Source organism: Daucus carota, chromosome 2, assembly GCF_001625215.2.
Source record: "Daucus carota subsp. sativus chromosome 2, DH1 v3.0, whole genome shotgun sequence".
NCBI classification, from domain to species: Eukaryota; Viridiplantae; Streptophyta; class Magnoliopsida; order Apiales; family Apiaceae; genus Daucus; species Daucus carota.
In genome coordinates this window covers 33,625,995-33,750,362 of record NC_030382.2, presented here as the reverse complement: position 1 = coordinate 33,750,362, position 124,368 = coordinate 33,625,995, and the positions used below count along the sequence as shown (strand labels likewise).

The window sequence follows — 124,368 nt, the reverse complement described above, 5'->3', positions numbered from 1 at the left end:
ACATTTTTTTTTTTTGACATTATTGTATATCATTTATTAATTCCGTTGATTCTATTCTATAAATTTAAATTAACTTTCATTCTTACCAGTTTTGGATTGAATTCTCATTCCTCTAGATTTTCTTAGGTAGATACTATAGGCCCTGATAAGTTTGCTGCACTCAATCATGTAGGAGATAAATCCATGGCAGATGACGTAGCGGTGGATGCAGAAGGTAATGCTTACATCACAGATCTGAATAAGAGTAAACTCTGGAAGGTTGGGGTTAGCGGAGAATATTTGTTGCCAATAGAAAGTCCGATTTTTTCTCCAGCAGTATGGTACCACAAGTTAGCAACCCTTAACGGGATTGTTTATCATCCTAAAGGCTACTTATTAGTTAGTCATTCAACCACTGGAGATCTTTTCAAGGTGGATATAATGAACAACAATGCGGTTAAATTAGTGAAAATGATTGGCAAATCTTTGTCACTTCCCGATGGTCTGGAACTATTATCTCCAAACAGGCTTGTTGTTGCTAGCATGTTGGGAATAAGTTTAGTCGGGAGCAATGATGATTGGGAGACTGCAACTATACTGGAGAAGGCTCCGGTGGTTAGACACCGTTTCGCCACTGGAGTAACCGTGAAGGATGCAAAGGTATATATTAATCACATGTTTGGTATGGGATACCCCAAGAAGAAACATGTTCTTGCAGAAGCAGTTTTCGCTGTTCTATAGAAGAAGATGTTATTTAATATATTCACAGGTCCTTTCTTATCCCATCATGTAGTCTTCTGTGTTGTATCAATCTCATGAAACGTTGGGTGGTAGAAGAACGTTTTAATGCTCAGCAGACCCCTAGACCTAGAGTTCATTTCGTTTGCTGTGAGCATATGTTATTACTTTGGAGACAGACAGTATGTCTTCGTGTCTCTAACACTTCAATCTCGAAAAAGTTTGAAATGGCTATATATGGATTATTAGGGTTGTTCATAACCCATCTCTTCCACCATCATTTTTACCCATTTTCTGGATGTGGAAATTCAATTAATCGTACATGTATAATCTCTACAGCCTACTTTGTTAAAACCACATGAGTAACACTTCTCAAACTGTCGATTTGTTTTCGAATTTAACATTTTATTTTTAAGATTCATACAATTTCTGAAAACGGTGTTTCGAATGAGACCAAAAATTAGAGAGTGTCCCGGATGATATATTAGTGTGAAGTGAGTGCCCAATTAGATAATTAACCATATTCTAATTACATAATCTTTAAGTACATAACTATATTTGTCACTATTATTTTATTAATGCATTTTGTCACTTGCATGCTTATGTGACAATTATACCGCCATCTATACTTGATTTTATATTTAGCACCAAGTATAAATTCAAGTTTAGCATCTCATTAGAGTTAAAGTTTTCAGCTTGGGTGCTACAATAGCACCTATTTTAGCACAACCATTGGATTTGCTATAATAATCTTCTTCTACTACTTGAGTGGGAGACTACTTGAGTGGGAGAAGAGCATTGTCTGGATATCATATTGTTATCCTTGGCTACTCTCCGGAACATAAGCATTGCAATAAGCTCCAGAAATGAGTAGGAAATGAGCATCACCGAGATTTTCTGGTGTCGTCTGTAGCTAATCCCTGGAAATTAGAGCTTGCAAAAAACACTAGAAACTTCTCCTTGACTGATTAGTTTAGGGTTATCATAAACACTGAATTATAACTGAAACTGGTAAAAATGATAAAAATCGAATCATTTATACTGATCCTGACCGAAACCGAAAGTTGAATGGTTTGGTACCGGTTTTGACTTCCAAGCAAACTGAGAAATACCGAACCGAATAAGAGGTCGGTGGGCCTTTGCGTAGGAGGAGATAGCTAGACGGACTTCCACTATGAGTCTAAGGGGAGCGAGAGACAATTGGGCTATCCTGGATGAGCTTAAGGATGAGACATGAAGGCCTTCCATGGCCTAGGTGGAGCAGATTACCAGACAGGCTGGAGCACCTAGAATGGGTTTAAGCCAATGTGTGAAGGAGGAGATTGTTAGGAGTTACTGCGCATGGTAGAAAGCTAAAATATAAATAGCTAGATAACTCCACAAGAGACCTTTTGGAGATGTCAAAAAAAGAGCGATGCAGGCTTGATCCAAAACAGATAATATCAAATTATCGTGGAGTTAGGCTCGTACTTCTTGTGCTCATTACTGGTCAGAAGACCTCTGATCTTACGTATGTTTGCGGTTTTTATACAACATTGTGTCATCAACTGCACCTTTGGAGTATGAAATTAAGTTCGCAGTAAGCATATCATTTTCCTCTCGAGACAAAGTCTATGGTTTCGTCTCAAACGTTGCAACCTCGAAAAAGTTTGAAATCAAAGATTACTGAACTTCCTATTGCTGCTGTATGTTGCACTTGTCTCTTTTTAAACATTTCTCGATAGGTTTTATTTCTATACAAATTATTAAGAATAAAGTATAAAAAATGTTTACCATAAACCAGAACAAATACTATCAAAACTAAACCCTATACTTTATACTTCAAGAGTAGTGCTAGGTGCACATAATTGTGTACAAAAAATTTGTACATAATGACATGATAATTGATGTGGAATGTTTTAATTGGGATTGTTGATGTGAATACAGGGGTCCATTCCAATTAAAACTCAGCACATGTCATTATGTACACAATTCTGTACACCAAGCATTTTCCATACTTTAAATTCCTCCATGATACCTAAAAGGTGCAACTCACTCAAATGTATTGTAGTAACACTTGGAATAAAGTATAAACTAAAACATTCCATCACAAAATAGCAGGTGAAGACCACAGTTCACACCGAACAAATTGTCGTTCTAACGATATAAGTTTTGTCCTGGGTGATGGATTCTACTGTAAAGCTGTGCCAACGATAGATTCTGTTTAAGTTTTAGCGTATATTCTAATATATATCGAACCTGTTTGCATCCACTAGATTTTGTTAAATCTATATGCATGTTTTGAATGTTTAGGATATTCTTGATGGATGAGAGTCTCCTTTGTTTTCTTAGGCTAAGATGTTATGGAAGTCGCGATTAGTCTTTTATTAGTCTTTTACGCGCTTTTTTGCTAGTGTCAAAATGCAGATGCTAAGAACAGTTAACCTGTTTGGTAGTTTAAATACCTGAGGATTTCAGCATGAATTGCAGAGCAGAAACAAAGATTTTTAAGGTGCTTGACAATCAAATGGCTTCAAGCTCTTCTGATAAAGGCTTAACAGCCACTACATTAGCTGCCCTTCACTCTGATATCATCGAAACCAACTTGTTAACGAGGCTTGATGGTCCATCTCTTGCCTCATTAGCCTCTTCTTCCAAATTATTGCTTCCTCTCTGCAACAAAGAAAGCTTGTGGAAGGACATCTGTGATTCCACTTGGAACTCCGTGAAACATCCACTTGTCCAGAACGCGATCTCCTCCTTTCCAGGCGGCTATCGTTCTTTTTACTCTGATTCATTCCCTGTCCTTGGTGCAAGCTCTGGTGGGGGGAGCCTCTGTAGTCAAGTGGACACCTCGGAACTCATTTCAGCTGTTGATATGCACTTCATGAATAATCAAGTCTACTCCAAAGTGACAGTCACGGATACAAATGCTAGCTGCTTTCCTGGATCATTGTTTCATATCGACTTAATTGACCACAAGGAAACTCTGGAAATACCGCTAAAATACCAAGGTGATGCAAACTTGTGCAAGTCAAAGCTGGAGGAAAACTTGACACTGAGTTGGATTGTTATTGATCCAATTCTAAAACGCGCAGCCAATGTGTCGAGTCTGAGGCCAGTTTGTGTGCGGCCACAGTCTGATAAGACTGGCATTGAGGTCACTTATAGCACAATTCTTTCGGGAGATTCCTGTGGCATTGATACAACGGAGTTTGTTGAATGCAGGGTGGTAGCTAGTTTTGGTTGCGAAAAAGGACACAATGTTGAATTGAGGGCGCTGAGTTTGTGTTTAGTGGACATGGTGAAATCGCGGTTGAATGGGGAAATGAGTTTAAGAATTCTCAAGGAGGCTATGGAGAGTGGTGAAAGACGAAAAGAGTGTGGACAATGGGAAGAGTATGCAAAGAAACTGGATTGTACAAGACATAAATTGGTTTCCTGGCTACTTCTAGCCGTTTCCTCAGTTAGTTTGTTATGGTTTGGTTGATTATGCAAGTTAACTGCTACAAGGACATGATATTGATATCATTCTTTTTCTATGTTGAAACCTGACAGTAATATTAATTATTCTCTTGGTGATGAGATAATATATTTTGGTCATATCTTCTGGTTTCTATTATCGAATTTTCTATAACTTGTCTATGGCATACAATAGTCACTAACTTATTAACTTTACTAGCTTTTGATTGGTGGATGGATAATAAATGTTGATACACCTGTATTTACATCAATTCCATCAATCAAAAGAAGCTATTTTTATGAGAATTCGTGCTTGTTGTGTGCCCTTGGGCACACATTAGAAAAACCGTTCTATTATTTTACTTTATGTTTGAGCTTCGAGAAAATGATTAATTAGGGTTGATGTTAGGTTCAATAATAGTCTTGACAAGAACCTCAAGAAGTGCTTTACCAAATAATCATTCATCATCATGGGCTTTGGTTGTCATGAAAATGAGACTAACGTGAAATTAAATTAAATTTTGAAGGAATAAATGTTGAAAACGAGAAGCATGCAATATCAAAAATAAATGGATGGCATGGGACAGCCCAAATTACATGAGGTCGTAGGAGGATAAGAAAAGAAAATTCTTCGTTTGCGTGCTCTATCTTCTCTATACACATTCTTATAAATTTTTATTTAGCACGACACTTGGGCTAAAACAGTTTCATGGTTGAAAAAGGTACGTACGATCGGATATAGGAGAAACACGACAACGACAAAATAGAAACTCCGAACAAATATGAATGGCTATAATTGAAATATACTATCCCATCTATACTATACTATTAAAGCCGAAACATTAAAAGTTTGGTCCGTCGGTACGCGGGCTTTTATACAGATTTTTATAATTAACGGGCTTCAAACAAAATTAGTGGGCTTTAAACAAAATATAAACAAATTAAAATATAAAACAAATATACGATCAAAACATAAAACAAATATAAAACCTATTTGACTATACCAAAACTAAAGTCAAACCTTAAAAAATACTATACTATTAAACCCGAAGTATTAAAATTTTGATCAGTCGATACGCGGGCTTTTATACGGCCAAAATACGGTCCTATCTATATAACAATTATTTTTTTTTAACTAAAATATATTATCTTTTAACACGAGCTACATATATAAAAATATAATATCATTATATATAATTATTAATAAATAACCTGTGATATTTTTCAACCAAAATACATTAACATTATTTTAAAATACACTGATGGACTCACTTTAAAAGTAATATTATAAATCTATAATATACTATTATACTGTTAAATCCGAAACATGAAAAGTTCAGTTAGTCACTTAGTCGGTAGGGCAGTCAAGTTCAGTGAGCCGGTTGGTATTCGACCCACGAACCTTCTTGATTAATAATATGTTATAATTTATTTTTTATTATCTATTAAACCAAAACATTTACGTTAATATGATGGGTCAGTATTTGATTTTACGCGTCTTTTTTAACTTAATATGTTCAATACTATATTATTAATTATCAATAACGAAATATTAAAAGATTGATTGGTTGATTTATATATGATTTTATAGATCTTTATAGATCTTCTTAAATTATAACATAAAAAAAAACGTATTTTAACATTCTCAGTAAAATATATATGTTCGACCTAATTTTTAGTTAGTCATTTGACAAAATTAACTATTAAGAATTTATCATCTGTTAAATAAAATTTTTATTTAATCATATTATTCTATCATAATTTTATTTTTACAGTAAAATTAGTTTAAGTTAAAATATATACGATGAAATAACAAATATTATAACCGCCCGTGCATTGCACGGGTTATAAGCTAGTCTTCTATAATTCTTTCTCTTTTTAATTTAATTTAAAAAAAAAATCAGCTTCACCATATCTTTCTTCATCATTGCATGTTATAGATGTCATATTTTAATATGATTCAGAAAAAAAAATTAATTTTTATTTTTAAAGATATTTGTAATGATGTAAGTGAAAGGCATATGTTAAGCCTATTTGTATTTAAGAGTATCAACTCAACTCTGATAAGAAAGAAAGTAAATAGCAAGCACTATTGAAGGAATCCATACGAAGAACGTAAAGTGATTTATTAAAATCATATGTCTGAATAATTTCAGGATGCTGCTGCACACCACTGAAAAAAGTTCATTAATATGTTCAAGTCTCAGTGTACAAATAATATTCTGTAGCACGTCCAGAAGTCCAGAAAGTATAAAGTTTTAATACTTTATTTATTCAAAAGATTCCAAACTATTTCTACTTATGAAGAAGAATTACAAAGACAAAGACTCGACGAACAAGCCACTCAGATTTGTGTGTCAGCTACTCAGATTAAATATTCAGCATCAACAATAGGTGGTCGTTCAATCAAGACAAAAAATCAGATGTTTTAACGGAAGTCAGAAGACCTGCTGTTGAATAAGTGCTCAATATAATTGTTCTTTTAATTAATTCACATCTCAAAATAATTATATAAGTTATGTAATTTATTTATTAAATTGATTCACACTCGAATTAATTTAATTTATGAATTTATATAATTAATATAATTAAGTAGATAATTATTGGATTAATTATATCAAGAAAATACTAATTTATATTGTTTTTGGGCACGATATGACAATCAAATGGATTGTCATACCGCACCATGACTTGTGCTTAAGTCAGACGGTATGATAAATCATTTGGTTTGTCATACCGAATGATTAAGACATGACAATGGTGATTGTCATACCGAAATCATAAGGTATGACAATCCATTCGTTTGTCATACCGTTTCAAGCTTAGGGGATAAGTTTAATTGTCATACCGTTTGTCATACGGTTGTCATACCGTTTGTCATACTGATTTGATAAGGTATGACAATGCCTGTGTTTGTCATACCTTCCCACTTGTGCCATGACAATGCCTTATATTGTCATACATTTTCATTAAATTGTCATAGCACTTTGTTAGATTATCATAGCATTTTCTTAGATTGTCATGGCTAGCTTTGTCATACTAGTTCAAGTGATTTGCCTATAAATAGGCCTTCACCTCTTCATTTGTATGTTGTTCATTGCCTTGGAAACTTTCAAGTTGTTTGTAACTTGCTATTGTTATATCCACAGTTTTCAGTGCTTTGATCACTCGGTTGTTTTAATCCGCTAAGTTAGAATACTTCCTGTCAAATTTATTCTACGAACTAGTGGACATTAAAATGAACCATATTAATTATATAACGACTTAAAAATTGTTGTATTAATTAATTTAAATCTGATTAACAAGTTATACTCCAATCAGATTATTCCGCAGCGATTATTTGTGACGATTGTATTCAACCTCACTTCTACAATCGTATCTGGACCTAACAGTACGAAATGTCCTACCCTATAAAAGCTCTTAGCAAAAAAAACAAAAAATCATGTGACATTTATTAATGAACAATATGTATGAAATTTACAACTCCAACTCTCCAAGAACACGATTATAGTCAATCTTTTAATGTTTTCTATATTTAGCCAACATTTAAAAACACATAACAAAACTTCAGATCATTTATTATTATTAAAATAATATATTTTGAAAAAAAATAAAAAAATAATATATTTTGTTTATTATAATTTAAGCTAAAAGTAACATACAATTTAAAATATAGTCAATCAGTATCTTAATATTCAACAGACAATGTCTTACGACGTCTCTAAATATTAATTAATATGTTCGGCTAAATTGGACATTATGCTCGGAGAAGATTGGATATAAATATAACCAATTTCAAGAGTTATTAAAATTATAACCAACAAATTTGTTTTAATAGATGTTGGTTGTCTTTAAGTTGTAACGCGTTTTTATAAATACTTTTGAAGACGGCGAAAATCGTAAAAGAATTTTAAAAAGTTATATTTTGATAAAGTTCCTATAATATAAATCCTTAATTGAAATTAGGTTAATAGTTTAAATCTCAAGTTAAATTTTGTTAGGAAATATAATAAGTTCCCAATGCAGATCTAAATGATATGTATCAAACTTGAACAAATAAAAACGAATCAAACTATTTTGTGATTCATATATATCACACTTTATACTATTTTGATTTATTTTGAAAACTTATATTATCTTTCAATTAAAAAATAAGTGATAGAATGTGAAATTCGATATAGACTAATTTAATTTTTTGACACATATATTAATTTCAAGAAATGTTACACTAAAATTATCTAATTTTTATATCAAATTAACGAAATTATTATTTGTATAAATTGTATGAAAATTGGAAACAATTATACTTAGATACCATGTTTATAACAATCGATAATACTCGTCGAAAGCAAACTGTATATATTTATTAGGATAAATATCAAGTAGGTCACTCGTTTCGTCCAAATGTATCAAATGAGTCACTGATTCCCAAATTGACTCAAATGAGACCCTCATTAGAAAAATTTGTATCAAAAATATCACTTTATCGTTGGTCGAAATTTTGAAAGTATTATATATTGAGTTTCGCACATTTTTTATGAATGGTAATACATCCAAATGAAAGATTCCGAGTTCTACTATTTTCGCTTATATTTTCAGATTTTTAAAATTTTATCAACTATTTATTTTTAATTTTTTGATTGTTTTATTTGATTTAAATAAAAATAAATAGGAGATAAATTTTTAAAAATCTAAAAATATTAGCAAAACTAGTAGAACTCGGAATCTTTCATTTGGATGTAATACCATTCATAAAAAATGTGCAAAACTCAAAATATAATACTTTCAAAATTTCGACTAACGATAGAGTGATATTTTTGATACAAATTTTTATAATGAGCGTCTCATTTGAGTCAATTTGTATATCAGTGACTCAATTATAAATAGTTGATAAAATTTTAAAAATCTGAAAATATAAGCGAAAATAGTAGAACTCGGAATCTTTCATTTGGATGTATTACCATTCATAAAAAATGTGCGAAACTCAATATATAATACTTTCAAAATTTCGACCAACGATAGAGTGATATTTTTGATACAAATTTTTCTAATGAGCGTCTCATTTGAGTCAATTTGGGAATCAGTGACTCATTTGATACATTTGGACGAAACAAGTGACTTACTTGATATTTATCCCTATTTTTATTACACCGAACCTGAAACAAACATTGTATGCTAACATGGCCTCCCCGTAGGTTCTAGAAGCCAAAAAATACGAAATGTGTCGTCTCAAAATTGAAACTTAAGCCATTAATGACTGAAGAGACTGGAGGCTGAAGAGATAGTTATTCCAATGTCTGATAATTTCACTGTTCTTGATACAACTATTCCCTGTGGTACTAATCTCTTTTCTTTTAAATCTTTATTTACAAAAAAAAAAAAAAAAAAAAAATCTTCTGTGGGGTTCAGATGAACATTGTTAGTATGTGTCTTTTCTTATGCTATTCAGTCAACATTTATATGATTTTGTGTGTGTTTGTGTATTGAACATAGGGTCTGGTCCAAATGTGTGTGTTATGTGTATGTATAGTTGTAAGAATGTGAGGGGATCTTATGTTGAGCTGTTTATCTTGGTGGGGTTTTAATCTGTAATTTATTTGTGTTTTTCAGCTGCTATTGTAGATTTTTTTTTGATGTACTCAGTTATGGAATTTATATATTAACAGTAATTTCTCTGTTGAGCTTAAGCCCTCGACTTTTTGAGCAAGATCACTAAGGCCTGGTTGATTAATATAGAAAAGTTACTTCTTTGGGGACTTTTTTTAAAGTAACAAAGTGATTTTTGTTTTTGTTTCTTACTCGTTTCATCATTACGGGGACTTTTACATTTTGTTCTATTTTTTGGTTCATTAAGTTTTCGATGAAGTTTAGATAGTTTGATCTAGGTAAAAATTAGCGACTATTAAGATTTACCTCAGGAGGGGGAGATATAGGAATGAGAGTATCGAAGAGGATAATAAATTTTGAGGACTGGTATTAACATGTTGAGTTAAGATAATCATTTACTATGTTTTCATCACATAGAGTTGAATGTGCTAAAACATTAGTTGAGGATTCTTATGATTTCGGATAGTCCAAAACTAGCTATATATGAATTTGTTAGTTATGCTAATTCATCTTCAATGCTAGTTCTTATGCATGCTTCTTTGATCACTTCCTTTCATTAATTTTTCCTAATTTTTTTTATCCCATGTATACCCCCGTCGTCTCTGTCAGGATATGCAATTAGATTCTTCGGTGTCATTCATATGATCCCATCAAGCCACTCTACTGATAGCTTATGGTTTTATAAGTTAAAGTAATCTAACAAGTTTGAGGTTTATAATAGTAACTATGCCTACTCTATCTATTGAGGTTCGATTGATCAAGTTATAAATTTCGGGGTTTGATTTCATCTCATTGCTTTAATGGTCTTTAAAAAAAATTAGACTCAAAGAATTAGTGAACGTAGTATTTATTAGTTTGTGGCTGTATATCATATCAGATTTTCTTTTAGATACGCAAAACATTTTTGATAGATGTAAATAGATTTGCTTAGCTAAGAAATATGGAGATAGGGAGGGGTGAAATGCGTGTTGTGTGTGGATGGGAGTAGTATTATATATAAAGAGTGAGGAAAGAGTGAAAGCAACTTGTGAGTTTGTCATCTCTTATGTAATTAACTTATCCTCTCGCTGTCTCTCTCCCCTTTAATATCTTCTTCTTTCTCCCTTCTTGCTCAATTATTAAAAGGTTCTCTGATTTTGATCAACTGTACCATCTTCATTTGCTAATACTGTTGCCACCCCCTGAATTTCTCACAGAAAGTACCAGCAAGAAGAGAAAGAATATTGTCATGAAAAGCTCTGATCATTCCCGAATTTTGAGCACAAACATTTCAAAAGATATGTCAGAACCCGAGGCTTCCAAGAAACAGTTAGTTTGCTAACTCTTTCCGAGTATTACATTCATGATGAGAATTTGTAGCACCTAAATTATCTACTATGTATGTGTTGTTGATATACACAGGAAGATATACCAGAAGAGAGTAGTAGCTGTGAAGATCGATGAAAATGAATATGACAAGAAGCAGAAGAGTGAAGGGCCACCTTCTGATTGTTGGTCTTGGAGGAAATATGGGCAGAAACCAATCAAAGGATCTCCCTATCCCAGGTAATCCGTGAAAAGCTTTTATCATATCAAACGGATTCCTTTTTTTCTTAAGAGGCAAAAGCCGTAATAGGATTGGTTAGCAACTCCATCTCACTGTAATCATTCATGTGTATCTTAAAAAGTATAGATAGAGGCTCAAACCATCAAATTTTTTCTCTTCAGTTTCTCAAGGCTAGTTTCCCAAATGACCTTGAAATATTGGTCCTCTTACATATGCATGTATCTAAGATGTCAAAACATGGCATCTGGCATACATGAGTCTTTACCTATCCTTATAAACTGGAATTTACATGATAATAATATTTTATCGACACTTCAATATTATGTCGTTGCAGGGGATATTACAAATGCAGCACATCGAAGAGTTGTTCAGCCAAAAAACAAGTGGAAAGATGCAAAACAGATGCTTCCTTGCTCATCATCACTTATACCTCAACTCATAACCATCAAAGTCCCAAAGAACCAAAAGAAGTAGAAGATCCAAAACAATCAGAAGATCCAAAAGAAGTAGAAGATACAAAACAATCAGAAGATCCAAAACACGATGAACTGAAGATTGAAAACAACATAACAGAAGAACCTAAAGAAGAGGATGACAAAGTTGAAGAAGCCGTTAATGTTCAAGAAGGTGAAGCGGTTAATGTCCAAGATGGAGTTAGTACTGAAAATATAACTGAGTTTTACTACTGCCAGTCTCCATTTACTAGCAACTCTGATCACCAAGACATGATCGCTACCATCAAATACGAAGAAGAAAGACTGGGCAGCCCTTTGACAGAGAAGTTAGAAAGTGTGGTCTTTGAGGAAAAATCAGAAGAGCCACTTTGTTGTCCTCATCTCATGACATTCTCAACAGACGAATATGACTTCTACGATGAGCTCGGAGAACTGCCCATATCATCTTCCTTAACAAGATTCATGAGGAGTAATTTCTCAGAGGAAAGGATTCTTATTCAGTAGTTACATTATAATAACTAGTTCTGCACTGCTTTCAACTCATTGTTATTAAAAACATGCACTTAGTCCTCTGTTAATATATAATTAAAGCTAGTCTGGTTTGAAGCACACAGTGATTTGAAATTATATTGGTATTTGCAAATACAGTGGTGGCTAGTATTAATATTCTTGGATTCTATTCATATAGATAACCAGTTGGAGAGAGTTAGAGTCTCTAACTAGAAGTAGCACGAGGATCACAAGCTTGGTGATAAAAAGGGATTTCGCAATATGACAAGACCCTGTTTTTCTATATCATGATTCATGAGTGGTTGGAGTTTGTGGAGTGCAAAGATATGTGTTAAGCATTTCTTTGGCGTCTACAGATTGTAAGCTTGTGTCTAGAAGCATGAATATCTCTTTTAGTGTGCGTGTGCTGTTTGTCACAACTCTCCACTAGCTATGGCCTGTAATAAGGTTACAGGGATGAGGGATCCTACCCCAATTAATTATTCTCTTGGAAATGGGATATACACGGGTCGGCGAAACCAACTAATCCGATTTTATTTTTTTTGGGCTGGTTTTAAAAAGTTAGATTCAAATCAATACATATTGGGTCAAAATTAGTTCAACTCGATTGTAATGTGTTGGGTATGATTTTCGAATTAAAAAATTTACAATGAATTAATTGAAAGTTGGCTCAGCTGGATAAAAAAAACTCAAATTCGGATTATGTGAGTTAAGTTGTGAGTTAAGTTGCTAAAACGATCTCAATCCGTCCGACCCGACATGTGTACACTCTTATTAAAAATATACACAGATCAGTTGTTATTTAGGTCGAATCAAATAAGTTATATTTAATTATAGAACAATAATATAATTGAAATGTAACTGGAAAAATATTATATACTCTTACTTATTATATATAATTATATATATATTAAAAGGTTATTCTTGTGTTTTAGTATTAATCTAATTACTAGATTTTCTTACCCGCACTCCGTGCACGGGTGTCCTGATATTGTAGTTGTTGTTTTTTTGGCGTGGTGAAATAATTTTTATGATTAAGAACAGAAAATCAAACCATCAAATAATCCCAAATTAAAAATTAAATTTAATAAAATAAAATGTCATTTAAAATCAACATAGCCCGGATGAAATTACTTCGTCCATGATATGAAAACATCAGACTTACCACCCATCATTTCTTCATGCATCATATTTGTATTAGTCTTGCAATTCTTATTTTGAGCAAGTCAAGTTAGACTGTAAGCTCCGACTCTGGAGGTACCTGAGGAAACAATTTCACAACCAGGTGGTTTAGTATCCTTATGTGGTCTTCGTTTCTTCAACCATTTTAATAGATTATCGTTTGAAAATATTTTAAATAAATTTAAATTTCAAATGCATTGAATTATAGCACTTATCGAATCAATGCTTACGTATTAGTTAAGACAGTTAAAAACAAAAGCTAGAATGAATGTATAATTTGTGGGATTGTGCTAGAATCAATACTTTGAATTATCGTTTGAAAATATTTTAAATAAATATAAATTTTAAATACTTTTTGCTATGAATTATAGCAGTCTATATCCATGTATCGGGAAATATAAAAAAAAATTAATATATAAAAATTTCATTATCAAGAGCTAAATTGTGGTGTTAAAAGTGTTCCATTGATTAGGAAGTATAACAAAAAGTCTTGATTTGGAAATTAAATGTATTGAATATGGAAACCAGTATATATTATACATTGTAATAATAACAGCCAAAATCAGTTAAATCAAATAAAATTTGACTGTTTTTCCTTATTTACATATGGGTTATAGCAGGCTAGACCCATGTATCAAAAAAATTAAAAAAGTCAAAATATATAAAACCTTCCTTATCAAGAGTTAAAATTATGGAGTGAGATATTTATTTGAAATTATAACAAAAAGTCTTGATTTGAAAATTGAATATAATGAACATGTAAACTGCAAAAATTTAATAGAAAAGTATTTTAGTAATTAATGTCAAAATCAGTGAAAATCAAATAAAGTCTGACTTCCCTATTTACATATGAGCTATAACAATCGAGATCCATGTATCCGAATATTCAAAAGCTAAAATTGTGGAGTGAAAAAGGACTCCATTAATTTGAAATTATAACAAAAAGTCTAGATTTGAAACTTAAAATATAGTGAATAGGGAAACATCTTCATATTATACAAAAGAAATAAATGCTGAAATCATTGAAAATCAATATTTTGACTACTTTTCCCTATTTACATATGAGTTATAGCAGGTTAGATTCATGTATCTGGACAGAAATTGCGTCATATTCATTCTCGGTGGTTCTTGTCAAACAACAATGACACACGATAAGATGTAAACAAAAAGTCTAGATCAATAAGCAGATGTTGAGGAAAAGTGAATATAAATTTTCACACGATGAGCATCCGATAGTTGCATGGACGAAGCATCTCTATTCAGCAGCTGCAAGGAAAACTCAATAACAAAAAGTGGCTCAATAAATGCATTAGAGTGCATATGTGCATCGTAATCACTATCAATACGAAAGGAAATTATGCAAAAATAATCGTTAGAAATCAAAAATAATCTCAAATTCCAGGAACATGAAATCAATAGAAATCGTGAGGATGGATTTCTCAGCTTTTCTCTGTAGCAAATTATCAAACACATTAAATACAAAATCATATACTGATTATGATACCTGCAGCGTTCAAACAACAAACTTCAGAACCCGTTCAACAATAATATAATAAACAAATATACACAATGGAGCGAATATTATAAATTAAGCTGGAAATAGTACAAACCTATTTCACAACCAATGGTGTTATTCTCTTTTTGACTTCGAGACGTCATCCCTTGTCGAAGCATCGTCGCAAAAGGACTTTGACATATACTACCTGATGCATACACGGATCAACGCGATTTGTGCAAGATAAGTAGAATTCTATTATTAAATAAAGTAAATAAGCGCAAAGCAAAGTTCGTAGGTAGAGAAATTAATGTGAAAAGAAAGCCAAGATCAGTAGTACTGCAGTAAAATCCAACCGAGGACACAAATCAGTTCGAAAACTAAGCAAGAAAACATACTCGTCACGATTAAAGGCTTGGAAGAAAGAATGGTTTTGAATGTGAAATTAAAATTATCTGCTTTGATCTGATAAGAATATCATATGCAAATAAGTAGTAAAGCTTAAATCTGAACTGACGTCGTGATCAGTGGCACGATTCAAGGATGCGTGATTAATGATATTTTGAAATTCTAATCTTGATATGATGATCGTGATATGATTTGAATGTGCTCTCAGATCCAATGATACTCGGGTCGGGTTTCTTGAAGATCCGAAATGTTTCATCGCAGTGTTAATTTGAATAAGAAGATGCGGGGTCGAACCGGAAGCTTGATGGGTTGATCCACTCCAATGTGAAATTACCATATCAGCCTTAAAAAAGAAAAATAAAAATGAAAATGAATACAAACAATCAAGGATATGAGGTCTTGATGACGGTTATATATATATCCACTCTCTACCAAATATATAGATATATAGACATATACATATATACATAGATATGAAATCAATCAAACAAATTAGCATAATATATATATCCACTCTCTACCAAATATATGGATATATAGACATATACATATACATAGATATGAAATCAATCAAACAAATTAGAATAAATAAAATCGTTGTTTTAATTCTTGTCATACTATTGTTTAACGAAAGCTATAATCAAGGAAATTTGAATCTATAATTGAAGCGAGACAACCATATCAACTAAATGCTGCTTCACACACCCTACCATTGCGAAGCTCTGTTAGTGCTTTAGTATATAATTTTGAATTAATTTCATATTTATTTTAAAATAAAAAATAAGAGAGTAAAACATATATAATGACGCATCTCACATTTTTTTTAATATAAGAATTACTTTATTTAAACTAAAAAAATAAAATAATGAAGGAAACAATAACACATAAATAAATTTAACAAAATAATAGTCAAATCATAATTTTTTAAAGTATAACATATTTATTCGTGCATTAATACCTTATTCTTTTTAATATAATTTTATGAAAATATTTTAACTATACTTTATTTTTAAATATTTTAAGAAAAGACGATTAGCAGTTTAAGAGGTAATCACTCTTTCAATCTATTGAATTTTTAATGCAATATCATACAAAAATCTTTTAAGTGCTTAGGAAGTCTTTACAAATTTAATTCGAAAGAGATAAGCAAAAAATTACAACTAAAAATAGGTAAATATACAAAAATATATATGTAGATGTGAAATAAATTAAATGTATAAAGATAAGATATTTATTGTTTGAAATTTTCTAAAATATATTTTAATTTTAAATATTTTAAGATAAGATGATCAACAATTTAAGAGATAATTCAATTTTCGAATTTTTAATTTTTCATGCAACATCGTACAATAAAGTCTTCAGATTGCTTAGGATGTCTTCCCATATTTAATCAAAGAGAAATTGGAAGTAATTAATTACAATTATTAATACGCAAATATATGGATATACACACACATATGAAATCAATTAAAAGAATCAAAATAAGTAAAATAAAGTTTGTTACAATTAGTAAACTTCCCGTGCAAGTTATACTAATTATTCAATTAACATACTTGAAACCGGAGGAGAAAAATAAAAAAGATGAGAGAGATACCGATGAATTTGAGTTTTTAAAATAGATGATAAGAATTGATTTGATTTTGAAAAACAATCAATGCTTTACATATTGGTTAAGACAATTAAAAATAAAAGCTGGAATGATTGTAAGGAAGGAAAGAAAAAATAGGATACATACCAAAAATGACAGCCATTCAACACGAATTAATTGTGTCATAACATCCAACTGAGCTAGATTTTATGTGGCATTTACGTGGTTTTTAACGAATTACGTGGACTTTGTGACTGGGCATCATTCAGGAATTATTATATAAATAGAAATAGATAAGCTGGGATCTGGTATATTTATAAGCAGGATGGCATATTTCAGACAACACAGTTATCCTCCCCTGCTTTGATAGATTTATAACATACTATTGTTCCATTGTGATAGTAGATGAAAATCTAATAACAAGAGTTCATTCAGCTCAGCAAAAAATGAAAAGGTTATAGTTGGCCAAGAAAATAAAGGTAAAAGGTTATACAAAACAAACAACGTACTGTAATAATTTAACAAAACATGGTAACTTTACTCCACACATTTGTCAGCATAATTCAAACATACAGAACACCGAACATGGTGAGTATTCTTAGGATGTCATGGGAACTGCGACTTACATATGGTTTGGCCTACCCCCATCATATTCACTTGTTCCATCCCCACCATGCCTGCAACCATATTCAGCAGATGAAAAAAAGCTTAAATAAATTATGGAACGAAACTGAGCTCAATTTAACATATATTTGTATATATACAATCATCATAAAAAACGGGAATTTTACTTAGTCTGTGATGGCGCTTTCAAGATTAATAATCGGATAATCAAGACAGAACCCGTCCGAAGAATAATTAACCAGCGAGTAATCCCAATTAATCGCCGACTTTTAAAGCATTAATATATACATAATCAAGAACCGGCACTTTATAGCCGTACACCACATCAGTATATGCATTTTGGAAGTTGGCCTAATGCTCTTTGGCTTCATGATCAATAAATTATCTTATGACCGGACATGAAATTAACATGGGTGTCAGATCCGTCTCTCGTATTAAAACCAGACACCTCACCTAGCAAAATCTAGTTTAAAATGATGTACAAGGAGATAAGTATAGCAAAATAGTTATCCAACCTCAGTAAGTAGATAAACTGTTTAATGGAACTAGTCAAAGCAAGCTTTCCTACACTGTCTTCGAAGTTGTATCAAGAGCTGTAAAAGCTATCTGGAAACAACAGAAATTTACACAAATCATTTCCTTGGTCTAACGACTCAATTCCCTTGAGTCCTTTAATTCTTCCATTTGGTTCGACAGAAGCTTTCCAAAAGAATGGTGTGTAAGTTGTAACTGACACCATCAAACATGCTCATATCAAGAAGCATTTTCATCTTTCAGCAAATTGTCATTGTTAACTTTCCTTTTCTTGTTCTTAGGTGGAGGTTTTGCATTAGCTTCTTTTCTCTTCTTGTCCTCCACAATTTTTGCCTCAGCTTCAGAATTTGATAATCCATTTTCTTTGTCTGGATCCTCGGATGAAGCCTCCGGATTCTCCTCCACAGTTTTTGCCTCCACTTGAGGATTTGGTGATTCATTTTCTTTGACTGGATCCTCAGATGAAGCTGCCGGAAACTCCACAGGTGCATCAGCTTCCTCCTTACTTGATTCTTGAAGTTTCTCTATTAGATCCATAAGTTCTCTATTAATCTGTACGGATATGGGGAGTACTTTAATATTTGTTCTTTATGAGATCAAAAATTGTGGTGGTGGGGGGTGGGGGGAGTACAAGTAGAATACTTTAAACATTTTGCAGGCCCGTCAACTGCAAGAAACTTATTATGGATAAAATCTAGCCCAGTAATATGAATGACTAGTAACATGTACTATTGCAAACCTGCGCATTCTGAAGGAACTCGGATATGTCAGTAGGACATGCAGGGCAAGTCATGGTATTCTTCTGTGATCGAAGAGTTCTCCCACCCCTACTCCTCTCTATCATAAAAGACTGTCCAGCAAATTTTCCTTCTAGGCAAGACTTGCAGAAGTTATGTGCACATGGAGTTGTAAGAGGGAGAGTCATCACATTTTTGCACAGGAGACAACTAAACTCTGCACATGAAAAGGTTACTAGAATGAATAGCAGTAATTTTATCCATCTCCCATGGATAAATGATGCAACAAAATAAGAATTAACACCTACTTGAAGAATACTGCACTAGTTTTTTTCTTTGCACAAAAATAAAAATAAAAGTTATCCTACTAGACTATAAAAACTATACATCAATCAAAATGACTATTATATATCACACAATCCAAGTTCAAGTGCAAAGGTAACTGAAATAAAAACGGTCTAGGGCACAAGACCTTTCAGAAGTTTATCTTTCGATGCTGTTTTTTCTGCTTTCCTTATTGCGATCCTTGCATTCTGTATATCTTCAGGCTTACCATCCCTTACTGGTTTTTGGCTCACAGGTGGTGACTTTTTCCACTTCCAAAGATTGTCTTCAACCTAAAAGTTGATATATAGTATAATTTAAGCAACACCAAATAGAATTGATAATAACATGCAAGAACTACAGAAAATTGTCAAAAGATGTGGATAAAATAAAGATGGCAAGAGACAACAATAAGTTAAGAATTTTTCATTTTAATACAGAATAGAAGCAAAGGATATTAACATGAAATCATTATAAAAATAAAAAAGAAGTATGAGAAAGGGTCCATTAATGAGCTTACATCAAAATCCCATGAAGGACTCTCATTCCTTTCAAATATGTCAACTGCCGGTTTAAGCTCCTTAACTGTTGGCAGGGGTCTGGGACGGTCACCATGCTCATCACTGAATTAAAATTTGGATTCGGTCAAAAGCAGTGAAAGGATTTATCAAAAAGCGAAACTGCAATAGAAGAAATACAGAATGGCAACAAACCTTGTCCATGGTGCAGGCTCATTGTCACATCTTACAAATAAGTATCTGCATACCTTGAAACCCTGGCACATAAAAGTTCTCGTATTAAACCTAACATGAACTAAAGGAATCTTCCAGGAAAGTCCAGTGTCAGTATTCACCTGTTTTCCAACCTTTCGCCAGCACTTCTCTATCCTGTAGACACCATCATACCTCAACCCAGTTTCAGGGGCATAACTAGATCGCTTCTCTTTATGTGATCTGCCATCAAAATCATACTCGACATTATATAAAAAATCATAGAATTTAGGATCTCTGTCATGAGTTAGAAACAGATATAATCTGAAAGGAGTCCCTTTTCTACGTTTTGGTTATTTGCCCCGATTAAAGTGCAAATTAAATTTGGTTTAGTTGCCAAGTCATCTCGTAGGTCGTAATTATCCTCCATAAGAAAAATATTTAAAGGTACGTCTCGAGAAACGTCAACGTAGTACATTTTTTAAAGCCTATTTTATTATATATTTATTTTCTGTCCAAACAGATTCTATAAATTGTACCTGAAAATGCTTCTTAAGAAATGTGATAGGTAAGTCATGTGGTGATCATTAAACTCACAGATCTATCTGTGAATCTTGGTGAATTATAATTCTTATGTTGGCGGCTCTAAGGGGTCCTGAGAATGATAATAGAATTCACTACACAAACAAGTCAATTACGTTTTATAGTCAGCCACCCTGCCATTATTGAATTTGTTTGACAAAAAAGGACACTTCAAGCAGAACCTAACTGAGGCCAATATATTATTGCACTACGTGACCAGAAAGGATGTACAATTGGTATACCAATAACCTTTTAAGCAACTGTCCATTTTAGTTTTTTAGGTTAAATAATAGGAAACATTTTAAGCACGTACTAGTTTGACAACTAATGGGTTGGTTCTCTCTACTAAACCAAAGTAGAAACCGCATTTTCCATATCTCTGGATGTTTAAAACTGATTTAAGTTTAATCTGGAAGGCAAAAAGTTAATATACTGCAATTAAAACAAGAATGATAATAATATCAATGTATACACATATAAGTTGGGCATCGTGCAATAATATTTTACCTGACTACCCGTACTGGATATCCCTTTTTGCAGCTAAATCTCAAGGACTCGTTATAGCTTTCAAATTGTTGATCAAATGATTGATCCTTGTTAGTCCTTTTGTTCCCACTGAGGTCTCTTCCTCCACTGAAGCATTTATTTTGATACATAAGTATAATATTAGAATACTAAGATCTAGATGCACACAAAGAAACCATAAGACCGTCAGAAATGCAAACTCGTTTGCTGAAACTTGAGATAAAGATCAGTAAGGAAACATATGGATATTATTAGAAATGCAATAACCAGACTAAGACAACCCAAGTACAGTTCCATACTATAATTGCTGCATTCAAGTAAAAGATTGTACATTTTAATGGTCACAAAATGACAAAATAAAAACTATAGTTCTATTTGGTCTAAACAAACCTTCCAGTGTAAAGAAACCATTCACCATGATCCTCATCATCCTCATAACCACCAGAAAGAACCACAGACTGAGCACCATATTTGGCCTGTCCAGCAATTCCAGAAACAGGAGGATAGTGAATACCCCATTGCCTGCAATCCATACGGAGATCCCAACTTTCTCCAACTAAAACACCCCTATTTCTCACTGGATCATATTCAGCAGTGATAGGTCCAAAGTGATCACATGGTGTAGTTACGAAAATTCTTCCACTGGCAGCATTGGCCATTCCACTCTTTTTTGCACGATCTGTCGTATAAGCTCTATCAGGTCGGCATTGGTTATGCACAAAATGAGAAATTTTTAGCTGTCCCCCCGTAGAACTTGCCATCGACATCCTGGCCATTCGAATGGCGGCAACCAGTGCAGAGTTAATGCGCGGCTGACTTGCCATTTTGGCAGGAATGCTGAAGCGACATTTTATACAAGTATTCTTTCCTTGCCGGGTCCACTTTTGGAAGCAACTTAAGCAAAAGTTGTGGCCACAAGGTGTCTTCAAGATGATAAATAAAACAATAAATGAAGATAACTTAATTAGTTCACCAAGTTGCAATCTCAATTTTCACACTAAATTTGTATGTGGCAAGTCTCAGATTGCAAAGATAATAGAACATCACTGAACAATAGACATTAATGGTACATTCTATGCCAATCTAGTAGACATTTCATTCAAAATCAGTTCTATGAAAGTAAAAAGCAGTCACCTACAGTCAGTTCGATTAACAAATAACACCACACAAGATTTCAAGCCAAGTCTATTGGAATAAGCTCCAATCACCATTTTATAGTACAAGGCACTGAGTTGTCAACCACATTGTTGAATAATAAAATTTAAAAGCATAATTTCAGGAGACTGGAGATATGCAAACTTTATGCGCAGAAACTAGAAATGAAGGCAGCGGAATATAATCAACAAAATAAAACGAAGAGTATAAAAAAGGAGACAATGTGAAAATGATTTGCATATTATTGGGTCCGATTACTTGAAAAAAAGAAAAGAAAAGAAAACTCACACTCAGCATGCAACTTTCAATCAAATTGGCAGATACGAAATACCTAAATGAACAGGCATTTCAAGATCAATAATACGAATAATCCAAATCCAATTAAATAAAACAAAAACCCTGCACAAAATTTCACAACTTTCATTCATTTTCACATTTGATACGGGAAAACCAAAATTCCCAAATCAACCGCCATTTCAAGATCGAACATACAAGCATACATTTTCAATCAAATTCAAATATATACAGATATTAAATACCCAACTTGATCATTTCAACCCGGCCCGACTTGGCAAAATCTCAAACCCTAACCCTAATTTGTTCTCATCCACAAAACAACACAATCAATCAAAAATACCTAATCCAAGGCCTAAAAACACACAAACAAACAAAAAAAATCGCACCAAACTTAATCAAATCCGTACCGTAACAGGGCGCTCAGGCAACTGAATACAAACACAGCACTTAAAATTGCTATTAATCATGTCCGCCACTTCATTCCTCTCCCCCTCCTTCTCATTAGCCGGCGCCTCTTTCCCACTCAATAGCTCCTGTCTCTTCCTCGCCTTCTGCTTCTCCGTCAACGTAGCATCGGCCTCAATCGCCTGGATCGCCGCCACCAGCTCCGACTTCTCTCCGGCCGCCGGAGCTCCGGCGTCCACCAGCGTGGTGCAATCAGGACACTCCCACAGATTCGACGAGGACGATTGCGCATTAATCGCGAGACAAGCAATGTGCCAAGGCGTGACACAGGTGTTGCAGGTGAGTGTCTGGTCGCTGGACGGCGTCGTTTTGCAGATAAGGCAAATACCGTCGTTGTCGCAAGGGAGTTGTTGAGCCATCGGAGATATAGATACAGGAGAGTGTGTGTATCGATTTCACAGCTGCGGCGCAGAGATATACAGAGTATTTAGGTTGGTTTGATGTACGGGGATATAGTATTATATTACAAACATTTATATAGTGGGGAGTGAGGAGGGAGAATTTCAAATTTCAAAAGGCTTTTTCAACGGACGCGGGATACGTTTCCATTTTCCCATTTTAAGATATTAAAAAGGTAGATTTGCTTTCACCGTATTATAAATTTTGTTTTTAACTTTTTGTAATTGTTGTGTCCTTATACGAAATTATTGCATAATTTTACTAAAAGAACTACTACTGAGGTTAAGAAAATATATGAGTGAAAATTAGGAAAAGTGAGGATAATGATAGAATCAATTGATATTTAATATATAAAATAAGTATAACGGAGAATGTAGTAGGTAATTGATTTTAGGGTTTTTCATAAATACCCAAGTCTAGACGGCTTTTTGCAAAAATACTGTCATTTTTTAAAACAAATTGCAAAAATATTATATTTCAAAAAATATTTGGAAAAACACGAATGTTGCATATGCAAGCATATTTGCAACTGCTAGCAACCATATATTCAACCAAAAATACAATTTCGAAAGAATCTTTTGAAAATCATTTGTTGTTGCATAATCAGTTGCAAATGGTTGTAACTGACAAAATATGAATGTCCATGCGGATCCAATGCTAATATCACAAAAGCAACTATCAAATCAACTAAAAGCAACTATAAAATCGACTAACATCAACACATCCGTTAATTCAATTACGCCGCCTCCAACCACCACCACTCCTCCACTTGCACTAGATGCATTCACTTCTCCACCTCCATTTGCTTTGTCATCTCCATCAACTCCATTACAATCTGTCATCTCCATCAACTCTGACGACTTCAACTCCAATGCAATCAACAGCGCTTATTTATGATCTAAGTCTCAGAAAAAAAATTACAAAGGTAAATCAATTAAAAGCAGATGCTCGATTAAGCAAAGGAAAAGGAGGAAGGGGGAAGGGAGAGAGAGGGGATAGTGAAATCAATCCGACCACCATCGTCGTACTGCTCTTCCGTCATGATAATGATAGAGAGAAAATGGATGTATGAGATAGACTTTGCCACGACCTCCAAAGCCCAATTAATGCCCCATTCTCTCTGACTTTTGATCTAAAGCTCAACATTTGGGAATGTCAATATCTAAATGATATCCGGAAGATATTTATATTTGCGGTAACTATATATTTGCAATAAAATATTAAAAAGTAGTAAGTTTGTTAGATTCCCTTGATTTTATATTATACAATTTTATGAAAAATTGGATAAAATGTAAAGAATGATTAAAAGTATAAAGTAATATTCTGGACAAATGATCTTTTTCGTGGACCTGTAGTTTTACTCTCATTCAGGAGAGTTTACATAAATTTTCAAATATATTTTACATGTTAAATATAGGGTAACTTTAACATTATTTAATTACATATATAACTTGAATTCATCTACAATAACAAATTAACGAATTTAACATAAAACAAATTAACTGAACTTAATAAATGATTATAGGTATTTTTTAGATGTTTGAAATTTGTACTCTAATTTAAATCTTGTAACGAAATTAATCGTAAAAGAGGAAATCGATCGATATCAAAATTAATATTTGAGTTATATGAACGGTCTGTAATTACAATGTTCAATCAGTCATTTGTAATCTTTAACAAACGGTTAATTGAATTGTTTAACAAATCCAGGATTGAAACTCAAAGGATTATGTAATGTCTTGTTGGGATAGTAGGCCACATCAGATTTTCAAATCAAGAACTGATTAATATAATATTTTCATTCGTCTCAAATCAACAATCTTTTAACCTTTTACATGTATCTTGAATGCACAAACATTAATGTCATAATTATTTTTTAATTCATGTGTTACATACGTGACATCCTCAGGAAAAGAGTAGTGCTAGGCATCTCAAAAAAATTCCACATAGAAATCAAGGTCTGTATGCTGGTTTATCTTCTCCAGACTTTGGATAGTATGCTCGGACAGAGGCATTCAGATTTGCTTTCTGATGCAACATTTCAATGGCCTAAGAGCAAGTCCATGAGATGCCCAATCTCATGTCCTAAGTTATAATTTAGGACAATTGATGAAAAAACTTGATCCAACAATGTCCTAGTGATGCCCTATATCACTAGGACAACCTCCCCAAGCCCTATTTTTGGGGCACATCTCTCCTTGCCCTATTTTATATTTTATACACTCTCTTTCTCTCTCTACTTTTATATTATGCTTTAATGATCAAAGAGAGTTTTTAATAATAAAATATTAGACATATTGTGAGAATAAGGCACATTGTTGGAGTTCAAATTACTAAAGTATGTCCTAAATTACTAGGACATGATATTTTATATTATATTTGGGGCTTGAACTAGGACACTCTTGGACTTGCTCTAAGCATGAAATACAATCACTCAACTAATATCCAATTAAACAAAAAAAGCTCTGATAAGTATGTCACAGGGTCTGTCAGCTAAATGTTATAAATTCACAACAAATCTGAGCTTAATAGCTGTAGAATATTGAAAATAAAGAGAGCTAAATAAGGCATTTGGCAAACTTGTTGATTATGATAGTACTCTCACCTTCATAAGGAATACAAGTTAAGAAACAAATTGACATGGTCTTATCAATGAAGACGTCATAATCAGACAACCTAAACTGCAAAACTTCTGCACAGCACAAGGTTGTCGCGAAGTCAAAGACGGATCATAACTAGGTGACTGGGCATCACATCTGTAATTAAGTTGGGCATAATATATTAGGAGTATATTGGTCTGTGCATAAGTGAGCGTGTGTGTGGGCGCGCACACACACATGTATACCAAACATATGACTGATATAACTTAATTTGCAACATTTATATACAACTTACCAAAAAATCTCATAACAAAACCAAGATTCCAAGTTAATATCAGCAACAGAGTACAATTCCTGTAGAATTAGAATTAGCTGAAGACCCACCTGAATGTATATATCAGTCTGTCCACCTTGTGCTCCACCTTCACCAAGAGGCTGATGTATCATCATTCTTGAGTTCGGGCAAGCTGTGTCTTTTACCTTCAAGAGACCTCAAGACAGGAAATATCAGGTACTGTGATCAACACTAGTCAGGGAAGACACTCAATGCAAGTTAATTGACAGACTACTTATCTACCATTGGTCCCAGCACTTGGCAGGAAAGCTCCCATTACTGTCACATAATGAAGGAAAGGTATACATGAATAAGAAAAATAAAATTACTGAGAGCCATGACAATTTATCGCATAATAAGTTAATAACATCAGAATTAGACTACAGGTTCAAGAAAAATTTAAAAATCACGGATTATATGGAAGCAATGGGAAGCGCCATTTCAGATGAATGAGAACTAAACACCGTTTCTTATGACTGAGCTACGAGAATCTTAAGCAGATACATAGCAATAACAGAGCAATTACTGGAGCAACCACGCAATTTTCATGCAACAATAAGATTTTACAAAGACACGCTCATGGAAGACTAGCAACTGATCAAAATCAATGCAGCATAGTCACAGAAATTGACAGATGAATTTGTAAGAAAAAACATAAAGCCTGGGACTGGCGTGAGTAAGAAAGGTCGAAAATAATTTACCTAGCTGCCATACCAACACACACAGGTGAAACAACAGGTTGAATACGCCTCATTGTGTTAAATATGGCCTCATTCCTAAATTCCAGCATAGTGGGCCACTGCCGAGACCCAGCCTACTCTAAAGAGCATGAGACTGGATGGGCTGACCCGACATCCCGGTTTTGACCCCTAATGTAGACCATGTGGATCTCCCTTGAGTTGATTATATGAGCTAGTCCTTGCTGAGGGCGAGGCTGATTGTGAGCCTGAGCCCAGGATAATGAACATAATAGATTCTGGCAAGCAACTTCTGGTGTCCTTCCTCAGTAAGAGGCAGAGGCTAGGCCGACAATAAGCAGGCCAGGATAATCATTAGCGTATACTAGTCAAAGATAGCAGGTGGTGTGTGAATGACTGCCAGGTAAGAACCTCGGGCGAGGCTTCTCCTCCATAACAGGCGACAACGTATCGCGTCTTGTGACCAGATGACACCAGGTGATGCTCAAGATAAGGCGACACTGAGAAGCAGACGAGATTACTCCCGAAATGACCTGTCTTTCCTTATAGATCGTCCTAATGACGAGATTTTAACACTTGACAGCGGATTCTATATTTGGGTATAACAGTATATAATAAACCAGCTTCTGTAAAATATTAGTGTAAAAGATATCACCATGTCAATTAAAATCCCTCCAACCCAGTAGTAGCTCGAAGCTAACAACCAATTAGTAAATTCATGGAAAAATTAGTCTCGTTTTCATGGAAACAACAGAATATTGCAGCGCTTAGACCTCAAGTTTCTTGAGGAGAGCACATACGTCAAGCTTACCCCTTCTTCAAAGAGACATCTAAACAGCAACTAACGACTAAGGTATAGGAGCACATGAAATAAGCGTATGCCAAAAAATTTCTAAAGAGTGAAAACTGAGAGGAGAATGGTGCACACGAAAAACAAACCTTCTTAGGATCAACAGCATCAAGATAGAAAACCTGAGCTAATTAATATTGTGTTTGCCATAATATGATCAACAGCAACACCACAATGTAATATGGTAATGACAGGACTCAAAAATCATCCCTAAAACATCTTACATACCTAAACAATGCAATATCATAACAAAAAACACCACTAAAACAAGTATACACACAAATAAAAACAGAACACTAGTGTATCTTCTACATTTGTTAAAACAAATCAGAAATAAGCAAAGTCCGGACATCTTAAAACTTTAGTGGATTCCAGTTCGAGTTTCACTCTGCCTTATTAAAATTACTAAAATATAATTGTGATGTTTTTTTTTAAGCCAATGCAATGCAGGTGTATAACTCTCAATACTGAATGTGAGATAAGCCCCAAACTCTTCAATGTCAGGACCTTAAACTACTAACTTCTTGTTCCATGAACTACAAAGCAATAAACCAAACAAACCATAAGAAAATCTAATAGTAATACTTAGACCAAAATTTGCTGAAGACCAGAAATGGAATGTTACTTGATTGAATAAAATCCAGAAGTCCTAGAGTCCCTTCCAAGATTCCATTCAACTTACTATTCAGGACTCTACTTCTTCTTACTAATCTTAGCCTTCTTCGCTGTTGTAACAAGACCACTCTTCTTCTTACCCTTCTTTTCAGCTGACTCTTCCGTGGATACAGGCAGTTGACTTTTCTCCTGTTCATCACCATCTGCCTTCTTTTTTGTATTCTTTGCTGGCTTCTCCACATTCTTATCAGCGGTAACCTGTCCTCCAGCATCAGCCTTCTTTCTCTTCTTCTTAAGCTCAACTTCTTTGACATCCAAATCTTGCTTATCATCAGTTTCTTCACTCACATATTCCTCATTAGCACCAACTCTTACTCCACGAGCAGCTTTTTTAGTCTTCTTGCCAAACTTATCTTCCCCGATAGCCTTTTCTTTCGCCGAGCCCCTCTTCTTTGTCTTCTTCCCCTCCAATTCACTCTCATCATTCACCTTCTCACTCTCTTTCTCACCCTCATCAACATCATTCGCCACTTCATCTTCACCACTCACATCCATATACTTAACTTCATGAATTCTCCCTTTCTTCTTCTTGTTCTTCCCCAACTTGCCATCTTTCTTCTCACCCTCCTTAACCTCAACCTCAATCTCATTCCCCTCCTCAACACTCTCCCTAACCCCCTCAATCTTCAACTTGATATCCGGCACAGCCTCATACAACGGCAACCCAGGAGACCCCGACAACTTCAAGTGAAAAGACCTAACACCCTCCCACCCTTCCGGAACCAACTCAATAACCCCCTTAATCCCCTCCACCACATTCTCCAAAACCTCCCCTTCCTCCATCGAAAGCCTCCCAATCTTGACCACACTACACGTCCCCTTCTTAATATAAAACAATCCCGACCCACACGCCCTCTCAATCTGCTCCTTCCAATTCTTATGACTCAAATCAACCGGCAAAGGTGCCTTCTTCTTCTTAAAAAAACTCTTCCCCAACAACTTAGGCAAAAGGGGGATCAGCCCTTTAGCCGCAAAGAAGATATCATAAGAATCACACAACTTCCTCTTCGCCTCAAAGGTCTTATAATCACTTTTCAACTTACTAAAATTCAAGACTTTAGCAACATTAATACCATCAGCTTGTACCTTCTTCTTGGCCTCCTTTGAAGTGAGCTTAGACTTGGGTCTGTCATCAATAATCAAACAAATCTCAGAGTCTTGAACCAGAGGGTGAGGCAGAGGGATCTTGTAGGGGTTTACACGACGACCCTCTTGAGGAATATGCTCCAATGTGAGAGTCAAGTAAAAGAAGTCGTTTTGGGGCAAAAGCTGAGCCTTTTCTGAGGCTGATTTGGTCTCTTTCCACTTGAGAAGAGCAGAGACAGCACTTGAGATTGTTTCTGGAGTGACCCTCGTCGTAGACATGGTGGGAGGGTTTGTGCGGAGAGCTAGTTGGTGAGGGTTTCAGAGGAATTGTGATGTTTGTACCCTCTCTGCAGAGTGCAGTGATATATGTGCCCATTTGTTAAGTATGGGATCATATTTTAGGTCGACCAGATTAGGGTTTGAGATTACATTATTCGGATATAGGTCGACCTGGATATTTGAAATCCGGATTTAAATCAAATTATAAGCCAATATCATATATATATTTATTTTATTTTATTTTTAACCGGATGGTTTGTGATTCACAGAATAAGTCGGATATAATCTACTAATCATTATCATTTTAATTATTTAAATAATCATCATTTAGTCTAAATAAACACAATATTATAAATATATAATAATTGTAACTTAAAACTTATAGTTATATGTATGTATAATTATTAAATATATATAAAGATAATGTATATTATCACGGTGGAATAAAATTTTAAAATATTAGAATTTTATAAATTGATGATTATACTTACAAATGTAATAGGTTAAAAATATAACGTATATAAGTTCGAATTGAATATGAATCATATTCAAGTATTTGGTTATGATCGTAGGGTCATGTTCAAAAGATAAGCATGAGAGAGAGAACTCATGCAACCTTTACCTTATTTTTAATACTCCGTATTGTTTAGAGTTCAGCGGCAGAATTTCACATGCAAAAAATATCAATATCTATGTATTATATTTTAAAATTATTTTTGAACACACAAAATGATAAAAAAAACATGAAAAAAAACATATATTTAGATTTAGATCTTAAAAATCTATTTAAAATTAGGGTTTTGTAGCTGAACCTTAGTGGTTCTATGGTTATATTTTAAGCACCGGTTCTCTTTTGAGCGCGACCCTATTATTGTATTATGAAAAAATAATATGAGACCTAATCTGAGCAGTACTCATATTTGAGATCATATATTGTTCAAATTTAATCTTTTTGTTCAATTTGAATCATTTTCAAAACAGGTAGAAATCGGGTCGGATATATACCAAGACTGGAGCGGAGATTTTTCAATTGCTATAAACCTTTTACAAGTGCATCACGCCACCTCAAAATAAAATTTAAATAGTACCAGTATTTGTTAAGCAGTCCAAAAACCAAATTGGAAGTGTATTAGGAAAGCCCCGCGTAGCCTATAGATACTCGCACCCCTATATATATTCACAATCCGCAATCGCTCGCTTATACAGTAGGTTTTTTCTATCAACTAAACGTTCATCACAGAGGCAGAGAGAGAGACGCGAGAGAGAGAGATGGGTACAGGAAAGAAGAAGATAGAGATAAAGAGAAAAGAAAAGGAAACCGACAGACTCGTCGCTTTCTCCAAGAGACGCCGAGGCCTTTTCAAGAAAGCCCATCAACTCCACTCTCTCTCCGCCGCTCATGTGGCCGTTCTCGTTTTCTCGCCCGCCGGAAAAATTTATATCTACGGCGACCCTTGTTTCGCTGACACTATCGACAAGTTCTTGTACAATGCTACTAGTCCAAACCCTCTTCTAACTCATACAAATAGCAGCGCTGCTTGTGATCATGATGCTGATGATGCGCGTGAAGATTTTCAAGAGATGGAAGCGCTTAAGGCGTGGTTGGAGACGTTGAATGTTGATACTTGCGATGATGTCAATGATCTTCTTTCGGTTAAGAATGATTTGCAGCAAATTAGAGATAGGTTGATCCAAAGAATGAGTGTTGTTGCTGATTCTAACTAGGCTTTGTGTTTTTAGTATTGTCGAGATTGCGTGAGTGTTTAAATTTCTGTGACCCGTCGTATAACGACTTATTGTTAAGAAACGATTTTTTGGTTTATTGTAGTTGAATGTTCACTATATATTCATGGTCATGTGATCTTGATTTTAAAAGTTAATTTGATGTCTTATTTGGCATTTGGTTTACAGAATTTATGGAATTCGGAGAATGTAAAATTTAGAACTTAACATGTGCCGTACTTTTTTCAGCTCGTGAGAGTCATTAGGATTGGAATCACCCTTACTAATTTATTACAATTCGAGATATTTAAGAGGTGACGGTTTCGAGTTTTCCGAGGCAATCACTGGCGACTCCCATGACCCAGCTGTCGAAGTTGGCTTTAGGTTCTTGTCCGACCATCTCCCTGTAGCAGTCTCTGCAGGTATCGATGTTTGACAAGACTGCGCTGAGATCCACATTGGCCTTGTAATAGTTTTCTGATTTCAAGTCGTCGATGGTGTTCTTCATGTCGTCGATTGCTGCTCCATAAACTTCTCTGCATTCCTGAAGGCATTCCCGTGTTATTCCAGAGGTAGCTGGATTCTTAGCCTGCTCATCGATGGTGTTGAGGAATTCTTCAGCTTTGTGGCTTGCAATTTTCATTGTAGACTCGATGAATTGAGTCATCTGTGTCTTGGCATCGACAGGCTGCTCAGGGGCAGACCCTACTGCTGCAGGCGTCGAGTCGGCCTGAGCAAACAAGGCAATGAGGGAGGCAATCGCTAGGGTGACTAGCGCCTGGCTGATGTTGGAAGCCATTGTCTCTTCTCTTGGAGAAGAGAGGAGGCTAACCGATAGGGGGTATGGATCGGAGGACGAACAACCTGGTGAAATGATGAAGACCTCAGTCTTCAAAGATTTGAGGTTTTCTGGGATGGGTGGTGAGCTTTAATACCCAGTTATCAAGGAATTAAAGAATGGTCAAGCATGAATTTAGGATTTTAATGAACTATATTTGGGCTACCTAAATACAGGGTATATTCCCAGCTCCAACGAGAGATTAAGAGTTGGCTTTGCTTTGACCCTTTTATTTAACTAAAATCAGAAAATAATGAGCAAGCCAGATCAGTTGAAATGAAAATCTAGTAGTTACCCTGCCATAAAATTTCAGCTACTCAAGTAAGATGGATAGAGGATTGGATCCTCTGAAGTCAGATGAAAGAGACAAATCGAAGGAAAGCTCATGTAGATACTTGAATGCAACATGGAGATACGGTACAACCATTGATGAAAAAGAAAGTACTCTACAAGGGTTTTAAGTAAGGATCAAGTATATCCTAATCCTGACCTAAAACATCAGCTTGCCTAAACAAAATTCTCCTAAATTTGCAAAAGAATCCTCCCGCCATATGGGCGACTGTACAAACATCCCCCCCCCCCCCCCCCCCCCCCCCCAAAAAAAAAAAGCTAGATTATCTAGTTACCTGATCATCTTCCTTCATGAAGGTCTTCAGAGAATACAGTTGTTCGAGAGATCACATCATTTTCAAATGCACTTATTCCAGAATAAGGACCTGAAGAGAAGATAGAAGATGTCCCGTCTGATGTGAAGGTAGGACGGTTGTTGGAGGTCAACACAGAATCCTGATACTCTGTAACTTGCTGCACCATTTTAAGTGACTGCACAACTTCTCCCATAGTAGGACGCTGGTTAGCCTCAGGGGCAACACAAGCTGCTGCAATGGTGCAAACCCTTGCAAAATCATCCTTCGGGTACTTTCCTCCAAGCCTGAGATCGGCAAGTTCATCAAGACGATCCTTATCCCTAAGAATAGGCCTGGCCTGAAACAGATACAAATTCTGTGATTTTGCACGGCCGTGTTTAGATTGATTACTTAATAGAAATGATCTACTGCAAGTCATAAAAGAAATTTTGAAGGAAGTAAATGAAGAAAATCAGCAACTTAAATAAAGAAACATCTCTAAAGCATTAATAATTAGATGAAAAATAATATGGTTAAAGAAAACGGAATACGAGTCCATCAATCATATTTACTAACCCAAGTCACAAGGTTTTCCTGTCCTGATGGCTGTGACATATCCACAGGTCTCCGTCCTGTCAACAACTCAAGGAGGACAACACCATAGCTGTAGACATCACTTTTTACTAGTAGATGACCAGTCATTGCATATTCAGGTGCTACATACCTGAAAACATTTCAAACAACCTTAGCGCCAACTTTTAACATGAAGAATACTGACTACTGAATCAATAGTTACTGCAAGCGAATTACTCTCTTTGCTAGTTTCAGTTGAAAGAATTCTTAATCGGATCAATTGAAAAGGTTGAAAAGGAGGCTGACCCAAAGGTACCCATTACACTCGTAGATAGGTAGTTCTGCCTGCCTTCAGGGGCCAGTTTTGCAAGGCCAAAATCAGCAACTTTAGCTTGGAAGTTATTCTCCAGCAATATATTTGACGCCTTAAAATCTCTGTGTATAACACAAGGTTGGGAATCCTCATGCAGGTAAGCAAGGCCTCGTGCAGCATCTAGGGCAATCTTCATTCTGGTCTCCCAGTTCAGAGGACAATTAAGTCCTAAAGGACCTACAGTGATACAGGAAATTATTATACATTTGTCAGAAGCTTATATACCATGACCTAACAAATTATAACTTCGTTTGTAACACTTGCCAACATAAAACAAACAAGACAGCGGTAAACTAATTTAGTGTCTGGCATAAGATCAAAAAGGACATGTATAATGAAAATTAATTACCATGGAGCCATTCCTCCAGACTTCCATTGGGGACAAGCTCATAACAAAGCAGCTTTTGTGAAGAGTCGCTATTGCTATAATAACCTACAAGCTTCACCAGGTTTCGATGATGCAACCTACTAAGCATATCAACCTCAACCAAAAATTCTTTATCCCCTTGTTGTCCTCCACTCGTAAGCCTCTTTATTGCTACCGCCGTACCATCACTTAACATTCCCTTAAATACTCTGCCAAAACCACCCTCCCCAAGCACACTAATAGAATCAAAATTGTTCGTTGCTTCTTTTAGCTCTTCATATGCAAGGAAGCGTGTGCTGGTCGGGTGGAGGGAAAGGGACCCTACTCTCGGAAGAGCATCGACTGTCTTGGACTTGGCTGGAATATCTACAGGAAACTAAAACATATCAACACATGGTAGTTTGAAAACCTCATCAGAAACACATTTCAGAAAACAATCAGTTCACACTATCCAGCTGATAGTCCTTAAAACACATCTTCAGCAAATTTGTATGTGGAGTCGTATAATTGTTTGCTGAATACAAACGAAACTAGATCTTATTTACTCAGTGCGTCATGGAAGTTTAAAAGAATTATGGAAGGAAATCAAACATGATTTAGTTTGAGACACTGACATTTAAAAAATATATTAATTATCTTTATAATTTAATAAGTTATAGACATGACTGCAAGGCTATAGATTACTGTGGGCAATTAGTCAATTTGTGGATTGCAGTATCACGAACTCAGAACAAAAGTATTGATTGTTTCATTTTAATGGAAGAAGAATGATTCAGTTGAGGTGTTCTTCTGGACAAAGCTTAGCATATATATATAAAGGCAAGTGACAATTGCTCAAATACAAACCAAACTAGAGTACATACTACAAACTAAATCTAAGCCCTAGATAAATCTAATCTAATGGCCCCCTAGAAGTCGCCACAGTTAAAATACACTCTTTCATACATGATCCCCTCCGATTCTAATTTGATTTTTCCCATCAATCGGATCTAATTTGATTTTTTGACATCTGCCTTCACTATATTTTTCTTCATCTCCCAACGATCAATTTGCATACCACATGTGCTATATTTCATTGCGACTTAATTTTTTTAATTTAGTTTGTAGTTTGTATATTAAGGAGGTTTGCAGTGGAGTAGGACCCTATATATATGATTTATAAATGCTAAAAAAATTGTTACAGTGCAATTCAAAGTTTACAATCTAAAGACTTGAGCATTAAAATTAGCTATTTTTTACAAAGTTTCATGTTTTCAGATGAAAGACAAGAAACAAAAAAATGGTACATAAGATTAAGAAAGGATTATTGTTTGCATTACCAGTTTCTGTGACATAGGTCTTCTCCTTTTTCTTCCCTTGCTGAGATGTATATGAACAGACTATAAGCATTGAAATAATGCCAATTATCAGAACGCCAATACCTACACCAACGATCAAGACAATACTCGGATGTTTCCCGTTACTTGAAGTATTAAGTTCTGTGGAAGACGAAGGATTGTATGAAGGTGCGCCAACTGGTGATGCTGCAAAACATGGAGTTGTAAATCAGAGCAGTCATAACAAAGATAGAAACTGTTGCAAAATGATTAGAAAACAGTATCTTGCTCGCTATTATATAGATATAAGAAGTAATGGACCAGGTAACCATATCTATCGTGATTCTATTAGCAGCAATTGTTGATGGCAATTACCCTGAGATGAAGCCTGAGACTGAAACCAGGTAAAGTTGAGTATCTTGTAATCACCCACTAATTTGGGGTTTGTACGAACCCTATGCATGGATAGTGAAGAATTTATTCCTGATGCTTCAACTGCAGAGAAGCTTTTTCCTGTATGCGGAGTTATGGCCACCGAAATGTTCCAATTTGATGAAGTGACTACATAAAAGTTTATTGGCGCAATTTGAGATCCCCGTAGACCGAGTTGATAAGCAAACTCTTCTAATACAATATTCCAATTTGGGTTTGATGAAACGTTTATAAGGAGAATATCAAGCTTTATCGGATATACACAGTGGCAAGCCTGGGTCCCTCGCTTTCGCACCATGTTGTGTCCACAACAATCTTGAGAAACATAAGACATAATTAGCATACAAGGTAAACCAAAACAGCATCACAACTGAAGATGTAATGTTAAATGAGCTGATTCATCGAATTATAAATGTAAAATATAAATATCCTGGAAATGAAGATATCTAATTATAAAAGAAAATAAGCAAGAGTGCAGGATCATGTTTTACTTGGTGCTTTTGGTGGATTAGCTAAAACGGCAGGTATAGCGCCAGGATCCGATTGTGTTGGAGAAACATTATGCAACCATGGAGGTGTCATAGAAGCGGTAGGAGGCAGTAATTTGCTTTTCCTCATTGACGGTTTTGAAAAATGTGAGTTTGAAGGAGCATGAGCAGAGGCTATCAGAGGGCTATTGTAGGGAGAATGAGCAGGTGCAGGTGGAAGATTTGGAACAGGATTATGTATAATATGTTTACGATGACGTTTGTAGAATACTGGGAGGTCAACTAACATGGGGATTTTAGGTATAGCTGAAACTAGCAAAGGCCTGTTAGTTGGTGAAATGACCTGCTCTTCCACTGGGGTATTGGGTAAATCTGCACAGGTGCTGAATATAGCATAAAGTGAAATAATCATCCATTTCAGCAATAATCTTCGAAACTTCTTCAGTTCTCCTGGAAATCATTAAAAAAAGAATCTCAATATACATATAAAAAACAAAGATATGCGCTACAGCATCAAGCGAAAACAGCATACATTGCAGCAATCAGCTTCAAATTCTTGTAATACTCATCACAGTCAAGCTCGCAACCCCCCAAATCAATTGAAGCATGAACCTCAAATATTCTTCCTACTCTAATAGATAAATGTTTCGAAATCATTCAATTACTGATTTATGGTGCACTATTATTGTCTATTCTTATAATCAATGTAAGGCGGCAAAATCATTTTTGCTTTTCATTCATTATAAAAGAAAGAAATAATTCAGCTTAACAATCTGCAAGTAAGAGACCCTCCCTATGAAAGGAAAATGATATTAAGTGTAGCCTCCAATTGTAAACTTGAATGCAAGCAACTTCAGTTAATCTAAATATTCTTAGAAAACTCGCCAAAAATTATACTTACTTTCCGAGCAACTTGAAGTTTCCTTATATTATTATATATAATGTACTTAGCAACAACCTTTTCACTTGGCATAGTAAAAAATATGGTTTACTAAAGCATGAATGAATGCCAAGACATTATACACTATTTGAATATCAAATACATCTATATTGCCAGTCACATAATTTTGGAGAAAAAACCAAGGCCACACCATACAACTTACCACTTCCACTAGTGAGGCTGTTTCCGAATGACCCCCCAACTTAATGAATATATCGAGATGAAATATGTGCTTATGCTGAATACCTACTTCTTATATAAATAAAAATGCCTAAACTTTTTGACTGTGGTTGAAGTACTTCCCTATCTTCTACACAACTTCAAGTAGCCGCATTCAAGGCAATCATTTTCTTAGTTGCAAATGCTAAAAAGTTCCCAACTTGAAGCTTCAATTTCACGTCATTGCATTTCTCTCCACTAATTTTAAACAAAAAAATGAAAAGACAAAAAAAACTAAATTCCATAGCCATGCTTAACTTCAACTACACACTCCAATTACACATTTGTCTTCCAATATAAAAAAACAGCAACTTAGGTAGTATAATTACTCAAGTCACACAAAAATAAATACATACATATACATTTTATAAACCCTAGCTCAAAGAGCTCAATTCAACTGAACAATTACAAGAAAAATTTCACATTTGCAACATTCAGACAACCCACAAGAAGTTAAGACCAAGTAAACTCACCAGAGGCACCAAACATTAGAAAGAGCCCTGACATTATGTTCTGAATCTGAGCTTGAAAGATCTGGGGAGCTCGAGTGAACTGAGAGTCAGTACAAGAACCAACAAGTCAAACAATTGTATAAGACAATGTAGGAGCTTTTAATGGTTGAGAATGCAAGAGAATTTGAGATTTAGAATATGTGTAGATTTATTTATATGTATGTATCTTCTTCAGGCATTTTGAACCAACCCCTCCAAAACAAAGATTTAATTCTGCGCAGAGAGGTAGAGAGAGATAACAGAAGTGGACCCTTTATTGTGGTTGTCTTTAACTTCACTCTAGCTTAGTTGCTTATCACTTGGATTTTTTTATTACACTGCCAGTAAAGTATAAACGTAGGGAAAAGCAGGGATGCTTGGCTAAATTTAAAAAGTTTAATTAATAAAAATGCAGATATGTTGGAATATATAAATATTTAATAAATTTTCTGGATGATATAATTTATGAAAATGGAAAATAACTAGAAGCTACACCAAAAAAATTTAGTTTTTTCATTTTGTTATTTTTTAATCAGAATTTTTATAATATTTTTGTGTTTTTTACATAAACGTATTATGGTAATATAATTCATTTACACATCAATCTTGCTGAAATAAAAAACTATAATTTGTATTTATCAAATTAAATTTTATTTTAGAAATTAGATTATATTTGTTTTGAATAATTTAAATATAATTGTATGTATTTGTGTCATAAATAATCAAACTAAAATCTGTAATTACATGCAACGTGAATTATATATATACAATATATATGTGTGTGTGTAACAATTATATAATTATATTAAATAATCTTTTGTAACATTTTGACACTAATTGTCGAGAAAATGCCCTAAATAATATACTTTTCAAATGTAAGAGCGAGTAAGCACGGTTGGTTAGACAGCTCAAGCGTTTATCCTCTGTCGTCTTCGATCTTGGGTTCGACCCTGCCTCATCCCGAGATTACGGAGAACAGACACTCGGCTATAAGTCATATTTGTCATAAAAAAATAAAATACAAGAGCAGGTTCAAGAGATGTCTTATAACATGTCCTAAATCATAATTTAAAGTATTTGATGAAAAATGTTGATCCAACAATGTCCTGGTGATGTCTTATATCACTAGGATAACCTCTTCAAGCTTGTTAATAAGGCACATCTCTCCTTACTCTATCGTATATTTTATAATATATATTCTTATACGCACTTTCTTTCTCTCTCTACTTTAACAAGTCACATTGTTGAGGTTGAACTTAGATAAACATGTCTTAAATCACGGGACATCATTTTTTATATTATATATGGAGCTCCAAATAGGACACTGTTGGACTTGCTCTAAGTGCCTCAAATATCAGTTTTCGCATTATGTGTCTAAGATACCCAATGGAACACGCATATTAGTATGCGTTTACTTAAGTTAAACATAACGACACATACGCACAGTGCATTCACTTTGTTCTTGAGGAGCAGGATACTTAATCTGGGTTCTCTTTCTTATTGCTCTGCGCTTTATTCCGGATATCACTTCTCTCCTTCTTAACAATCCCGATATATGTGCTAGTCACAATAAAAGGGTTCGCATCGTGCGTGTACTCAAGAGGCATCAATTAATTACGTGCATAAACCAAATAATTGCTCGAACTCGCAGCGCCCAAATGAGTATACGGAATCTTGAGCACGGTTGGATAACTCAGTGGTTAAGAGCTTATCCTCTGTCGTCCAAGGTCCTGGGTTTGACCCTGACTCAACCCGAGATTTCTGAGAACAGATACTTACTTGTAAGGCTATAAGCCATATTTGTCAAAAAAAAAAATGTATACGGAGTCTTCGCATGTTCTGAGTGCCTGTACTAGTGAAAAAGAAAATGAAATTAGTCATCGCACCCGCTAGATGCGCGTGCGCGACTAGATGAGAAAAGCGTATATGACATTCGTAGTTGTCAAATGCATATTTGTTCTAAGCGCATGTCCAAAATGCATGTTCGGTTGGGTATTTAGGATACCTGTTCAGCCTGTGGTTATTTCGGGCTTTTTCTTCAAAATTAGTTAAGAAAGCTCTTCACCCCCAGTTATTCAAGTTTTTATTATCTAAAAGGTAATTATAACATGTTTGGATTTTAATATATTCAAATGAGTATTTCGATATTCATTCGGATCAAATTGATTTAAAATATATATACAAATATTTCAAATAAATTTATAAATGTGCAAATCTTAATTTCAATCTGCACCAAGTTCAAATAGATATTAATATTTTGAACTCCTATCATTCACATGTATTCGACTCGATTTTATCCGACACATTTCTATACTTTCGTATATATAATTTTTGTTTAATTTACATTTTTATAATGATAATAGGCAGGTGTATGTGTTTCTCAGTCATAATTTTTTTTAAATATAAGTGATTATTTCAAATAATTTAAATTATTTTTCTCTTAAATTTATTTCAGAAATTTTAAGTCAATTTTTTGGCTAGCTGTTTCATTTTTCATGTGATATTTTATTTAAAAACTTACTTCTTGCTATAAAATACAATACATGTCTATGTCCGTTTATAAATGCTCTAAATATAATAGAAAAATTAAACTTAGATAAAATACGATTCCGAATGTGAGCACTCATATAACCCCTTACATTAGGTCATGTTAGGAATCAATAAGTTTGATGATAACATAAACACTTTGCAACTTGTTCAATTAGAATCTTTATCGTTTTATCATTTTATCAGTTGTAATTGTTATTTGTTTATCTTGAGAATCATCAACGGATGGATAAAATAGGATGGATAATTGTAAACATCCAATGCCATGTAATTTTGTCTAAGTGAATAATTTTCAACGGATGAATTACAGTAATTCAACTGATGAAGGCTGTACTATATTCGATGGATGAAGATCAAGTTTTCAACTGCTAAAGCCGGTACAGTGTTCGAGCGATAAAGTTTGTAAATCATTCGATGGATGAAGCAGCTTTCAACAGATGAAGCAAACAGCCGTTGAAAGTGATTAGAGCTTAATTCTGACAAGTCACATGGATCGATTACATTAATTTAGACATGGAAGTCCATTTGAGAATATAAAGAAGAAGCAGAAACATACTTATCTTGTGCAATGCAATCTGGATCAAATCAAGAAGATGGTCAAAGATGAAGAAATCTCAGAAGACATGCATAATACAAATATGTGCGGCAAAGTTTAGTTTAGAGTGCAACTTTTGTATTCTAGTTAACTTTGTAAACTTGGAGTATATAACCAAGTTAGTAGCATTAGTTGAACTTGTTCAAATACATTAGAAAATCTTAAGTGTTGAAAAAGTTTGAGTGTTGAACCTGCAGCTGTGCGAATTGTAAACAATCTACAGATTTTTCAATATAAATCTCACGGGTGGATCATTCAATACACCCATATTTTTAATACTTGGTGTTATTACTGATCAACTATCTTGTTTGTGTTGTGTTCTTGAATCTTTTGATTTTTTTAAAAGATTGTATTCAAACCCCCCTTATACAATCTTTCTCATAGTTAGTGTAAAATAATAGGCCTCATATTATTTTATATAAAATGATCTTCTTGAGTAGCCGAATAAAATCCATGATTTTTATTCAATTCGAAATCATATATACATTAAGTTTTTAATCCATTTTATTTATAAATAAATAACCATCCTTTTATAATTTTTTATTATCTTATTACAAATTTAAATTTTCATAAAATATAATTTATTTTAGTGATGATGCATTCATTATCATGCTAATAGTACATAGTAGCCGTTTAGCTAATATTATTTTTTAGAAATAAGGATTTATTTCTAGATAAAGCTTATGAATCTACTTTTTCTTGGAATAAAAAATCCGTAATCATTTTTGCTAAATATCGATATAAAACATCTTTTTAACATTTATATCCAAAATAATTATAAAAATATACATTTTTGAGAAAAATCAAATCCCTAAATTTTGAGAACAAACTTACCCTAACACCCCGTTAATGCGATTATAAACCATACAAAGATGTCGTTTGACTAATTTTAGGGGCCGTTTGATTAGGGGTAACTAAGAACGGGAAAGGAAAACAACCAGTTTCATTTCTTTTGTTGTTGTTTGTTTCATGAAGTTTGTCATTCTCTTTAGTTTTAGGTTTACCTCAAATGTCTCATAATCCATTCCCCACCCCCCATCAGGTATTCCTGTTCTCTTTCCTGATTCTTTTTTTTTTTTAATTTTCATTTATAATTTGTTTTAGAAATCACTAATATTAAAAAACAATATGTAAAATATTTTTGATGATCAAAAATAAATTTTAATATATTTTTTACATATTAAAAATAATTTTAATATCATTTATAAAATTAAAGAAATTTTTAAATAATAAAATATGTCAAATTATAAACATAAATATATTTTACTCTTGAGATTTTATTTAATATTTAAAAATCAAATTAGGGATAATCATATAATTTTTCATTCTGTTTCCGGATCAAAACCAAACAAGTAATACAATTCAGCATCATTCATTTCCTTTCACTTCATTTCTCTTTCTGAATTCCATTCCGTTTTCTTAGATCGAACCAAACAGCCCCTTATTTTTCAGAAATAAAGACTTGTTTATCGAGAAAAATATATAATTTTTTTAAAAATAAATCCTTATTCTTTATCCAATAACAAATGTGATCATCTATTTAATATTTATTGTTAAAATTTCTAATAATATATATTTTTAAAAATATAAGAACTTATTAAATAAGTGCTTAGATTTATAAGTAATTAAAGTGTTGGAGAAAAAAGTTAACAAACAAAAGTTGGGAATCTTAAATTTTTACAAATGCTTCTTGATTTTATATACAAACAACTTTATATACAAACAATATGAATAATTGATTCTTAACCTCTGTTCTATAAGTCGGTGATTAATCACCGATTAATTCCTGTTCCATAACTCGCCGAACTGATTAAATCTCCGATTAATCACCGATCAATCCGATTAATCCCCGAACAATTCAATTAATCCCCGATTAATCCTTGTTCCGTAACTTCACCGATTAAGTCTGATTCCCGCTTTTTACAACACTGTTCTTGACTTAAAACTCCCACCACTGACTTTGTTTCCCATCACTGGACTACTGTAGTACAGTAACAAAATTTGAACAGGCCACATGGACTGTAATTAAAATTCACTTAAAACAGGTGGTGGATTCTGAATTAGGGTTTATCTATCTATACATAACATTCATACTCCACGCGGAGCTAGGGTTTAACCTTCCCCGCTGATATCTAATACACAACTTGTAATAGACTATTCCGATGGGAGTTCCGGCGTTTTACCGATGGTTAGCCACCAAATATCCGATGTGTATTGTCAATGCAATCGAAGAACAGCCGGTTAATATCTCCGGTGTTAGTTTTCCCGTCGATACAACCAAGCCTAATCCCAACGGAATTGAATACGACAATCTCTATCTCGACATGAATAATATCATTCATCCCTGTTTTCATCCCGAATTCGGCGTAAGAATCTCGCTTTCTTTTTCTCTCAGCTTTCGTATTTGTTGATATCTGTTTGAGTGTTTGGTGGTTAAATTGTTACGGTTTTTGGTGTTTCGAGGTTGTCGAATTAGTAAGCTAAGTTGTGTTAGCAAGAAGAAGAAACAAATTAGTTGTATTGTTTGGGAAATGAGAATAAACAAAAAATATAGAGTATTGTTTTATCTAAAATATGTGAGTGCACAGAGCTGCGGTTTCGAGTTTGTACGTCGTTATATAAAGCATAACTTTATTGTTGTTGGTGTTAATTGATAATTGAAGGTCAGATGATTTGTTACACAGTAAAGTTTGATACTCAATAGAGTTGCACGGGCTTATGATCCTTTTTTGTAAAATTTACATGGAATTCTTTATTTGTATTGTGTGTTTGTTCGGTCTTATGGATATATTGTGTTGCAGTTATCAGATTTAAACATTAGCATTTTGTTTAATCTTCATTTTACCACTTTGCAGACTTCTCCAAAAACTTTCAATGAGGTGTTTCGGCGCATTTTTGAATACGTTGATAGGCTTTTTTCGATTGTTCGACCTCGAAAACTGCTATTCTTGGCTATAGGTGGGTGGAGAGTTTTTATTATATCTTTGTGTTTGGTGGAAGGTTATTAAGTCTCTGTGTTCTTACTGTGATTACTTATAATTTGTCGCAGATGGTGTTGCTCCAAGAGCTAAAATGAATCAGCAACGATCTAGACGTTTTAGAGCAGCCAAAGATGCAGCAAAGGCAGTGAGTATATGTTGTTTTTGTAATTTCTGCTGTACCTTGCAAATCAGCACCTAGTTCTGCCGCTGACTCTTTTCTTTAGGCAGCCGAAGAAGACAGGTTGCGGGAGGAATTTGAGAAGCAAGGCAGAAAGCTTCCTCCAAAAGAGGAATCACAAGTTTTTGATTCTAATATTATCACTCCAGGGACCGAATTTATGGCTGTTTTGTCAACTGCTCTGCAGTACTATGTCCACCTTAGGTTAAATAATGATCCAGGGTGGAAAGCTATCAAGGTATTAGTAATCCATAAACCTGAAACCTCTTTATTCCAGTTTAACTATGCAATTACTATATAAGCCTTATATGTTAGAATGAAGATGAAAAGAAAAGCATAAACAAGAGGTAACTCACACGGCTTTATTTCCCAATGCCTAGAAGGCTAGTTCAGCTGATGCTTAAATATACCAAAAGAGGAAACTACTAATAGAAAAAGGGATACTCTTCCCTGACAGGGGGATTTGATCAGATCATCATCTTCCACGATATATGTTATCTCCATATGTATGATCAAGTCTATTATCTTCAGCATTTCCTCGTTATATCTGTATTATGCACTTAATAGAAGATCATATAAGATTGATCTTATTCATTCTTCAGCAGTCCTCGCATTTTTTATGAGAAGTCTCTTATAAACTATAATTGGTTGCGGAATTCGTGAAACCTGCATTTCTATTGTTTCACAGGAATTTGTAACATAATGCAAACTTCTTTTAGCATTAGATTTTATATTTTATTTTTAATTAGCAATATCATAGAATATTTGTTGCTCATGCCAAACACTGATTAGTGTGAGAAGTCGAGGTCCTTGTATATTGGCATAGATGTCTGGAGTTGGATCTGTTTTTGTTAGATTTTTCCGTGTCTACTCTGCTATTTAATAATAGTAAATTTTATTGAAGGTTATACTTTCTGATGCAAATGTTCCCGGTGAAGGGGAACACAAGATTATGTCTTATATTCGTCTTCAGAGGAATCTTCCAGGATTTAATCCGAATACATGTCACTGCCTATATGGTTTGGTATGTTTAGCTGGTTCAGTGTACTTTTTTTTGTATTATTATGGTGTTATCTGCTGTTGATATGATTAGTAACTGATTATATTATTGATGCCGAATAACAGGATGCTGATCTAATCATGTTGGCTTTGGCTACCCATGAAGTTCATTTTTCTATCCTCAGAGAAGTGAGTGTTTATTGATAATTAATATATTTATCAGTTTGCATTTGAGACTATTGGCATTATTCACAGTTCTTAGTGTAATTTGTGCTGTCATATTTGGAGTATAAATAGGCCAGAAGGGTTTGGGTTGGGTGGATTTTCGTTTTTTTTTTTAAAAGTAGCTACTAAGTTGTAGTTGTTGGCCTTCGTGAATTAGCCTCCCCTTGCAAGGTTTGAGTTTGACAATTGCACCTTAAATGATTTAGGTAAGAGAGCCTCCACTCCACAGTCCACACCTAATATTACTTTTCACCTACATGAGCTTTAGTACTAGATTCTCTATTTTTCCAGTGCCATTTTAACTAATAACATGCAGTTGTACTTGTCAAGGTAGTTACTATTAGGAACCTTAATTACCACGGATCCTGTTTTTGCAATTGTAAGCTGTGACATAACTCGATCGAAGCTGCTTCCTCCATCTATGAAAATCTTAAATTCTTCGCAATAGAAGCAAAGTTCTTTCTTTCTCCTCCCTTCCCTTTGACTATATGTCAAAGTTTTAGGTTTCGCTGTTAACTTCACTTGACTTAAATGGGGCTAACAGTGTAGCTTTGTTTGTACTGGTAATATTTGTTTCAGTACTACCCTTGTAAGCTGTTGGCTTAGAGAATCCAAACTTAGGGTAATTACTTTCTTTAGCTGGCTACCTAATGAATGCTCTTAGAATCTTGCCAGCTTCAGGGCTTTTTCCAATGTCCCAATGTGGCTGGTTTAGTAGTCTGATTATACTCATATTACTATGCAATCATCCTATAAATTCTTCAAGAAGAATGCTGAGGTAAGGCTTGGAATTTTGATCAACAGGTGTCACTTGACCTCATCAAATTATATCTCTACAGTAGATGTTTTCTGTGATTTTTTGAACTTGTCAAGCACTAGCTCGGTTTCTATTTCTCCAAACCTAGCAACAAAGGCTTGAGTGAACTGTTGCCATGTAACTCTGTTTCTTCCCACCATAAAAGACTTGTACCAAGACCTGGGGACCAGACATGTGCATAACTACTCTTATCTTCATTTACTTCAAAGAATCCTTAGACTTTTCAGTAGCATTTACCTCAAAGATAGAGAAATACTCTTCACCTATGGCATCCCCTCCCTCCTTTAACAAGTGAACATTCTGTTTTAGATGCTATAAACCATAGTTACATAGGACGCGGTTCGATACGAAACGAGGTACGAATTCGGATACGTGGAACATTGCTTTGATTGTTTCCGGTACGAGGGAACGGACGGGTACGAGGGAACGTATGGGTACGACGGAACGTATGGATACGAGATATCACATACGAATATAAATTTTTGATATAATTTGACATTAATAACTAGTAACTGAAATTAGAAGACAACTGGGCACTCAAACTTTAATGATTGCGTTAACCAGTAATTGAAATTAGAGTCAATTGGAGTAAATAGGAATGGTCTTATCATGATTTTAAATTCATGTTATATTGTATTATTAACATGTTATATTATATCACAGAAGTAAAATATATATACAGATATATTAAATTTTAATATAATAATTTATTAAAAGTTATTGACTCTAATATTGTTGATTTTTCTAAATATTTTAGTGGCAGATTATATACGTAATTTGGTTTTTGTGTTTAAGAAACCATTAAATATGACATACATACATTCATGTTAACGGGCTTTGAGAAAAAGAGATTTTGGGCCTGCAAGCCCACATTTAAGTGAATTCCACGCATAACCCTAATCATTCTAACAACCTAAAAATCAAGCAGCCGCGTGCGTATACACAACAGATATATACAGTCCTCCTCTTCATCTCTTTCTTCTTCCTCCTTTAATCATTCGTTTCTTCTTCTTTCTTTAATCAGTATGTTGTACAGTACAACATGAAGTAACGCCGTGGATTCTTTGTGTCGTCGGAATTAGGTGTCGTCTCGCCGGAGTTTGTGTAGATCGCCGAAATTGACGAACCAAACGCGAATTAGGGCGATCTGGGACGGAAACGACCCGTGTTCCGATTCGGACGAACTGGTTCGGGATACGTGGCAGCGTACCCGTTTCCGTGTAACTATGCTATAAACTACTCTTATCTTTATTTACTATAAAGAATCCTTAGGCTTTTGGTCTTATTTTCATTTCTATACCTCTTGTCTTTGAAGCTCTGTTCCTCATTTGAGCTGCATCAAAAGGGATCTCTTCTATCAGTTCTCGTCCACTGTCCACCTAATCCTCTTCTCTTGGTCATTGTGATTTCATCAGCATACTCATTCCTGGCAACAGTTTTCTAATCTCCTCTTGTAATTTCCTAAACTTTTCATTAGATCCTTCCATGTAAAAATGGAAGTCCTGTTGCACCATTCTTAATATGCCTTGCTGAGATGTCTTAGCTACTCATCTTTCAATATTCTGTCTACTATGAATATTCACCAATTCAATGGCACAGATTCTCCAGACATTAATACCTCTACCACAAGCAACTCAAACTTGAGATGAAAACAAAATTTCCACAACTTCTCACAAACCATTTCTCAAGCAGTTTAACTGCACAACAGAGTTCACTTCTCCAAATCTCAAACAAACACAGAATGCAACCAAATCACACATAGCAAGCACCAACAACCTAATAACAACTATTTTTGTACTTTTCTCTATAAAAACACACGTGTATAGTGTCTACTACTAAATACGGGAAAAATCAACTTAAATTTACTTGAATTCAACAGAGATCCAAAGACAAATGATACAGATATAAGCTGGTAGATACAGAAGCAGAAGCCGTTGACCTGAGTTATTTTTGACATAATCTGAGACGACTCATGCGATTTCAACACTTGATGCATCGTTCACCTCGTTTCTAATAGCACAACACTGTTGAAGCAGTAGTTGATCGAGAATATGAGCTCTGATGTCAATCTGTTAGGAATCAGTGAGTTCCTAACGCATTTTGAAGCTATTTTACCAGTTCCTGGTTTTGATAAGAACAAAGCAATTGCAAAGATTTAGAGATAGATTTGAGTGTTTAGATGCAGAATTAGAGAGAATGAGACCAGAAATGTGGAAGAACACATAACTTGCAATACAAAGATAGGTTTGAAAGAGAGAATTCATTTAGAGCCGGAGAGAAAAGCAGTGGTGGAATAATATTCCATTTTCTGATATTGAAATACAACATAACATGAAATGTAATGTTACAAGGCTATATATAGTAGTCTGCCACTTGTAGTTTTTAACTAAAAAAAGACCATTGAACTCTTTTACTATTATTACTCAAGTTAGTATAGGATAATATGTTAATTTTATATATCTCTTATGTTAGTATAGGTTAATATTTAAAATAAAAAAATTTGTCATATAAATATTTTGTTTAAAAAAGAATCATCATCAGGGAATGTTCTATCATCCCTGTATGTTCCCGATTCACTCATCACGCGTCTGTTTTCGTACCCCATATGGAGTCGAACCGTGTTTCATTTAACATTGTGCAAACGGTAATGCAGGTTGACTTTTAAAGATGGGTTTTATCGTAGCGAAACATTTATACTGTGTACTGCAATATGTAGTTGATATTTGTATCTCCTCTGATCTAATCAATTAACCCATTTTCTCTCCTCATAAATTATTTGTCAGGTGTTGGACGATCAAGCACAGAAGGACAAATGTTTTATCTGCGGTCAGTTGGGTCATTTTGCAGCGGATTGTGATGGTAAGGCAAAAAGGAAGGCAGAGGAGTCTTATGTAGTGCCTAAAAAGCCTTTCCTGGTTTGTTTCTGCCTCCTTTTACAGTAATATTAAATCTTGAGCGATACTCTCTTGGTGATATAGTATTATAGTATACTTTCTTAGACGTACCTTTATTTTTGCAGTTTCTCAACATCTGGACACTTCGGGATTACTTGGAATACGAGACTAAGATCCTTGGTAGACATATCAAGATAGACTTTGAGCGCATTATTGATGATTTCATCCTCATGTGCTTCTTTGTTGGCAATGATTTTTTACCGAATATGCCCACGCTAGATATACGTGAGGTCTGTCAAATGTTGTATTATATGCTCTTAAATCGCACGCCATTTGGAATTTTTGACTGAACTTCTGGAACTCTCTGTTTAATTGGGTAGAGATTTGGGGATGTTCACCGTATAAATTGCTTTTGATGGCCCTACTACATAATTGGTGTACAGTCATAGTTGGAGATGAAATGAACATATATGCCAATTGTTATATTCTTTTTTTCTCTGGCTGGCTTATCAGTAGATTTTTAACTTTCGGAATATGGCAGGTATTAGTGGTGCTTAGCTTATTCTTACATGGTCATCAATATATGCTATATTATGCTTCTTCTATCTTTTTTCCAATCTTATATACCGAGACACGTAAACTTCCTGAGGCAGGACGGTAACAAGTTGATCAGAATAGGAGTCGTGATTGACTTGAATTTCACAAGATAATGTTGATTTATAAGTTCTGGAATGTTGATTGATATAATTCTTATGGTGGTACAAATTTGGTCTGGGGACAAGATGGGAAACCAGCTTAGCCTCTCAATTCCTAGTTGTTTTGTTCTGTGCATATTTTCACATTTTTTTCAACTATTCAAAGGTGTAGTATATGTTCTCAGTACATAAGATTTTTAATACATATTACCCTATTAATTGTTGTTTTTTATTTCTTATACCAAGGGTGCAATCGATCTGCTCTTGGCTGTGTACAAAAGAAAATTTGAGGATTTAGGGGGTTATTTGACCGATGGACATAAGGTATGCAAGTTGACAAATGATAATCTTAAAAGTGTCTGAACTTAACCCATTCTTATAAATAAAACAAATTCTTTTCTCATAGTTTCATTGATATCTTATCTCAGCTGGACCTTAGCAGGGTAGAGCGTTTCATTCAGACTGTTGGAACATACGAACAAAAAATATTTGAAAAACGGGCTCGGCTGCATCAGGTTATTTTTTCCTTATAAACTGGATTTATACCATGATTCCTTGATTCAATTTAGGTATTATCTTGTGGAGGTTATTATACAGGCCAATAAGCAGATGATTTGAACTTGATGATCATCAAATAAGCATATAATTTAACCAAGTGCATTTAGAATATATCTTTTATTGTTTTAGGCGATCACATCTATGTTTTCGACAACTAAAATGGAGATTTTTGATGTATAATCTTGTTTTCACATTTGCTATTCCAGAGGCTAGCTAAGAGAATCAAGCGTGATAAAGCTCATGTTCAAACAGATAAAGGAGATGATGCTGATCCACCACTCCAACCTGACATGGTACCAGTGGCTAGATTTCATGGTTCTGGCCTAACCTCGGGTGTTTCACCTGCACCATATGCTGATATGCCAGTACATGAGCGTCCCACAAAAGCTGCACGTTTGTCGTCAGGGTCTTCAGTAGGTGTTGCTACTGTTGAAGGAGAGAGTAATCCTATGAAAGAAGTATGTCCTTATCTTCAACACACACACACTTTGGTGTAGCCATAACTAATTCAGTCAATGTATCAATTCTTTTGATTTTTTTTTTATTTTTTGGGCTTAGATTATAATTTAATAATTTAATTGTAAAACATTAATGTTGTGTTTGGTTGGGGTGAATGTAAATGGATTGAATAGAATGAAATTTGAACTATAATATAGCTAAATATTTTAAATTTGCATTGCTTTAACCATTCCATTCCTATCACCCTTAACTAGAGTTCAAACCCTCCACCTTTTGAAGGAATGCTCCATTCTCTACCCAAATCCATCATAGAAATTTCGCACCCACTCTTTTTTTTTTTTTTTGCAAGTCTTTCCTTTTAGCCCTATTATTTCCTTTGCATTTAACTCATTTTATTCCATTCCAGTCCATTCAACCTAACCAAACATAACTTGAGAACACAGTGCTTAAATTTGTGCGATTATCTAAAGCATCTCTAGTGAAAATTACTAGTTGACTCTATTGATAATAAATAATTATTTGCTAGCAAAATTAGCTAATCAAAGTCTTGTTGTACTCCAACCATGTTAGCCAATCTACTTTCTATGTGATTATTTCTGTAAGTAGCCAGTAGAGAGTCATGTGCCCTCTCTGAACCTATTTAGCGAGATAAGATTTCCCCCTAAAATATAATCATGTCACCTGGTTGGAGTCTTTGCGCAACCTTGTTGGAGATTCTCTCAGTATGCAAACTATACCAAGTTATATGTTGTACCTTATCTTCTAAGTTATTTCCGAGGAAATTGTGCAAAAAAAAAAAGTAGAAGATAAGTCGAACTATTCTGCTCGAAGCTGCATATGACTCACGCCTTATGTTGTATACTTGTATCAGAACCTAAATATGAATTCTACATCAGAAATATATGTATTACCTATTACGTTATACATGAGACTGTCTCTTTTTATAAGCTATATGGCCTCCTTGACAAGGAAACAAACTTTGAATATAGTTGGATTATATTATTGTTATTCCATTGTGTGACACCCTGAACATGGTTGGCTCATGGCATCGTAGATAATCTGCTAATTAAATTATAATGAATCTCAATTTTCAAATGCAGTAGTATATTAGAAAAAACAACAATGAATTACTGACAAAATCTTGCAGCTACCTTGTGTTTCTTTCCTTCTGGCTGACTGAAGTTATCTTTTCAGGCATGTGACAATAAAGAAGAATTAGAAATAAAGATAAAGAGAATACTCCGTGAAGGATCTGATGCTTTTAACTGTGAGAATCCCCAGGAGGACAAGGTATAAGCTAGATCATTTTAGATGGTTTGCTACCATGTATTTAGTACCACAGGGACTCTCTGCTCATCTGTTATCCGTTTATATATGTCAATAATAAACAAAGCATTGTGACACTGGGAACTAGCAGCAAGACTTACAAACAAGTTGTGTTAATAGCCGGTGTAATTCACCTTGTTATATTTGGTGAATGACTGAACCATATTCCTTATAAGACTATCGTGTTAATTTATATGTATGACAAAATATGGGGAGAAAAGAGAAAATAATTAACGCGAGATTTGTGCAGTGAACTGTGTGTATTGTATACCCTTTACTTTGCACGACTTTGTATATTTGAAAGGGTTTCGTTTTGTATATTGTGGTTTAAAATTTTTCATTTACCTTTTTAGTTTACATGTTGCAGGTCAAACTGGGAGAGGCAGGTTGGAGAGAAAGGTATTATGACGAAAAGTTTTCTGCAAAAGGTCGGAAGCAACGTGAAAGTATCCGAAAGAATCTTGTGAGTTCATATCATTTCTGTTGACATGTCACAAATGATTTTACTTTTAAATAGGATGACTGAGCACTCATATATTGTTTTTCGCGGTTCTTATCTACTTTACTCTTGTTCCCTTTTGTAAAGTATAGCACAAGTAGATTTGCTATACTTTGTGACAAAAGTTATACCTTATGTTTCTTGTAAGGTTGATTAAGGCTTTTTCTCTCTTTCATTTAAATTTGACCAGTGATAACTTAACGTAGTTGATTGTTCACACTATCTGGTGCATACTTCTTATTCTTATGATACTCTGTATTTTGACCAGTAGTTGGAAATCTCAAAAACCTGAATTTACAGTAAATTGTGATTAAAGCACTGATATATTTAAACTCCTGATTAATTCGTACTGTGGTGGTTTACCAGTGTACGTTTGGTATGACACTGACTGTTTATATCCCATAGTTTGTTTTCTTCCCCACTTCATGTTGTTGCTCGTTGGCATTTATTATATGTTCTTTTTTCTAGCTTCCCCCCCCTAATCTTTTTATTATGTGCAAAAAAGTTGGAAAGCTAATGGTTTATGTTATATTTTAGCCTAGCATTTGTTTTTGTCTTCCATATATTGGACACTTTCCACCCTTATTTTGCGTGTAAAGTGGACAAGTTAGTGTTTTTTAGATAGCTGGACAAGATAATTTTTACTGGGAGGATTAAAAGATTTTACAGGCGTACATGAGTTATGTATATCGATACGACACTTTAATTGTCGACATCATTTGTACTGGTGTTTGTGTGTGGGGATATACAAGTATATGACATGTGTTGACTGTAACTCATAACTTGAATATCCAGTAATGCTTAAGAAGGAAATGACAATTAGAAAGAAAGTAGGTTATTTTCATCTGGCATTTTAAGGTGTAAGGCTTTTTAATATTATTGTGTAGTGGCAGTCAGTTAAAAAGCAAGCTCAAGCTGCACTAGCTTATGATGGTCACAGTGTCGCACTGACAAATATTCCAACCGCATATTCTTTGCAGGGAATGTTGTTATTAACACACCTAACTGCACAACGTGCCCTTTCATCACAGTTGTGGCCAAATGATTTAGACTCGCTAGCGTTACATATGTTAGAAAATTCATATGAAGCATATAAAGCACACCCATGTTGCCAAAATTGTGGGCTTTTTGCCTCCATGTATTGAGCCTTGTGGTCACCTTGCTGTAACAGAGGAGAGAAATCTTTCCCTTGTTGTCATCATTTTCTCTTTTTTATTTCCCGCACGTATATTATCGAGATGTTATTTTCACATATGTGGTCATTTGATTTATTAGCTAAATAATTGTGGAGGACCCGGAGGAAAAATATGATTGTGTTATATGCCAGCTGTGCTGTATCTCGTTTTTCATTTATTTCTGGATCATCGAAGGCTTTAACAAAATAATGGAATCTTTTGCTTTTAGAAAGAGTCATTATACTAACATAAAGCTGACAATGGGGTTTTGAAATTGAGTTCGCAGTGTATGTATTACACATGTTTACTTTATTGTGTACTTATCAAAAAGCCTAAAAAAACTGACTTTAAGTGGTACGGTACTTTGCAAGACTGCTTGTTTAGCCAAATATTACATGATTGTTGTTTATGGTTAAAAATCTTACCAGTGCAAATTTCTACATGTTGATTTGACCAATGTCTGATGCTCACTGATAGGTATTGAGTTACACCGAAGGTCTTTGCTGGGTAATGAATTATTACTATAAAGGGGTTTGTTCGTGGCAGTGGTATGTTTTCCTGAATCATTTTAAGCATTTATGTTGCGCTTTTCGATATTAGTTTGTGGATTTACAGTTTTCTTTTTGGCAATCTTCATAAGTGTTTGACCGCAGAGCACATTATAATTTAATATTATTTAATCAATTTTTGTTGTGTAGGTTTTATCCTTATCATTATGCACCATTTGCTTCTGAAATGAGGGAACTGGCGAAGCTGAATATAAGCTTTGAACTAGGTACTCCATTCAAACCCATCAATCAATTGTTAGCGGTTCTTCCTGCTGCCAGGTGATTCCCAATCTCTCTTTTTCCCATTAAACAGGTTTTCAGATGTGTGATTTTAACCTAATTCACTTGCAGTGCCCATGCACTTCCTCGGGAGTATCAGAACTTGATGACTGATCCAAATTCTCCTATTATTGATTTTTATCCAGCTGGTAGGTTTATATATAACAGATGATGGCGTGCTGTGTTTGTCTTGACGTTCTTTGCCTTGATAGTAATTTTGTTGTTTGCTATCAGATTTTGAAGTGGATTTGAACGGGAAGCGATTTGATTGGCAGGTGCATATCCTTCATGTTACATTTTGGATTTGTCTTGCCTGTTCTTGTTGGAAAGCTGTCGTTCCACTTGTGTTACCAACTATAAGAGTTTTTGCTTGCTTATGTAGGGTGTTGCCAAATTAAGTTTTATTGATGAAACCCGTCTTCTGGCCGAGGTTGCAAAACTTGAGCATACTTTAACGGTATGATAAAATCAATGGCTTTATACAAACTTATTCAAGTCAAAGACGAGTACTTTACCAAGTGAGCTGTAATATTGCAGGATGAAGAAGTTAAAAGAAACAGTACAATGCATGACATGCTTTTTGTTGCATCATCTCATCCTCTATCGTCGTTCATATCTTCTAATCAGTATAATTGCAAGCAGTTGACTGTTGAAGAGCGAAATCAACTTAAAGTGCAACTTGATCCGGAGATTAGGTACTAATTTCTTTTTCACTTGTATAAAATTAAAACCAAACATCGCAATATGCCCCAATCGGAAACCTGATCTAGGTAGGGATAGATGTACAGAGACCTTTAGTGAGTTTACATGAAGAACCCCAGACTGTATCTGTGAAGACCCAAGTACTTACATGAAATTAGGGTTCAATTTCGTTAGGTGTAAATTTTCCCTGTCCTTTTAACAGGGTTTTTTGCACACAACTACGGCAGGCTTTAACAATAAGAACTGTTATAGCCACCCGTAGGTTTTTTCTGTTTTAAAGAGGCCTTTTTGTAGCAAAACACTCCTGTGATAACCTTATATGATTTGAGACAGGCTTCAGACAATCTCTTCTTCTATCATTTTTCGTGAACAAACCTTTTGGGCATCATGTGCATATTCTTAGCATGTCCTTTGTATATATCTGCCAGGAATCAACGTTTCCTGAGATAGTTTTCAGTGTATTTTTGTGATTTTCTATAGTAGAGGAAGAACAAGGCGGGAATTGTAGAATTTGAGATAGCTTCAGGTGCTTAGATGCAGAAAGAGAGACAATTAGGTCAGAAATTTAGAAAGATAACAGAATTCAGTCAGAAACTTGTAGAGAAAGACATAGTTTTTGAGCTGAGCAAGAGTGGGGAGAGCGATAGTTCTGGTGGAATTAAGTTTATAGGCCGGGTCTTGTAACACTAATGTCACTGCTACTAAGACAAACTCTAGTAGTGCTTTTTACGTCTCTTTGTCAATAATACCTGACAGTATACATGTGTGAAAATGTGTATAGCCTTGATCATTTGACCTTGTTGGCGAGAAACTAAATTGGTCCTTGTCACCTCTGTTCATCCGTGTGCCTCGTGTCATTGTATATGTGCTGCTCATATCTACCATTTTAATCTAGAACACCAAAGTTTGATTGGTTTGCACAGTAATTTGTAATTAATCCTATTCTCAACTATATTGTTATATGTAGCTAGAATTGCCGTTGCTTATCAATAATTTTAATGTGTTCTTACTGATAATCTGTGGTGTTCTATGTTGTAATGATTAATGAGGATGAACCTTTAAACTATATTCAGAACCCTTTTGTTCTATTTCCTCTGCTTTCAGTGGTGGGATGAATGGTTATATCTCTCTTTGTGATGGATTGCCCTGCGTTCCTATTTCAAAATCGCCAGTTGAAGGAATAGATGATATTATGAATACTCAAGTGATGTAAGTTTTTACTTGCAATATGCATGGAGTTGGTAAATCCTCGCTCATTTTTTAATATTCTTACACTGCCTCCTTTCAGATGTGCTATTTATAGACTTCCAGATGAGCATAGGCATATTACACACCCACCTGTTGGAGTCAAGCTACCACGAAAGGTATGATTACGCTCACTGTTACACTAAGCTGAAGTTCATTATTCCCTTAAAATTGAGCTCGTTATGTTCAATTTTCATATGAGCTCATTATGTTCAAAATTGCAAATCTAAAATGACTCTTATATGAGTTTGTGTGATAAAGGATAGACTTCTGATATCATTTCAATTACAATACATTTAACTTTGTTACTTAGAGCTGATTGGGGCGTGTGGTTCAGCTTAAAAATTATTCAAACCTTGCAAATCATAAAAGAATGATTCATTATAATATATCTCTCAACCCTTGGTTCTGATCTGGGCTATTTCTAAGAAGCTAGTTATCAATTTTCTGCTTCGTGTGTAACTTCACATTATTGCTTATGTGTTCTGCTTTGATCGATTTTCACCAATTTAAGCACAGCGTTTCTTCAACTTGACTTAGTTACCCTTCGATGAAAACTGTTAACTTTTGTCCTCCTCGAGGGACATGGATTTCCAGTGATTTGTTGTTATACATAAATTACACCATATCTGTGTTTGTAGGATACCTATTGGTGCAGGACGATGTTACAAAAAATAGTGCAAAACAAGGATAAATTATAAAACCCATCTCTGCAGAGAATCAGTTGAGAGTCTTGAGACACCTAAATATTCTATACTTTATCATATATTTATCTATTTTGTAATATTTGACTCTCTAATAAAGATTACAATTCGAAGATAGAGATATTATGACCTTAAAGCTAAGCAAATTCCTGCTATCCCTACCGTTATGTAAATTAGAAGGAAGTAACTGTGGTCAATTAAAAAAAAAGGTGTATTTTGCGGACAGCCCAACCGGTACCACGCCAAACCACCTAGGCCCAACACGTGACATGTAAATTGGACTCCTTGCGCGGTAAGACCACACTGGCGGCTCTTTAATCTGAAGTGAGGGAATTCTCCATGCCTACAGGAATTGAACCTCGAATACTTTGGTCAATAACCAATGCTCTCCAATTCAGCTACACCCCCAGAGGCTGAAGGAAATAGCTTTGACAACTCTATTACTGTAACTTAAAAAATGTTCCTGATAATCTGCTTACCTAATACCTACATAATAGAACTTTGATATCTTAGCCAATTATTTCTATCCCTTAACAATATACTCTTGCAGTCCCATTCATTTGTGCCATAAAAACTGACCTTTTATAGAGACACTAGACTAGGGTAGGGTTCAAGAGTTGTGTGTGTTTATTGAAGGGGGTTTGAGGTTGGGTTTGACAGGGCAGGGACCTTTTATTAGAACTTTTGATTGGGCCCTTATTTCACACATACGTTCACAGTGTCTTTTTGTTGTGATGTTTTTCTCCATCTTCTCAGCTTTATAATCTTTCAATTTTCTGTAAATTCATGCATATTTTTGCATAATTATCATTCCTTATATATTTTCATCAACTTCCACAACTTGTCATGATTTTTCCCTTAAGTGTGGTCTTCATGCAAATCTATTGTTTTAAAGAAATCAGGTTTTGCTATTTTTAAGTGGGATATATACTATGTATGCGATATGTTTGGTAAAGAAAATTGCACTTTCGAGATTACTTTTTGTGGTGTATCTGAAAATTGCACATGCCAACTTCATGGGTATGTAATGTTTGGTCAAAAAAATTAGTAACTTGAAGACTTTTTATGGTGTATGGCCTGTGTGAGAATTGCACATACCAACTTAAACCAAAGCAGTATCAACTAAGCAATGCTTAAGAACATGGGTTAGAGGCTGTTGGCTAAATTGGACCTATAAGAGATTGTGTAAAATTTGTTGAATCTGTAAGATATTGTGCTATGATGGAAATGACTATAATGGTTGGCTATATCTTAAAAATATTATGTTACCAGTATTTCAAGTTGTTATTAATAGAATATATTATTTAAAATGGCAACATATGATGTGATATTTCACTACAGATCTCTAGATGTTCGACAAATATAGCCAACATCAAGAGGTTGGCTATAACTATAGACAAGGGTTTTGTACAATTGGAGTGGTGAAATCAATACATATTATCTATAATTTTTATTCTTGGTATGACCACTTAGACTTTTAGCTAAGGGGTTTGTAGGGTTGGAGATGCTCTTACATGGCAATTTAATACAGGATAATGGCTCAAAAAGCCGAAAGAAAGTATTTGGGAGCAATACAGATGGCTTTGGAAGCCCAGTATTTAAAATATTAATAGAAACAGGACATTATCGGTGTTATTATTAGAGCTGAGAATTATTTGGTTACGAAAATTAATGTTATTTCATCTTTTTTGTATTTGAATTTGATAAGGAAAGTAGATTCGATTTATTATACATAGGACTTCATAGTCTGTAACCCTTGCACCTTTATTGAGTAATGCCTGAGTCTCAGCATCAAGGCGCATACCTGTGCTAGCAGGTACTATGAGCCCACTGTCGATTTATTATACATAGGACATCATAGTCTGTAACCCTTGCTTCTTTATTGAGTAATGCCTGAGTCTCAGCATCAAGGCGCATACCTGTGCTAGCAGGTACTATGAGCCCACTGTCCCAGATATCTCCCCTCAACTGTGTTTCAATCTTTTTTTAAAACAAAATGGATCTAACTAGAGTAGGCTTGGATCTATTTAGTATGAATAGTAAGCTGCGCACCCTCCAAGCAGTTCTCACCAAAGATTTAGAAGCTGCCTGCTTGTCTATGTGTAATGCTGTCTCCCTTTTTTACGTCGCTCGACTTTTTAGACACGTTTTAGGTGCTTTGACCAAGTAGTTAAAGTTATTATTTTAAAAGTTTCTTTGGTGAAATATATCATTTTGTAATTTATAATATTGGTTAATATTATTATTTTAAAAATTCATTCCTTTATTATTGTTTTTCATACATTTAATTAAAATATAAAAATAATGTAATATAACTGGGTATACTTCTTGAAGTTAATCTAGTGTTTGCTTTAGTGGTAGTCTGATTTTTCTTGACTTCTTGCAGACCGTCACAATTGGGGACTTAAAAAAGGAACCTGTTTTGTGGCATGAAGATTCTGGAAATAATTCTCAGAAAATAAAAAAGTGAGCCTACGTATTTTCTGTGTTCTTTGATTATTATGTCTTGCTTTTGGAGTTTTGGTGATGTTCATATTCAGCCATTAAAGTATTTGGATTGATATGCTGTCACTGTTCAGGCAATTGTTCATCAATAAACCTCTACTCTTGCAAATTCCTAAAGGAGCTATCTCTGGCCAGCAGCTTGCTGACGCTGCACGTACACTTGTACTGAATTGTTTGCCTGTAAAGACGGCCGGAATTGGTTGTGGAGATCAAAACGCACACTTACCTCCTTGTTCTGCTTCAACTATTCTAGAATTTCCTGTGCACCAGAGCAATGAACATGTTCACGAACTGTGCAGAATTGTGCCACCTTGTGAACCAGATCTTCCTAATAATAGCTTGACCAGCATTGTAATTACTGCATCCCCTCAGGCTAAAAGCTCTCCACATACTGCTCGAAAATATAAAGAGGTATCAGATATGTGCTTCCTTATTTTCTTCTCTTCCTTCCTTATTTTCTCTCTCTTCATCTTGTCTCTCTACACATTCTAATGCAGCAGCAGCAGCAGAAGGGAAAGGGAAAGGAGGCTTGTGGCACTGAAGTGGGAAAGGAGGCTTGCAGCGCTGAAGTGATTCCAGTCCCAAGTCAAAGCCAACTGGCCGGTCAGAAATGTTAAATTCCTAAAATTTGTTTAATTATTTTACTTAGATGTTATTGTGCCATGCTCCCCCTGTAATACTGTGCTCATTAGACTTAGACGAGGGCATAGCCAGTTCACTGTAAGGGGAGGGGGCACAGGCGCACAGCCACTCAAATGTATTTAAGAAGGATACGTTGGATAGGAAGCAGACTTGTATTTGCAGTTTTGCTGATTCGAATATTTTTTTTTTTTTTTTTTTGAAAATGAGAATAAATCTCAACGAGCATCGGCAATTCACCGTGACAATTCTTTCATTCAAGAAAGCTTATTATCTAACCGTCGGACATGCAAGATGACCGGGGAAATTTAGACAATAAAACTTTAATGTCCGAAAAGAAAACCCGGTCTTCTTCCAAGAATCCTGAAAATAATAAAACAAGAGAAACAAGAAGAATATAAGTCGATATATTTAACAGATTAAATAAAATATTCCCACAATCATGATAACTCATGATTGAGACAATTAAGCTCTTAATTAAGGCATAATAATAAGATATTAATGTCCTTAATTAAGGCACAATTAACGCTCTCAATAAAGAGGCACAATTTACGCCCTCAATAAATAGGCACAATTAACGCCCTCAATTACGAGGCAAAATTAACGCCCCGAGGCACAATTACGAGCCTCAATTACGAGGCACAATTTATGCCTTCAATTAAGGCACAATTAGTGCTTTCCTTTCTGAAACTGGATCCCGTCCTGAAACCGCCGTCGCCGCCATCATCGGCCTCCACCGCTATGTTATCGGTCAAGTTGCCTCGTCGTATGCGAAACGAACAATGAAACGTCTCATTTGTAACACGAAAAATGGCCAAAAACACCGAAACCAAACAAAACACAAGGATTAAACAAACAAACAAGATTAAAGTCAACACTTTTCGCAATTCCACTCAAAATAAATCAGAAAATGGAAGTAATAAACAAAAGAACGAAGAGATTCTGAAAAACAGAGTTGCAATAGCAAGTATTACCAAAATTCTCAAGACCAAAATAACGTTTGCTTTCGGGAAAGTGATCGCCTGAAGTTTTCTCGAATAACGTTTTGCTGATTCGAATATGATTGTACTATATATTGCATAATTAGTGAATATATAAATTTTGAGTTAAATCAATATTTGTTTTCTCAGTCAATTTGTAACTTATATCAGCACTAGCAAATACACTGTCCCAAACACTTAAATTTTATGTAATTGATAGAATTCGTTTTAGATTAATTGTTCAAATTAATTAGTGATTAACCCTAAATATAGGTGTTTTGAGTGAATTTTTTTTTCAATTATTAATAAAGAGTATAATTCCGTGGTGTAATAAAATTCTAATGAACATTGGTGGAAGCAATCATATATTCCATCTCCTTGTTCTGTTAGAGCCTCCATTTTATTTAATTATAATAAATAAATTATATGTTCAATCGCAATATATAAATTATGTTAATCATTTTTTTTTTCTGTTTTTTTAAAAAAACCAACAAATTTAACATATTCATATTAACATAACGTGGACAACTTTTTTGCAATAAAGAAATAAAAAAAGAATGAGACTGAAAAAGTATAAACTTATGAGACCAAGACCAAACAAACAAATAAGATATGATAAAATATAATATGTATTAATTATCATCGAAACCGGGAGTAGTATGTTTACGATATATGTAAATATGTTTTATTTGTAGGTTTTTATTTAGAAGACTTGTTAATACAAGTTAAAATAGAAACTTATACATATTAGCGTATATAAGCTAACATTTGAACTACATAAATTTTCAAACCAAATGAAATTGCTTCAAAAGTTCTACACTGTTACATATACTTGTCAGTAGTGCAAATACAGTAAAAATGCTGGACACTGGTAAATTTTGAGAATAGATAGAATACCATATGTATATGCCTGCTCAATATATAAATCTGACTATGCAAATACAAGCTTTAGATCTTCCGCTCCAATGTCACATCAGTGATCCCTATCCAAGATTTGGGTCGAAAATGTTCATCTGTGTCAACTTCTTCAATTTCCTGAGACCATATTGCAGCCAAAAGCACCAGCATTAGCAAAAGTACTCATTAACACGAGAACCATGATAACATGAAGTTCAAAGCTGATTCTTTTTATCTACCAAAGAGGACATGCAACGTTCACAAATATTGCAATTTGCAAGCATTAGAGTCTACATCCTCCCACTTTGAAGTACAAAAGTAACATATCCGTTGCAAGCATGATGAGACGAACAGTAATAGCATATTAACGCATTCCCAAGATAAACTAAATACTGTATAACAATTAACAAGACATAGAACTAGCAAAACTGTAGGCTAATTTCTTAAACATAGCGTCATGCATCCTAGGCTTTGTCATGGCACTTGTGTATTCAACAGGTGACCGTGTTGCATATGCATCAAATCACATAACCTGTTTTGACCAAAACAGCCAGCAACAAGTTACACTGTATATTAACTGCAAGTACCATTAAAAGGCCAAAGTTGACCTCTACCTTCTCATATAGAACAACATATCAAAAATCAGACTACAGAGTACATCATCAAAGGAATGGTGAAAATTTATGAAAGAAATGGTATTTTTTGATTAAGTTATCACCTGAACAACGTCTTCTCCTTTGATAACACGACCAAACACGTGAAGCTTCTTATTTAGATCCGGAATTGGGGCGGTAGTTATAAATAGCTCAAACCCTTCTTTGTCACGTTTTCCCTTAGAAGTACATATCATAAATGCTTCATGCTTCACGCTAGATACCAATAAAAAGATCAGGATCACCATACTAGGTTTTTAATCAAAGCAGTGGGTGTAAGGAGAATAAGAAAAACCTTGTATCCAGTTGGTCGTAGTGTTTTCCCTTTGATGTCCATTCTTCTGTAATTTCATTGTCAAAATCACCACCTTGTATTACAAAATTCTTGATTACACGGTGAAATTGCATCCCTTTTAATTGTCCCATCTGACTGAAAAATATATTTGACTTTATGTCAATCTACTGTAAAAGGGCCTGGGTTGCTCCAAGAGCTTAATATCGTACACAAAGGATATTGCATAATGAAGATACAATCAGCTTCTATATGATAGATGTTTAACAATAACAAAAGTTCATCTTGGGAACAATCACTTCGTAAGTATATACATGTATATACATCAGCATAACATATTATCTATCAATACTTGCAACCACAACGTATTATTGAAGGATGATCTGCACTCTCCTGGTGTTCAAAACATATCAACCATAATAAATTGCAGAAAATATTCCTCATATCATACTGCTATAAAGAAGGTCAATGAATCAACTAATAGACTTTACTTGATTAATCAGACTAAGTCACACTATTGTCAGATAACAAATGTTAGCATACTGCACCTGTAGCAACATTGTTAACTGAATAGATGAGGGCAAGCTCGTATTTATATTGAAAATAGTGGATAAAAAAGGTCAGAATGCTTGGAAGCGGAAACATTCTATTCTCTATTGGAAGGGTCTTTCAGAGTACATACAAAACATTTTTTAAGTTCAGCAGATTTTTCACATTAAAAAAAAAAGGTTTAGAAGATTTATAACTTCCAAATAAGAGAAGTAATGTCAGTTAAAAAAGAACTAGAATAACAACTTGAAATTCAAACAGAGAATTTGCTGATATCTGACAAGGCACTCCCCATAAACAGTTAACTTTAGGTTCACTGTAACATAGATGAAAGAGATGGACATACTCACCAAGCATCAATAAATTCATTAACAACATCAGGAACACCATCCTTGTATAGTTCCACAGAGATCATACCCTTAGAAGTATTGAAAATCTGTTTATGTCAAATTACGATAGACAGTTAAGAAGATAAAATTATGAAACTTGAAAAAAAAAAAGAGCTTAATCAGTCACAGGAAAAAAAGGTAACAGTAAAGATTTGGAAAAAGTACTTATTTTAATAGTCAATCAGTTTCGGTGATATATTGTTCCAATAATTGCAGCATCTATGATAAAATTTGTTTTCAAGAATTAAGGAAGATGCATTTCAAATTACAAAATACAATAAACAAACACTGCAAGAATCAGTTTACAGGTAGGAGCCATTTTTCAAGCAACTATATGTATATATAATACAAATTACGTAATATATCTAAACTCTTACTGCGTATCTAGGAAAATCTGATTTCTTGGAACCACCATAAGCACCTAAATTCTTGAAAATGAAAATGAAAAAGCATGAGCAGCGGCAATTGACTTGATGAAGACGTAAGAGCATATATCATTGAGAAACAAAAAAAATATTTACCTTACGTATTGGTAAACCATCTTTTGTCTGAACCCTTGACCTTGGCAAATGTCAAAAAGAGATTCTTGTAAGCCAAAACAAATAGCCAGGTTTTTAGTTCAAAAATATCTAATTACAGCTTTTCAGAAATCAGGACTAAAGCTAGGTTGTTTGAGTAACGCTGGAATCCTTCAAATGTTAACATCAATATTGCCTTTCAAATGTAACCTATCTAGCAGGGTGACTTGGATGTACCACAATACAGTAGGAGAACTGATAAAGGATAGCACCACACAATAAGATGTTAGAAATATGTGTTTGCTTATTGATATTACCGCAAATTCAATTCAACATATATATATTAAATATAAAAACTATCATACAATGAGCACGTGATTTGTATAAATAGATTACTATACCTAGTAGTTGACAACTACAATAAAAGTCATAACATCATCATAATGTGGTGGCAGGGTTGCAATAATAGGAGTTCATAACTTATCATATTGCAGTCATAATGATAACTGCAAAACAGGAGTCCCTGTATGGTTTAACAAAATAGTTAACATTACAGATTATATACTTCCAGTAAATTAATTTTATAGCCAACATTACTTATAGACTGTTATAGTTGCAATTCTGAGTCCCAGACACACTGTCCAATGCTCCAAATGGCTTGCAAAACAAAGCTACGATTGTAATATACACATTGTTTCCTTGACTTTTCAAGTTTATGTCCCAAGTTTTTTACTCTGAAATTTTTTATTTGCTATTTTTCAAGAGTTGTTGATATGCATTAACTTGCAAAGTTTTATAAACAAGCTCCAAAGATGGAGGGTTTTAATATACATTGTCATTTGTTTCAATATATGCAATCCAAACTACTTGACCGAAAAACATCTTACAGATTGTGACAGTTTAGGGATTGTTTAAAAAGAGGAAAAGCGAAAAAGATTGAACATGTTATAGTTACCCAGTTTTGTTTTACAAAAACAAAAATTGTAATATACAACCAAAAATAGATTCACAAACCTTTCAGTCACATGTCTGTATGAGGCTAACACGAAGAACACCAATAAAACGACAAGTACGCCATAGAGCACAACTGTAGACACACTAATATTTCTAGGCCCCTTCTTTTTCTTGCTTTGCTGCAGTAGAGCTTGAGGTTTAATTTTAGCCATAAAGCTTATAGAGAATCAGAGATCAGTTGTGAACATCCAAAAGGTTGTCCTTAGTCAAATTCCTGATCAAAGTCATATCCCAAGGTTTTTAATATCCAAATCAACATCAGAATATTCAAAAGCAAACATAATTATCTGAGATACACATACAAAATTTAAATTTGATTAAAATATTACAATAATTTAAGTTTGAGAAACCATATCTCTTGCATATACAAAAGAAGAGTATTTTCCAAACATTAAAACCCATGAACCAAAAACCATGGTAATGGCCACCCTCTAATCATACAAAGTCCATAAGTCCCCCGCTATTAATTTAAGATGTCCCTGTTTTCTTTTACCGATTACAAGGGGGGATTGAATCCTTCTTTTATGCAATTTCTTCATATCTTACACACCCATAATTCCATAAACAAAAACATCAGACTAGCATTTAAATCAGACATTTATTCACCACTCATTCAGGCTCCAAGGACAAAAGTTATTCAAGTATATCAAGGGATTTCTAGCAAGTGATAGACACAACTAGCTGTCATTTTTTTAAGGGCTTTCTCAAAAATACCAAGTTGCAATTTTTTTTCAAAAATACGGTGCAATCATATATGCAACCTCGTTTGCAACTGCAGTTACCATATATGCAACTGTTTTCAACCAGCATTAGAACCTCATTTGCAACTTCGACCGTATTTTATATTATAAGTTTAAAAAGACGGGTATTTTTGCAAATTTCCCTGTGTCTAATCACCAATTATTAACACATAATTTTATCTATGTGAATACAGGGTCACACTCTATCCGCGCATTTTCACTTTTCAGCCAAAAAAAACGAGGAGATGGTTAAAACAATCACCGCTAATGACAGATTCCTTCAAGTATATACTGTATGAAACAAACTACTGCAAATTATTATATCTAAACACAATTAAAGAGCCCTTTTCAGTACACAATCAAAAGAACCCAACATCAAAAACACGCAATGAAATCAAATTTTCAACTATCTAACATACCCATACGAAAATAAAAATTTTACTGATTAAAGAAAGAAAAACATAAACAGTTGATACATATTCTTATATTTGCATGAAAACACAGAGTAAATGAAGTTAAGATCAGAATAATTTAATCCTAAAAGAAGAAATTCATATGAAGAAATTGATATAGACGCACCTTCCGAATAAATTGCAGATTGTCCAGAAGAGAAGAAGAGATCGAAGTACAGGTGTAATTTTGAGTTATATATACATCGCTTGTATATCTCTCTTACGCACACTTTTGTTTAAACATTTCTAACTTGTTCTCGCCTCTCGGGATGTTTGAATGTAGGACCAACTCACTTTTTGACCGCTTTAAGTGATTATCCGGTTAGTTTAATTTATTTATGTGGAGAAAAATGTGCATATGTCCCAAAACTCATTACTAATTGGTCTAAAATTTAGTTATTTTTTGAAGGTAAAATTGAAAATATTGAAATTTGTACACAATTTTCTAATTGGTTTAAAATTTAGTTTTAATATTTGATTGGTCAAACTAATTCAAAAATCATTACTTGGTTTCTGAAAGAATAAATATGAATAATCGATTTAAAATTTAATTTTGAAAGAATTAATATAATTGATTTAAAATTAATTGTGAATTTGCAGGCTATTACGTGAGTTTTTGGGTTTACGCAGTGCGCACCCGAAGAGTTCGACGACAGGTAGGTTCCTATGTCAAAACAAAAATTGTTTAAAATTTAGGTGATATATATAATTCGTTAAAAACAAATTAGACTTAGTAGTAAGAGCAACTTCAATGCATCCATTCCTGACCTATATTTGATCTACATTTGAGGGTTGAGAACAAAAACAGCTCCTCTAACGCAACTCCCTATCCCCTATTAATTTTAGGTGAGAGAAAGTTCAACCCCTTATTTGAAGGATGAAAAAGCAATCCCCTGTATGCTCCATGTCATTACCGGTTCATATCTCCTCTTATTTTTCTGTTATTTATTAGTGCAATCTTTCTCTCTCCTTGAGTTGTATATATAGATTTAAAATATAGGGAATCAAATAGCAAAATAGCTTTTTGATCCCCAATATTTTAGGTAACCATTAATATATAATATGTTAAGGGTTGAAAATAGAGAATTGCATTGGGCTTGCTCTAACAAGGCAAAAAAGACTAAATATCATGGTCTAAAATCTAACTTGATTGATTACTAATTAATTTGATTGGTCTAGAATTTAAATATTATTGACCAAAAATAAATTAAAATTCACATATTGAGTAATTACAAATTGGTTAAATGTTTTTTAAAAAATGGAATAATAAATATGTTTAATCAGAGGGAGCATCTCTAATCATGTAGAGTCCTTACCTAAAAACTAAGTTGTCATATCAAAAGTAAAAGTAAAAATTATAGTGAATCCATTCAAAAAATAAATAAATCTTTTTTTTTTGACTTGAAAGAATAAATAAATCACATTCTTATAAATTTAGCCAACCTGTACATATATTTAACGAATTATTTATTATCTTATCAAACTGATGTATTTTATTTATAATAATCTAAATATTAATAACATGTTATTTTTAAATTATAGAATCACTGTGTCACTGTTACAACAAACCAAAAGATGCTTTCAAAAATTACTCCTGAATTAGAGTTCCCATATATGCCCGTATATTTTCGCTAGTAACATATTTCAGTAAACTGCGGGAATAAACATGATTCTGTGAAGCACGTTTCTCTTTTACCTAAAGATACACCCATATTTTCATATCATTCCATGTTCATCTTACTGCTTAATTACTTATATATATATGCCCCATATACATCATCAATGTCTTCAATATTCACATGTTTATATCCTTGCAAATAGTGTGATATATGCAAAATACGTAAAACTCTTTATTAAGCTCTCTCAATGGAAGACCTCGTCCAGGTTTGTAGTTGCAGTCCTTATTTTCCATTCTCTTGCATTCTCATCTTCCGGATCATATATGTAACTGTTGCACATGATTTGTTTTAATGAGCCTCTATGCAAAATTGCCTGAAATTTCCAGACATACATTCTCAAAGTGAACATAGGTTGTTGCAATGCATGCCCCAGGACACTACACAAATTGTTGCTCAACAAAAAAGGTATTCACTTGTTTTGTTTGTAAGCTTTTAGTTCACTACAAATTTATAGTTAATTCTGGTCTCAACTGCAATGATTTCATCAAGGTTCACTTTCTGCAAGTTCTGTAGTGGAATCTTGATATCGTATAAGATATTTTATTTAGTTTTGGTCTATGTTACTCGGACTCGGGTACGGAGTGACGGACACAACACATATCCGAGTGTCGGACTTGGGAACTATGAAAATTGGAGACACGAACACTGTCCTATATTTGGACACGGGTACGGGGACACATTGTAGTATACTAAATACTAATACACAAGTATGGTAAGTTAGACATCTTAACAAAAAGTAACAATAGAACTCATATTAGACATGATTTTGTAAGGATTAGGCGTCTCTTGTACTTAAATCCCATTCTTGCGTCATATTTCTTTTGAATTGTAATTTGTAAGTTTTACTCATATTTGATTTTTAAATCGGTCAAAATGTCCACATTTTAGTCAAAGTATCCGACACGAAATAAGTGTCGTGTCCAAGTGTCCGACTCGGGTACGACAACCTAAATAGAAGAGTCGGAGTAACATAGGCTTTAGTCATATGATTATCATTGATACTATAGGTTGAATGTACTTATCTACAGGTGTTGATGAATTTGAGGTAAATCAAGAGAAAAGCATGGTATCAATTACAGGCAAAATCAGTCTTGATCAAGTACTCAAGGACATCAAGAAGAAGATAAAAAGGAACGCAGAGCTCATTAAGAAAGAGAGCAGCGAAGAGAACATGGCACCTCCAGAACAATTTTCAGGAGATCCATTCAGCAGAGATGAAGTACTTGCTGGCATAAACCAAGACATGCATCATCCCTATTCTGTGCAGATGCCATCGTCACCATATCATCATCCCTATATTGTGCAGCAGCTACAGCCATCACATCATCATCTCTATACTGTGCAGCAGCCGCAGCCACAGCCACCATATCATCATCTCTATACTGTGCAGCCGCCGCAGCCACAGCCACCATATCATCATCTCTATACTGTGCAGACGCCATCTCTATGTGACCGTTGTGAATATCCTTATCATTATAATCATTAGCATGCACACACTTTGTCCTTCGAATTCAGATAATAGCTGGTACTCTTGTTTTTTCTTTGTCGGATTTATGTGAACATCTATTTGGTTTGGTTTCATAAATATTATTACTTGCCGTGATATTCTAATTTCTAAGCAAGCTTTGACATGCGATGTTATGTTTTAAAGCTACATTATTGCTACAGATAAGTACTCAGCAAGTAGATTGCTTAGACAACTAGAATTGGTACTGTAGAGGTAGACTCTTACAATATGTCTGCAATGATATAGTATGTTGTAGTCAGTGATTCGTACAAGTAGTTAGCCAAAATCAGGAATATTGCTATAATTTTTTTGATAATGCAGTAATTTTTGCTTACTGGTATTTATTCATGTCTCATCCCACAATGAAAACTGATTTGTGACACTTTTGGGGATGATGGTTTAGATTCTATAGATCTAGTAAACAGATGTCAGAGTGGCGAATTCTTCTAAATATAATTGTTATAAGCTAGTTAGCCAACAGAGGTTTCTTCAGTTTTGTTTACACATGATTTTGTGAGATTTGGCTTAGTCCAAAATAAGAGAACCTCGCTCGTTTTGCAATATGTCTACATAACGAATTTAACGATCTTTCCTCCCTGTTGCTAGACAGATATCTTTACTGCTAATTAGTCCGTCGTTCAAAAATAATTAGGTTTATCATGAATAAATCTAGTCTGTCTCCTTGCAGAAAACAGTAAAGTTTTTTTTGCCTACTATATAAGTTTTTGGTGCAGACCTATTATATAAGTCATTAATACCAGTATTTCTAAGGGGGTTAGAAATACTCTGAAACCTATATATGAGATCAAGAGAATTACAATCAACAACAATCTTTATTAACTATAAGGACATCAAGAAGAAGATAAACAAGAATGCATCAGAGCTCATTAAGAATGTGAGCAATGATTCTGAGAAGAAACAACAGAGTCAAGAATCACAGGAGCACATGCCACCCAAAAAACAAGTTTCAGAAGACATATCCAGCAGAGTTGAACTACATACTGGTAATCAAAAATGTATTACTGTTATACTGGGAGTGTATTTTTAGTATCATAGCAAGTTGAAATATTTACCTCCATAATTTAGAGGAAATCTCTTGAGAAATGACGGGAATGATAGTTTGTTGCAGACTTGCAGTCAGTAATTTGTACTGAAGGCAAAATAGGAAAACTGGTATGACTCTTTGATAATGTCGTAATCGTATGAATCACAGGCCTCTTTTGGAAACTGGGATGTGCTATTAGATATGTGCAGATCCTGAGATCCCCCAGTAAACAGTGACTAAGTACAAATAAGTAAGAGAGGTCTCGAAAACACATACTTATGTATTTAAAATGTATAGCATCTATGATTGGTTTGGTTTGCTAATACTCAAGGGATTGATTCCAAAGACTGGAGCATTAGCCTTCCCACTTTTCTAAACAGAAACACTTGATTGATCTATCTCCCCTTTTGATTGACGATTTGAGAGAAGATCTCATCAGGGTTATCTTCTGATTGTTCTTTTTCATCATATTCACTTCCAAGGCTGAGAGTGCTCTTGTGCATAGCCATTACGCTACCATGATCCATTTGATGGACACTGCCGTCAACGCTTCCACTTGGTACTCGAGAATGCTTGGATTCTCCAGACTCTGATTCCAGTTGCAACACAAATTCAAGGTTCCACAGGACATCTCCCATTGAGGGGCGGTCCGTTCCATGATCAGATAAGCACTTCTCAGCTGTCTCAGCAAATTTCTTTAAACACTCGGGCTTTACTTTTCCTTTGAGCTGGGGATCAATTATTTCTTCTAATGTCCCATTTCTCTGGCAACGCATAGCATAATCAGCAAGGCTTACTTGTTCCTTGGGAAGACTAGGATTGAGGGCGGGCCTAGCACATAATACCTCGAAGAGAACAACGCCAAATGAGTACACATCAGACTTTTCTGTCAATTGTTGTCTCCTAAAGTACTCAGGATCCAGGTAACCAAAGCTACCCTTTACAACAGTGCTTACATGGCCTTGGTTCATATTAGGACCCGTTTTAGATAAACCGAAATCCGATACCTTTGCAACCCATTTATCATCCACAAGAATGTTGGTAGTCTTGACATCCCTATGTATAATAGTGTACTGGGCTCCAGTGTGAAGATAATGCAAACCCCTTGCTGCCCCAATACAGATATCCAGCCTTTGCTTCCAAGAAAGAGTAATCTTGTTCTTATTGTAAAGATGCTCCCTTAGAGTTCCTTTTCCCATGTAGTCATAAACCAGTGCCATCTCATTACCCTCTTCACAGAACCCTATAAGGGACACCAAATGCCTATGCCTCAGCTTCGAAAGCATCTCGATTTCAGTCTGGAATTCATTAACCCCTTGTTCTGAAGAGGGGTTTGATCGTTTAATAGCCACCTTGGTATCTCCATCAATAACGCCTCTATATACCTTTCCAAATCCTCCCACCCCAATAACATGAGATTCATCAAAATTCTTCGTTGCCTGTTTGATTTCAGCCAAAGAGAAGTATCTACAATTCGCGGCTGCATCAGATGATATGGTTGTACTACCATTGCTCCTGCCAGAGCCGGTAGTTGCTGAACTGTGAGAGTTTCCATAAAGCGGAAGCCAACTAGACACCGAATCACCTGGATTTCTCCTCTTCTTGTTCTGGATAACAAAAATAATTGCAGCACCGATGCCAAAAGCAGCAACGCCACCAGCAGCTCCACCAATTAATGCACCAGTGTAGCTTTTCTCTTCAGCAAATTTCTTGTTATTGTGCTCTTGTTGTTTACGCATCAAATCAGATAACTCAGGGTTCGGTCCAGCCAAGTTTCCCTTTTCATCATCAAGCTTAAATATCTCCAATCCATTCAACAGTGAATCATAAAACTCAGGCTTAACATCCACATTAGGATGAAGTGCTACCCAAATCTCCTTGTTATCCTGTTTACCATTCACATGTACAGCAAAATCCTTCTTCACAGGATGATTTGCAGCCCCTGCCAATGCAATGACATCCATGGTTTCTGAAGCAGTTTGGTTATTGACATAAATCTCAAACACCCTCTGATTCACCTTTTGATACAAATACTCACATAAATGAAGCCTCACCAGATAGGTAAAGTTAGCATCAACCTCAAAAACCCATGTCAAGTTATAGTTCTTATTGATATTTGGATCCGGACCCATACTTCGTGCAGTGCTGTACACATCAAGAGGTGCTAATGTACCTGTCAAACCTTCAGCTGTGATCGGAGCATTGGCCTTGTTTGTCACCCCACTCGAGGCACCTAAGATATAAGCCGTATCATCGTACCAGCTCCTCATTAGGCCAGCTGAATCATTTGTTGGTGGAATAAATTGTCCACCCACATTTAATCTGTACATGGTCTCCATGCTGGCTTTCGTGGCCTCCACCATCACGCTTACTTCACCCCCGGAAAATCCTACCATTTCTGTGGTATCATCAAACATCTCCGGTGTTTCAATCACCTCGATGCCATTAACAAAAGCAAAACTTCCGCTGTACTTGTCAGAAGGCGTGAAGGTTAGACTCAGGTCATTGGAATCCGAAGGTTTCAGTGTGTATTCTTTGAGAATATAAGCCTGTGATAAAGCGAGGGCTGTTGTTGCAGCACTGAAATTGTTCAAAAGGGTAAGTCCGCCTGCCTTAACCGAAAAATACGAGTTGGATATATTGAAATTCGGGTATGAAGATGGATAAAAATGTAGCCTAAGAAATATCCTACTGCTACCATTAACAGAAAATTTGTAAGAAGTCTCAGCATTAAATATCCTGGCTGTCATGTATGGAACATCAGATGGGAGTGAGGAATCTTGTGTTTCGGCTTTAGATTCCACCGATTTATCTGAATTTACAAGGTATTTAGAATCAGGCTCCCATGTTCTGCCATCGGCATCCTTCCCGCCTTTCTGGTTTCCACAACTTAAAAGAATCTTGGTCGGTCCAGGTGGTTGTGCATGTATGACATTACAGACAATGCATGCATAAACAAGAAAAAGAACACAGCAAGAATTGGAATGCATGGCTCGGATCGGCGCACAGGAAAACAATTCAAGAAATCAAATGCCTTGAAAGGTTTTCCTGTGTGCCTGGATCAAGAGAATGACGATGGAGACTTTGTTTAAAAAAGACAAAGGGTTGTTCTAATCTATCTCTAGTTGTCCCCTGGGGAGATTGGCCAGCCTATATTGCTGCATATATCAACAAGAATGCTATCTTTGTTTCCGCTACTATAAATAGCTATAACTTTAGGCCCATCTCATTCTAACTATTTTCATGCCATTCATATGTCATATTAGTACAAACTTAACATTCACTTTCTTATAATTTCTTTGCATATTTATCTCATTTATAGAAATTAAATATATGTCATGTATTACAGCTTAGAGAGGGCAAAAAAGGGTTCATCTATAGCTTTGGCCATAAAAGAAGTTTGCATTTCAACACTATTTCATCCAAGACCTAAGAATTACCATGAAGAGAGTGGCATATCCCTCTCGGATTCAACTATCTTGATAAAATTAGCTTTGTTCGAGGATGGTCAATTCATACCACGCACCCTACTGTTCATTCGATCAGAAATTGTCTGTTATTGGACCAACCAATGTGGTTTGAACCTGGTCACGCTGTATTCAAAAATGTAACCACAGAAAATTAACTATGGAAAGGGAGGCAAGTAACAAAAGCAGATAATTAAATCAATAACCAGCTAATATTATTGAGTACGAGTTTATGAAACTTTGGCTGGGTGCTAAATGAATGTGTGATGGAGATAAGTGTAGAATGCAGTTAGCCCCTGAAGGTTAGGCTTCATATAGTCATGAATTTGTTGCAGTTCATGGCAAGGTACGTTAAAGATGGAAACATTGTTCTTACCAATGTTACAAACCATCCATAAAAAGGCGGCTTCCTCTGCAATCACTGAAATTCACATTTGCTAAGCGAGTATTATTCTCTGTAAATTTCGGAGTAACTGAGATAGACATCATAAAGTTTTATGAGCTTTTGAGCATATATGAAGTATATCAACTAAAAGTGCAATGGTAGCAAATTTCCTTGTTGCCGATTCAACTCAAAGTGCCAGGGAAATAGGCTTTCCAACAGCCAATTCAACTGACCAGTTTTTCTCTCTTGATTGTCTATGTTAAGAGTTAAAACTTCTCTCTGAGAATGTTGAAAAAGACATGACAGAGAAATTCCAAATCATATTTTACTGGTTGATCGCTTTTTGGAATATCTGCAGCAGAAGCAGATATTTCCATTCGGGAACTCTGCGTTAGGCAGGATAGAATCTTGTCGGTAAGCTAAAACTTAACCCTATTTGTATTGTCATAAATTCTTTACAAGTTATTGCTATTTATCCTCTTATGATCAAGACTCCTTGCAACTAATACAACTACGACATAAGTAACTACTAGTAACATCGAACTTTTGTTAAGTACATATATTGTTTCTATATAACAGAACCGTCACAATGATATAAACCTAACCCTGTAAAAGAAACTACCATCTATATATCTGAAGCAGTAATACCAAAAATCTGCCAGGATAAAGAAGTATCCTATAACATATGAGCTATCATATATTGCTTAGACATCGATCCTTGGGCAGTTATAGAGGCAAGAAGTCTTTATAGTCCAGGTATGTACTTTAAGAAAATATGAACACTTAACACATATGGCGTGCATAAAGATGAGGAATAGCCAGTACTATAGAAAGAGAAAACACGTACCTGAATGCATCAGAGATGGGTTTTAAGCAAAAAATAGGAGCTAAATTCCACTGTTCGTAGCAAATAGAAGGACTTTAAGATCATATCATCACCCTACGAAAGGTCAGGCCTTTGTCTGGAAAAAAACTTGAACCAAGTAAACTAGTTGAATTTACTGAAGAAGTCATGTGAATGAACAACTGCTAAGCCAAACCTGAAATAAATTAGATATTTCCATGCTTCTTCTATACCAGGATAGGTGAAATGTCAATGGGGAAACTCATAGTTAGCTGGAATGTCATTCCGGGAAAGCAAGGAGTTTAAAGGGAGTTTTATTCTAAGATAATAACATGATGTTTTCCTTGCTGCTGCGGACATAAATAGATTTGATCTAAATCATAGTAGTTTTCTAGAAATCAGCAGAACCAAATTAAGATTAGTTAACACCCTTGCCCTAAATTCAATCTAAATTCTACCTTCTCTGGTCCAGTAAATTAGTTAATGTGATTACTGCAGTTGATTTAACACTACATTCAGGTTTGCATACACTAAATTAATTTACAAAGTAGTCTTAAACATCTACAAAATATCCAAAAAGTGAGCTTATACATACACAATCAGATTTTCCTGAAAACCATACATACATGATAAAAAGCGATAAATACAACTTCTACTTGTGTTGTTTAATAAATTCACATCACCCAAATTCATTCTTCCTTTATCGGAAATAAAAACAAACTTTAATAAAAAATTAAAATTATCTTGGTCCTTGGCTGCCTCTTTTCCAGGATATATATGAATTGCAGGACACATAGTGAAGCAGAGATGTTATTCCAGAACAAACAAAGGCTCCAGGTGGGATTTTATTCATTTCTTTCTACGAAAGTAAAATGTTAATTTTATCCGGCAACACTAACATAATTGATTCGATCCAAAGCAGATCGGTTGTTGTACATTTCTATATGTATCCAGCAGAAAGAAACCAAGTTCCGTCAACATCCTTGCTTTCAACTCTTTAATTCACTACAATTTCCACTTTCTCTAATTCCAATAAATTATATCACGAGATTACTCTCTAATTGCTTAAGCACTATGACCAGGTTTACAAATATGAACTCAATTACAGTTGTAGTCCAAATTATGAAGCACTAAAACCAAGCTTTCAAAATACGAATTAAATTACAGTTGCAGTCTAAATCATAATAAAGCATCCACAAAAATCGAGCTCATTCATACATAGAATCAAATCTTCTACAAAATCATCCATGATATAAATCTATACACAAAATTTCCGGTTATTCAACAAAATAACATCACACAGATTAAATTCCTCCTCGATCTGAAATCAAAACAATCTTAAATCAATAATTACTTTGTCACATCAATAATCCAAATCTACAATTCAAGTGTATATAATCATATATATATACCAAACAGTTTTACAAATGTCTTGATCTGCCGATGAATGATACGAAGAGACAGATTACGAGTTTGTGCGCGAATCTAACAGCCTCCGATTCAAAGCAGATGTTGAGAATCGAATACAGATTGAATTGTTAGATTCACGCACAAACCGAAATATGGCTCTTCAGAGTCCCTGCGGCGCGGCTCTTGTGTTTGTTTATTCTTATGTACTTGACATGTGAATAGATAGACTAGACTAGACAGGGGTATATATAGCACCCGTGTGTAATGCACTGTAGTTTTTCAGTTAGAGACGGTTAATGATACTTTCATAACTTTTTTTCCTAAATTTGAAATTATCATTTAAAATCCAGAGGATACTACTGGATTTGCAGATTATATATATAGATATAAATATAGAGAGTTAAGTTCAATGGAGACCACATTTTTTCTGGAGACTTGGAGACCACATATGTTCTGCAAGTAAAATATTTCATAAAAACATTGCAAAACGTATAATTTTACAAATCATGTTCTCCGAAATCATTATTACATTTAAAATCTTGAATATCATATAAGTTTTACATGTAGAACATTACAAAATGTTTTGTTCTATGAAATATGTTTAATTTGCAGAATATTTGTTCAACTTGCAAAACATGCATTATCTACTTATTAAACATTGATGATCTTCAACAATTTTAATGAATACATGATATTTGTAGAACATATTTTACAAAATAATGTATTTTACAGTGTTTTGATTGCAGAATATACGTGGTCTCCGAGGTCTCCGATAAAAATGCGGTCTCCATAGAATTTTCCTCTAAATATAGATATAGATAAGGATATATAATTCAGATATGATATCTTTTGTCCTTTTTAGTTAAAAAAGATTTTTTTTCTTTCCACTATTTGAGGATTAATTATTCTTGATATGACATTCTTTATCTTTTACTAAAAATATTTTTAACTACACCAACATGGTTTTTAAATTTTGTACTATAACCATAAATATTTATAAGAAATAATTAAACCCAATATTGGGTAAATAGTAATACAAATTTGTGGGATACGACTTTTTTATTGTACTCTATCTGAACATGAAAGGTAAACAACGTAGAGATATGCATATAATAGAAAATGAATAATAGATGTAATTATGTATTGTGTGACAAATTTTTATAAAGATTAAACGCACTTTTTTATGTACCCTACCTAAGATATATCATATTTTAACTAAACATCATATTATAATAGATGAGATAATTAATTTCTAGGATTGTATATTGTTTAATATTTAGGTCCCTATCCCATTTATTCCAATAATATAATCCTTAAACTTTCAAACTTTTTTGATTTGCATTCTTCCATTAAAAGTCAATTAACGGGCGTTAATCTGACCTGTAATCCTATAAATTATTTTAAATCAAAAGACATCCATCTTGCACAATCATATATATATATATATATATATATATACACACGGAGAAGGCGGAAATTAGAGTCCGAAGCAAATTAGGGATTTTCTTTCTTTTGTCAATTATGATTAAACACGACTCTTTCCATCATATGAGATATATACATACATATATATACAATCATATGCTTTTCTCTTGACCGACTATGTGTATATGTGCAAATGGGATTCACTATGTCAGCATACAAACTCACCAATTAAGGTGGAGTGTTCACTTACAAGGATTGCATATGCCTTTATAAATAATATAAAACAGAACTAATTTATTGTAAGATGCAATGTGTCTTGATTCTTGTAAAGATTTGGCTGGAAAGAGGCTTCGGTATAAAAATTTAAAGATATATTAGTATGGCGATGATGGGTCACTTGATAATTTCATCAGATATTAACACTTCAATTTTAATTTTTTGAATTTGCTACGTAATCATATATCACATAAGCATTGACTAACGTCCCTTAGTTGATTTTAATGGAGGGATGTGAATCTGTAAAATTTGAAAGTTTTAAGATTGAATTATTGGGAAAATTAGGATGAGGACCTAGATAATAAACAACTTATAGTTCATCGATGTTTAAATTAATTATCCTCTCTATAGTAAAACTAAAAGATAATAATTTTGGGCAAAACTAAAATACGCATTTAAATTTTTTAATAAATTTAAAAGATTAATTATTTAGGAAAACGGTGTTTCTTGATAATAAGTCAAAATGTTTAACATAATTTTTTGTATAAGTTTTTTTTTTTTTTTGCTGATCAACAAATAGCATATTATCGGTAGTATCCGTTGATTAGGTAGCATATGAACATATAAGATATTTAATAATAAGATAGGGGTTTTTCTATTTAGCAGTTGATAATATAAGTTGATCAACTATTATGGTTTTTGTTTTATCAATAGATATATAATTAGTTAGACAAGTTATAAATATTTTAAGTAATGAGGGAAGCAAAAATCAACAACTATATCAAAGCTATCATAGCTAGTAATGGATGAAAAATAATGGTTCATCAACTGCTGAAAAGATCTATCTACAACTAGTCAAGAATATCAACAACTACTCAAATGACTTATCAGGGGTGCAAGAAATATGATCAAATATTATGCTGGTTTAAGTAAGTTTACTGGTAAATTTCTTAGAACTAACAAGGAGAATACTGTCAAAATATGTACAACAAAAGAGAATGAAAAAGATTTCCCTCATTTTAAAAGATTTTATATATGCTATGATGGATGAAAAAAGCTTGGATGATAGCTTGAAGGCCTACTCTAGGTTGCTTGCGGACTTATTCTAGGTCTTGATGAGTGTTTTTTTAAAACTATATATGACTTATTACAGTTCGAAGAGAAGAAAAAAAAACTATATTCTACTGCTCGTGGTTGATGACTTGGACTTGAGAAATGATTATGGCTACACTTTCATATGATCTGACCAACAAAAGATAAATACTTCAACAAATATTTTCCCCATTTCTTGTTACTACTAGTTTTTTTATTGACTGCACATGTCTTACAAGAAGACAAAGTTGGTAAGAAGTTGTTACTACATGTGGAACACAAGAATCGCGCTACACATATTTATTCTAATTTGAAGGAGAAGTATCCATCCGGTTAGAAATGCCTTGTGAGAAGCAACCATAACCACTTAGTCAGAAGCTTTCAAATCTGCAATGAAGCATCTAGACAAAGCATCAAAGAAAGCTGCAGAGCCCAAATTTTGGTCAAAGATATTTTTTGATACTCATTCAAAATAGATAACATTTAAACATCATGCCAGAGTGATTTAATTCTTGGATTTTGAGAACTAGATTTGTGCCTATCTATGATATGTTGACTGAGATACATGATTTGGTGATGAAAATGATGCATGAAAAAAAGAGATACCATGACTAATGTTAAAGCCATAATTTTGCTACAAATTAAAGAAATTTTAGATGAATATATAAACGAAAGTGCTCAGTGTTATACTTTGTGAAATGAAAAGCATAATTTCGGTTTAAGTGAAAAGGGATTGAATTTTGTGCGAACCTTCAACGAGACGGTTGCTCTTATTAGTGATGTGTTATTTTATAACTAACCGCAAGCGCACGGTGTCTGTTGTAGTGTAGACTGGCAAATGCGGGTCGTATCCTCAAGGAGACAGATGCTATCAATTTTATTCAGTTACAGTCGATTGTTTCTAGATCAAACGATTATGAGAAATATTTTTAACTAATTAATATTACTAAATTAACACTAACTAATAAGACACTAAAATAATATATTAAAAATCCAGGGCAATCAGGTCCACCATGCTTACACAATGACCGGCTCTAAGCTAAAGCAATTAAAGTGGTCAAATAACAAGAGTATGTTAATCTCTCTCAAGCATCAACACTCTCGAAACATGATTACACGTATAATCACTTTTAGTAATTCGATTAATCAGGTAATTAAAGCAAGATTAATCTCTCTCGAGTATTAACGCTTTCAGAAATCCAATGATGCTCTCGCACTCAAATTCAATTCTGCTAATTGTATGTGTGCCTCTAGTAGTATATCTCTCGATTATACTCCTATTCGCATAGAATCAATTCATGATATCGGCCGATTACACAAATCAATATTAAAACATATCAATTAGAATTAACCAATCAAACAAATCACTGTAAAATCATGCCAATATCATAGTGCAAACATGGCTTCCCCTTAAACCCTAGAACACACTACTCGATACTAATTAAACAACTAGAATAATTAAAAGACATAATTAAACTAACAAGTAAAGAGAAGAAAACTATAGAAGAAAACCTTTATTAACCTTCATTGTTGTCATCCAAGAAAGTCATAGCCTCCTCCTTAGTCTCTCTAAACCTAACCTACTCTAATATTCTACCATGATAAAAACTAACTCTCTCCCTAATAATATAAAGTCTTTTAATATTTAAAACTAATATACAAATAGAAATCCAAAACCAAGTAGGATTTAGTCTCAAAATTCGCAGCTTTCTGTTCTGTCCAGTTTTCGGGCCTTTACAGTTGGACTTTGCTTCTTGGACCACTTCTGAATTAAAGAGAATTTCAAGGGCTTCGCGTGGGCTGTAAGATCGTCCAATTCTGACATCCGGAACTCAAGATATGGCCCGAACAATGTAGAAATTGGGTGGAACCCATTAAATCCGAATTTTAATAGAATTTAGCTACAAAATAGCTATTTTAGCTTCAAATCCTTCTCAACTTGGAATTCTTTATTTCCTACAATAAAACAATAAAATCTATTTAATAAAAGTCCAAATCAGTGCAAAATATAATGAAATATGAGAATAAAATCATATAGAATATATATAAAAATATATTCTATCAAACATCCCCACACTAAGCTTTTGCACGTCCTCGGGCAAATAAGCGAAATAAAAACTAAGTCCTAACTAACTAACACCACTTTCGTAGATGACACGATTGCATTGAGCAAATGCAACAAGCCGTTAAACCCCTAGGCAGCCCTAGTAGGACGAGTTTTGTCTCGTGAGGGTTTATAGTGAATCTACCCACAAAATTCATTATTTTCTACCAAATCTAAAAAATGCAACTAATATGAATGAAATGAATATGCCTAAAAACAAATCATGAAAGCATCAACCTCGTCAATAGATAATCTTCAGAATAAGCAACATTCAAGGCATTCATCTATCTCACACGTTAGTCATACAACTCTTCCACTGCAAGTGCGGAGTGCATCGTGTGTGCTCAACATGCTCTCTAGTGAAATAAAACAGAGACCAACAAAGTTCAACAGAGTTTTAACCATGAGTCGTTTATCAGAATAATGCTTAAACACTCCGTTGCAGTAGAGTCAACTACAGCTCAGGGTTGCAGGGGAATTTCTATGCCTCTCCTATATTTTTTCTATATTTTTTTTTCATTTTTTTTCCCATGCTCGGTCTAAGGCCGGGACGCTTCTCAGGGTAAGTGAGTTACGACCACCATAAGACTTTGCTAGCTCATTTTTTTCCTCTTTTTTTTTTATTTTTAAGTCAAGTAATTCTCCAGTAATCAAGGGTTGTGAAAAGTCACCAAGAAGATTTATTTCTAGTACAATTGCACTTAATACCAGCACAGGTACCTGGATCGTCCCTTTCAAAATTTACCACCCGTTGATCTCAAAGGAGTACTCGATACTTTATTTGCAATATTCTATTTTTTTTTTTCATTTTTTTTAAGAAAGGCATATACATCCTAAAGCTCCCCTAAACTTAAGAATTACATGCTCTAAGCTCAAAAGGGAATAGTCAAAATTCTACTCTCGACTCATAGATAAAACTCAAGAATTAAGTTAGCCTAAGTCTTGTCTCTAGAGCATCAAATAGTGTAATTAAATTTCCGCACAAGCAATTTCTAAGCATGCAAGACATTATATATGATCAAGACTACTAGCCAAGAAATTATGCAAATAAAATCATCACGAGAAATTAACTTGGTATTATATACTTTTATGAAATTATGCAAGCTAAATGAAATAATATAAAACTACTAAAAAAATGCATACAAAATTAAATAACTACATGCTCTAATTTAAATGCAACTAACATGAATTTCCTAATTTAAGACATGGCAATATACAATTTTTTCTATTTTTTTGATTTTTTCTTTTAAAATTTTATAATATATAATTTTTTTTAGCCATTGAGAAACCATCCCCACACTAAAGTGGTTCATTGTCCTCAATGAACAAATATGACATAGATATATAAATATATTAATATAAATATATAATATTAATTAAAAAGAAAACTCCCCTGATATGGTGTTGAGGTGTTCCGGATTGATCAGCTTCTTGAATCTTTATGTAACTAGATGGACTGAAATCACAAGGGAACCAATTGGCACAGTGGTTGAATTGTTGCTCTTAAAATTTCCACACTACAGGTCTAGTGTTCAACTCCTAGCGGCATCATTTCTTTTTCAAACACAGCAAGTGTCCAAGTTGACTTGGACTTGGCTTTATGTGTTGGGCTGGGCTCAAAGCTGCAGGAGTGGAATTGGACTGGGCCCGGACACCTGCGGTTTGAAGACAAATGGGCTTGAGGCCCAGCGGTTTGAAGACAAATGGGCTTGAGGCCCAGCTACGCTGAAGAACTAAAGAAATGTGAGTACGAGCGCTGATGGACAGAACGAAGCGCACCGTCAGCAGAGAGTATGCCGCCCGTGCAATATCTACTGTGCAAGAATTTAAGTGTCGAGTCAGTAGCCAATGCACACCCGGCAGAACAATGCACGGCCGTGCCAATAACATGCGCGCAACTGAATAAATTTTGGCAGAAGCTTACAAATCACTGTCATGTCTGTAAGCTCAATATTTTACTTTTCCATATCTGAAACACTTCACACGAATTCATCAAGGCATCTTATGGGAGTTAAAAAAAAAATAAAAATTTAAGCTCCTAAAAAAAATACAAAAATATATTATATAAATTAACTAATAAAGACCTTGGGTTGCCTCCCAAGAAGCGCTCTTTTAGAGTCATTAGCTTGACCTTTTCAAACCATGTAGAAATAAACGTGGAGTATCCACCTTCTCGAACAAAACCTCGCCACCACTAATAATATCGTGAATATTATTAGTTGTTTTGATCCTGCAAAAATTCTCCAAACAAGCATTATTAAATTTAAGTGTCACATTAAAAAATAATAATTGAGCAAGAGACTTCAAAATTTTGGAGAAATTTGTGACAAAACAACGATAAAATTCACAGCCAGAAAAATAAACTCCCTGAATATTCACAGGAGGTGGAGGCTCAGGTGGCGGCTTTTCGAAACTCCTCACTTTCTCAGGAGCTAGTTGAATTTCTTGGCTTCTCACATCAATGAGTAAGGGATCAGTATCACTTTCCCCATCTTCCGAGAATTGAAGTACAATAGCCTTTTGGAATAGATCACCCACCAAATTTTGAGAAAGATTTCCTAGAACAATTCTTGACATCTCTTCAACCTTGAAACATGTATTCTCATGTACAAGAGTAGAGGTTGGAGTAAAAGCAAATTTATCATTATCAAACCATTGATCCACTTTAATCATGTCATCCATCCAAGTAGGCAATAGTATTTCAGGCACATATGTTGGAATAGACACAAGAACCAATTTTACATTGCTTTCCTCGCTAACCCCATCATCAAGCACGTGGTCTACAACAACAACATCATCAATTCCATCAGAAATGGCACGATCCTCCTCTTTATTAGTAGGCACATCATCAACACAGATCGATAAATTATCACACTCTTCATCACTTGCAAGTATGACAGTATTTATGCCCATCTCTGGTTGAATAGATGAAGAGGGTGAGGGGGATTCGGTTTGCCATGTAGTGGAAGAACTAGCCAACTGTGCAATTTGAACCTCCATCATTAGATTTTGAGTTTTTAGCTCATTGATCTCCTGCATCACTTCTTTCAACATCTCGTTAGTTTTTTCAGCTTCCATAGCCACATCAGTTAGAGAAAATTGTGGCTCCTCCGGTAGAGAATATTGATATTGTTGCAGTGGCTCATACTGCTCTTCATAATATTGTTGTTGAAACTGCGGTTGATCATTATATGAAAAATTTTGAAAACCATTGTCCGTGTAGGAGAAACTTGGTTGACCCATCCATTCTTGATCACAAGAATTAGAATACTGGTTGTACTCATATTCTTCACGATAATCATTCATCGGTCCCAATTGAGCATTCTGAGAATTGAGGACATTGTACGAGCATTCATAAGCATAATGACCTTGAACACCACAAACTTGACAAAAGTTGTAAGTTTTCGGGGCAACTTGTGACATCTCATTAATACTCATCGGACGCATACTAGGCTCTGTAGCATTCAGTGAGGCATTTCCACGAGTATATGCCTCGATCAGGGAAGATAGACGTGCAAAGTTATCAGCTCCCTCCATTGTAAACCTGAAAGAAAAACACAAGCCAAGAAAACACAGTAAAATCTACCTCACTTGGAACTAAGTCCCAAAGAGGTGAAGGAAACAATCTAAATAACCAAACAAAATCAATAGAAGCTAGCCGTCTCCCCGGCAGCGGCGCCAAAAACTTGATGTGTTATTTTATAACTAACCGCAAGCGCACGGTGTCTGTTGTAGTGTAGACTGGCAAATGCGGGTCGTATCCTCAAGGAGACAGATGCTATCAATTTTATTCAGTTACAGTCGATTGTTTCTAGATCAAACGATTATGAGAAATATTTTTAACTAATTAATATTACTAAATTAACACTAACTAATAAGACACTAAAATAATATATTAAAAATCCAGGGCAATCAGGTCCACCATGCTTACACAATGACCGGCTCTAAGCTAAAGCAATTAAAGTGGTCAAATAACAAGAGTATGTTAATCTCTCTCAAGCATCAACACTCTCGAAACATGATTACACGTATAATCACTTTTAGTAATTCGATTAATCAGGTAATTAAAGCAAGATTAATCTCTCTCGAGTATTAACGCTTTCAGAAATCCAATGATGCTCTCGCACTCAAATTCAATTCTGCTAATTGTATGTGTGCCTCTAGTAGTATATCTCTCGATTATACTCCTATTCGCATAGAATCAATTCATGATATCGGCCGATTACACAAATCAATATTAAAACATATCAATTAGAATTAACCAATCAAACAAATCACTGTAAAATCATGCCAATATCATAGTGCAAACATGGCTTCCCCTTAAACCCTAGAACACACTACTCGATACTAATTAAACAACTAGAATAATTAAAAGACATAATTAAACTAACAAGTAAAGAGAAGAAAACTATAGAAGAAAACCTTTATTAACCTTCATTGTTGTCATCCAAGAAAGTCATAGCCTCCTCCTTAGTCTCTCTAAACCTAACCTACTCTAATATTCTACCATGATAAAAACTAACTCTCTCCCTAATAATATAAAGTCTTTTAATATTTAAAACTAATATACAAATAGAAATCCAAAACCAAGTAGGATTTAGTCTCAAAATTCGCAGCTTTCTGTTCTGTCCAGTTTTCGGGCCTTTACAGTTGGACTTTGCTTCTTGGACCACTTCTGAATTAAAGAGAATTTCAAGGGCTTCGCGTGGGCTGTAAGATCGTCCAATTCTGACATCCGGAACTCAAGATATGGCCCGAACAATGTAGAAATTGGGTGGAACCCATTAAATCCGAATTTTAATAGAATTTAGCTACAAAATAGCTATTTTAGCTTCAAATCCTTCTCAACTTGGAATTCTTTATTTCCTACAATAAAACAATAAAATCTATTTAATAAAAGTCCAAATCAGTGCAAAATATAATGAAATATGAGAATAAAATCATATAGAATATATATAAAAATATATTCTATCAATTAGAAAAAAAATTACAAATAAAAAGGAGTTGGAGGTTGAAAGAGAGTTGAAAAGACATGAGGAAGAGACCCATATTAGGGAAACTAAATTGTTGGAATTAAGAAGCTTTGAGAGCTATTCAAACCACCCCCATAAACTAATTAACAACCAACAGAGGTACAAACATTTATTATTTAGATGTGTTGTGTATAGACCCGGCAAATTTTCACACGACACGAATACACGACACGAAAACGACACGAAAATTTAGTGTTTGTGTTTGCATTTTGAGTACACGACACGAAAAGGTACACGACACGAAATACACGACTGAGAAGTCGTGTCGGTTTTGTGTTTACCCTTCGGGTACACGACACGACACGAGGTACACGAAATAAATAAATAAGTAAATATATATATATATATATATATATATATATATATATTTACCCTTCAGATTAAGAGTTGGTCGCGGACAAATTCAAAGTTTCCCAATTATCCTTTATTTTATGTAACTTTGCTTATGTTTAAGCCTGAATTTGGACAATATTTGTAAAATATTAATATTTCGTGTACTAATTCGTTACCAGTTTTGTGTATTTTTTCGTGTATATTTCGTGTTTTCATGTACTATTTCGTATCGTGTCGTTTTCGTGTACATGAAAAAATTCGTGTACTACAGTTCGTGTCGTTTTTACCTGTTTCTAAATCGTGTCGTGTTCGTGTTTACAATCGTGTACACGAATTGAATTCGTGTCGTGTTCGTGTATACCCACCAGATACACGAAACACGAAAGTACACGACACGTTTATACACGACACGAACGATTTGCCAGGTCTAGTTGTGTATATGTTTAACTTCAACACTTGACAATGACATTTATTTCTATATATTTCTATATTGGATGCCACAAAAAGAAGGATTACTCTTAATAAGAATCTTTTGTGATGTTTTATATGTCATAGTTAAATTCTTTATTCATTGTTGTAAGCTAAAGATCATTGGCTAATCTTTTGTAATTGCACACTTATAATGATAGGAATGAATCTTTATATCAATGTCATGTGCCGGTTTTTGTATTATTTTCTCTTTCCATTTTATTTTTATTATCTTTTGCCCTCTCGATCTACTTAATGCAGCCTAGGAAGAAAAACATCGTCTAGACTCTCCCTGTTGCTCCGATCTCCCCTACGCCTAGGACGTTGTCTGGGCCCAAGAGCCATAGCGAGTTACTGTTTCCGTTTTTTGCGTTGTTGATACCGGCAAGACCCAACCAAATGATGTCTTCTGGTTGGTAGTGAGAGGGCTCTTAGTACCTGCATACCCAAAAAGGGCGCTGATTCAAAAACAATCGTTTTTTTCTTGGTCTCCCTTAGCAGCGGGAAATGAGTCTACCTATCTGCCTAGCTTTGGTAGATTCCCCCCAACCCAATCCACAGAAATTCCAAGGAGTTTATTTAGAATGATGGTAGTGTTTCCAAAGACATTCATGTGGGGTGCTTGGCGTACACTTGATGTTATTTTCCCCAAAGACACTCCTACGGGATGCTCGACTTAGACCTGATGGTTCGCGCAAAGACACTCCTGCGTGGTGCTTGGCATAGACCTGATGAGAACTTGAAATCTTCCCTCCCCGTGGTGGGGCTGCCAACTCTTGTGTCCGCGGATGACGCTGGTGTTTGGCGCTGCTAGGGTCGATGTCGGGCTCTTTGGTGTCTCTGTTAAGTTTTTAACAGAGACCAACATACTAAACCTTTCTACAAGTTTTAATTGAAAGTTTTATATTAGATAGGTCAATTAAAAGTTGTGATCCAGTACAGTGATGAAATAAAGCATTAAGTCTAAAAGATTTGTCGAAGATCTGTTGAATGAGTGTCAACCCAAGTCCCACATCGGAAAGATAAAGAAGATTTGTCTTGAATATAAACAGCCAAAGAACTCCATTAGTATGAGGCCTTTTGGGAGGAGCCCAGAAACAAATCCGTGCGGGCTTGGCCACGGCCCAGAGCGGACAATATCATACTAATGCAGAGTTAACGGGTGTTGCGCGGCCCAACAAATGGTATCAGAGCGAGGTTAAGAAGTTAATCCCGGGGTTGCGGGCTGCAGTTGTGTGATGTGATGGAGGCTCTTCAGAACTACGATTGGAGGTCTTTAACGGCTTGTGTCGAAAGTCTTTCCGACTAAAGTGGTCGGACGGCGTGTCCCGCAAGATGAGGAACTGATGAGTAGCGGCGGTATAAGAGTCACAAGATTGGTGGTTCTTGGATTGAGGGGAGATTGTTGAATGGGTGTCAACCCAAGTCCCACATCAGAAAGATAAAGAAGATTTGTCTTGAATATAAGTAGCCAAAGAACTCCATTAGTATGAGGCCGGCTCACGATGTCAGTCTTCCTCACAAATTGATTCTTTGAATTTGCTCATACTTCATGAATTTGCAGAGGCGAGAGTATATTATAATACTTCGATAAATATTATATTTACATTTTTAGGTTCAGAATCTTTCGTGTATGGGCTTCACAAGAACACATGTATGCTGGGTGCTCATAAAAATTATTCATGTGGATTGTGGAGAAATATGTGGTGTGATTTAAAACAGGCATGCAAAGAAATTTACTAAACATATAGCTGGGAGGTTATTACTTAAACTTTGTTAACATATTGTTAACATAATCATATGTGAGTGAATATAATTTGGGTACATGAATGTCAGTAAATTATGCCTAGCTAATATCCAACATGAAGATTTTGATGCCACCCTATTTGTTTACAAAAAGTTTAAGTTATTATCCACACTAAATGCTCCAATAATATTTTATAATCTACTTGTGCTCTATTATACAAGGCTTAATGCACTGGGATCTAGATTTAACGAAATTAGCATTTAAAAGTACAAGGCTGTTGAATATATTCATTGAATTTGGAAAAGAGAGAAGGAATAATCCAGAGTGTTTGATTAGAGATCATATATGATGATGACTTGATAAATGGTTAACTAGATTTTCTTACTATGGAGGTTAAATATCATGGTAGAATACCTATAATAATACTTCAAAATTAATAAATCGCATATCTAACAATTTAAAGCTAAGCATCATCATATCAGGATCGGAGAATAGCCGTCTGTTATCATTTTGTATTTCAAAATACTAGATATATTGTTTGATATTTATCCCTCTTTTTATAATGTTGTATGATCTAACGTTTTGAAATTCTAAATGCTACTTCCTGTACTGTTTTCTCCGAAAACGCAATAGAGTCTTATGTTTTGTAGTGTTTTTCAGAGATCAAAACATAACACAATCCATCTTTTTCATCCAAGTGCCAAAATGCTATATTTTCCGGTGATGATATTTGAGACTATTTCTCCAAATATGTTATTTTGGGCATTACTCATAAATTTTGTGATATGATGGGCCTTTTCTCGCATCATCAAAACTTAATATATTATAATCAAACGTAACGTTCATTTTCTAGTATAAAACCCCGTCGCTTGACACACTTGCATTACCACCTAATCACTCTCGACTTCTAACAGTTTGGAAAATCTAGCCACTCAAGGGAGTTGGAGTACTTGTTTGGCTGGAAAAATCTATAAACTATTTACAAAACAATGGGAGGTTCTGCACAACCTATTCTTCCTTCTCTCAACAATCTTTATACAAGAAAGAAAAGCACGAGAAAACAAGGAGTGTCTTATGCATCATGGATCAGAAGAAGGCACATCAAGATCAGTAAAAGATCTAGAAGAACTCCGATGAAGAGGATCAGAAGGTTTTCGGGTTTGGAAGGTTCTAGAAGGCCAGGAAATGGAGTGGAAAGCAAAGTGAAAACCCTGAAGAAACTTGTCCCAGGTTGTAATGATGCCATTGGATTAGATGGGGTGTTCAGAGAAACAGCTGATTATATATTGGGATTGGAAATGAGGGTCAGAGTTATGCAGGTTATGGTTAAGGTATTGTCAACTGGCGTTGATGATGAAAATAAAAAGTATTAGACGATTCTTTAACTTTTTGTTATTAATCTTTGTTGCGTTGTTCCTTTTATCAAAGCACCTACTTCCGGAAGTTATTTAGCAAAAACAAACCTACCTTCGAAAGTTCTCTGCTATATCTTTCCGTTCAATCATGTATTTTGTATCTACATACTACATGAGCCAACTCATAACGTTTTAGTTAATCGATTCAAGAGCTTCCGATTCTTGAATCCAAAAGTTTGTATACTTGCAAATAACATCCAAAAAGTTAATATACTTGATAAATTTCCTAAAATAAATTATAAACTAGTAATAATATAAGTTTAAAGTTTTATTTAAAAGCAAATGTTGGTGGCTTTGTTTTAAAATAATAAGGCCTCCACTTATAATATTAACATAAAAATTTAAAAATAAAATAACCAATAATTTTATAATTATAGACCTATTATACCCACCAGGTACAATAATTACGAAATTATTCACATAAATTATGTCAAACATCCCAAATAAAATTATATATAACTAATGAATATGTTAAAATATAACATAAGATCAATTCGTTTGTAATGTGTACCTTAAATAGACTTTGGTCGAACATATTTGATCATGTTAAATTAACTATCAATTTTTTTTCTCACTCTTTTTATATTTTCAACTCCAAATTGATAAAAAAACAAAAAAAACCCTTGAATATTTTTTTTTAAAAAAGATCCAACAAACGTTAGTCGAGCAAAACGTTTTTTTCAAGGGAAATCTACAAAACTACCTAACTTTTCTTTTATTGTTTTCAAAAAATACTACCTTCCAGAATTATTTTTAAAAATACCTTTTCATAAATTATTTTTTTCAAAAATACTGTTTGCAACTTTTGCAACCTCATTTGCAACTACAGGCGGCGCCAGCCGTGTTGCAACCTCTTTTGCAACTTCATATGCAGCTGAATTCCTGATTTCAAGTTCCAGTTTTCAAATGTCATTTTCGACCTCATTTTCGGAATCGATATCGATATATATATATATATATATATATATATATATGTGTATATATATATATGTGTATATATATATATGTGTATATATATACACATATATATATATATATATCGATATCGATTCCGAAAATGAGGTCGAAAATGACATTTGAAAACTGGAACTTGAAATCAGGATTTGTAATTGCATATATGGTTGCATATGGTTGTATTCAGTTGCATATGGTTGCATTCAGTTGATTCTATTGTAATTTAATGGCCCCGCCAGGGGCACACCATACATCTGTTGTTACTTACAGTTTTCAGTTGCATTTAGTTGCAACTGAGGTTGCAAATGAAGTTGCAAAAGTTGCAACTGCAGTTGCAACCTCATTTGCAACTTTTGCAACCTCATTTACAACTATATATAGTTTTCAGTTGCATTTAGTTGCAACTGAGGTTGCAAATGAAGTTGCAACTGCAGTTGCAAAAGTTGCAACTGCAGTTGCAACTTCATTTGCAACCTCATTTGCAACTTTTGCAACTTACAGTTTTCAGTTGAACTAGTTGCAATTGCAGTTGCAACAGTTGCAACAGTTGCAACTTTCCATTTTTATTTGCAACTTTTGCAACCTCATTTGCAACTTTTGCAAACTCATTTGCAACTTTTGCAATCTCATTTGCAACTTTTACGGCTGCGCCGCCCAAGGTTGCAAATGAGGTTGCAAAAGTTGCAAATCGTATTTTTGAAAAAAAAAATTTATGAAAAGGTATTTTTTAAAACAATGAAAAAGATGGTAGTATTTTTAAAAAAATAATTTTACAGATGGGTATTTTTAAAAAGATCCCTTTTTTCAATTGAACACATTACTGTATTTTATACATAAAATGATTAAAAGATTTTATACATAAAATGATTAAAAAATTATAAAAATATAGGCGGAGACAGAAGAAAATTAAGGGCATTTGATTGGGAGGTACACCACATAAAAACAAACACATAAATTCTTGTGAAAAATCTTTGTTGTTTTATGTATACACATGTATGTATCTATATATCTCTGATACCTAACCTGGGTTTTCTTGCAGAGACAAACGGTTTCCATCTTCTCAAAGACCAGGTAATGCCTCAACCCTTTTCTTTTCTTGTTCTAAAGTTCGCAACTTTCTTACTTTTCTTGATTTTCTGTGTCAAAAAGTTCTCTTTTATGTCTTTCTTGCTTTAATATTCTTTTCCTTAATTATTTTCTTAATGGGGTTTGGTTTTTCAGGTGGTTTTACAATTTTTCTGTTCTTTTAGAGTAATTTTGATGTTGGGTTTTTGTTTGATTGATGGAATAAGCTTTGAATAATGAGAAAATGGACTTTGGTTATGTTTGTATGTTTTGGTATGTCATGTTCTTGTTTTTGTCCCAGGGAATTCTGCAATGAAGATATATATATCTGGGTTTTGACAAATTTGTTTTCGGTTTTCGGGTATTTTGTTTGTCTACATTTGGAGGGCAAGCCATCAGTCATTTGCAACTATTTAGGATAGTGATGGTGTTTTTAATCCAGGTGTTAGTGAAATAGAGAACTTTTTGATAATGGGCATATATAATCAGCATTTGCAGCTAATAGGAATGAGATATTAGACTCGCAAGTTTTTCGAAATAGTTTTTTTTACCTAGGTTTCGTCTCATAATGTTTATTTGTTGTAGGTAACAATAACATAGATTGATTAAAAAGATTGAACTTGCTTACAATGTGAAGAGTTATTGGTGTTTGTGATTATCAATTTCTGGAAAGAAGAAAATTTAAGGCGAATTTAATGGATCATAGTGCCGCAGAAGACAGAGATCTTGAAAGCGGTGGAACAGGTAGTGAAGATGAGATACATAGCAACATTTTTTCGGGAAACAAGCGAGCGAAGCGTATGCTTGGTAGACTTAGAAGTGGCATTCTTGGCTATGATAGACATGCTAATAGTGAATGTAGTTCGAGCACATATAGTAAGTTAGATACATTTTGTGAGGACTCCTATGACAATATAGATTTGGTAGTAGACAAAGATCTAGAACACAGCATAGAGCAGCTGCCTCTTTTGGAGAAGAAGCACATGAATGGGAAAAGAAAAAATTCAATCAGAAAGTCATCTAAACCCCCTCGACCTCCTAAAGGCCCAACACTAAATGTCTCTGACTTGAAGTTGGTTATGGAATTTTCGGAGCTTGCCATGAAGAAACGTGCAAGGATGAAACGCATCAAAGCACTTAGAAAAATGAAAGCTGAGATAGCATCTTCATCTTCTTCATCAGCGTTCTCTTCATCATCATTTAGTGGGAGCCTAGCAGCCATGGTTGTCACGCTTCTCTTTTTTGTTGTGATACTCTTTCAAGGTATAAATGTTATTTCGTGAGTTACTGTGGTTATCATCCTTATCTCTGTATAGGCTTAGAAATTTCGCAGACCATTGATTCATGACTCATATAATCTGTTGAAATTGGAATTATATATTCTAGTCGATCACTCATTTGTTATGTAAGTAGACTTACCTGAATTCTCCGTTATTTAATTTGATTTCCTTTGCATTAGAAGCATGGAAGTAAAAGTTTCTGTATCTAGATGTTCAATCTGTGCTCAGGGTTATGTTTCCTTTAGAGTTCATAGTCATGTAATTTGAAGCTGCGTTTCTTGCTTTTTTGGTGGAATTAGAATCTCTATTTTTCCTAAATGTATTAATAAGACTGATATGGACATTCTGCAGTAATCTTGTAAAGCGTTAGAGTTATATATGTTAAAAAAAATTCCATGAAGAAGGAACAATTGTATCTTTCAAGTCATTAATGGGAGATTCTTCGATTCTGAAGACTTATGAATATAGTCATGTAAAATATATGCCATCTCACTGCAATCCTCTGTGGCACTTGAGATGTTAAGATAGTCATATTTCATTTGCGGCATTTCCTTTCAAGGAAAGTCTGCTTTAGGAATTCTAGATCATTCTTCCATATATGATTATCTGGTCCCGTTCATTTGTATCATTTCTTAAACTAACTCGTAACTGAACCATTTATTTCCATGTTACCCACCACACATAATATTTCCATAGTTCGACAGATATAATTGCATCAATGTCACTGGTGAACCCAGGGTAACACTTGGCATACCCTGATATTTTAGATAATATATCAAGGTAAATTCTAGGGGCTGGAGCACATGCTGAATTATACAATAAACCTGTTTATACTTTAAAATATATTAGTAAAACACCTTCTAGTGGGAAGAATGCAGCAAACCAAATGGCAACATCTCACAAGGAGAGTCATGAAATGCCACAGTTCGTATGTATTTGTGTTTTACAGTTTCTGCAATGCCCTATTTCTCCTTCTCTTTGTTTTTATTTTTTATATTTAAAAATAGGAAACAAATTAAACAATATTTACACCATGTTTATGCTGTAGGCATATTAGCTAGGCACGGGTCTAGTGCAAGCTTACCGGGGTCTCCGGAGTCAACTACAGTGGCACGTGGATTAATATCAGTTAGTTTTCTTAATAGTGCATCAGTAAGGGAAGGCATCGCGAAGAGTTCTGTCGTCCACAAGTATGTTTTCTTCTTTCTTTGCTCTTTTTCACTGCATGTACTTTCCAATTTCCAAAACCTAGCATACCAACAATTAAAATGGAGTGGGTATTATAAGGGGAGAGTTGTCATAGGACAATCAGAATTCTGTAGATTTCCGAGTTTGCAGATGTTCACTGTTAGTAGTTATATCATATATGTCCAGTTATAAAATATTTGTTAGTAGTTTGTATTAATTTTATTGTATTTGTTAGTAGTTTGTATTGATGCAATTAGATAAAGATATATGACCTAGTTGTGCAATAAAATATTCACATTACAAGGATGACATATTATTCCTAGAAAGGCAGCCACTTAGGCACCTGTGGATACTTCCTGGTCTTTTGAGTTAATTTGAAATTTGTAGCATGCCCAGTAGGTTCCGTTCATGGTATTGCAAATTCATGAAAGAATCTTTGCATGTAGCAGTCTACTTTATGTGCTTCATCTGAAGGAAAATTCTGAAAGATGTTACAAATTTGGAATCCAGGCCACAGGATAAAGCTGGTGGAGCTAGTTCTGGATAGTGTGTGCAGTAAAAAAAGGGCAGCGTGAGACACCAACCCTGTTAACTGCTTAGCTCGACTTTGCGAGTTTACTGTAGAATCTTTTTTTGACAGTATTCTGTATGTATATATTACATTTATAAACCCCACTGACGGTTTGAGGAAATAGATTGTAAACTAGTCCCTGTACAATTAGTTGAATTTTATGTTAATCAATTCTTGGGTTCTTCCCCAATTTTGGAGTTTGTAGCAGAAACAGCATGAGTCCAGTCCTTATTTTCTTTTATTGGTTTAAACATCATTACAGACTACAAAGTATAGCCTTATTGTAACTGCTTTGCTTTGGTCAAATTCGTTTGTAGGATCATTTGGTGAAGCAATTCAAATATGCTGGCACCTTCTTCACATCTCTGACAATTGACACACATTTCGAAACTATTACTACAAATTATGGTTCCCAAATTATTTTAATTATTTTATTTAGAATAAAAATTTGACGTTTAAATTTGTATTTAAAAAAAAATTCAAAAAAAAATTATAAAATTATATTTTATATACACCTTAAAATGATTGTCAAACAATTAAAAAAATATAAAGACATGAGAGGAGAAAATATTAATTAATGAGATATAAGATATAGGCACTGTTTAACTTATCTTACTTTCTGAAAATAAGTCACTTTTATTAAAAAAGTAGGTAAATACGTACATTTCCGTCCTCTCAACAAACAAATAGATTGGACCCGAAAATTAAGTAAAATTATCCAAATTTAAAATTTGAGTAGTCAATTAAAACGTGAATCACTAGCGACACTCATATGACACCAATTTTCACAAATTAGGTCCAATTTAAAAATTTCTCTGATTACCGAATGACGAATGTGCATGTCTACTTGTAGCTCTTCTTTTGCATTTGCTTTATCTATTTATTTTTTAATTTATGATGTGATATACACTGTGTTGATTCCAATTGTGGTAAGTTGTCTACTTGTAGCTCTTCTTTTGCATTTGCTTTATCTATTTATTTTTTAATTTATGATTTAATATACACTGTGTTGATTCCAATTGTGGTAAGTGAACTTGCTGAGCAGCATACAGTTGCTCATTCTTGGTTTTAATGTAATCTTTAAACAGTAAAAAGAGAATATGACATGTATTCGGAGGACCGTTCGGATGTGAGTAACAACAGGCACGAAGAAGACATGATCCGGAAATAAGGAAGAGGATTCGTTTAGAAATTCCGAGGATGATCATAATTATCTTTGTAAATTATAATTATGGTCTCTATATTGTAATAATCTTTGGACTAAATTGTATTTAGATGATTTGTTGGGCGATAGTTGTATTGTTAGACATGTTGCGAGAGTTGGAGTCGCGACATGAATTCTAACGGATGTAGGTTTGGGGGCGTCACAATTTATAATAAAATTAAGATATAAAACTAGATTTGTTATAATTAATTTTCATTATAGTATGAAAATATTTAAATAATAAAAGAACATGGATTATTTAAATTTAAAATATATAAAATATAATACATTTATTATTAATACTTAAATATAATATTTATATTATATATAAAAATCGAGGAATTTCGGGAAGGATCTAGACAGAGAGACACTAATCCCTGAACCCGTCCCGATCCCCAATTTTTTTATAGAACTTTTCTCGATCCCATGCCGTACCCGAAAAAACTCCCGATTTCCAGACCCGAACGGGATGGGGAATGGATCAGGTCGTGCGTGGGAGAATGCCCTGTTCCCTTAAAGTTTTTCCAAATTTTAGTTGGCATGTTTTGATTATTTCCATACACGCCGATAATTATGAGACTTATGCTCACATAAATTATCCGATTAAAATCAGTCTTAAATATTGCACGTCATTTGAGAAAAAAATTGGAAAAAATTTTATCCTCGTATTCTCATTCTCATAATAACAATCTCAATAATACACAACTAAACTTAAAAAGCTGATGTTACTCTCAAATAATGGTTCCTATTAGGGGTGGCAATATTGGACCTGACCCAACAACCCAACACGAATTCGACCCGTAAAATACGAATTCGGGTTGGAGTTTTTCGGGTTCGGGTCGAATTCGGGTTGACCCAAAATCAACGCGAAAAAAACGGGTCATTTTCGGGTTGAATTCTGATTTATTTTAGATAAACCAGATTATATTCATACCAATAAAAAGGCAGCTGGTTTTACAAGGTAAAATTAGCCAGGCTCCCACGACCAACCAAACAACTACAATCGACACTACACTAGAGAGACAGACTTACCTAAACTGAAATGAAAACAACAGAGAGCAAGTTTGATCCTTAAACAAACAAAAACATAAATACGTAGCCATTCTCTGTTAATATGCTTCCATCCACCAAAGCTCGATCCTTCCTCTCCTTCTGACTTCGAAATTAATTTCCTCCTGGACCAGCGCCTTCATCCTCATCTTCCCCAGTGAGGTCTATTGGCGCAGCCTTTCCACCACCATGCATCAATTCACCATTGCCAAAGTTTGGCTGCACATCCAGAAAGTCCACATGCGGACCCGAACCCACATCCATATCTAGCTTCTCCTGTAGCTCTGCAAAAGGCTGAGGGACTTCAACAAGAGAAGAAACATGAGACATTCCGTACTGGGCCATACACAAAGCTGCCCTATTTCTGGAGGCATGCACTGAGACGAGTTCGCAGTCCCATTTTGTACCATCTGCCTGCTTCGTTCCATTGTATGTTTTACTCATGTTATTTATTTGTCTTACCACCTATTCTAACTCTTCTTCCTCAATCATGTCTCCATCCTGATCCAAAAGGATCTCATATGCATGCACATTGTCTGATTCCAGGATTACACGAGGAATTCTCTTTTGGTATGCAGTAACCATTGCCTTATGGATGGCTCAGAGCTGCAACTCCAAGAAACCAACGCCTTGCATTGGTCCCATTATTCCCCATAAATACTCCATTCTGTTGTTTCTAGCCAGGATACCTATACCATTTATGTTACCATTCGGCAATGGTTCAGCAATGGTAGAGGCGTGGATGTTAACTTTCACAAAATGGCGCCTCGGAGGCTCCCAACTAGGATCCATGAGAAAGAGAGTAGAGAGGATGGAGATGAAGAAGAGGAACTGTATAGAGAGAGATGATAAGGAGAGAGGCTGGTGAACGAATTTATATCCACAGTCTAACCTGTTACCCTAATTGTGACAACCTGGATTTTCAGGAATTATTCTATTATTTTTATTTGTAATTTTTCCAGAAAAATGAGAAATAAAATCCAATATTTTATTCTAGTTTGATAATTTATAAAACTTATTTGTTTTAATTATATTCCTGGTCTTTGGGGTTATAGAAAATATCTATCAATCGTGCAATTATCTGTTACGAGATTTAATTGAATTATTATTTGTTTATGATTATGTCTGTGTGTGCATTTATTTCCACTTCTAATATTATTATATTAATTTATTAAATTTGTTACTCTTTTAAATGGATCTTTATTTTTATAAAAACATAAAGATAATTTGAAAAATTATTTTAATTGCTCGATAGTGAACATAAATATTTTAGGAGTTTTTAAAATATTAAAAATCTAATTTCTATAAGAACATGATTTTTAATTAGTTTCTGAACGCAACTAACTTCTAAATTTTGTATACATTTTGAAAATGCTCTATAAATCCCGAAACTTTTATTTGATTAGTTTTATGATAGTCCGGGATTTATAAAATTATTTTGATGATGTTTCCTAGATTATAAAATAGCGAGATATTCCGATAATTTAGTTAAAAGCGGGTCCGAGTCAATTGTTTATTCAGATTATTAAAGGCACGTGGAAGTACAAGACTTAACCACGTACCCTTTTCATCACCGCCCTGGTTTTGCCGACCTTCCTCGCTTTATTACAAAACAAATCTCACCCCTCTCATTCCTTTAAATCTCCCGTTCTCACTCTCTCTCGCGTATTTCTCCTCCATTCCTTTTACCCTTGTTCTTTCTTTTTCCACAAAAAGCAATCTCTCCGCTATTTGCTCTTTCTTCTTTCCTCAACCACGGCCGCCAATCTCTGGCCGGATTACCGCCGCCGAGCTTGAGTCGCCGCCTGTGTGTTGGCGAGTCACTCCATCGCACCTGCTATTCGAATATCAATGGGTATAAAGTTTAGTTTCCCTTGTTGAATCAGTGTATATATATGCGTGTATTTACATGTCGGATAATCGAAATTATATTCGGGTGAACGGTGTTTATACGTGTATAATCTGATTTATGTGTGTATAATCTGATTTATATGTGTTTGTATGTATATAAACTGATTATATGCTTGTAATTGAAGGTTGATTGAATTTCTGAGATTGAGATTGGTGTTAGTAATTGTATGATTGAATTGTGTGCTTAATTGATATTTGAACTGGTTGTTGTAAGTTGATTATAAATAGTGCGCCAACTAGTAGTGTAATCGGATGACTTGGGTACTTGAATTATGGGAATATATAACTGAGTATTCAAGCTTTAAGGTCTGAGATTTTTTGTAAATGTTTTCAAAGTGGTGTTTTAAGAGTTTAAGTATTGGGCTAAAAAAAATTTTGATTTACACATATTCGGTTGAATTCTAGATTGCTGTTGATCTGTTTTGAATTACAACTCTGGGATCATAGATTTGAATTATATGCTTAATCTTTGTGTGGTTATGTGCTCCTCAGAGTCTAGTTTATGTGCGTGAAAGAATCGAAGCGATTCGATTAGCGAGCTAGGAGATATGACCGTTTTAGTATAGTATGGTGCTGAAAATTCTGGGCAGGGTTGTCCTGTTCCAGGCTCTGTTTTACAGCTTTAAACTTGGATTTTCTTTCTGAAAATTTTACTGTAGGTTGGAATAATATTTAGGAGTGTCTCATAAAAATTTCGTATTAAAAAGATAAATTTTCAATTTATTAAAAATCATAGACCGAGGGCTGTTTGAACTATTTGTTCTATTTTTCTTTCTTTGCTAGTGCATAGTATGAGGTTATACTTGACTAATTGCATATGATTGATTATTACATTGATTGGCCCGGTTAACCTTGTATATCTAATTAAAAGTGTTTTGCGTATAACAAGTTAGCAATCCTGCTAAAAGATTTTATTATATGTTTACTACAAGTCAAGACAGATTTTCTTATGTGTTTACTGCAAGTCAAGGGATCTTTTTATATTAATAATTCATGTGTTAGCAATAGTATTGGTTGGTTGTTGGCATTGCAAACAGGTGGATAAGCTTATAAACAGAGGAGATGCTGCCGAATTTTCGTTAGAAATTATATGGATTTAATGCCTATAAAAAGGGTTGTTTGTACAACTATGTGCTATGTGTTTATGTGACTGTGGTATGTATATGCGAAGGGTAGATATATATATAGGTCTTAATGCAATTCAGGGTTAGTCAATATGTCTAATCCGACGACTGAAATACTATTTTATCATCGTATAGAATTGAAGACATTGACCGAGGCATTAATCGAGAAGTGATTGAAAGGGTTATTCAGAAATAGCCAAGCAGAATGTTACAAGTTGAAGTAGGACGGAGATTTGTTATAGATAAAAGTGTGTCAGAAGCTGGCAGAAAGGAATGATTATGCGGTATATAGTGTTACTAGGAATCTGAGCTAAACTTTGGAGTTAAGGCAAGTACTTCTACCTTCTCTCGCAATTTAGAAGCAAGTATTTCTACCCTACTCCTCTAGTACCTATAGATACTAAAACCTTCTTTATATCATGATTCAAATTATTTGCAATTACTTTCTTGTGAAGCATATCTAGTACTTTTAAACTTTTTGGTTGAACGGATAACACTTTTGGTATCAACTCTACACTATGATATGCATAAAGAAATTGTTTTAACAAAATGTTATTCTGGCTCTTGAATTACATGATGGAACTGCAGATTGTTTTAAAAATTAAACTATTGGGTTGTTTTTGCGTAAGAGGCTCGGGCACCGGCCCAGCGTGAAAGGTGGCTCCTTAAGCCCGGATTACCGGAATTCGTAATATTTGTCAACCTTGCTGAATAAGCTTGGTTTATGGACTATAGCATGACTGATCATCTGTTATAGCCAGGTGTCCAATTATTTTTAAAGCCCAATAAAATTGTGAATAGTTTAAAAAGAAGTTACCCTGCCTTCAAGAGATATTTGCTTATACATTCATTTCTGCAGTTTTAAATATTTTCACTTCTTTATTATGGCATTGATGTACAACAAATATCAATTTCATTTTGTTATTCTTGCTGAGCATTATTGCTCATTCTTGCTATTCCTTCTAACCCTTTTCAGCTAGGAATAAAGATGATTCACTTAAGACTAGGCAAGGATTGCAAGTGGTTGAGTTTCAAGCAGATGGACAGGTAGAGTATTTAGGACGATGTCATTAAGACTAGATGCAGTTGGAGTTCTGCAATTCAATTCAGTTGGAAATTAGATTTGTTTATTTGGTTATCAGCTACTCTTCTTATAGAGGTTTAGCTGATAATGTTGTTTAATTTGTAAATAAGATTTTATAGTTTTAGTTTCTGATTTCAATGCTGTAGCCTGTGTGCGATCCTGTTTTCAGGGGGTGAAATTGATTTTGAATTAAAGACCTTCTTTTAAAAAAAAAAATAATATCCAGGTTTAGAAATACTTGTTTTTACTTTCTTCCAAAAATACAGGTTTTAAATTGTTTTTCTTTCAGTGGCTCAAAACTACAGGTTTTAAATTATTTTTATTTACACGTGGCACCAGATCCAGACCCCCGGATCTGAGGGTGTCACACTAATTACTAACCCAAGACCAAGTAGAGTTCCAAGAGACGCATGCAGATGAAGAAAAATAAAAGCAAATAAAACAGCCAATAGTCCAGAATCAGCTTTTGGTTGGGAATGAAATAAAATGCTTGGGTAATGACATATTTCAACGGTCTAGCCAGGAAGATCAAAAAGTTTGAATTGTATTTTCAAAGATGCTGCACCATTCCAATCAAGGCCAGTGATGATTGGGCTTTTTAAACCCAGCCTTCTACCATATGGGCTCTTCTAATCCCTTCTTTCGCAAGCCCATCTGCTTCAGAATTAAAACTACGACTTATTTCCTTAAAATCCACCTGATCCAAAACTGAATAAAATGCCAAGTTGGAAGCACTGTTAATCCCAATCTCATATTTTAAGTGATCCAAATAGGTGATTGTTTCTATTGAGTCTGAACAAATCACTACCCTGAAAGTGTTAATAGCTTTCCCAGCAAGAATGTTAATGATGTGCATGCATGCTTCCTTCTCTGCATCCAATGCATTTTGCACTTTAGAAGCACCTGAGAAAATGTACTCCAAGTTTCCTTGTTTAGACCTTATAGTACCCCCTATCCCAGCTTTTGCTTGAGAATTTGATTTCTTTTGGACCGCTCCATCGACCGCTATTACCCAATCATATCTGCTCCTCAAATCTTCCCAAAATTTATCACACTGTTGTTTGTAGCTAAGCCTTATGGCCCCTCTTGGATTGACAGTGAAAAGGTTTGTCAAGTTATTAGACAAAACTCCACTAACTTCAAGCCACTTCTGAATTCTAGCACGCAAAACACTCACAACTCCAGCTCTACTAGCTTTGGAATTTCTGAATACTAGTTCATTTCTGAACAGCCATACGGACCATAGGGTGGCAGATATCGTCATTTGCCAGGCCTCCTTGACCTCTGACTCTGAGATTAACCCCAATAAAGCATTAAGTGAGAATGTTACATATTTGAAACAGTCTCATCTTATGCTCCATGAGTTACAAACCTCATCCCAGCACCACTTTGCCATCTCACATTCTAAGAACAGGTGTTGTAAGGTTTCCTCTTGCATCGAGCACCGGGAACATATTGGAGACAAGTTAAGATTATGAAGCCTTCCAGCCAAAAGAACTTTGGTGGGAAGAACTTTGTGCTCCAATTTCCATAGGAAAAATTTGACTTTAGGAGGAATTTTAAATTTCCAAAAGGACAAGCACTTCGGATTTACTAGCACAACATTAGAAATAGCCATGTAACATTCCTTAGTCGAGAAGCATTTTCCTGAATAGTTCCAAAACCAGACATCTTTGCCATCACCAAATTGAATTGTCGACAAAATCTGATTTAAAATTTCTGCTTGCTCTAACTCCCATGCTCGCAGCTGTCTTGACCAAATGGTTGGTGGCAATCCTCCACAAGATTGCCATATTTCCCACACTAATCTTACTGAGGCAGTCTTTATACCTGATAATTGGAAAAGCCTATCAAATTCCTTCTGCAGAGCTCTTCTCCCATACCAGATATCTTCCCAAAATCTAACGCTACGCCCGTCTTTAATTTTCCAACAAAAACCATTCTTCAACACGCTATGGTCCCACCCCATTTGCCCTATTTTCCTCAGACTAGTCAAAGTACTACTTGAGGACTTATCCAGAGAGATACTAAAGGGATCGTACCCAAACACTCGCCCATACTTGCTCTGCATAGTTACATTCCAGAATTTATCCCTTTCAAGAATACACCTCCACCACCAATTCCCTAACATGGCTGATGTGTTAAATTATAACTACCGCAAGCGCACGGTGTCTATTGTAGTGTAGACTGGCAAATGCGGGTCGTATCCTCGAGGAGACAGATGCTATCAATTTTATTAAGTTACATTCAATTGTTCCCAAATCAACGATGATCGAAAGAAATATTTTTAACTAAATAAACATTATTATATTAACACTAACTAAATAGACACTAAAATAATATGTTAAAAATCCAGGGCAATCAGGTCCACCATGCTTAGACAATGACTGGCTCTAAGCTAAAGCAATTAAAGCGGTCATGAAACTAGAGTTTGTTAATCTCTCTCAAGTATCAACACTCTCGAAACATGCTTACACAAATAATCACTTTTAGTAATCCAATTAATCAGATAATTAAAGCAATGTTAATCTCTCTCGAGTATTAACGCTTTCAGAAATCCAATGATGCTCTCGCACTCAAATTCAATTCTGCTAATTGTATGTGTGCCTCTAGTCGTATATCTCTCGATCATACTCCTATTCGCATAGAATCAATTCATGATATCGGCCGATTACATAAATCAATATTAAAACATATCAATTAGAATTAACCAATCAATCAAATCACTGTTAAATCATGCCAAGATCATAGCGCAAACATGGCTTCCCCTTAAACCCTAGAACACACTACTCGATACTAATTAAACAACTAGAATAATTAAAAGACATAATTAAACTAACAAGTAAAGAGAAGAAAACTATAGAAGAAAACCTTTATTAACCTTCATTGTTGTCATCCAAAAAAGAGTCATGGCTTCTCCTCTAAGTTTCTCTCTAACCCTAACCTACTCTAATATTGTACAATGATAAAAACTAATCCTTCCCCTCTAATAATATAAAGACTTTTTAATATTTAAAATTAATATCCAAATAGAAATCCAAAATCAAGTAGGATTTAGTCTCAAAATTCGCAGCTTTCTGTTCTGTCCAGTTTTCGGGCCTTTCCAGTTGGACTTTGCTTGCTGGACCACTTCTTAATTGAAGGAAATTCCAAGAGCTTCGCGTGGGCTGTAAGATCGTCCAATTCCGACATCTGGAACTCAAGATATGGCCCAAACAGTGCATAAATCGGGTTAAACCCAATAAATTCGAATTTCCTTAGAATTTAGCTATAAAATAGCTGATTTATCTTCAAATCCTTCTCAACTTGGAATTCTTTATTTCCTACAATAAAATATGAAAATATATTAGATAAATATCCAAATCAGTGCAAAATATAATTAAATCTAGGAATAAAATCATATAGAATATATATAAAAATATATTCTATCAAACATCCCCACACTAAGCTTTTGCACGTCCTCGGGCAAATAAGCGAAATAAATCTAAGTCCTAACTAACTAACACCACTTTCGTAGATGACACGATTGCATTGAGCGTATGCAACAAGCCGTTAAACCTCTAGGCAGCCCTAGTAGGACGAGTTTTGTCTCGTGAGGGTTTATAGTGAATCTACCCACAAAATTCATTATTTTCTACCAAGTCTTAAACATGCAACTAATATGAATGCAAAATAAATGAATATGTCTAAGAACAAATCATGAAAGCATCAACCTCGTCAATATATATCCTCAGAATATTCAACAATCAAGGCATTCATCTATCTCACACATTAGTCAAGCAACTCTTCCACTGCAAGTACGGAGTGCATCGTGTGTGCTCAGTATGCTCTCTAGTGAAACAAAACAGAGACCAACAAACTTCACCAGAGTCTTAACCATGAGTCGTTTATCAGAATAATGCTTAAACGCTTCGTTACATTAGAGACAACTACAGCTCAGGATCGCAAAAGAACTTCTATGCCTCTCTTACTTTTCTATATATATATATTTTTTTTTTTTCATGCTCGGTCTAAGGTCGGGACGCTTCTCAGGGTAAGTGAGTTACGACCACCATAAGACTTCGCTATCTCATCCTTTTTCTATTTTTTTTTAAGTCGAGCAATTCTCCAGTAACCAAGGGTTGTGAAAAGTCACCAAGAAAATTTATTTCTAGTACAATTGCACTTAATACCAGCACAAGTACATGGATCGTCCTTTTCATAATTTATCACCCGTTGATCTCAAAGGAGTACTCGATACTTGCAATATTCTATTTTTTTTTCATTTTTTTTAAGAAAGGCATATACATCCTAAAGCTCCCCTAAACTTAAGATTTACATACTCTAAGCTTAAAAGGGAATAGTCAAAATTCTACACTCGACTCATAGATAAAACTCAAGAATTAAGTTAGTCTAAGTCTTGTCTCTAGAGCATTTTATAGTGTAATTAAAATTTCCGCACAAGTAATTTCCAAGCATGCAAGACATCAAATATGATCAAGATTACCAGCCAAGAAATTATGCGAGTAAACTCATCACAAGAAATCAACTCGGTATTATATACTTTCATGAAATGATGCATCCTAAAAGAAAGAAGAAAAAAAATCTACTAAAAAATGGCATACAAAATTAAGTAACTAGCTCTAATATAATGCAACTAACATGAATTTCCTAATTTAAGACATGGCAATATACAAAAATATTTTAAATTTTCTAATTTTTTTATAATATATAATTTATTTTTTTTTTGATTTTTCTAATCATTGAGAAACCATCCCCACACTAAAGTGGTTCATTGTCCCCAATGAACAAATATGACACAGATATATTGAATATATTAATTAACATATAATATTAGTTAAAAAGGAAAACTCCCCTGAAATGCCGTTTCGTTGTAAAATGGCTCTGGACTACTACGGTTTTTATTAATGAGGATGCACCCTTGAATAATTGCATTGGTTGTCCCAGTGGTTGAACAGTTGCTCCATATCTCTTGCACACCAGGGAGGTCCAGTGTTCAACTCCCTGCTAGATGGGCTGGACCGCAGACGAAATGGGCTCAACAAGACTTGGATCAAGCTTGCACACTTGTAGGCGCATTGGACTTGAAGGTGAGCCCAGCAGCTTTATATTGGGCTTAAGGCCCATGAATTGATCACAATTCACAGTAGCGCGCGTTCCAGTAGATTTGGAACCGCAGCTACATATTAAAGCGCTGCAGCTCTTTTTTTACTGTTCTCCCTTTGCGCTCTCCTTTTTTTGTTTCTCTTTTTTTTTAATAACCTCATGCAAACAGAAATTCGTATCACAACATGGGGTTCCTGCAAACTTACTATTTTGTCTTTCTGTGTCTGAAACACTTCATACAAATTCATCAGGATATCTTATGGGAGTAAAAAAAATGAAAATAAAATTCTAAACTCCTAAAAAAATACAAAAATAAAAATAATAATATATCATATAATATATAAGCTTACGGAAAAATTGGGTTGCCTCCCAATAAGCGCTCTTTGAGAGTCATTAGCTTGACCTTTTCAAATCCTGTTAGAAATAAATGTGGAGTGTCCACCTTTTTGAACATAAACTTGCCACCACTAATAAAATCATGAATATAATTAGTTGCTTTGATCCTGCAAAAAGTCTCCACACAAGCATTAGTAAATTTAATTGTCACATCAAGAAGTGACAATTGATTAAAATATTTTATATTTTTGGAGAACTTTGTGATAAAACAACGATAGAATTCACATTCATGAAAAGATTGAACTCCCTTGATATTCACACGAGGCGGAGGCTCGGGTGGTGGTTTTTCTGAACTCCTCACTGTCGCAGGAGTTTGTTGAATCTCTTGGCTTCTTCTTGCTTCAATGAATAAAAAGTCAATATTGCAAACACCTTCTTCCGAGACTTGAGGTGTAAGAGCCTTTTGAAATGGATCATAGGACAAATTCTGAGAAATCTCATCCTTGATTAAGTCGATTCCTTTCGAGAATGGTAATTTAAGCACACAAGGCGGAGGAGTAACTGCTACCAACTCAATATTGCTTTCTTCACTTGGCTCATCATCACGCACATGGTCCACAACATCATCAATTTCATTGGCAATGACATGATCCTCCCCTTTATCAATAGGCGCATCATCATCACAGATCGAAAAACTATTACACTCTTCATCACTTGCAAAAATGATAGTATTTATGTCATCTTCGACCTGGATAGATATAGGTGGAGAAGAGTCAGTTTTCCATGTAGTAGAAGAACTAGCCAATTGTGCAATTTGAACTTCCATCATCACTTGTTCAGCTTTGAGTTCCTTAATCATCTTGGTACTTTCTTCAATGCATTTCTGGAAGTTCATAATACCATCCTCAAAACTCTCGGTCATATTAATCAACATATCGCATACCTCATTCGTCTGATCTGATGGCACATCTACGTTGGTTAAAGGAACTTGTAGATCTTGTTGATATGGAGAATAGTGATACCGTTGAAACTGAGGTTGCTCATATTGAGGCTGATAATATTCCTGCTCAAACTGATCATATTGCTGTAGTGGTGGTTCTTCATAATGATGTTGCTGAAATTGTTGTTGATCATGATATGAGAAATCCTGAAATTCATTGTCCATGTAGGAGAAATCTGGTTGATCCATCCATTGTCGATCACAAGAATTAGAATAGTGATTGTACTCATATCTTTCTTGATAATCATTCACATGTGTCAACTGAGCATTCTGAGAATTAAAGACATTGTAAGAACATTCATAACCATAGTGACCCTGAACACCACAAACTTGACAGAAGTTATAAGTCTTCGGGGCAACTTGTGACATCTCGTTGATACTCAGTGGATGTGTAGTGGGCTCTGTAGCATTCAATGAGGCATTTTCACGAGTATATGCCTCGATCAGGGAAGATAGACGTGCAAAGTTATCAACTCCGTCCATTGTAAACCTGAAAAACACAACACAGCCAAGAAAACAGAGTAAAATCCGCCTCAATTGGAACAAGGGTTCCAACGAGGCAAAGGAAACAATCTAGATAACCAAACAAAACTAATAGAAACTAGCCGTCTCCCCGGCAGCGGCGCCAAAAACTTGATGTGTTAAATTATAACTACCGCAAGCGCACGGTGTCTATTGTAGTGTAGACTGGCAAATGCGGGTCGTATCCTCGAGGAGACAGATGCTATCAATTTTATTAAGTTACATTCAATTGTTCCCAAATCAACGATGATCGAAAGAAATATTTTTAACTAAATAAACATTATTATATTAACACTAACTAAATAGACACTAAAATAATATGTTAAAAATCCAGGGCAATCAGGTCCACCATGCTTAGACAATGACTGGCTCTAAGCTAAAGCAATTAAAGCGGTCATGAAACTAGAGTTTGTTAATCTCTCTCAAGTATCAACACTCTCGAAACATGCTTACACAAATAATCACTTTTAGTAATCCAATTAATCAGATAATTAAAGCAATGTTAATCTCTCTCGAGTATTAACGCTTTCAGAAATCCAATGATGCTCTCGCACTCAAATTCAATTCTGCTAATTGTATGTGTGCCTCTAGTCGTATATCTCTCGATCATACTCCTATTCGCATAGAATCAATTCATGATATCGGCCGATTACATAAATCAATATTAAAACATATCAATTAGAATTAACCAATCAATCAAATCACTGTTAAATCATGCCAAGATCATAGCGCAAACATGGCTTCCCCTTAAACCCTAGAACACACTACTCGATACTAATTAAACAACTAGAATAATTAAAAGACATAATTAAACTAACAAGTAAAGAGAAGAAAACTATAGAAGAAAACCTTTATTAACCTTCATTGTTGTCATCCAAAAAAGAGTCATGGCTTCTCCTCTAAGTTTCTCTCTAACCCTAACCTACTCTAATATTGTACAATGATAAAAACTAATCCTTCCCCTCTAATAATATAAAGACTTTTTAATATTTAAAATTAATATCCAAATAGAAATCCAAAATCAAGTAGGATTTAGTCTCAAAATTCGCAGCTTTCTGTTCTGTCCAGTTTTCGGGCCTTTCCAGTTGGACTTTGCTTGCTGGACCACTTCTTAATTGAAGGAAATTCCAAGAGCTTCGCGTGGGCTGTAAGATCGTCCAATTCCGACATCTGGAACTCAAGATATGGCCCAAACAGTGCATAAATCGGGTTAAACCCAATAAATTCGAATTTCCTTAGAATTTAGCTATAAAATAGCTGATTTATCTTCAAATCCTTCTCAACTTGGAATTCTTTATTTCCTACAATAAAATATGAAAATATATTAGACAAATATCCAAATCAGTGCAAAATATAATTAAATCTAGGAATAAAATCATATAGAATATATATAAAAATATATTCTATCAATGGCGATATTTCTCTCCCTGATTTTCATCAATCCTACACCACCAAGATTTTTTGGACAACAAATTTTATCCCAAGCTATGAGATGCATGTTGTTAGATTTTTTTCCATCAATTTCCTTACTACCCCAGAAAAAATTCCTTCTGATTTTCTCCAACTGGTTCTCCACTGCTTTTGGAATTAAAAACATGTTAAACCAGTATACTGGGATGCTATCCAGAGCCGCCTGAAGGAGAACAATTCGCCTAGCTGTGGAAACAGACTTGCTCTTCCAATTGGCCAGCTTCTTGGATACTTTGGAGACTAAAGGGTCCCAGAACTGAATCCTGTTTGGAGATTTTGCCAACTCTAATCCTAAATATTGAAAGGAATCATCACCCAGTTGGCATCCTATATACGCTGCCCAGAGCTGCATATCTTCAACACTGTTATTAAAACCGTACATTTTGCTTTTTGAAAAATTTATCCGTAACCCTGATAACATCTCAAAGCCGAGCAAGACTCTTTTCACCCCTATTATTGATTCACTGTTATCTTTGATGAAAATTACTGTATCATCCGCATATTGTAGATGAGTTATAGTGTTCCCTAGATTGCCCAGCTTGACTCCTTGGAAAATACCATTTTTTTCTGCCTTTTTTAACATACAGTGTAGCACTTCGCCCACTAGGTTGAATAATAAAGGAGAAAGGGGGTCACCTTGTCGGAGACCCCTTTCCGGAGCAAACTCTTTAGAGGGAGAGCCGTTGACAAGGACAGAGATCCTTGAAGATTTGAGAATTTTTTCAATCCAACTAATCCACTTGTCGTGAAATTTAAGCTTTCTTAACAAATGTAACAAAAAATCCCAGTTAACCGAGTCAAACGCCTTCTCGAAGTCAAGCTTTAAGATTACTCCACTACATCTTTTGCTCTTCAAACTCCCTATGATTTCACTAACTAATAAGATGCCATCCGTTATCTGACGGCCTTGCATGAATCCACTCTGCTCCTCGGAGACTAATCTGTTCAAGACTTTCTTCAGCCTAATAGCAAGGATCTTTGTGATGAGTTTCATGCCAGCATTTATTAGGCTTATGGGCCTGTAGTCCTTGGGAGATTGAGGGGATGCGCATTTCGGGACTAGCACAATGAAGGATGAGTTAAAGCCGCCAGGCAATGAATTCTCATTCATGAATTTACTCACACACTGCAAAAGGTCTTCCTTAATCCAATCCCACATCCTTTTAAGAGATCCTGCATCAAAGCCGTCTGGCCCAGGAGCCTTACTCGACGGGCTTTGCTTCAGAGCATATTCCAGTTCTCCCAGTGAGATATCCTGTACTAACTTGGCAGATTCCTCCTCAGTCAATTCCTTATCCAATAGAGAACCCAACCAAAAGATATCTGACTTACAATGTTCCTTAAAGAATTCTCTAAAATATTCAAAGAATTCACTCTTAACTTGATCTGGCTTCTCCAGCCAATTTCCTCCTTGATCTTTGACACCTCTGATTTTATTCTTAAACCACTTATATTTTACTATATTGTGGAAGTACTTTGTGTTACGGTCCCCCTCCTGTTGCCACTTGATTCTAGCTTTTTGCTTCCACATCTGTGCTCTGTCTTCATATAAACTCTCCAACTGAGAATTGATAAGCTTACTCCTAGCTTCATCCCCCTTCTCATATGCAATAAATTGTTCTGTCTCCAACATTTTTATGTTCTCATCAATATTGCCGTTTTCATTTCTATTCCACTCAGCAAACCATTTCCTAATGTGACGGAGCTTTTGATGAAAGTTGCCTATTGTCTCAGATTTCCAAACATCCTTAACTCTATCTAATAGCAGATCATTCTTTAACCAACATTCGAAAATCTTAAAAGGTTTGGAGCCCAGTTTTCTCTGCACAAATATAGAAGAATGGCTCTATGGTCTGAGTTCATTCTCCCCAACACTTCTACCTTCCAGTCTCCTTTAAAGTAACATTCCCAGTTAACTAGAAACCTATCAAGCCTACTAAGTTTCACACTGTGACCACACCATGTGAATTTTGATCCTGCCATATTTATATCAAACAACTCATTTGACTCAATAAAATCATTAAATGACTTTGAGTCCTCATGCCTATATTCACAATTGCTCCTTTCATCCAAGAACCTTACACAGTTGAAGTCACCAGCCAGACATACTGCTTTGTCTCCATACACATTGAGAAAATCTTCCAGAACCGACCACAAACTTCTTTTCTCCACAGAGTTTTGCGGGCCATAAATATTAATGCAAACAAAAGCTTGTTTTGTAGCCACAATCGAACCAATAAATATTATATATATATATATATATATATATATATATATATATATATAAAATAAATAAATAAATATTATTTTTTTAACATTTATTACTTAAATTTAATAAAAAATTATTTTAATTTAAAAGAAATTAATTTATTTGCATTAAAATAAAATTTATTTATTATTTAAAAAATATTCTTATTAATAAATATAATCTTTCGGGTCGGTTTCGGGTTACCCGCGGGTAGTGCGGGTCGGGTTCGGGTAGGGTATTCTAACACATTAAAATTTTGGGTCGGATTCGGGTTGGGTAAAATTTTAACATTAATATTGCACGTTATTTGGGAAAAAAATTGGAAAAAGTTTTATCCTCGTATTCTCATTCTCATAATAACAATAACAATCTCAATAATACACAACTAAACTTAAAAAGCTGATGTTACTCTCTCAAATAATAGTTCCTATCACGATCCTCTTATGAACAAAGAATACGGTAGTATTTGATTGATATGGGATATTGGATTTATAATTGATCAAACACGGAGGAGAGAATATAAATTGATCAAACACAGAGAGAAAGTAGAGAACCTAAATCTACTGTGAGCTTGAGAGAATATAAGATTGGCAATAATAACTGAACTGAAAGAGCACTGCCTTGATTCCTTGGATTATCCAAAGTTCTAACACACCTAACACTATAACTGTACCTTTTTTCCCCGGAGGATAAGTGTAAGAGTAATGCTACACGTATCAAATTGGATACAAAATTTGTTACAGAATGAAGTGACACGTCAGTTACTTGGCAGTTTTAAATGATTTGATTGGGGAGATTAATACAACGTGATGGGTGCTATACTTTTGAAGGAGTATGTAAACAAACATGTAAAAGTAGCACCTCAATTGATCATCAGCAGCCGGTATCAAAATCTTACTTATTAAATTACAACATAAAGAGAGATTCTGAAAACCACATATTCGACAACAGAAACTAACAGGAACTGCCAAGCTACTCCTCTTGATCTATGAAGTCACAAGCTACATACTGGCCACTAAATTGACTAACATGAAAAACTACAATAGCATTTTATCTATAATATAAGGGACTCTCGCAGATTGTTGTTTACCAGCATTGTTGAAGAACAAACCTTAAGTTTGCTGTGACGATGAGCAGAAAGAATATCATATACACCAACATACATTTGCACATAGTTAATGTAGGACTTGGAGAAGCTCTAATGGCAAAGCTGCAGGATCGAGCTCCTGGGAACCGTTTGGAAGATTTGTAGCTTCTTGGTCCGTAAGCAGGTAAGAACTTATCTTATGGGAAAATCGAAATATCTCTCCTTTGGGTACCACCCTCACTTCTTTCTCATCCGAATTCTTGCAAAACACAGCCTTAAATCCAGAAACTTTCACCAGAGGAACAATTGTCACTCCTTTACTTTCGTCGTAATCTGCAAGTACTTCCACCATATCATATTTGTGCTTTTCTTCCTCTGTTGTGTGCTTATTCCATTCAGGAGACCAGTTCTTGTAGAGCGCCCACACGTCGCCTTTCTTTGGGAAGATCTGAAATACATTTGCTTTTTTCGTCCATCCTGTGACTCTGTGAGAGAATGAGTTTAATTTAATACTGATCTGTTTCTTCTGGATACAGAAGTCTCCGCAGGTTTTGTGAAATCCAGAATTGATCCATTTTAATAATTCCGCCTCCATGTTGCCTGCAGAGTTGAGCCAGCTGACTTGCAGCTTAGATGACCTCTTTGATGCTTTTCGGATGAGAGCATATAGTCGGGGCATTCCATCATCTTCGTCATAAACTGCCCAGACTTGGTTCTCAGCAAATGATTCTTTGGTTCTATCATTGTCAAAGTCATGAAAATCTGAATCTGGAACCTCCATAGTCTTCAATACATCGTCGTTAGGACCTTCTGTAGCTGCGTCATCTATAGCATCTGCAGGGTTGTGTTCATTTTTATCCCTAGCAGCAGCATTGAGTTCATGGAGCTTGTTGAGAATCACATTCCTAGCCTTCTCCGTTAAAAGTTTTTTCATATCATACTTACTGGGAGCTGGCTGAATTGATGGTCTTGCTGAGGAGACTTTACTTGAGCCACTTCTACTATATCCTGAAACGTTGGACATATCAGGATCCGGCTGAAACGGTTTCACAGCTGAGATATTTAACCTTGGGCCAATTCCTATATTACCCGACACACTGTACATACCAGGCACTGGCTGAGTTGATTGCTTAGCGGAGGAAACTATCATTGTGCCAGTTTCTTTTTTTCCCAATACTTTGTTCACACTAGGCGCCAGCTGGATTAAGCATCTTCCATTATTTCCTGATACAGTTTGGATACCTGAAGCCTGCTGGACTAACGGTGTAACTGTGGAAACTGACCTCGGTACACATTCTTTATTTTTCAGTACATTGTCCACATCAGGCGTCGGCTGTATTGAGTTTGTAGCTGCAGAAATTGATGTTAAGTCCTCTCCATTATTTCCACGGATATTATTTAGACCAGGTACCGGCTGAATTGCTTCTGTTGCTGATGGAAGTGGCTTTAGACCACTTATGTTATCTCCTGTAGCATCATCGAAAACAGGTTCAGGCTGAGGTAACTGTTTAGATGAGCTTGCCTGCTTCACAACAGAGGCGTTCTGTTGGATTTGTCTTGAACTTCTCCTGGCATCGTAATCTCCTCTGGTGAATTTGTTTGACAAGGTATTCCACGCTCTATTAAGAAGTTTATGCACTTCCCGCGACTTGAGCTTGTTATCCTTAGCCAGTTTCACATAATGTTGCTTTATTGTCTTAATATCAGAAGAAGGGTCCACACCTAGGACACTGTACCAGTCTATCTCCTCGTCATCAGTAGAGACTTGCACAACAATGTTGCCTAGAAAGTGCAAAAGTTTCTTGAGCTTTGGAAACCTATCCTGCCCCTTTATAGCAAATTCTATGGCCCCTTTCACATCATTTTCCTGCAATCTTCTGTCCAAATATTGTCTCGCGCTCTTCTCATCCAATACAACAGAGTCCATTCTTACTAGGTTCAGGCTCTTCAAACCAAGTCGAAGCTATGCTGATGTTCTTGCCTCTCAGAAATTCTTGTCAACTATTCAATCTCTAATACATTAAAGATAGAAGTTTAAGCAAGGTAATTGCAGCAAGAAGAGATAGTAGTGGATTAAAAAAACGGTATATTTACTTCATAAAATCAGCGCATTCACAAGCATGGTCATCAATGAAAGCAGTAAATTTCATGGAAAGAAAGCACATTGACAGGAAGTCCGAAGAAATCCGGAAAAAAGTATCCAACGAAAAAAAATTCTATTTAAGTTTTTAAATCTTACTGTTGTTACCAAGTTCAAAAATACAGAAAGGGCAAACAATTGGACTCTCCCAAGAAGGGAATGATAATTTACCAATAGATTTAACATTCTTAACAACTTCTTAACAATAGATACATAAAAAACTTGGACAGAAAATAACATTCTTAACAACTGAGCTATACTGATAAATTTAACAACTTCTGCAATCAAGTTATAATTGGGATCTAACATAGATAACAAAATTTATTAATCGGAATGAACAAAAAAAATCCACAACAAAAATCGAAATAACCTTATTCTGCCCCTTGATCATCAAACTTCCACAAAGTGGAGTGTTAGATTAAGCCACAAAAGATCATTTCTTGATTACAATTTTTGCATACAAGTGAGTGTGTGTGTGAGAAAGATGGTGGAAGATATACCTGGATTGTGAAAACCGAGGAAAGAATTTGATTTGATATTGCTCGCACTTGTGTTGGTGTTTTGTATCAGAAACGAAAGTGGACGAAATTTTTTGTAACGGAAATGTTGATGATTCACTTGCGTTTTGTCTGTATACAGACACGAAGCTACCTGCATGGTATTCAGCATAAACCTCTGGCAAGTATATTGCGGTGAATCAGCGTTTTGGTGGTACAGAAGCGTGGTGAAATGTATTTAGAAAATTTGGCGAATATTGTTATTTTATTGTTTAGAGAGAAAAGACCAGTTAATGGAGGGGTGTACACGGTTTGGGTTGTGCGGGTTAGCAGAATTTATTGGCCCAACCCAGTTAAGTCGGGTTTTCAAAATTTCAATCCAACCTGAACCGTATAAATTTGTAACCCAAACCAATTTGTAGCACTTCGGTTTGGATCGGTTCGGATTGGTTTGGTTATAATCACCGGTGTCGAATAGGTCTTCAACATCCAATTTTTTACACTAAAAATTACCTTAACAATCTAGTCAAAGACATAAAATTGAATTCAGTTAAAAAAAAAATAGTAACAAATAATGAACAAATATATTTATGAATTTAATTTCATATTCTTATTCATAAATTTATTCTCGTATATATTTAAATAGCAAACAAAAATTAATATATTAAATTTAGGGCACACAAATACAATAAAACTAATTAGATTAGTCTAATATGTGATGAGATTGGATAAATTTAATATGTTCCCATATTTTCAATCGGGTTGGGTTGGATCGGTTTATAAAACTTGAAACCCATGTCCAACCCAATTAAATCGGATTAATACTATTTCAATCCAATTACTAATCGGGTTAAAAAATTTCGGATTGGATCGGCCGAAATATGATCGGTTTGGATCGGGTTGGTCGGTTTCGCCAACCCGTGTACACCCCTAAGTTAATGCAATAATTATATGGTCACCTAGGGGTGTACACGGTTCGGGTTGGGCGGGTTAAAGAAATTTAACGACCCAACCCAATTAAATAGGGTTTTCAAATTCTCAACCCAAACCATAAAAATTAAATTCATAACCCAAACCAATTTGTATTACTTCGGTTCGGATTGGTTCGGATCGGTTTGATCGGGTTATGATATATAAAATAATTTCTTTTCCATAAATTAGCAAAACCAAATTTCGACACATCAAAAGATAAAACTTTAACTGAATGTACTACAACAAGCAAGTGAAATACCTAGTATATACAAAATGAGTTAAGCACTGTAACATCTTAAAAGACATGCACTACTGACCAAAACAATTAAAGCTCGATACCAAGTTCAGCTCGATACCAGAAGCTTCATAATTACAGCAATAAATTTAAAAATTAAGTTGAACAGAAACAATTAGTAAAGCACAACAAATCAATAATTAGCAAAGTACAACAAATCAACAATTAGTTAAATGGACTAGGCTAACATATTATGGGTTACTGAGGTGGGGTGAATAATTTTTATATTTAATTTAATATTTTTTAATCGGGTTGGGTTGGATCGGCTAAAAAAAATCGAAACTCGTGTCCAACCCAATTAAATCGGGTTACTCATTTTTTAATCCAATTATCAATCGGGTCAAAAAAGTTCGGATTGGTTCGGGTGAAATATGATCGGTTTGGGTTGGTTCGGTCGGTTTCGCCGACCCGTGTACACCCCTATGGTCACCTATCTGCCAACGAAATGTCGTCTCTAAATTTAAAAGTTTTGTTGTTTTACGATAATTGTATGAATTCATTTACAAGTTTATTTAGGTGCCGTTTGGATCGTACATGAAAATGAGAATCGGGAATGAGAAGGGTATGGGGGAAACGGGATTGGAAATGAGATTACTGACGTTATTTGGATCGTACTGAAATCAAATTGAGATTACCTGTTCGGTTTATACTGAAACGGGAATCGGAATATCTTTTAAAAAAATTAAAATTTTCTTATATGCTTTTAATAATAATAAAAAAGTCATTTTTTTACTCTTTTTAGAAATATGAAATAATTCCAAAAATCATTTTCTTATTACTTTTTTGTAGAAAATAAATTTCTTTATTTTTTACATGGATAATTGAAATTCATAATTTACTTTCACTATCAATTCATTCTTCATTTTTTTTATTATTTATTTAGATTTTCAAAAAACCGTAATATCTTACTAAAAATATGAAAAATAATCAAAATAATGAGTAAGGAAAAAAATGAAAAATCCTACAAAAACATGCTTTAATTATCCAATATTACTATAATAAATAAAATAAAATTTCTAGTTATTTGCATAACTTTAAAACAAATCATAATAACATCATAAACAAGTAAACTTATCAACTTTTTACACAAAATAAAATTTTTGAGTCGACGTTACATCAACTTTAGGAAGTTAATTTTTTTAAAACATGAATCTTCCTTCTCAAAAGGAGCAAGAACAGCTCCGACAAAAATTACCCAGCATGACCACCTGCAATGAAGATGATCTTGAAATATTAGTCACCAAATAAGATGGGGCATAACAAAGTTGCAACTAGTACACATTTTTGAACTAGTTGAAATAAAAGTACAGAGAGGATTTTTAAAGTAAAACTGCAGAGAAGGCAGCGATTAAATTGTCTACTTATTGTTTCCCCACTCCTCACAAAATAATTTCCAATTGTTCTATTCTTCTTGTGATGAGCTAAAATGTACAAAAATATTGCAACCGTCTCGTTTAAGCTCATCTTTTTAGTTTCTCTTGAATCTCCGATATCTCTAAGCATCTCACAAAGCACATTAAATGTGGACATATTCATACGAAGTTCATTTATACATCCAATATCACTATCTTTTATCAAGCTATTTAGATTAGCTAGTCTATGAATCATTCTATCCCTTGTCCTCTTCCGAAAATATGATCACTCAATAGTGTTATACCCATCAAATACCAAGGAACAAAAATAACGAAAAACTTGATTATCATTATGTTAACTTGAAACTTCAACAATACTCTGCTTCTCCGTGTCACTCCCAAATGAGCCATTACTACAAAATTTCAAACATAAATACATTAATATATATGAAGCAGAAACAATTGATGCAGAAACATATTAAAATTTTGCAGAAATTATGATATAAATCTCAGGTTCCGGGCTATATTAGATAGAACAAGGAAAGCCAAATATTACTAACGACTGGGGTCATATTTGTGGCCCTGTTTTGGACATTGTTAGAGTCTGGCCTACTAGAGTATAGAAGCATAAGCTGATCCTGCTTATCGGAAAGCCAAATATTACTACATCTGTGGTTTTTATCGTCTTTTAGAAATATAAACCTAGTTGTAACTTCTTTTTGAAACTGTGTTTGGAAACTGCTAAAGAGACAAAAGTGAGCTTTATATGTTTGCCGACATGATTTCTGTTGTACTCCATGGAATAACTGATGATATACACACTATGTTAGCTTTGTTTTGACCCACTGCATTCTTTGGTTATGGAGTTTTTTATTCCAGAAAACACATCACCTTCTCCATTTTTAGTGTTTCACAATACAAAGAACCCTTTTGTTGCGTTTTTTGTACTAGTAAATTAAGTTATAAAATCTCCTATCGTTTTTAACAGGATACAGTAATCTATTTGATAACTCTCTCATGTGGTAAAATGAACTCTCTCATGTGGTAAAATGACATATAACCAATTAACCATAAGTTATATTTTAGTGAGATACTAAAATATCTCACTAATTACATTCAGCTATATTGCATCTTTTATAGCATCACGAAAGACAAGAACATAATTTCATATGGATTTCAACAATTACTACTCCAACAATTTCATATTAAATCATCAAAATCAGAAGGATCTTATGTTACAACAGCTGTCCCAGTTTTCAAAGTTGGTTCTAGTACTGGTGCTAGGTGGGATCCTCGATATCAATTGCATTATAAGAAGGGGACAAGAGAGCAAAAAAATCCTTCAGAAATTTACACCCCCAACCTTTACGACTTGCAGTGTGATATTCAATCTATGTACCCTTAGTATCTCACTAAAGATGCATACATGGTTTTTTTTGTTTTGTTGAAATTTATTTATAATTATTTCGGGTTAATTATCAAACTGGGCACTCATTTCACACCAATATATCATCCGGGACACTATCGAATTTTTGATATCATTTGAAACACCATTTTCAGAAGTTGTATCAGTCCTAAAAATAAAACATTAAATTCAAAAACAAATCGACGGTTTGAGAAGTGTTACTCATGGGGCTTTAACAGAATAGGCTGCAGAGATTATGTAGGTACGATTAATTGAATTTTCACGTTCAAAAAATGGGTAAAATTGAAGGTGGAAGAGATAGTTATTAAAAACCCTAATAATCCATATATAGCCATTTTTTGGACGTGAAAATTCAATTAATCGTGCCTACATAATCTCTATAGCCTATTGTGTTAAAGCCCCATGAGTAACACTTCTCATACTGTCAATTTGTTTTCAAATTTAACGTTTTATTTTTAAGACTGATATAATTTTTGAAAACGATGTTTCAAATGAGACCGAAAATTCGAGAGTGTCCCGGATGATATATTGGTGTGAATTGAGTGCCCAATTAGATAATTAACCCTAATTATTTCAGAAACATGAATATCACAATCCACTCAAAAGATACACTTGTTCAGTAGAAAACATGATTTACAATAGACAAAGAACTCGAGCATCATCTCGGTCTTCAAAAATATATCTATATCATTCATCACAAAATAAACTGAAGCGCATTTTTGTATAAATAAATTATATATTAAAGAAAGAAAGGATACCATACATTTCCCTTGTCAAAATCTCCTCCTTGAATCATAAAATTCATAATTACACGATGAAATGCAGACCCTTTGTAGCCAAAGCCCTTCTCACCTAATTGAATTAATCGAATCTTAATTAAGTTTAAAGAATCAAGTAAAATAACAATACAGGAAATCAGTACAACAAGATGCAATATAACTCTCTCATGTGGCTGCGATGAGTTAGTGCCTAGGACCACCTAGTGACCGCAGATTAGTTGCAGGTCTAAGGAAATACAGAGCAACTTCAACTAAACACACAACAAAAACCAAGAGCGAGGCAACAATGGGTGCAGGTGGTCGAATGTCGGATCCTCCTAAGGCCAAAAAAACTGAAACAGAAGCACTTCGACATACTTTGCACAAACCACAGCAATCAACATAGTTGGATTATGACATGGTTTAACTCAAATCAAAACATTGAAGAACATAACTTGTTCAATTCAGCTATAATATTCTCGCTTAGACATTTAATCAAACACCTTGATACCAATTTTCATGAGCAGATAATAAACACACAGCACAACAAAATCATAAATTGCATAAATGGTGAGCCAATGTACACAAATATATGCATATAATTGTGACGAGAGTATAGATATGATGAGAGTTTTGTGTAAAAAGTTACCTTGGAAAGAGCCTTGACTATCGAGCAAATGGAGAGTGGAGAGAGATGTTGGGAGAGAGTGAGAGGAGAGACTCAGAGAGAGAGAGAGAGAGAGAGGCGAGAGGCGAGCTCGAGAGAGAGAGAGGCGAGAGGCGGGATGACGGACAGCAAGAATGATAGATAGAAACGAAGAAACGATGAAGGAGAAATGTACATCGAGTGAGAAGAAGATTGAGAATCAATTTTCGTAACCCGGGTTACTGGCCAGGTTTGTGTTAAACATGCCAAAGGTGTACGAGTTCTCATTCCGCTCTAATGGAATAAGAAGCAGATTCCGGTTTATCAAGCCCATAAACCTCCAATCAAACATCCCCTTAGTTATTATTATATTATATATTTATAGTACACAAAAATATTGGAGTGCTGGAGTTCAAAATTGGATAAAATATAATTCAATCATTTAAATTATATTTTTTTCCTACAATATTTGTAAATATCCGATAACTTGGAAATTATGTTTTATAACATAAACATTGTAATCAAAAGTTAGAACAATTATTATTTTAAATCGTAGGATATTATGTTATACGTACAACTCATAAGTAGTAGAACAATAATGTTAATGCTCGTTAAAGTTGAAAGATATAAATGATTAATCAATAACTATGTTCGAGACTAGTTATAAATGATAAATTTGGATAATCAAATATGAGTTGGGCTCAATGGAGATAAAAACTTTGGAGTCCTTAGAGACTACAAGATATACCGTTAAAATAATCTGACAATTAATGGACATGATTAAATATTCTTTGTCCTGCATTTTTTATCTTGTATTTCTGGTAATGTAATATTAATAATGTACACTATTCTTGTCCTGCATTTATAGTAATGTATTATTAATATTCTTGTCGTTCATTTTTTGTTTTAGTTTTAATTCAAAACTATCTTTATAATTTACACTATTCTTGTCTTGCATTTCTAGTAATGTAATATTAATAATTTGTCTCGCATATTTGTGAATTATCTAAGTGTTATTTTGTTTTGCAACAAATTCAATTCGTTGCAGAACAATGACAATGAGTTCAGTGCCGATCATAGCAATGTCCAACTACATCTTTGTTTTGTATGCAATTATTATTTTTATTTGTTAGATTTTCGGTGATTGAATACCAATATTATGGAATTATTATTTTATGTTATGCGGGATTTAGAAGTACGGCTTGTTGTTCACCGATTTAGAAGCGCAGGACATGATTGGGAGAGAAAACGAATGTGCAAGGCAAATAACATGAGCCCTTGGATGTGTAAGAAATGGATGGTTGTGATTAAGTCTCTCCATCCTCCACAAAATTCAGTCTCCACAAAACTTTTCTCAATGATTTATTATTTATATTAAACTAAAAAATTATGACCGGTACTTTAATACTTCAATGTTTTTGTGTATTTTATAGAACTTGACCCATCTATTCTATTATATCTTGTATATAATAAGCGTAAGGAGTATAATTTGGTTGCATGGTCTTATTATTATCAAAAGTTTATAATCCGCTAGAGTATATACCGGATAAATAAACCCGTTAGATTAGGAAAATATATATGTTCTATCTTATAAATCTATTGATATCTGTTTATATATTAGTAATTCATTTTCTTAATCCAAAACAAATA

General features: G+C 34.5%; 14 protein-coding genes and 2 long non-coding RNA genes across 26 annotated transcripts in view; 8 read left to right on the top strand and 8 right to left on the bottom strand.

Moving 5' to 3' along the window:
- The window catches only part of LOC108210057 (uncharacterized), a 15,472-nt gene extending 14,478 nt beyond the window's left edge, over positions 1-994 (top strand). Inside the window, exon 3 of one of the 2 annotated variants that reach the window (XM_017381304.2) lies at positions 173-994. In XM_017381304.2, coding sequence (XP_017236793.2) covers positions 173-720 — 548 coding nt within the window. In that variant the 3' untranslated portion in view covers positions 721-994. Of the gene's footprint in view, positions 1-130 lie in introns of both variants that reach the window. The other variant, XM_064087197.1, reaches the window with a different exon arrangement.
- A 2,181-nt stretch (positions 995-3,175) lies between these two features.
- LOC108210055 (F-box protein At3g44326-like) lies at positions 3,176-4,186 on the top strand. Its single transcript, XM_017381303.2, has one exon. The coding sequence runs from the start codon at positions 3,176-3,178 to the stop codon at positions 4,184-4,186; it is 1,011 nt and encodes a 336-aa protein (XP_017236792.1).
- Positions 4,187-9,436: 5,250 nt separating this feature from the next.
- On the top strand, positions 9,437-12,409 carry LOC108206518 (probable WRKY transcription factor 35). 2 transcript variants are annotated; one of them, XM_064087195.1, is made up of 4 exons: positions 9,437-9,494; positions 10,962-11,073; positions 11,167-11,310; positions 11,646-12,409. In XM_064087195.1, the coding sequence occupies exons 1-4, from the start codon at positions 9,452-9,454 to the stop codon at positions 12,268-12,270; spliced, it is 924 nt and encodes a 307-aa protein (XP_063943265.1). In that variant the 5' UTR covers positions 9,437-9,451; the 3' UTR covers positions 12,271-12,409. The 2 variants fall into 2 exon arrangements, with proteins under 2 accessions (XP_063943265.1, XP_063943266.1); XM_064087196.1 differs by lacking the exon at positions 9,437-9,494 and adding an exon at positions 10,794-10,812.
- Positions 12,410-18,066: 5,657 nt separating this feature from the next.
- Positions 18,067-23,367, bottom strand: LOC108206563 (E3 ubiquitin-protein ligase ORTHRUS 2). Its single transcript, XM_017376902.2, has 9 exons — positions 22,845-23,367; positions 21,376-21,908; positions 20,968-21,093; positions 20,022-20,121; positions 19,882-19,943; positions 19,689-19,791; positions 19,317-19,461; positions 18,847-19,061; positions 18,067-18,659 (listed from the first exon to the last, which is right to left on the bottom strand). Exons 1-9 carry the CDS (start codon positions 23,259-23,261, stop codon positions 18,327-18,329), a joined length of 2,034 nt encoding a protein of 677 aa, XP_017232391.1. The 5' UTR covers positions 23,262-23,367; the 3' UTR covers positions 18,067-18,326.
- Positions 23,368-26,163: 2,796 nt separating this feature from the next.
- LOC108209609 (uncharacterized) lies at positions 26,164-29,962 on the bottom strand. 2 transcript variants are annotated; one of them, XM_017380606.2, is made up of 3 exons: positions 28,409-29,962; positions 26,479-26,514; positions 26,164-26,381 (listed from the first exon to the last, which is right to left on the bottom strand). In XM_017380606.2, the coding sequence occupies exon 1, from the start codon at positions 29,821-29,823 to the stop codon at positions 28,477-28,479; it is 1,347 nt and encodes a 448-aa protein (XP_017236095.1). In that variant the 5' UTR covers positions 29,824-29,962; the 3' UTR covers positions 26,164-26,381; positions 26,479-26,514; positions 28,409-28,476. The 2 variants fall into 2 exon arrangements, with proteins under 2 accessions (XP_017236095.1, XP_017236090.1); XM_017380601.2 differs by having other exon boundaries at positions 26,164-26,514.
- A 1,130-nt stretch (positions 29,963-31,092) lies between these two features.
- LOC108205984 (agamous-like MADS-box protein AGL11) lies at positions 31,093-31,548 on the top strand. Its single transcript, XM_017376131.2, has one exon. It carries the CDS (start codon positions 31,093-31,095, stop codon positions 31,546-31,548), a length of 456 nt encoding a protein of 151 aa, XP_017231620.1.
- A 304-nt stretch (positions 31,549-31,852) lies between these two features.
- LOC108207406 (uncharacterized) lies at positions 31,853-32,344 on the bottom strand. The gene has a single exon (XM_017377857.1). The coding sequence runs from the start codon at positions 32,342-32,344 to the stop codon at positions 31,853-31,855; it is 492 nt and encodes a 163-aa protein (XP_017233346.1).
- Positions 32,345-32,981: 637 nt separating this feature from the next.
- LOC108205983 (probable serine/threonine-protein kinase At1g01540) lies at positions 32,982-38,532 on the bottom strand. Its single transcript, XM_017376130.2, has 8 exons — positions 38,191-38,532; positions 36,562-37,008; positions 36,014-36,385; positions 35,642-35,845; positions 34,305-34,688; positions 33,889-34,132; positions 33,586-33,733; positions 32,982-33,367 (listed from the first exon to the last, which is right to left on the bottom strand). Exons 1-8 carry the CDS (start codon positions 38,222-38,224, stop codon positions 33,014-33,016), a joined length of 2,187 nt encoding a protein of 728 aa, XP_017231619.2. The 5' UTR covers positions 38,225-38,532; the 3' UTR covers positions 32,982-33,013.
- A 4,846-nt stretch (positions 38,533-43,378) lies between these two features.
- LOC108209348 (5'-3' exoribonuclease 3) lies at positions 43,379-61,026 on the top strand. 3 transcript variants are annotated; one of them, XM_017380197.2, is made up of 24 exons: positions 43,379-43,716; positions 44,206-44,308; positions 44,400-44,476; positions 44,556-44,747; positions 45,414-45,533; positions 45,635-45,697; positions 49,334-49,465; positions 49,570-49,734; positions 50,386-50,463; positions 50,568-50,654; positions 50,904-51,155; positions 52,351-52,446; positions 52,850-52,945; positions 54,634-54,704; positions 54,855-54,983; positions 55,056-55,132; positions 55,218-55,258; positions 55,366-55,440; positions 55,521-55,678; positions 56,790-56,894; positions 56,974-57,049; positions 60,021-60,100; positions 60,214-60,550; positions 60,637-61,026. In XM_017380197.2, exons 1-24 carry the CDS (start codon positions 43,513-43,515, stop codon positions 60,754-60,756), a joined length of 2,934 nt encoding a protein of 977 aa, XP_017235686.1. In that variant the 5' UTR covers positions 43,379-43,512; the 3' UTR covers positions 60,757-61,026. The 3 variants fall into 3 exon arrangements, with proteins under 3 accessions (XP_017235686.1, XP_017235687.1, XP_063943262.1); XM_017380198.2 differs by having other exon boundaries at positions 43,403-43,716; positions 60,640-61,026; XM_064087192.1 differs by having other exon boundaries at positions 43,403-43,716; positions 60,643-60,946.
- Positions 61,027-62,477: 1,451 nt separating this feature from the next.
- LOC108208004 (peptidyl-prolyl cis-trans isomerase CYP21-4) lies at positions 62,478-67,529 on the bottom strand. Of its 2 annotated transcripts, none has more exons than XM_017378469.2 (8): positions 67,390-67,529; positions 66,071-66,284; positions 65,060-65,099; positions 64,916-64,966; positions 64,500-64,585; positions 63,604-63,738; positions 63,374-63,524; positions 62,478-62,793 (listed from the first exon to the last, which is right to left on the bottom strand). In XM_017378469.2, exons 2-8 carry the CDS (start codon positions 66,220-66,222, stop codon positions 62,707-62,709), a joined length of 702 nt encoding a protein of 233 aa, XP_017233958.1. In that variant the 5' UTR covers positions 66,223-66,284; positions 67,390-67,529; the 3' UTR covers positions 62,478-62,706. The 2 variants fall into 2 exon arrangements, with proteins under 2 accessions (XP_017233958.1, XP_063943264.1); XM_064087194.1 differs by having other exon boundaries at positions 65,060-65,093.
- Positions 67,530-71,306: 3,777 nt separating this feature from the next.
- Positions 71,307-77,801, bottom strand: LOC108208092 (receptor-like protein kinase ANXUR1). 2 transcript variants are annotated; one of them, XM_064087191.1, is made up of 3 exons: positions 76,193-77,801; positions 75,337-75,433; positions 71,307-75,086 (listed from the first exon to the last, which is right to left on the bottom strand). In XM_064087191.1, the coding sequence occupies exon 3, from the start codon at positions 74,481-74,483 to the stop codon at positions 71,889-71,891; it is 2,595 nt and encodes an 864-aa protein (XP_063943261.1). In that variant the 5' UTR covers positions 74,484-75,086; positions 75,337-75,433; positions 76,193-77,801; the 3' UTR covers positions 71,307-71,888. The 2 variants fall into 2 exon arrangements, with proteins under 2 accessions (XP_063943261.1, XP_017234063.1); XM_017378574.2 differs by having other exon boundaries at positions 75,337-77,801.
- Positions 77,802-91,006: 13,205 nt separating this feature from the next.
- On the top strand, positions 91,007-91,390 carry LOC108207405 (transcription factor UPBEAT1). Its single transcript, XM_017377856.1, has one exon. The coding sequence runs from the start codon at positions 91,007-91,009 to the stop codon at positions 91,388-91,390; it is 384 nt and encodes a 127-aa protein (XP_017233345.1).
- A 1,932-nt stretch (positions 91,391-93,322) lies between these two features.
- LOC108206703 (uncharacterized) lies at positions 93,323-96,680 on the top strand. 2 transcript variants are annotated; one of them, XM_017377089.2, is made up of 4 exons: positions 93,323-93,457; positions 94,037-94,714; positions 95,780-95,921; positions 96,430-96,680. In XM_017377089.2, the coding sequence occupies exons 2-4, from the start codon at positions 94,147-94,149 to the stop codon at positions 96,464-96,466; spliced, it is 747 nt and encodes a 248-aa protein (XP_017232578.1). In that variant the 5' UTR covers positions 93,323-93,457; positions 94,037-94,146; the 3' UTR covers positions 96,467-96,680. The 2 variants fall into 2 exon arrangements, with proteins under 2 accessions (XP_017232578.1, XP_017232576.1); XM_017377087.2 differs by having other exon boundaries at positions 96,369-96,680.
- Positions 96,681-100,371: 3,691 nt separating this feature from the next.
- Positions 100,372-103,001, top strand: LOC135150616 (uncharacterized). Its single transcript, XR_010288820.1, has 3 exons — positions 100,372-100,599; positions 101,915-102,107; positions 102,756-103,001. It is a non-coding gene; the product is annotated as an uncharacterized LOC135150616 (long non-coding RNA).
- An 11,560-nt stretch (positions 103,002-114,561) lies between these two features.
- On the bottom strand, positions 114,562-116,591 carry LOC108203887 (uncharacterized). Its single transcript, XM_017373089.2, has one exon. The coding sequence runs from the start codon at positions 116,557-116,559 to the stop codon at positions 114,721-114,723; it is 1,839 nt and encodes a 612-aa protein (XP_017228578.1). The 5' UTR covers positions 116,560-116,591; the 3' UTR covers positions 114,562-114,720.
- A 2,948-nt stretch (positions 116,592-119,539) lies between these two features.
- LOC108203886 (uncharacterized) lies at positions 119,540-123,054 on the bottom strand. Of its 3 annotated transcripts, XR_010288819.1 has the most exons (4): positions 122,722-123,054; positions 122,078-122,166; positions 120,194-120,301; positions 119,540-119,744 (listed from the first exon to the last, which is right to left on the bottom strand). It is a non-coding gene; the product is annotated as an uncharacterized LOC108203886 (long non-coding RNA). The 3 variants fall into 3 exon arrangements; XR_001803570.2 differs by having other exon boundaries at positions 119,540-120,301; positions 122,722-123,051; XR_010288818.1 differs by lacking the exon at positions 120,194-120,301 and having other exon boundaries at positions 122,722-123,049.
- Positions 123,055-124,368: the final 1,314 nt, after the last annotated feature.

Coding starts and splice junctions, on each gene's coding strand:
- LOC108210055 (XM_017381303.2), top strand. CDS start 3,176: ATGAATTGCAGAGCAGAAACAAAGATTTTTAAGGTGCTTGACAATCAA.
- LOC108206518 (XM_064087195.1), top strand. CDS start 9,452: ATGTCTGATAATTTCACTGTTCTTGATACAACTATTCCCTGTG. Junction 9,495..10,961: donor TGATACAACTATTCCCTGTG/GTACTAATCTCT, acceptor AATTTCTCACAG/AAAGTACCAGCAAGAAGAGA. Junction 11,311..11,645: donor AAAGGATCTCCCTATCCCAG/GTAATCCGTGAA, acceptor ATGTCGTTGCAG/GGGATATTACAAATGCAGCA.
- LOC108206563 (XM_017376902.2), bottom strand. CDS start 23,261: ATGGCTCAACAACTCCCTTGCGACAACGACGGTATTTGCCTTATCTGC. Junction 19,792..19,881: donor GAGCCTGCACCATGGACAAG/GTTTGTTGCCAT, acceptor ATTTTAATTCAG/TGATGAGCATGGTGACCGTC. Junction 19,062..19,316: donor GAAAGATAAACTTCTGAAAG/GTCTTGTGCCCT, acceptor TTTCATGTGCAG/AGTTTAGTTGTCTCCTGTGC.
- LOC108209609 (XM_017380601.2), bottom strand. CDS start 29,823: ATGTCTACGACGAGGGTCACTCCAGAAACAATCTCAAGTGCTGTCTCT.
- LOC108205984 (XM_017376131.2), top strand. CDS start 31,093: ATGGGTACAGGAAAGAAGAAGATAGAGATAAAGAGAAAAGAAAAGGAA.
- LOC108207406 (XM_017377857.1), bottom strand. CDS start 32,344: ATGGCTTCCAACATCAGCCAGGCGCTAGTCACCCTAGCGATTGCCTCC.
- LOC108205983 (XM_017376130.2), bottom strand. CDS start 38,224: ATGTCAGGGCTCTTTCTAATGTTTGGTGCCTCTG. Junction 35,846..36,013: donor GTCTCAGGCTTCATCTCAGG/GTAATTGCCATC, acceptor CATGTTTTGCAG/CATCACCAGTTGGCGCACCT. Junction 34,689..35,641: donor GACCTATGTCACAGAAACTG/GTAATGCAAACA, acceptor AGTTTCCTGTAG/ATATTCCAGCCAAGTCCAAG.
- LOC108209348 (XM_017380197.2), top strand. CDS start 43,513: ATGGGAGTTCCGGCGTTTTACCGATGGTTAGCCACCAAATATCCGATG. Junction 55,679..56,789: donor CAACTTGATCCGGAGATTAG/GTACTAATTTCT, acceptor CTCTGCTTTCAG/TGGTGGGATGAATGGTTATA. Junction 56,895..56,973: donor ATTATGAATACTCAAGTGAT/GTAAGTTTTTAC, acceptor GCCTCCTTTCAG/ATGTGCTATTTATAGACTTC.
- LOC108208004 (XM_017378469.2), bottom strand. CDS start 66,222: ATGGCTAAAATTAAACCTCAAGCTCTACTGCAGCAAAGCAAGAAAAAG. Junction 65,100..66,070: donor TACAGACATGTGACTGAAAG/GTTTGTGAATCT, acceptor ACATTTGCCAAG/GTCAAGGGTTCAGACAAAAG. Junction 63,525..63,603: donor TACGACCAACTGGATACAAG/GTTTTTCTTATT, acceptor ATTGGTATCTAG/CGTGAAGCATGAAGCATTTA.
- LOC108208092 (XM_017378574.2), bottom strand. CDS start 74,483: ATGCATTCCAATTCTTGCTGTGTTCTTTTTCTTGTTTATGCATGCATT.
- LOC108207405 (XM_017377856.1), top strand. CDS start 91,007: ATGGGAGGTTCTGCACAACCTATTCTTCCTTCTCTCAACAATCTTTAT.
- LOC108206703 (XM_017377087.2), top strand. CDS start 94,147: ATGGATCATAGTGCCGCAGAAGACAGAGATCTTGAAAGCGGTGGAACA. Junction 94,715..95,779: donor TGTTGTGATACTCTTTCAAG/GTATAAATGTTA, acceptor TTTATGCTGTAG/GCATATTAGCTAGGCACGGG. Junction 95,922..96,368: donor AAGAGTTCTGTCGTCCACAA/GTATGTTTTCTT, acceptor TGCATGTAGCAG/TCTACTTTATGTGCTTCATC.
- LOC108203887 (XM_017373089.2), bottom strand. CDS start 116,559: ATGGACTCTGTTGTATTGGATGAGAAGAGCGCGAGACAATATTTGGAC.